Here is a 144,179-nt window from a genome sequence, read left to right on the forward strand (position 1 = left end):
GGGAAAATGGTCCGCAGGAGAGAGTGAACTGTTGATGGAGATGGGGATGCATACAAGGGGAAATGGGGACATGCCATAAATGATGGAGTTCCATGAACAGGGGCATTCCTTGCAACAAGTGCGGTACTCCTCAACCACTGAGCACTGTTTCACAGTTTTAGAATGTTGTTTTGCAAGATAAACACACTGTTGATGGCAGAAAAATACCCCTTCCCTGGATTATGATGGCAGTGGGCCTACTGTCATTACCCCATGAGCTTATGAGGACCTAGTTTACTAGACTCATGGCAGTTATGCATGTCTTGTTGAGTGGAATTTATGGTGGCACATGTTGAAACATGAACTCTGACACACTGAACAAAATTATGGCCAGAATCATATTAGACTTTGCTGTCTGTGTGTTGTGCTCTTTCAGCACTTCTACATTACACCTTTACTTCCAGTAGATCACATATCTGGGAATTTTGTAAATCATTTGGTATGCCAGATGTTTTACTGAAGGGAAAAATGGCATATCCAAAAATAATTGTGTTTCTGTATCCCAGACAACAGGGCCTTGGTCATACTGACTTCTCTGACTGAATAAATACACATAAATACACAAAAACATACTTGGAGGCTCTAAATACAAATCTGCAAAAGCAACAGAGACCTCCAAAGCAGACATCCAAGCAACCTCCACCCCCCCAACACAAACATGAAACACATACTTCACAAAACCAGTGTGCCGTGCGATCACAGCCCTAAAAGCAAAACAATATACCAAATACACTAGTAATAGGTGACTCTATAGTCAGGCACACTGACGTCCCACTCACTAGGCTGAACAAGGAGAAGGTTACTGTTAGCTGCCTGTCAGGTGCCAGGATCTGCCACATAACACAAGCACTCAGGTCACTTCGGAACAAGTACAGATATGACTCTGTCATTGTCCATGTTGGTGTGAATGACCTGAGCCATACCTCCCTGGACTACATGAAAAGAGACATGGAGGAGCTCTCTGATCACGTAGCCCAGGCCGGTATGACCATGACCCTGAGTAGCATCCTGCCCTCACCAAGAATGATACCACGGTATAGAGACAAGATTATCAGTTTCAACAATTGGCTAAGCTTCTGGTGTCATTCAAAGGGGATCCAGTGTCTGTCAGCCTGGGATGACATGCTCGACAAGCCACGCTGCTTCGCTAGAGATGGCTTGCACCTGTCACCCTTAGGCTTTTGAATACTGGCCAAGCCTCTTGCCACACCCATAGTGCCTTTTTTAGGCAAGGCTCAAAAGACAAACCCACCACTGTAAATAGCACAAGTAACAAAAAACTGAGGGTAATGCTACTCAATGCCAGAAGTTAAAACCTCAAAATGCACGCACTCAAGGCACTCCTCAGTATGGAGAAAATCGATATATGTGCAGTAACAGAAACCTGGTTTAAGGCTCCAGAGAGCACCCCAGCACTACCAGGCTATAACTCATACCATACATTTCGGCCACAAAACCCAGACCGAAATACAAAAGGCGGGGGAGTATCCATATTCATCAAGGATACCCACACCTCCAGGTTAGTGGCACAGCACGATGCTTCAGAGATCATCCATGTGCAACAAACAATGGGCAAAACTGCTATTCAAATTATAGCTTGCTACAGATCACCCACCATGTCCCAGGACCCCCACTCCGCATTCCTGGAAACACTGGGAAACATAAAGGTCCTACCAAACACCCTGATATTGGGTGATTTCAATTATCCAAACATTAACTGGGAGAACTACTCAAGTACAAACTCCCTTGCCCAACATTTCCTAGAATTTATAAACTCAAATGCCCTGGATCAACTGGTCAACACCCCCACCAGAGGTGACAACATATTGGACCTGGTCATCACCAACATGGGTAACCGGTGTTCCACACCGGACATCAACCCCTCGTTGGTTAGAGCTGACCATAAACTAATCACTCTGGATATCCACATTCCGCCACCACCCCCAGACAAAGAAACCACCTTGAAAAACTTTTCAAAAGCAAAATTTCATGTTACTTAAGACCGAGGTGGGAAGTTTCAAAGCCCCCATGCTAAAGGATAACACTGTCCAAGCTGCAAAGTCCTTTACTAATGCACTCTACGGGCACCTTCAAGAATGCATGGATCATGCTATCCCAAACAGAACCAAGACTCACTCCTCCCAGAAAAGGAAACCAGTCTGGTGGAACCCTGCCATAAACAAGCTATACAATAGAAGGAGGAAACTAGTACAGAAAAGAGTAAAATCCCAAGAAGGGAAGATGTCCCTGATCAGTATCAGCAAGAAACTACATTCCCTCATAAAATCATCCAAGGCTAGCTTCGAAAGAAAAATTGCCATGGACTCCAAAGATAACCACAAGGCATTCTTTAGCTATGTCAAGAATCTAAGTGGTAATTCTGAGATCTGCTCAGAGTTAGTGCAGAATGGCACAAAATACACTGAACTGACTGATATAGCCAACATCCTGGCAGACAGGTTCAGTTCAAACTTCACCTCCCTCTCAACCCCAAAAGGGCCCATAACTATACCAGAAGAATGTAGTGCTCCTGAAATCACAGACACTCAAGTTAAAACAGCCCTCTCCAAAGCCAAAAACATACCATCAATGGGACCAGACAGTGTCCCAGTCTGTGTCTTACATGAGCTCAAAGATGAACTAACCCCTCACCTAAACACACTGTTTAAACTCAGCCTCTCCACAGGCTATGTGCCCACAAAGTGGTGCACAGCAACGGTTATTCCACTCCACAAAGGTGGAGCCACAACGGATCCCAGGAACTATCGCCCTATAAGCCTGACTAGCTTGGTCTGCAAAGCTATGGAGCACATCATCATGGATCTCATTAACAGAGACAGTGGGAACCTCCAAACACTGGACCCTACCCAGTTTGGCTTTGTCAAGGGCAGATTATGCCTCCTAAACCTGGTGGACTTCTTTGAGACAGTTACCAAGGCTATAGATGAGGGAAAGGTGGCCCTACCTAGACCTCGCAAAGGCCTTTGACACCATTCCCCACTCAGGTATTATAGACAAGCTCACCAGCCTGAACATAAACCCCTATGTCATGGGATGGGTTGCTAACTGGCTCATGGACAGAACCCACATGGTAAGAGTTGCAGGAGCTAGCTCTGACTCTAAACTGGTTACAAGTGGCGTTCCCCAGGGCTCAGTCCTAGGACCCCTCCTGTTCGGCATATACTTCTCAGAGGTACAGGCAAGCACAGGAGGACTATGGCTGACCAAGTTTGCAGATGACTGCAAACTAGGGGCTAAAATTAACTCTCCGGCTCAGACATCCTCCAAAAGGGTCTCATTGAGACAGATACCTGCTGTCAAAACCATGGCCTCAAGCTAAATGATAAAAAGTGCGTAGTCTTCCCCTTTGGAAAAAACAAAGTACCCACAAACTACCACATAGGTGGTAGTCCCCTAAATATGGAAGATGTGATAAGGGATCTGGGGACCCAAGTAGATAGTAACCTCTCCTTTGATAATCACATTGCCAAAGTGGTTAGAAAATCCTTCTATGTGACCCACCTAACCACAAAAGGGTTTGTATCCAGATTGAAAGAGGTCATTGTGCCCCTCTATGCATCACTCATCAGACCCATCATATAGTACAATGCCCCATTTGGGATGTACCTTACAAGACACCTGCAACAACTGGAAAGACCACAGAAGTACCTCACCAAGAGGATCACTGGCCTCAAGCAGATACCCTATGCAGCCCGACTGATGAAACTCCAGCTGTACTCGGTTGCATACCGCCTACTCAGAGGTGATCTCTGCCTGACATACAAGGCCATGTCCAACCCAGAATTGATGGACATGCTCCACCTAAAGAAAACCATATCCCCTCGAGCCACACGCTCCAGGGATCTAAACCTCACCACAACAATAAATAGAACATGCTGGAGGGATAGATTCCTGTCCCAGAGACTTCCCATGCTCTAGAACAAGATTCCAATCTACATTAGGCAGAGCTCCTTGCTAACCCTCTTCAAGAAAAACCTTGACGAGTGGATGGGAAACAGAAAGTTTACCCCAGGGATCACTTCAATGGCTCTGCTGGACAGAGACACAGGGAACTAATCTAAGGGGGCGGCGAAAGCCAACACATTCCAGCTAGGCTTCTAAATGCCTTTGGGCAGATAGCCTAGTACCTACTTATGAACCTAATAGTTTGATGAATGACTTTGCCTGGATGACTAATGTATTAGATCAACTTAAAGAGTTAATATTCTGCCTAAAACCATTAAATGTTCTGTACAGGAATTAGGTCATTAGGTTTGAGGTGGGGAAATAAGGTAGTGAACTGCTTTAAATTACAGCCGAGTGACGTCTCCAGGCATTTCTGCAGGTACCTCCTACTGCTCCTCTAGGTGTCAAATATCGCCTGTTCATATTTGCATTAATAAATCCAAACTATGCTACACACAAGGTATCAGAATATTTTATCTTGAAGCATATATTATGGCAAACACAATTGTATTGATATATGACCTCTGTCAATGGGTATTTGTTAAAAATGTAAGGTGATAACTTCAATTTTGAAATGCTGAAGCCACGCCCACTAGGAATTAAAGGTACACACTCAAAAGAGCTCTACTGGAGGGAATGAGTTAATTGCTTAACATAGACAGCACAAAAAGCTAGCAGTGCCTCATCTGGAGCCCATTAAAATGAGTCAATGTTTGGGTACACCAGTGGTGAGCCCTTTTAAATACCATCACAGACACTGCGGATAGATTGGCTGGGAAATGTTCTGTCTGCATTCTGCATTAAAGAACCATTATATTCAGAAATTTAAAACATTTTTGCACAATAAACGACCACTGTGGCCAGAAATTGGAAAGGTTTTTATCAGCTCAATCTTCTATGTACCACTAATATCCCTACAGCACTATAAGTATTTTTTTAAAATGTGCTACTCGCCAAACTAATCTGATGGAGGTGGCCATAGTAATGTGATTATTTTTACAGCTAAACTTTCTCATTCACAGATGCATTGTGTATCCATAGATTATTTCATTGCATTTACATTCTTTCATTTTGAGCTGTTCTTTTCATTCACTCAGATACCCATTTACTTTCTTTATAATGCTTTAAAGTCCTTTACTCAAATGAGAAAAAACAAATTAATAATGATATAAAATACAAAATGCAAACTATACAGCAAAGTTTAAAGCAATGTAGAGATCACTGGCATAAAATATCATTTAAAATCTATGTATAGATTTGCCTTACAATTCACCTATACTCCAAAAGCAAGTAATTGAATGACCTCCTGAGAGATGCTTCAGTTTCACACAAGTCCTAATACAGGAATGTTGTTTGATTTGACAGAAATAGAGCAAGATATGGTGAAGAAAGTACAGTTGTGTAAAATTTTACCATAACAGTAAATGTCCATCTCTTCACTGTTGCAGTATTCTTTACCTAAGGGATCTTCTGCCAAGGACAGCCCAATGTCCAGCCAGTATACCAAAGCCTTTAGCATTTATAAGCATTGTGCATCACACACATGCTCCCTGCACATGGTGTAGGGCATAAATGTGATGTATGGACACACACATTCAGAACTGAAAGAGCCCGAGGAGGAACAAAATATCTTTAGGGACAATGACAACATGTACATCCAGGAGGAGAAAAAGGAAAAAGAAGATGAAGAACCTCTTTGTCCAGAAGGTAAGAAACTACAGGGTAAGAACTAAAATAGAGGGGGTAGGAGGGAGGGAGTGATACTGCAACACTGAAGAGAAGGACGTCTACTGCTATGGTAAGATTTTGCACAACTGTACAATGTCCTTCCATATCACTGTTGGAGTATGCTTTGCAATAGGGAGAGTACAAGAGTTAAGAAGATGACTGGGAGGAGAAAAGCACAGAAGAGCCCTCTACAAACCCATGTAGAGTAGCCCTGGCAAAGCCTGCCCTGGCAATGGAAATAACACCTAATTTGTAATGCTATGTGAAAGTATGAACAGAGGAATAGGTAACAGCCCCAAGGATAGAATTAGTTTCCAAACTCTTGAAAAAGCACCAGAAGAGCCAACTGCCTTGTGGAATTCGACTTTCTGACAAGGAAAGACATTTTTATATTAAAGGAATAACAAAAAGAAATGGCCTTTGAACTCGAGGGGAGATGGCTTGTCTTCCTGTAATGAAAAGAAACAAAAAGTTGCTCAGATTTGCAAATAACTTTTTTTATCCAAAATATCTGAGCTGTCTGTGTAAATTCAAGGTGTGTAAAACTTTCTAAAGACAGACTGTGGAGAAGGAAAACAGGAAGGAAGATGAATAGACTTATTAAAAGACAACTCATTGATCAACTTTGGTATAAAAGAAGCCACTGAATGGCGCACAGCAACGGTTATCCACTCCACAAAGGAGGAGCCACCATGGACCCCAGGAACTACCACCCCGTTAGCCTGATGAGCCTGGTCTGCAAGGCTATGGAATGTATCATCATGGAACTTATAAACAATGACATTGGTAATCTCCAAACTCTGGACCCTACCCAGTTCAGGTTTGTAAAAAGCAGAGCATGTCTCCTATACCTGATAGACTTCTTTGAAGTGGTCACCAGAGCCATAGATGAGGGTAAGGTGGTTCACACAGCCTATCTAGATCTCGTCAAGGCTTTCGGCACCATCCCCCACTCTGGAATTATAGATAAACTCACTAAACTAGGTATAAATCCCTATGTCACAAGATGGGTTGCCAACTGGCTCACTGACAGAACCCACACTGTGAAAGTAGCAGACGCCAAATCCAACTTCAGACCAGTGACAAGTGGAGTACCACAGGGTTCAGTCCTGGGTCCTCTCCTGTTTGGTATCTACTTCTCTGAAATACAGGCTAACACAGATGGTCTTTGGCTAATGAACGTTGCAGATGACTGCAAACTAGGAACCATAATCAAAACTCCTAATGATGTGGACATCCTACAAAAGGGCCTCACTGAGACAGATGTCTGGTGTCAAAGCCATGGCCTGAAGCTCAATGCTAAAAAGTGCATTGTCATCCCTTTTGGTAAAAATTCTGTACCCATGAACTACCACATAGGCAGTAGTCTATTTAACACTGAAAGTGTGATAAGAGACCTTGCGACACAGGTGGACAATAGTCTCTCCTTTGATAATCACATTGCCACAGTAGTCAGGAAAAATACCTCACAAAGAGGATTACTGGCCTCAAACAGATGCCCTACACAGAACATCTAAAAAAACTCCAGCTTTACTCCGTCGCATGTCACCTACTCAGAGGCGATCTCTGCCTAACATACAAAGCTATGTCAAACCCTGAGCTGTTGGACATGCTCCACTAAAAGAAATTCCATTCCCTCCGAGCTACACGCTCTAGGGACCTAAACCTTGTCACCACAATAAACAGAACATGCTGGAGGGATAGATTCCTGTCCCAGAGACTTCCCATACTCTGGAACAAACTCCCTATCTATATCAAGCAAAGCTCCTCATTAGCACTTTTCAAGAAAAATCTTGATGATTGGATGGGAGATAGGAAATTCACCCCGGGGATCACTTCTGTGGCTCTGCTCGACAGGGGCACAGGAAAATAATTTTCTTGGGTGATGAAAGCCAGGGTACCTTTTGGCTTGGCATATACAGGCCCTAGGGCCAATAGCCTAGTACCTACCTATGAACCTATTAGTATGAAGAGTCCCCCTAGACCTATTAAAGGACAACTCATTGACCAACGTTTGTATAAAAGAAGGATTAGTATGAAGAAACACCCTGTCTCTGTGGAATCTAAGAAAGGAGGAATATCCATGAGAGCCTGAAGTTCAGACACCCTCCTCGCTGAAGTGACAGCCAAAAGAAGGACAGTCTTCCAAGTACAATGTTGTAGGAAAGCTGAAGAAGCAAGTTCAAAGGGAACCTTAGTCAATTTTTCAAGTACAAAACTGAGGTCCTAAGAATGCAGAATAGGCATTCTGGGAGGTCTGATATGAAAGACACCTTTAAGAAATTGCTTGGCCTAAAATCTAAAGGCCAAAGGTGGAGTTAAGGATAAACAAGCAGAAATTGCTGACAGGTGAGCTTTAATTGATGAATATGCATGGAGCACATCATACAAATAAGAGAGAACCAGAGGAACCTCCACAGACAGGGGATCTTGATGGTGACAGAGGCACTTGACATAAATTCTCTTCCATTTGGACATATATGATTTCCTGGGAGTAGGTTTCCTGGCCTCCTGCAGAACCTGAACCACATCCTCAGAAAAGAGGTGCCTAAAGGGGATCAAAACTCTATCCCCCACAGTGTCATTTGAAGAGTGGACAAGTGTGGCTGGATGACAGGCCCTTATCTTGTGTAAGAAGATCCACCCAGCGAGGTAACTTGTGATGATTGCCACTGGCCAAGGAAGAAAAAGGGGGAATCAATACTGTCTGGGCCAAAAGGGAGTCACCAGCAAGATTTTGGGAGAGTCCCTCCTGGTCTTCTGCAGATCTCATGGTAACAGAGGAAGGGGGAAAGGTGTACAGAAATATCTCCTTCAAATGAAAAGACAGGGTGCACATTCTCCAAGCCAGAGGACTTGGGGACTGTAGAAAAGAACAGAAGAAGTTGTCTGTTCAGAGAGGAGGTATGAAGATTTACTGGTGGAATACCTCACCAATGGTCAATGTCCAGGAATACATCACTGTGGAGCATCCTTTCATGAGCTTGTGTGCTGGACCTACTCAAGGATTCTGCCACTAGACTGTGCTTTTAGAGAATGTAAACTGTGTGAAGAGTCACTTGATACTGGATAGCTTGATCCTAGACCTGAAAAGCTGCAAAGATGATAGGAATTTCTGCCCTCCTGCTTGCTGACATCACTGTGGTATTGTCTGTGAAAACTTTGAGGGGTCACAGGATGAAAGAGGGAATGAAGGGCTTACAAAGCTAGAAGAATAGCCCAGATCTCTTTTATGTTGATGTGGTTTGTGTTCTGATAAAGAGATCAGAGACCATGCACATTTAAGGGGTCAGAAGAGGCACCCCACCTCCTGTTTGATGCATCTGTAAATAGCTCCTGAGTTGGAACTGGAGTTTGAATGGGAAGCCACGGGTTGTGAGAAAGTTGATGATTCCACCATTAAAGCTTGAGATTGAGACAGGAAAGAAAAGTTGCCAGGAACTCCTTGGGGTGGCAATGTTGAAACCACACTTATTTGAGGTACCACTGAAGTTTCCCCATAAGAAGCCTGGTGAGAGGGAGTATGGGAATGGTGGAATTCATGAACCTGGGAACCCTGAAAAATTCCCTGGCCATGATGGATGCCAGAGGAAGAAGGGATTGAAAAAAGGTATTAGACAGCAATTCTTGGGGGTCAGGAAGATATGCCAGCATGGGAACTATCTGAAGTATGCAGTCAAGGAAAATATGATGAAGGTATCAAAACTGATTTCTGTATCTACACCTTTCCCTAGCTGCTGTGTGCTCCTGAACCTCGAAGTATGCTACAAACTCAATCTAACCACTACATTGCAATAAGGGACCTGCCTGGCTTCTAAGGACCCCCTGATCCACCTCAACCCTTGGCAAATTGGACCATCCTTTTTTGATGCCCAGTGCTCTCACCTGTTTGTACAGAACTTACAAAGTATGTTTCTCTATTGACCCACACTGTAAGCTAATTCTATTTTTGTCTCGTAATTAAGCTTGTAAACTAATTTATCCACTGAGTCAGGAAAACCAGCAGCCAGACTCCTCTTCCTGATTAAAAGCTTCTTCTGATATATTTTTCCCTCGCTACTTACCTTATTCTACCCCACCTATTTTTCTTTCCTGGCTACCTGCAATAATATCTATTCTGCCCACTAGGTGGCAGTGTGATTTTTGCCTCATGCCCCTACTCACTCCTCATAGTTTACTAGTCTTAGTTCTCTGCATTCCTCCTCTTCTATCTCTCGGACATTCTCAGTTGCCTTCTTTTCCCCTTTGTACTCCTTCTCTGCTCATAGTCTGTACTCTTCTCTTCCTCTACTAACTGTAGACTTTATTTCTTCATAGTTTCCCCTCTTCACTATCCTCCCTTCTACACCTTACCTGCTCTTCTAGCAGCTACTTACCTCCTCCACTGTCTTTCTCTAGGTGAATGGTGCTCACTGATTGTCTCTGCTGAATCCTCCACTACTTGCTCTATTATCTCTTACTACCATAACTTTAACCTAGTCCTTTAATATTCCTATGACTCTCCTGTTCTGCTAAACATATTCTATTTCACCTTCTTTCCATTTCTCCCTTTCCTATACACACTTTCCTTACCTACTCCTTTACTTTCCCATTATACCTGTAAGATACCTGCCCCCTCTTTTGTTATCTCCACCCTGTTACTTAGTCCCACCCATATTCTACCTGCCCCCTCTGTTTTGCTGCCCCCTCCCACTCCCACCTCATTTTCTGCCCCTAGGGCATATAGGGGGGAAGACATTTGTGGCGCCTTCCTTTACTATCTACACCTTTCCCTGGCTGCTGTGTGCTCCTGAACCTCGAAGTATGCTACAAACTTTAAGTCACATTTTGTTTTCTGTGGTATTGCTTATTTTGTGTATCTACCCTAAACTGTTTCTGAGTTATCGTACCTTCTTACTATACTAATTGTATTTGTTTGGTGCTACCTGTGTTTCTGAGCTATCGTAACTATCTGTCTTGTGGTGCTAATTGTATTTTTTAGCGCTACCTGTGTAGCAAAGGCACCTTACAAGTGTACATGCTTATACACCACTGTTGCGGTTTTACTGATGCCCATAATTTGTTGTGACTAGCGTTGGCTCTTTCTTTTTGTCTCAGTCTTACCATACTGGTATAAATTAAGTGATTGCATGTTGTTTTAGCACCCTGGCTACCCCATTTGTAGAAACGTTAGCAGCTAGTGCAAAGCGTTTCACAGTAGCCTACTATTTGTTTTTTCTTACTTAGCGTTTTTGACATACTGCATTCTATTAGCCTGTTTAGTTAGGCGAACATATTATAATTTGGTGTCCTCTTAATCTTGTACTGTAAAAACGCTAGCAGCTACTTGGCTTGTGGTTCCTCCCACGTGGTTGTGTTGCGCAGCTTGTTTAATGAGCATTTCTGCTCTATCCTGGTGCTTATAGTTGACTGCCCTACCGCTTGTATTAAATGTATTAATGTTATGTATTAATCATTGTATCCTATCTGTTTTATGATAGTACCTCACTTCCGTCTGCACTGTCCTTGGATTATTTGTTCTTTGTTTTTTTAACAGGAGGTAAGGTCTGCTAATGTGGGAAAGTTCGGTACCACTATTAGCAGCCCAAATGTCTTGCCAGTACCTTATCTCAGTGTAATAATTGAAAATGGACTACTTCCTTAACTAACTAGCATAGTTTTTTGGGTCGATTTAAGCCAATCATTTGTGGGAGTAACTACCATCATACCAAGTGGCTGTTACTTGTGCCTTACTTTGTGAACTTGTCCGCCTTTTTAATTATGTATTTTCAACCTCTTACTGGGAATTGTTTTTTTTTTACTACTACAAATTAGCGTTATCTTCTTTGCTATTCCTGCATAGTCTGGAGTGTTTTTAAGTGATACTGGACTGCATGTTCAAACCTAGCCTATTTCTCAGTGTAGTTCTGTTAGAATGTATAATTAGTTTTTTTTTTATTTATACTTGTTGAACTATTGTCCTATCTATTTTTTTATCTGTACACTAAAGGTTCTCTTTGTTGCTTCATTATATTCTAATACCTTTCTTCTTACCTTTTCACCCTCCTAGCAATCTAACCACTACATTGCAATAAGGGACCTGCCTGGCTTCTAAGGACCCCCTGATCCACCTCAAGCCTTGCCAAATTGGACCATCCTTTTTTGATGCCCAGTGCTCTCACCTGTTTGTACAGAACTTACAAAGTATGTTTCCCTATTGACCCACACTGTAAGCTAATTCCATTTTTGTCTCGTAATTAAGCTTGTAAACTAATTTATCCACTGAGTCAGGAAAACCAGCAGCCAGACTCCTCTCCCTGATTAAAAGCTTCTTCTGATAGATTTTCCCCTCGCTACTTACCTTATTCTTCCCCACCTATTTTTCTTTCCTGGCTACCTGCAGTAATATCTATTCTGCCCACTAGGTGGCAGTGTAATTTTTGCCTTGTGCCCTTACTCACTCCTCATAGTTTACTAGTCTTAGTTCTCTGCATTCCTCCTCTTCTATCTCTCGGACATTCCCAGTTGCCTTATTTTCCCCTTTCTACTCCTTCTCTGCTCATAGTCTATACTCTTCTCTTCCTCTACTAACTTTAGACTTTATTTCTTCATAGCTTCCCCTCTTCACTATCCTCTCTTCTACACCTTACCTGCTCTTCTAGCAGCTACTTACCTCCTCCACTGTCTTTCCCTAGGTGAATGGTGCTCACTGATTGTCTCTGCTGAATCCTCCACTACTTGCTCTGGCCAGCTCCATTCGCCCTCCGGGCTCACCCCACTCCCCTACCCTACCCCCATATCCCACCCACCCCCAGTGCTGTTACACTTGAACATCCTTAGCCACACCTACCAATTTACTCTCCCTATCATCTTACACTACTACTTAACAATCACTCCCACTGCTAACTCTCTCCTTACTCTTCTCCTCCCTACTTCTAGAGGCCAATTAACCAGCCCCTCTACCTCTCTCTTCACTAATACTTCCCCTCTTAGCCACCACTTATCTATTCTGCCATACTATAACTCGGAATCTTCTTTACCTAATATTTTACATTACCCTACAACCCTATTATCTCAAATGATCTTCTTACAGAACTCTAACTATAAAAACTATCTTCTTATTTCTTCATTATTATTCCTAGCTGTACCCTATACTTTAACCTACTACGAACACTTCTCTCTAGTTAATAATGTACCTCCCCACCAACAAACACTACCAACCATAAATCTCAGCTCCCTCTCCCATAGCAACATAACTTCTACTTCAGCATACCTACTCCCAAGATTTCATAGATCTTCCCATGTTATTTACTTCTACAGTAAGATAAGCTTACCCAAGTACTTTAAAAGCATAAAGACCTTACCAAAACATCCCACTCAGCTCCTATTAGATGGTGATATTCATCCGTATCCTGGCCCAAATCAACATTTCTACAGTAACCCACAACAAATATCCAATGGTATTTCTACCTCTATACAATTAGTTAACTCTCTAAGAATTGCTCAACTTAATATCCGTAGCATTAATAACAAACTTAGTCAATTGCATGCTCTTTTCAAGTGCATGCATTTGATATCCTTTGCCTTACTGAAACTTGGCTGAAACCCTCTACTCATGACCTAGAAATAACCCCACCTGGTTACAACATCCTTAGATATGATCGCACTTCCAAAAAGGGTGGCAGTGTAGCCATCTTGTATAGATCTGAACTCCAAGTCTCATCCTATAATGTGCTATTTCCCTCTAATAACAATGCAGAAACACTCCCCATCAAACTCCAGCTTAACAAATCTAAATCTATTTACATCATTTGTACCTATATTCTGCCAGGAAACAATATTAACACTTTGGAAAACATTCTTAGTACCCTTTCCACCCATCTACCTCAAGACACAATTGTACTTGGTGATTTTAATATTGACTGGACTACCTGTAGCTCTCCCAAACCAAACACCCACATTAATCTTTATGGCTTCACACAAATAATAAACACCCCCACAAGAATTCACAAACTCAGTAATAAAGAAACCATCCTTGACTGGATCCTTATAAATAGTCATCCTGAAACCTATATACCAGGAACACTTCCTGATGACATTAGTGACCATGTACTAACCTATATAACAAAGCATAAGGCTCATAGTCCTAATAATAACACTTTTACATCCTATCGCTCAAAAAAACACTTTCAAACAGAGAGCTTTCAAAGAGAACTAAAGGCCTGCAACTGGTCACCATTGAAAGAACTCAAACTAGATGAAGCTATTTCCTACTTTAATACTAAATTCTTACAAATCCTAGAGCTTCATGCCCCTCCTCGCTCTTCCCGAGTTAGAAACAAAGTTGCCCCATGGCTCACAAAACAAACCAGAGAAAAAATATTCCTAAGAAACAAAATATGGACCAAATGGAGAGCCACTAAGAGCTCTGCAGACCACCTACACTATAAACAGCTAAGAAATACAACCAAAAAAGACATAATCTTAGATAAACAAAACTATTATTTCCTCCTTCAACAATCACAGCCAAAAAACCCTCAAAAGTTCTGGTCAGGCATTAATAAGCTAATCAAACCAGGACATACCAAAACTCCATCCCCATCATCAATTCCCCATAATAATCATTTACAAATAGCGGATGCTTTCAACAATTACTTCACTGAAACTATTCAAACACTGGCTAATACACTATCTCCTACTTCCCCCACCCCTTTCCAAAACACTAACAGCTCAGTGCCCTTCTTGCATATGCAACCCATACCAACATCCTTTATCTGCAAACTCCTACAAAAACATAGACCTTGTACCCCTTCTGCTGGCCACCTCCCAGCTGAATACCTTCAAATAGCAGCCAAAGTCATTGCATATCCCATATCCATTCTTATAAACCGAACAATCATAGAAGCAAACATCCCATCCATTTGGAAAGTCTCCCACATTATCCCCTTACATAAAGGAAGCAATTCCACCGATATCTCTAATTTTCGACCTATTGCATTACTCTCCCCACTGGCCAAAATAATGGAAAAATGTATTCACTATCAACTACTTCAACATCTGTTCCATAATAATTTACTAGCCAACTGCCAGCACAGCTTCAGGCCCTTTCATAGTACAACTACCGCCCTACTAACTTTTACAGACTGTATTAACAGGAATCGAAATAATAACGCTCTATCTTCTGCACTATTCATTGACTTATCAAAAGCCTTTGATATGGTGAACCACAACTTACTGATCAGTGTACTGAAAGCCCAATCTCTTGACCCACAAGCAATATGCTGGTTTACATCCTATCTTGAAAATAGACAACAAGCAGTGCTCTGGGACAATACTCTCTCTACACCTCTACCCGTAAACATTGGAGTCCCTCAAGGATCTATCCTAGGCCCTCTTCTTTTCTCAATTTTTATAAATGATCTCAGCACTGTATTTCCTAAAGCCACCTGTATACAATATGCCGATGACTTGACCTTGATCTGTACTGCTGAGTCATCAACCTCTCTTCAAACCCTCACTCAAACAGCATTTAACACTGTTGAAAATTGGTTTACCCATCATTGCCTCCTCCTAAATCCCAAAAAAAACAAAACTACTGCTTTTTGCTCCTACCAAAAAGTCACCAGAGATCTACTTCACAATTACCTCTAATAATGGAACTACTATTTCCCCTGATACTACTACACGTCTCCTTGGCATTACCATTGATAATAAACTCAGCTTTGACAACCATATCAACAATACTATTCAAACTGTTAATAAAAAACTAGGCTCCCTGTATAGAATCAAACCCTACCTCACTCCACAAGCTAGAACCTCCATTGCCCAGACTCACCTCACTTCTACCCTATTCTGTGCTTCCACTATATACACCAATCTATCAAGAAACAATCTAAGCAAGCTTGAAACCAGCTATAACAACATAGCCAGATTTGCCACAGGCACCCCTTTTAGAACCCATCACTGTCATAATCTTAAACAGCCGGATGGTCTGAACTACAAAACCATCTTCTGTATAATCAACTAGTGATCATACAAAAAATTATTTACCACCCAAATAATACCCCTATCCTTACTAACCTGATCTCTCCTTATAAAAATCTGGAAACACTTCACTCAGCTAATAAGTCACTAATTTCTAATGTTAAATCTAATAATAAAGCAGGCAACTCACTTTTTACTAATGTTGTGGACAAAATCTGGAACCAGCTCCCTAGGACACTCACATCTCTCTCATCTACATCTCTCTTCAAAAAAAAAACTCAAAGAACATCTGAAAATTCTCTGGCTTTGTCCCTTCTCTAAACCAGACTGAACCCTACTTCCTTCCATTATCTTTCTCATCTTGTTTTAACCCTTACTTCTGGACCTTGTCCCCTCTGCAACAATTGTCTAGGCAAACCAACCATATACTAGCCGGTGCATTTTTTTTTCTTCTCTTCTATAATCTTTCTCTTGTCTCCTTCTCTCCTTCTTTTGTCTAATATTAATATCTTTAGACCTTTGGGTGTACCTGTACTTATTTGCATCTTAAACTATGCTTTGACTCTATACCACTCTACTTAAATAGAATTTTTTTTCTTTCCAAATAGGTTTAATTCTCCAATGTATTGCAATTTAAATACTTTCTAAGCATTGTATTTTTATTTAGTATTTGTTTAAGTATTGTATTTTTTCTCTTTTTACCTGCTTGGAACTTATCTCCCTGGGCCTCTACTGAAAATGGACATGTATCCAGCTAGACTAGCCCAGTCACCAAATGTAAAATAAATAGATAAAATAAATGGTGGACCCCAGACTCTGTAACAGGAAAAGTAGTAAACTTGAGATCCTGAAGTAGAGAATGGGAGAAGGAGCTTGAATAAGCAGATTGTCTAGATAGGAAAAGATCTGAATACTGCAGGTAAAGACCATTTTTTTACAATTACTTAATGTTAATTTGAGAGGTGGTGATTATTTTAATAAAACTGTATGGAGTTGAAATGGATTTTAGAACTACAAGCTGATATAGGTTCAGGATTAAATGATACTGTTCCTTTAAGACCTATACTTAAGTCATGTGCTCTGTTGCATTAATTATTTAAATGTGTTTGTTTACTGATGTTTTTTACTGATGTTTTTATATGGTCTGATGAAGCACCTATTGGGCGTGGAAGTGCTTATCTTATATTGAATTTTTTATCTTTTGGTCATGTTAGCTGATCCCTTTTATTGTATCATTTATTTCTGTGTTGTTGTGTGACCAGTTTTTATCTGTTGTGGATATATTTTTCCTTTCAAAGATCTGAATACCTCAAACCCTGCAAAAAGCAATGACAGGAGCTAGGCATTTGGTGAATACCTTTAGGACAGTAGATAGGCTAATGTACAAAGCAGAGAAGTGAAAATGAAAGGAAAAGACAGAGAAATATAAACATTTCCTCAAAAGGGGATGGATGGGGATATGAAGACATGCGACCTTGAGATTCAGTGATACCAGAAAGGTCTGGGGTAGCAGAAGAGGAAATGTCTACAGAGATAACATTAGAAAGGAATGAATTTTGGGGAAGGTTTTCAGCCTGGATAGATCCAGAACTGGTCTATATGTGCCCTCCTTTCATGGATCCAAAAGCATCCTTGAATAAAACCCTTTCCCCACCTGGGCAAGAGGCACATCTTGAATAGTGCCCAGAGCCAAAACAAAGTGAAGAACCTCTGGGAAATGAGAAAGCTGCTCCCAAGGAGGCTGAGGAATTCCTGAAAAGGGAGGAAGGGACTTCCAAACCATGAAATATCCCTGACGTATAGTGGACAGAACCCAAAAGTCTGAAGTGACTTGTAGCCAATTTGGAAGAGACAGGGACAGATGGAGGGACAAAGGAACCTAGTCAAGGGAAAGAGGAAGCAAACTATTAAATAGAACTTGACTTGTTCTGGAAAGCAGGTTTCTAAGAGAAAGGAGTCCTGAGTAGACTTAGCAGGAGGCACCTGCCTAAAACCCTTCTTGCCCTTAGGAGGAAGATGAGAGTGCTAAGATGTGTATCTGTCCCAGTACACGCCAACTGCATCTGGTAAGGAAGGTACTGAATAAACTAGAGAACTTCCTTGTTTCTGGGCTCATGCAGGGCCTTTGTGACAAGCATCAATACTTTTAATGATGGGATGGTATTTCATACAATTTTATGAACATACTGACCCTTTGGTTAGGCCTGCAGGCTCAGTTGTGTGCCTGTATATAATGGCATGTTCTAGACTATTCTCATTCAAGGAGGAGTTCAGAAAGATTATCTTAGATGCCTGTGTTTGAAGATTTGTTCTTAGGTCAGTGTGCTCTGGACCAGGTCAGTGAAGTAGGCTCTCACCTCTGTGGAGTGTCTCCTTCACCCCACCCAATCTTCCAATCCCAAAAGCGAAAGAGGCCACTTTAGCAACTGAGAAAAACACCCTCACTGATTAATTTTGCCCATCCACTGCCTAGTGAATTAATTTAAGTTATCAGCTCTTCCATTGGACCTGCAGCAGTCCTGACTGTGCTTTGTAGACTGATCTTCAAGCTTGCAAATCCATTACAAGAGTCCAGTAGGTTAAAGATACACTCACTTGTTCTAGACCCATATATATATATATATATATATATATATATATATATCTATATATGTATATATGTATCTATCTCTCTCTCTCTCTCTCGTGTGTGTGTGTGTGTGTGTGTGTGTGTGTGTGTGTGTGTGTGCGCACGTGTGTGCGTGTGTGTGTGTGTGTGTGTGCGTGCGTGCGTGTGTGTGTGTATGTGTGTGTGTGTGTGTGTGTGTGTGTGTGTGTGTGTGTGTGTGTGTATACATGTGTGTGCAGTATGTATGTATCTATGTATGTCTATGACCATATACTGGGTGGGTGGCATAATGGTTAAATTTTTCACCTCATGGACACATGGTACAGGGTTTAATTCTGACCTTGGGTTATTGCCTAGGCTTAAAATGACCCTTCAGGGCAGTTAGCCTAGTATTCACCTATGAACTACCCCAGAAAGGGCTTCACTGACAAATCAGTTCATTTCAGCAAAACACTTGAGACTGGCCCAGACTCTTCTGCTCAAGTGTCATAGAGACTGAATGTGTTAAAGGAAGGATTTGGATTTTATTCCTAGATCTTAATGGTCCTGAAAGACACAGGCACATATTTTTCTATTCTGACCTCAGTTTCCTCAACTTTGACATCTGCTATCTTTGAGTACAGATGATCAGCTGGCAGGAGATTATGCCATTGGTCCCTCAAGAGGACCTAGCTAGGTGTCATTGGAAATGACAGATGCTTTGCTCCATGTCAGTGGCTGAAGTATACACAGGAGACTTTTTCAGTTTGTGGATGGGCCCCACTTCCATCTCATTACTTGGGTTATCTTGTACAACCAGAGTCATTAGCATCTTGGCTGAGTAATTGCAGGAGATAAGTGTCATGTTGTTCGGTACCTGGATGACTGGCTGCTTGTGGGACCCATCCATGGCCTCCATGGAGATGACCCTCTTTGGAATCTCCCACAGAGGGCATCCTTAGGCATTGCCACAAATTAATAGAACTTCTCCCTGTTCCTGGCATGGAAGTCATCCATCATGGTAAATTTATATACTGTCCAGTTTTACTCATTCCTACCCTTGGAGAAGGCACAGAAGATTATATGTTTTCTTTCTGGCTAAAAGTGCAATGTGCAGGGTCTAGATTTAGCTGCTGCTGTGTTGTCTGGAATTGATGGTTCGCATTTATCCTCCTTGTACAGTTTGCATGTCTAATGCTGCAGGAGTTGCAGTGAAGTGAGGTGTCAGCAGCCTGAGAAGCAGCATTTGCTCACCTGTTATCGGGCCCTTATAGCTGGATCCTAGAGTGTTGGAATATTTTCTTGTCTGTATAGTGGTGAATTTTTCATTTCTGCAGCTGAATCAGTCCCAGGTGTTGATAGAGTTGCTTATAGACTCAGGAGAACAGCTGAGCTCACTCCTCTACACGACATGCATGAAAGGCATGTTCAGTGTTAGACAAATGGAGTTTGGGGCAGTAATCCTTACCCTGAAAATGAAGAAATCAGCTGCTTACAGGCCTGGCCTTTCTCCCCTAAATCAATCATTCTATTGTATGGCATCTCAACAAACAGAGGTGCACAATATCATAATTCCTGTGCAGGTGGTGTTGCTTGTCTGGCACAGAGGGCCATAGATATGAGATATCCTTATCTGAGTAGTTAAAACCACTAGAAAGGTGACACCAGGCTGGAAGCTGCTTTGAGCCATCTTTATGTCCTTTGTTGAAGCTTTGCATTCAGACATCATACCTGGTTAGGGATGCCAAAATACGGACACTGTGGAGATTGAACTATTTATCATCTTGGATAATCCCTTCCTCTACCTCTTCTGCATGGAACAGCAGGGAAAGAGAGGAGTAGAACTGGATATATTCTCTATTCTGTGGCACAGCAGGTTTCTGCACACCATGCTGGCATTCCCACATATTTCACAGCTTCTCACAAAATTAGTAAAAAAATGACAGAAAATCGTTTTCATTGCCCTGTAGTGAGTGAACACATCGTTTCAGATCCTAAATACCCTAAAAGTATAATAAACATTTCCAGTACTGGCCAAAGATGTCTCACATGGCTGGGGGCAGTAAATAACTACTTCTACTTGGATGTATAGTCTTTAATGTGGATCCCCCGCTTCTAATGGACATGTCATTGGACATCTTGGTGGCATTCCTAGCAGCCTCAATTTCTTCAGACTGGGAAACATTCTTAGTTTGTGGCTTAGCTGTGTACTGAACCTTCCTGGTTGGTTAAGTGAGTGCCAGCTGCCAAACCTTAATAGATATATGGCATGGATCTTGGCTATACCTCACAAACTCTTAGTGCAGGAAATCTGGACAAAGCATAAAATAATGGGAAGATAAAGGCCCGAAAATAGGGAGATATTTAAAATATTACTTATATAAACTTAGTTGCTGGCATAACAAGATTTGTGTTACCATGAATTTTCTGAAAGATATGAAGTCTGGAACACAATATAATTATTGAGTAATTTCAGTACTCAGTGTGTTCACCAGAAAACCACACATTTTATGAGGAACAAAGAAAAAAATGAGGTAAAAATCTATATTCTGTGTAATTCTGGACATTTGAGAGGTACAATCTTGGTCATTCCATGACTTAGGTTTATGTTTCAATTCTTTAAGGCAGTACTGAATCTGTGTCCCTCATTCATGAAGCTATCCTCTGAATGGAAACTGAACTTCAAGGTGGATATACCTACCTGTCCATAGTTCAACCATCCAAGTTCTGCAGTAATGATATTTATTTATTGGAAAACATTGATCTTAGTAGCAGTCTCCTTTGTACTTTGTGACACTGAGCTTTTCTTAAGCACATACACATCTACTATACACTTTTCAACAAGAAAAGAAAAACAAACATATTCATAAAATGATTTGCTCTCCAGTTGCCACAATGGCATTAGCCAAAAATGTCATAATACCAAAGGCTGAATATGACCATCACGTCTATGCCCTTCACTCAGCACAAATACCCAACAATTCAAGTATTTGAAATTAAAATACTTAGATTTATATTGATTTTTCTCTGATTTTCAAAACTGTAATTTTTGACTATTGTTCCCCTCTTAAGGGGTTACTACAAATCAAAAGAACAAGCCAAAAATATTCTTATGCTGACCAGACCAAGATAAAAAAAACTTGCCATAGGAAAAAAAGCATTCTCCGGAGAAGGACTATCTATATGGAATCAGTTCCCACCTGATATGCTACCACCTGAAAAAAAAAAAAAAAAAAACTTAAGCTGCACTTGAAAAAGGAATCTATGTTGCACTTGCTTCTGAGACAATAGACAACAATGCCGCTAACAAAGGCAGGTACCTACTTACTGAGTTTATGTACCCACTGTTGCTAGAATACTTCCACTGCATATTCTGTAAATATCTGCTATTGTGTACTCTCTGTTGTGTGTATTCTGTGCATAACTGCTGCTGGTCACTCGCTGTTGTCCCACTTTTAAGAGTTTATTTTGTATATCTAATGTAGTAAGTTCTGAATTTCTTTTAATCTTCCTTTTAATCCTTCTTTTTTTCATATTAACATTATATAAAATGTATTCACTCATGACCTGTATTGCGGCTGAAAAGGGTCCATTTACCAGTCCACCTACCGGAATATCAAATTGTAAACTAATATAAAATAAAAAATAAAATACTATCTTCAGTCCAGTGAGTATGTTAACTATTAATCAGACTTTAGAGTTATAATATCATTCTTTTGCTGTGTAATTTTCCATGATTACCATTTAGTCACATAATGTTTGATCATACTGCTCAACTTCTCGGCTCAAGAATGAGAGAGAAAGCCAAAAAATAATGGTAGACAAAGGTCCAAAATCAGGGAAAAATTTTAAATTTTGCCTTTTTATATTTGAAAAGTTGCAGGGTGGACACAGTGGTGCAGTGGTTAGCATTGTTACCTCACAGCAAGAGGTTCTCTGGTTTGATCCTCAGCTGGGGTGCCTTTTGTGCGGAGTCTGCATGTCCTCCCTATGGTCGCATGGGTTTCCTCCCACATCCCAAAGACATGCTGTAGGTGAATTGGACACTAAATTGGCCCTAGGAGTGAGTGTGTGCATGTGTGTGCCTTCCGTGGATGGTTGGGTGCTGGGCTGGCAACTCGACACCGTAAAACTCTACTGCCAATCATGAGAGGACAGGTGATCTGCTGTGACGACCCCTAACTGGGAAAAGCCAAAAGAATAAGATATTTGAAAAATTGCAAGAATAACAGCCTTCTGGAAATGGATGGTGATATGAAAGGTGTCATTCTACCGACATCATTAAACTATTGAAAATAGTGCATTACCCAGACACATGCATCCATGTTGTTAGTACTCTTCCTTCACATTCCTAGCTATGTTCATCTACAATAGGGATCATCCACTATAAACTGTGAGTAGTATAGAAATACCTCTGACATTTTCATGTAAGAATCTTAAACCACAGTCATTTTGTAAGTAAACATTTGAAATTTTGAGACACACTGGAGCAAGTCCTGAAACATGGAGACTGAATGGCTGAAAAGTAGACTTACTTATACTAAGTCCAAGAGGGCCACTTCTTGAAATATTCTTTTTTCTTTGAAATACGGTGATCTAGAAGTTGGTATATACACGTTCAGGTGGTGTAGGAGCTTTTCCTTCACATTAGGGGGTGCAGGGAGCTTGCTTCTCTGCAAAAAAAAAGAAGTTTAAAGGAGAATAACCTTCAAGATTCATTCTTTTCCTGGGTGTTTTTTTTTTTGGCTTTTCAGCACTCAGTATTTCAAGTGCTGATATTTCAACAGGGAACCCATATTGGAGACTGGGAACATTTTTTCTAATGCTTTAGGATTGGGGTAGGACTGCACAGATGGAAACAGCTCTTCCAGAAGTGATGAGAGCATCTGAACTTGAGCTCAAAACCAGTTTGTTTCACATTAAGAGGGTTCTTTTACACTGTGGTGGGAGCAGAGCTGCATTCAACCCATACAAGTTGGAAACTGCTGGTTTAAAGTTTATTGTGTTTTTATCTGATTGGCCTGAGGGATTAACTGTGTTAAAGTATTTCATCATGCTGGTATAAAAGAATTACATTTTTTCACTAACCGTGGTGGTGCAGCGGTAGCGTTGTTGCCCTACAGCAAGAGGCTCTCCTGTTCAATTCTCGGCTGGAGTGCAGGGAGTGCCTTCTGTGTGGAGTCTGCATGTCCTCCCTGTGGTTGGGTGTGCGTTCAAAAGGCATGCATAATGGGCTTGCCTTCGTTGAAGGTGGAATGTCGAGCTGGCACCTCGGCGTTCGTGAAAAATCTACTGCCGATCATGAGTGGACCGGAGTTCCAATGTGGCGACCCCTAACTGGAAAAAGCCAAAAGACACAACATTCTCATTTATTCAGAGCTTCCCTGTGCCTGGCTTGGACACCTGTGACTACAAGACTTGGATTGTTTCTAAAACCACCTGGACCTACAAATCTGATATAAGTATTTTTTGCACTCATTCTATCTCAGTACTATTTAAAACTTCAGTGTTGCATTTATTGATTTGGTTGAATTTATCACTGTTATTCAGCCTTCATTTGTTAAAGAAACACCATCTGTTTGTTACTGTACTATTTTTAGATTGTTTTGGCAATAATCTAATATTCCCTAACCTCCTCTGGTACTGTAAAAGCTGTTCTGAGTTTTGCAAAGTTTTTTTGCATTGTTCTGTTAAATTGTACACTATTTTCTGTATTTTATTGAATATTTCTCAGGGTTATTGAACTTATTTCTAAGGATTTCTGATATTGCAGGAATTCTGTAAAGCATTTGTTACTGCATTTGAGCTCAAAAACAATTAGTTTTACATTAAGAGGGTTCTTTTCACTCTGGTGGGAGCAGAGCTGAATTCAACCCATCCAAGTTGGAAAAAAACACAATAAATTTTAAATCTGAAGTTATTTGATTGGTCCAAGGGATTAACAGTGTAAAAGTCTTTCATAGGTTCATAGGTTCATAGGTTCGTACTAGGCTATCTGCCCAAGGGCATTTATAAGCCTAGCCCATAGTTATTTGGCTTTCGCCACCCCTTTAGTTTGAATAAAACTATGCCTATTATTTTGCTGTGCCTCTGTCAAGCAGTGACACTGAAGTAATCCCTGGGGTATATCTGCGATCCCCCATCCATTGGTCAAGATTCCTCTTGAACAAGGCCAGCGAGGTGCTCTGCCTCACATGTACCGGGATTTTGTTCCACAGCATAGGGAGTCTCTGGGTGATGAATCTGTCCCTCCAGCACGTTCTATTAATAACCGTGTCAAGGTTTAAGTCTCCCGCCCTTGTGGTTCTGAGGGATCTAGATTTTTTGAGGTGAAGCATATTCATCAAATCAGGGTTTGACATGGCCTTATATGTCAGGCACAGGTCACCTCTGAGCAAGCGGTATGAGACTGAATAGAGCTGGAGTTCTTTCAGTCGGGCAGCATAAGACATATTTTTGAGACCCTTTATCCTTTTGGTGAGTGCAAATGTGGTTCCCTATGCCATGTATATAAGCAAGCCTCTCCATTTTAAAATCCTCTATAGGAAATGCTCTCCATAGTCTCCCACTGTTTACAGCTGCTCAAAGAGCTACCACTTTGTACAGAGGGCAGTACCACTGCAGGTCACCTAACAGGAGCTGATCAACGTTTAGCAACTTTTGCCAGAGGTCTGGAGAAATTCTGCTGAAATCCAAAGCGTTCACTGCTAAAACTGAAAAAATAAGTACTTTTAGAGTTTTCTTTGCACTTTGCTGACTGTATTTTATCATTTACTGCCTCATTTTGCTGATTTTTACTGTATTTTTCTGCACTTTAAAACATTTTTCTGTTGCCTTTAGTAGCTAGTACATAGCATAGACTAGATTCAGATCTGATGAATCTAGATTGTATTGTTACATCTGAGCACTATTCCGGCCAACTTACATTAGGAGTCCCCTGCCAGCACCTTTGTGGCAGACATGTATAGTCTGAGCCTAATCTGAGTTGGAGATAACTGGAGGAAAGCTTATTGTGTGCTTTCCCCATTGGTAGTTTAGCTTAAAAGTGTTTAATTTTGCCTTGTGTTTGCAAGTAGCTATGCACCACTCAGTGGGGTTCAGCAGTACTCTGTATGATGCAAGTGCTTTGAAAGACAATTTTCTTGTAGACGTCTGTTAGTGAACCCTCCCAAGCTTCCCTGCTACTCCTGTAGAAAAAATGCACTGTTGCACTTTAATAGTATGCACCCGAAACATATTTTTGATAATTATAGATAAGGGTCAGTGCCCAAGGATGTCCAGGTTGCATACTGATAATGGTCAATGTATAAAAGCTATGAGCTCTTTAAAAATGGATTTGCTTGACAGAGGCTATGATAAAGATGTTTTAGATAATACCTATGACGTGGTCACTACTATGCGGTCAGGTGCTGGAAAACCCTTTTTTAATTGTTCACATTCTTTGAAATCTAACAATAGGGATCTACAACATAGTAATGCAAGGTTAGCCTTGACCTATGGTAATAATATACAGCAAGTATGTGAGACTGTCAAGAAATTTTGGCCAGTACTTTTATCTGATGACAAGATCAGGGGCATTGTAGGTGATAAACCGAGTTATATCTTTAAGAATAACCTGCCACTTAAGAGACAGCTTTGCTATACATCTACATTTGTTCCACCTGTTCTTTCACAATGTACTGGCACTTCTCCCTGCAAAGCTTGCAAAGCATGTGTTTATATCTCCACAGAAAGTGATTTTAAACATCCTACTATGGATTATAACTTTAAACCTTGTTTTTATGCAGACTGTAAATCCAAAGGTCTTATATATTTGACAAGATGTAAGCAGTGTACCACATTCTATATAGGTAAAACAGTTAGGATGCTGAAATAACACATTCTACAGCATCTAGGGGATATAAGGCGTATGAACATTCTTAATGCCTTAGCCAAGCATATATCTTTGCAACCAGGGCCTTGTTTTATGTTTAATGTTCTACAACTAGTGCATATGGACAAAAGGGGTGGTGATTTTAACAATAGATTGGAAATTGCTGAAACTACATGGATTGTTAGGTTACAGGCAGATAAATTGCCTGGTATTAATGCAGCTGTGCCCTTAAAGCCCATTATTAAGAAACGTAATATTCATCAATGAAATGTGTGATTTTAATTGGTTTATTAATTAGTGTTTTATTATATAAATATGTGTTCTATGAGATATTTTTAATGGATCTGATAAAGCATGATATGTGTGAAAGCACTTATCCTCTGATATATGTTTAATAAAGGTGGATTTCAGCTTTGGTGGATGCCTGGTTCATTACTTTTTCACATTTTACTTGGTTTACCAGGTGACTTTGGCTTGTATATGTGTGTGTGTGTATTTGTGTGTGTGTGTGTGTGTGTGTGTGTGTGTGTGTGTGTGTGTGTGTGTGTGTGTGTGTGTGTGTGTGTGTGTGTGTATATATATATATATATATATATATATATATATATATATATATATATATGTGTGTGTGTGTGTGTGTGTGTCTATATTACATAGTCGAAGTTCAGTAACTTTGACTGACATATATTCGAACACATATGTCCAAAGTTACGGAACTTCGACTAGCTATAAAAAAATAAAAATGCAATGTATAAATAAAAAAAAATGTTGTATTCGGGGGGCAAGCCCCCCTGCACCCCCACACCCCTCGCTACTTAAATATACCAACTCCGAGATCGCACCACATTGAAGTGAATGGAAACCTCCACTTATGGAGACTACCATTCACACGCTCAAACTTTTACAAATTCAAACATATGGTCTCGACCATATGTGATTCGAACTTGTAAAAGTTTGACTAAATGATAGGAATCCTATATATATATGTATATATATATATATATGTATATATATATATATGTATATATATATATATATATATATATATATATATATATATATATATATATAGATATATCTATATATATATATATATATATATATATATATATGGTTTTCATGTAGGATAAGAAGGATTATTATTTATAAGCACATCAACAGTTAAATGAGTCCAGATTTTACTTTAAGTTGGACTATGATCCAAAAGAGTTTTTTAAACAAGTGAATGAATTTTTGAAATATTGGATAAACTCTGGGGTCATTTCGGACACACTGAGAAAGGACTTGGTGGTGGGACATCCAAAGTCTCAATATTTTAATATCCTGCATAAAGTAAAAAAAAACAGACAAAATTCCCCAGGTAGCCCACCAGTGTTGGGGCAAGACTCATTGACACTACCCCTCTCTGTGTTTCTGGAAAACTACTTTAACCTACTTCTGTCATCTGTTAGGTCTAGAATTAAAAATACCACAAGGTTCTTTCAATTAATTTCAGAGGAAGAGGTTGAATCACAATGGTATTTAAGCACTTTATACCAGCATTCCACATGATGGGGGATTATTGGCATTAATGTTTTGGTTTGATCAGAGTGATTTTTACAAGGTGACCAACTGTCCCAGTTTTTCCAGGACAGTCCCAGTTTGGAAGTCTCTATCCCAGAATCCCAAACATTGCCTTTGGGACACAATTTCCCAGTTTAGACCCCTCAGTCTAAATGGAGACTTGACTTCCTGGGGCAGCATGTCCCCCTGCTTTCCCATCCTGAGCAGTTCTGGGGACTTTGCAATTTTTCAAGGATGCCATTGAGTATGGGGTAAGGTTAGTTGTCTTCACCCTGGCAGGAGCCTTCCAGGCCCTGCTGCCATCTGTCAGTTGCTACCTCCAGGACTTTGTTGTGGGGGGGCTCTTCCTGACCCCACTCACCCAGACAGGAGCTCTCCAGGCCCACACCCATCATCCCAGTGCACCCTTACTGACTTCTGTCAGGACCGACCCCTACAAGCCTCCCCTTTGACCTGGTCAAGACACCTTCCCTGGCCGTGGCCGCCATGTCAGGGGACTCCACCACTTCCATGTCTCCTGCGGGCTGCCAAATTGTGCCAAATCACTCATGTCCTCAGCCCTTCTCAGGGGAGCTTTCTGCCAATCCCATTTGCCCCTCTGGACCTCCCCTCAGCCACTGAGAGGCAGATCTACTCTCATTAAGGCTTCAGAGTCCCCCTGCATTCCCATTCAGAGCAGCTCTGAGGACTTTGATATTTTCAAGGATGCTGTCAGTTATGGGGTGAAGTTGGTTGCAGGAGTGCTCCAGGCCCCTCTGCCATCCACCCTTGCACTTCCTCAATGACTTCCATCATGAGGAGCTGTTCCTGACCCCGCTCACCAAGGCAGGAGCTCTCCAGGCCACAGTGCTATCCACCCAAGTGCTTCCTTAAGGGCTTCCATTGTGAGGAGCTCTGCCTGACCCCCTCCTCACACAGACAGGAGCTCATCCAGCCCTGCCACTATCTGTCATTCTCCCCCTTCCAGACTTCTGTCCCAGAGGGGGCATGGTCTGTACCTCTTCACCCAGGCAGGATCTGTCCTGTTCCAATCACTTTCCACCTCTCTCTCTCTCTCCATTCCAGACTTCCAGTGGGATGCACCCCCTCTGGGCTTCCACTTCTACCCAGGAAAGACAGCTCTTTTCCAGGGTTACATATCTCCTCACTGCTGCCAAATCAGGCAATGTTGTGCTTGCTCTTGGAGCCTCTCAGGGGACATTCCCAACCTCATGGAACTCTGCTGGGCCATGAAGCCTCAGACAGTCCCTCATCCAGACTTCTGTGACACTGGTTCTCTCCTTTGCCTTGCACCTAGGGCTTTCAAATTCGTAGGGGAGATGGCCCTGGGTGCTCCCATCTCTTTGCTTTTTGTGGCACAGCTCATTCTGTCTCCCCCACTGTGCCAGGTACCAACAAATGTACATTGCTTCAAGCCTACTGGCATGTGGCCTCTTGCCTCCTGGGTGGTGCTTTTCACAGATTGGCATCCCCAGAGTGCTCGGTGAAGGATGGGAGGCCAACCTGCTGACCTCAGTGCAAGATGAAATTATGGCTCTATCTCCACTCACATGGGGGACGGGAGAATGTGATTGCAGACCTGGCTTCCAAGAACTGCCCTAAAGTGTCCCAGTTTAGGTCCTGTAACAAAATGGTCACCCTGGATTTCTATCCAACTGAATTTAGTGATTTGTTACTTCAACTTGCATATGTAGTTCTGACAAAAACATTTTTTTTATTTCAAGATGGAATGTTTTTTACATCTGAGAGATACTTCCATGAGTGCAGCCTTTGCACCACAATATGTTGACCTCTTTAAGGTGTATTTTGAGGCTGTTTACCTTTATAGTAGCAAAAGCAACATTTTGTTTCAGGATATAGATATGGGGAGATGCTACCTTGATGATGTGTGGTTGATTTGCTAGGACACCCTGAATGAACTTAACAGATTTGTGAAATACTTGAATGGTAATACATTTGGTATCCAGTCTGTAGTAAAAAGCAAAGTTATGCACTATATATTTTCTTGATGTTATGGTTGCCAAAATGGTAGACCAAACACTGCACACAGAACTGTATGGAAAGCCTGTGAAAAAGAGCTCTGTTTTGAACTCCACTAGTTTACATTCCTTTCACATTTTCAAAACATTCGCAAATGACAGTATTTGGAGATAAAACATATTTTTTAGCAACAAAGAGGCGTATACAACAACGGCTAATTATTTAGGACATAGATTAGATCATAGTGGTTATAGCAAAAGGGTCCTTGATGAACCACAGGAATGGGTTGATGCACTGGATAGAAAAGAGGTCATACAATATCAGAATAATAAATAGAAAAACAATTCTGATGTTATTAGATTTGTTACCACTTATGGAATGCACAGTTAAGCAGATTAACAAATTTTGGTCAATGCTTCTTAGCAATCCAGTTTTGAGAAAATATCTACCTGATTACTGTAAATTTAGTTATAAAAGAAGTAGAAATATTGGACAGTGTCAGTCTGGTTATAAATGGGGTGAAAAGTCAGTCAGACCTGTTGTGCAGCAAACTGGATGTAGTCCCTATGCACACCGTTCTTTATGTAAGCATTTATAAGTGTCAATCTTTTCCTATGTGCAATGAAAAAAAAGACATTTTGTATCAGACAACACATAACTTGTGCAAGTAAATCGATTGCTTATCTTGTACAATGAACATGTAGTGATTTTATGTTGAACAAACCAATGGAATTTTTAAAGAATGTTTAAATGCTCATTTAAGTGACATAATTTGTTCCATGGACAGCAGTGCACTCTACAAGCATAATAAAGTTTACCCTACAGCTAAGTTTCTATTCATAGGAATAGAGCAAATGAAATATTATGGTTTAGGTGGGGATGCTGTAAAAACTTTTTAAGATTCCAAGGAAATATTTTGGATACTTACCACTGGTGCACTGTATTCACCTGGTCTCAATTAACATCTATAATTTGTATAAAGAAAAGAAAAAGTGTGTGATCTTCTTATCCTTGATTCACCTGAACTAGCCTGCAATTGAAAGTTAAGCATTGTTAGGATTGGTTAGCATAACCAGGTTTGGGCTCAGTTAGCATATGGACAGGTGACCACCTGGTAATACTTGTTTACATGTCATACTGCTTGGGTGGTTTCTAAAAATTATTCTGCATGTTAGTGGTATTTATCACATGAGTTGTGGTGTTAAATAAAAGGAACTGATTGAGACCAGTATCTAAATAACTGGAACAATGAAAATCTGTAACGAATATTAAGAATTGAAAGAATAGATGGCCATGTTACACTTAATGAACCTGATCTTTCTTGATTTAGTAGCTAAGCAGAGTCAGGTTTGGTAAGTATTTGGATGGAAGACTGCCTGGCAATACTTCTTTTTATGCCATGCTACCAGTATGTTTTTAAAAAAAATGGTCTGTATTCTGTTGGTGTTTATCACATAATCTGTATTAGAGAATGAGTGAACTGTACATCAGCACCCTGACTGGAGAATGAACGTTCTCCAGCAGGGTATTAACGTACAAGTAATGTCCACTGAAAAATGAATCCACCATTTCACAGCAGCATATCAAGCTGCTGTGGAGCTCAGAAATAAAAAAAAAACTAACAGTCGCCATTACTTTGCATTTGCTAAACAGAGAAAAGTGTATGTGTGTGTGTGTGTGTGTGTGTGCGTGTGTGTGTGTGTGTGTGTTTGTGTGTGTGTGTGTGTGTGTGTGTGTGTGTGCGTGTGTGTGTGTGTGTGTGTGTGTGTGTGTGTGTGTGTGTGTGTGTGTGTGTGTGTGTGTGTGTATGTGTATGAGTTTATGTTTCTGTCTGTGTGTGTAAGTGATTATGTGTATGAAAGCAGAGGAAAGTTTGTGTTTGAGATTTTGAGAGAGAACGGTCTTGTGTGAGCGAATGTGTGTATAAAAGCAAGAAGAGACTGTGTGCGAGAGAGCTCGAGAGAGTGAAAGCGATCTTGTGTGAGTAAATGCATATATGAAAGCAGAGAATGTGTATGTGTGTGTGTGTGTGTGTGTGTGTGTGTGTGTGTGTGTGTGTGTGTGTGTGTGTGTGTGTGTGTGTGTGTCTGTGTGTGTGAGAGGGAGAGATCGAGAGACAGTGAGAGCGATCTTGTGTTATTGAATGTGTGTATGAAAGCCGAGGAGACTGTATGTGAGAGAGAGATCGAGAGAGAGAGAGAGAGAGAGAGAGAGTGAGACTGAGCAATCTTGTGTGCATAGCTCTCAACTGTCCAAATTTTCGCAGAACGTTCAAGAGTTTTGCCTCTTATTTTTTGTCTGTCCATTATAAAATTTGTGATTTTCTGAAGTCTTGTGGCAAATCAGTGAGGACTGAATTCACTAAATAATGACAGGCATTTGAGTTTCAGGCTTTATATCATTCAGAAAATGTATTGCAATACAAGACCTCTTATTCTAGCAACTTTCAAAGTTTATAAGAGAAATGTTTAAAATTTGTCCTTATTTTTGGTGCTTTGTCCCTCCATTATTTTTGACTTTGGACAGATTTTTTGTGCTAAGAAGTTGAGAGTTATGTTTGTGTGAGTGAATGAGGGTATGAAACCAGAGGAGAATGCATGTATATATGTATGTGTGTGTGAAAGCAGAAAGAGACTGTGTATGAGGGAGAGAGAAAGAATGGGCTGTCTGTAAAATTGTTATTTTACTTACTTATTTTTTTTAAGTACTATATTGTTTTTTTCTTATATATTTTTGATTTACAATGCTTCCCCCAACACTGCGGTGGTGGTGCTGCGGTAGCGTTGTCCCCTCACAGTTAGACGTTGCCCATTCGATTCTCAGTTAGAGCGTCTTCTGTGCAGCGACATGCATGAATGGGCATTCCTTCGTTGAAGGTTGTGCGTTAGGCCCGGCAAGTCAGTACGTAAAAATCTACTGCCAATCATTAGTGGACCGGAGTTCCGCTGTGGCGACCCCTAACCGGGAAAAGCCGAAAGACACAAACAAACAAACAAACAAATGCTTCCTCCAGCACCATTAGCATATACTACAGAAAGTTTGAAACATTAGGTGGAAGAACTATTTTACAAAAAAAAAAAAATTATACATATATATATATATATATATATATATATATATATATATATATATATATCAAAATAGGGTCTATATTATATGCTCAAAGTTTTTAAACTTCAACTCTCATATGATCAACACCACATGAGCGAAGTTTTAAAACTTCAAACAAATAATAAAAAATTTAAAAAAAAAAAAAAAGTACTTGAACGCCCTGGGCAGGGGGGGGTGCAAGCACCCCCCACTACTTAAATATACCAACTCCGAGATCACACTACATTGAAGTAAAGGGAAATATTCCCTACGGTGATCTCCGTTGAAACTTACGAGCTTTCAAAAGTTCTCTTATATGGTGTCGATCATATGAGTCTCGAACTTTTGAATGTTCGTGATTTCTAATGGAACCCAAAAAATAATATAGTACTTAAAAAATTAGTAAGTAAAACACAACAGTTTAACAGAACCCATTCTCTAAGTGCAATAATGCCCTACATGGTGTGTATTAATGTGTAATTAATACCCTTCCAGCTGCTGAAAGAACATTAATTACATATTAACACACATCCTGTCAGGCATTATTGCTTACATGTAATATAAAATTAAGTGATTGTTTCATTTATTTAGCTACTGATAAAGCTTGTATGAGTGAAACTGGTTTCTCTTTCTTTTCTAGCTGCATAAGGGAATAAACGTTTGTTTTTTTAATCATACCAGAGTGCTGTTCGATACATATATATATATATATATATATATATATATATATATGTGTGTGTGTGTGTGTGTGTGTGTCTGTGCGCATCAATAAGAGAAGGCACCCAAAGGCGTCTGCATGAACATTGACCACATATGGTGGAAAATATAGATGTCAACAAATCAGTACGCATGTGCCAAGATATAGCCTTGGCATATACAATCTTTTACTATTTAAAAATGAAAGAAAACACTGTTTTTGCAGGGGGAAACTCCTTGCATCCATCAATGTTAGGGGTCTGCAACCCTACGCCCCATGCTAATTATATAGACCAACTCCGAGACATAGGGTAAGGGCAAATTTCCCAACCCCTGGATTTAATTGTGCGATCTTGCACACCTGTCAACCAGGCAGCTGTTGACTTCACACTCTCATTTCATGTAATGGATATTTGATTATCACACAATTGGTTGAATAAAATTCACTGAATACACAATACATTGAATTATATCTCATAGAAAAGTGTAGACGGGTACAGTTATTCATTGTTAGTTAATTTTAATGAAAATGTAATATGCACATATTCTAGACACTAGGTTAATATACACATGTCTTTTTGAGCAGGCGTCAATGCACAGGTTGAAACCAAGTATTACGAGCTGTATGGAAGAAGCCATATCTTAGTTCCCTGAAGGCAGTTGACAATAAAAAATCAGGGAGTTTGGATAAGGTACTTGGGTACAAAACACACTCAGGAATTCCATTCTATTCCTAACAATTTCACTGCACATAAAATATTATTTACATCCCAGTACAATGCCATTGCCAGTAGATGGAGACTAGACCTCTCCTATATTCACTAATAGAAGTGTTTCCTTTGTTTGATATTTTTACTCTTGTTATAGTGAAAATGTAGTTGTATTTATTTTGGATATTGTTTTTATCTGGTCCTTCAAGCAGTGGCCAAAGAGTCACATGTAGAAATTGTATATAGTATCAGCCTGTGATAGTAAATGCCCTCTGAAATGCTGAATTTTTTAGCTGTACATGCAGGGTCTTTTGCCAATTTCCATAAAGTAGTTTACAATAAAAAAAGTCAGAAACTTCTAATGAAATGATTGGGTAACAAACACACACACACACACTGCTTCAGTGGAATATTGTCTTTCACCATTGACTGTGAAGCTGTAAGACTAATTTAATGTCCAATGTATTAGACTAAAGTAAATCACCTACACAGAGAGCAAGTCATTCAGAATCTGGCTCCGCAATGTAAGCCTGCTATATAGTTAGGCCTTACACCAGAGTGAGACACTCACACTAAGAGCAAGTATTTTACAATTGAGGCAGGCTTACACCAGAGTAAGTATTTTGGAATCAAGTCCATAGACTACATTCCACCAAGGAATAACATTCCCCTACTAGAGCAAATACTAAACTGGATCTCTGACCACATCCCTAATGATACCATTATACTAGCAGACATTAATACCAACTGGCTTACCCTTACAGCTAACTCTCCTACCACCTGTATTAACCTTTATGGCTATACCCAACTCATCTCCTCCCCCACTTTTCTTAACAAATCTACCAATTCCATTTCTATCATTGACTAGATTCTTGCTTCCAGTCCCAGTCACTGTACTCAGCCTGAAACACTACCTGACTCCATTAGTGACCATTGCCCAATACGAATTCTTCGATTTCCCCCTCACATTCCCAAACCCCACAAATTTAAAGAATGTTGGAAACTGACTAACTTTAACTCTGAGACTTTCACCAATTCTCTCTCAGCAATCGATTGGTCCACTCTTCTCATGTTACCTCTAAATGAAGCAGTATCATACTTTAACTCCATCTTCCTTAATATACTCAACTCCCTTGCTCATCTACACACTATTAGATTTAAGTCCCACATCTCCCCTTGGCTCACCAACATAACTTGGTCTCTAATTCAAAAAAGGGAAGCAGCTTGGAAACTTTGGTCCAAGACAAAATCTCCCTCACACTACCAAACTTATAGAGAACTCAGAAATCTCACTAAAAACACATCAATAACGATAAAAAGAATGTTTACCTTCAACCCCAGAGGACACACTCCAGAAACCCCAAGAATTTCTGGAACAGTGTGAACCAAATATCCACCCTGGTAATCTTTCAACACCCAACCCCTGCCCTAACAACTTACCCCTTGAAACTGCTTCCATCTTCAACTCTTTCTTTATTGACACCATAAGCAAACTTATGCAGCCACTGACCAGCCCTACCCCTCACAACTCACAACCCCCCCATCAAGAATCTTTCCTCTTTTCTCTAAGGCCCATTCCCACAAATTACATTAAAAAACTCCTCCTAAAACTTAAACCATGCTCTCCTTCAGCTGATAAGCTGCCAGCACTCTTCCTAAAAACTGATGCTACATCTATAACATATCCTGTCTCCATCCTAATTAATCACTTTATCGCTGAATCAACAGTTCCTATCTTATGGAAAAAAATCTATACCATACCCATATACAAAGGTGGTAATTCTACTGAACTTTCAAACTTTCGACCAATTGCTATACTTTCTCCCCTCTCCAAAATGCTTGAACATTGTGTACACAAACAAATCTTAGCCCACCTCATTCAAGACAACTCATCATCCATACTCAACATGGCTTCCGATCACACTACATCACCTCCACTGCTCTCATCTCCTTCTCCAATACCATCTCCCTAGCCAGAGACAACAATAAATTAGTCTCCTGTTTATTCTTAGATCTGTCCAAAGCCTTTGACATTGTCTCCCACCCTATCCTTCTCTCTAAACTCTCCCAGCTTAACCTTTCCTCTTCAACATTTTCTTGGTTTAACAGCTATCTCTCTGAACGGCAAGAATCTGTTAAATGGCTCTCGGCTCTCTATCCCTTTCTACCCATCAAAACTGGAGTCCCACAAGGGTCTATTCTGTTTAACATCTTTACCAATGAACTCCATAAATCCTGTCCCCAATCATCTCTCATACTGTACGTGGATGACTCCACAATTATTTCCATAGCAGACAGCCCAACTGAACTGCTTGCCATTACACAAGCATCACTTAATTTCACAGAAACCTGGATTACAAAAAAAACAACCCATACTCAATTTCAAAAAAAACAAAACTTCTACTCTTCCTCCCAAAACTCCTCTACCACCTTAAACCCTCATTTAACATTTCTTTACTTAACAACACCATAATCTCTCCCAATAATCACACAAAGCTACTAGGAGTAATCATAGGTGATCAATTAAAATTTGACCTGCACATTCATTACTGAATCAAGAAAACCCATCAAAAGCTTGTCCTCCTTTAAAGAAACAAAATATATCTCACCTCTGATTCTAGGATCACACTTGCTGATGCTTACCTTCTTCCCAACCTTTTCTACTGTTCACAAATCTTTACTAATCTTCAGTCATCTCTACTCTCCAAACTTGAAACTACCTATAACAAAGTTGTAAGATTTGCTGCTAATTTGCCTTCTAAATCTTATCACTGTCTGGCCCTTAGATCACTCAACTGGCTTGAGTTCCCTAACCACCTCAAATCTACCCAATTACTTATCATCCGTATTTCCTCTTTAGTCTGACTCTGTAACCCCTCCCATCCCCTTAGGAGCACTGATCAATGTTTATTACAAATCTACAAACCAAAAAAATCTGCAGGACAGAGTCTGTATAGTTGCTCACCTGCTATCCTTTGGAACAAGCTTCCCCTGGCCCTAAGAAGCATACCCCACACACACACAAATTTAAGAAATCCCTCAAACATTACCTAAACCACACTTGGACATGTCCCTGTAACCTACCTCCACATGTCCTGTCCTAATCCTATCTATTACCACTCTCCCTTATTCTCCTCCTCTTCCTACCTAATACCTAATACCATTCTTCTACATCACAACATCCTCTACATCCCAATCCTTTTCTACCTTTCTAATTCTGACTCTCAACTGCCACCTCACTTATCTATGCTGGAATTCTGCAGGATTACTACTTCTACTAACATTTTTTATCGTTCCAATTCTACTGGACACACTCGTACTAACCCCCTCCCCCATTGAATACTACTACTAATCTGCTGATCTAATTCACTGTTTCCTGTTCCCTCATCTTTGTGTCACTCTTATAACAACCTGTTTTAAACCCAATTGTGTAATATGTCTCTTTTGCCTTCATTTTTGTTAATGCATTTTGTAAAAAATTGCACTGTATTTTACATTCACTGTAATCTGAAATATTGTATAATATTACTATGGAGCTTTTCTCCCCGGGCCTCTGCTGAAAAAAGTCATTTGCCCAGTTGGACTATCCTGGTCAACAAATGTCAAATAAATAAATAGATGATCCCGTAGTATACAGAAATACAATGCAGGCAGTGCAGAACAAGCATAATATGGTGGAAACATGTTTTACCAGTTAATAGCCTAACAGCAGAGTTGTGCACGATCTTTAAGGGTGAAAACTCATTGTTTGGAAGTCGCAAATTCAGGGCATTGCAATAGTCCCACCTCAAAGAGAGTAAAGCATGAACAGTGACTGACAGATCATCTTGAGATAATAAGTGGTCAGTCCTTAAGATGTTCTATAAAAGAAAACAAGAAGTATTCAATGCTGCCAACACCTGATTCTGAAGTTTTAGCATAGATTCTAAATGCAACACCAAAATTATGCACCTTATCAATAAGCCCAAGTTTATTTTCGTGATACATGGTGAGTTTGATAAATGACGGGCAATGGCGAGAGGTGTACAAGTACATGGACAAATACGATGATGCTTGACTTAGGAAAGAATATTATGATGAAGTTAGAAAATGGGGAAAGTTAATTTAGAGGTCAAACTGAGGAAGCAGACACGGCATGGGTGTAACAAGGCATGCGGTACTTGAGTGCTGTGGACAAGGGCTGAGGAAAAAAGAAAAACAAAGAAAAAAGAAGGTCAAAGTGGCTGCACAGGACAGCGAGGCTAGTAGCTTAGGCTAAAGACAAGGCACACAAAAGGTGGAAGGAATGTGTGCGGAGGTGGAGAGGAGCAGTAGCAAAGGCAAACAAGATGGTGGCAACAGATGAGGATAGCAAAGATAAATGCTAAAATGACGTTGCAGAAGGGGTTTAAAGAAGAAACAAAGACTTTTAGGCATACAGCAGAACATTGAATAGCATGGAAATATCTGGAAAAGATAAACAGATGTATCTTGGACATCTCAGAAGACTGGAATAAAACAGAAGTATTAAATTCTTACTTTGTTTCTGTCTTAACTGAATAAAGTGACAGAGGTGCCATGCTCAGATGGTGATAGGACAGAGAAGGGACAACAAAAGAAAGCAATGAGTGGTACCATGCAGGCAAGGAGGTTGATGAGGACTGTGGCTAGACACCAAGATAGAGAGGGAGTAGGTTCAGGAGACTTGCTTGCCTAAGGGCGGAAGAGCCATACAGGACATACGGCTGCATCTCCAGGTCATCTGAATCTGGTCTGTGTGCTGGCCGATCCCTTAAAGTACTTTTCAAATGATAGGTAGCCAACATAGACATGTCTGAGGATTGGGAGTCCAAGTTGCCCCTTGCATACAGTGCAGTAGCAAGATAAACTAAGGTTACTACAGGCCTGTTAAAGTGACAGCAGTCTTACAAAAAACACATATAGAAAATATTAAGGTGGAAGACATGTTTAATTCATAGAAAACAACATCAACATGGGCTCATGGACAGAAGAAGCTGTTGCTTAAACTTCATTCAGCTTTCTGAATGGATTATAAGGGAACTTGACCAGGTGAATTGCTGGATGTGGTCTACCTACACTTTTCTAAGTATGATAACTCAGTTCTGCACAGGACCTACCTACACTTTTCTATGATAACAGATCTGCACAGGATGCAGATAACTGCAGGAGTTGGATAAGGTTTAAATTAAGGAACTGATCTGCTGCTTGCTCGAATTGTAGGACAGAGAAAATTATGGTAAGAAGGGCAATGCCAGAAATAAGGAAAATGACAAGTGGAGTGCTAGGGGTGGGGGGTTGCAATGTTGGAATCCAATATTTTTCAGTGTATTTCAGACATGTTTAAAGGAATAAAGATGACAATCAGTTTTGTTTCTGGTAAACCTAAGTTAGGTGCACCACTGAGTGTTTGAATAAGAGCTCATGCAAACATTTAAAAAGTAGGCCTAATGGAATAAAAAAATGGTACCTGGACTTGTCCAGTCATGCCTGAAATACTGTGTGTGGTTCTGGAGGCTATAGAAGAAAAATAACAGCAGATGACAAACTGGTTGCAGTTCAGAGGAAAGACACTTAAACGAATCATGGGATAAAAGGAAAAGGATATGATCACAGACTATTAGAGTTCTAGTTATTTTCGGCAGAGACCAAAGGAGTCATGAGATCATAAAAGTGATGCCTGAGTTCTTGAGAGGTAGATGTTAAGGGATTATCCTGAGCAGGCAGTACAGAGGTGAGGCATATGACATTAGACTTTGTGGACTAACTTCTCCCTGGTCTGCAAAAGTACTTCTTCAGTCAGAAAGCCGTGGATCAGGAAATAAACTGTTCCAATGGCTGATGGAAGTGGAGTCCCCTGAAGCATTCAGGAGGGTACAGGACGTGTCCAACTTAAAATAAAGGGCTTCTCTATTTTTCTACAGCACACATGCACATGATAAAAAAGCTAGTATTCTACTTAAACATAAATGTAAACAAAGGTGGTATGTCCCAAAGAAATTTTTCCCTAACTGAGTATGCAAGCAGCAGAAAAGGAAGCTGACCACATATATCAAGACACACCCTGGGATTAAGAAAAATGCATAGTACAAAATGAGATTTGCCTTCCAAAAGGTATAGCTCATGGCATAATGCTATCCAAAGCTCATTATCAATGAACAAAGTGAAATCTCCCAGATTTGGCCACAGCTAGTACTTAAATCCACTCATGCCAGGAGCAGGACCTGCAGTGATAGAGGAGGATTTGAAGCTGCAGCTATGAATCAGATGAGAAAAATGTAAGAGCACAAAGGAGGCACAAGTGGAAAGGCGTAAGAAGACAGAAACCATGTCATTCTGGTTTAAATGGACCACTGCACTGATTAAACCTGTTTTGTGACCATAAAATGGGCTGAAAATGAGAGTATATAATCCATTAGGAAAAATGGGCAGTAAGCAAAGGATAATAACCAAGGCAACAGGAAATGTAAGGATATGAGTGGGAAGAGAAAAAGGGGAAGTATATATTTTTTTCTGGGACAGGTGTGTATTCTTTAAGAGGGGAAGCTGGGAAAGAATGTAAGGGAAGGTGAAGATATGGTAAGAGGCTGAAGGTAAGTAGGAGCGGCAAAGGCTGACACTGAAGGTGCTGACACATTGAGGGAAGGGCACGAGAGTGGAGTCAGAGACATACAGACAGACAGAGGAAGGACAATGTTGATGGGGTGGATTGCCCAACAAACAGGGCAGGGTACTGACACACAAGGGAGTAGAACCCTGAGATGGGGTATAGTGTAAGCACAGTCTTCCATATTGCACTGCCTGTGTAATATCCAGGAGGGAGGCTAAACAGCACAATGACTTCCCTCCCCACCGCGTCATGCCTGAGGTACCTGCTGTGCTACTGGCGGGGCCAGACATTGATGTGACTCTACCAATTGCAAGAAGAAACTTTCTAGGCAGTTGACATGGGCTTTTAGGTTCTGGTCTAATAGTCCCCCAACTCCACAATCTTCCTGCATGTCACAAAAATCACCATCCTTGAAAGTGCTATCTGAGAGAAAAATATCATTCCCAGCTAGCAAAGTACAACCAGCAGTAGGAGAAGTTGTCACCTGGCTGTTCCCCCACTGTAGCCATCATGGAGACAACTCAAGATGAAGGATGAGGTGACATAGGAGATGGCTGGACCTGCTAGGGGACAGAAGACCTAGGCCTATCCATTGACGCTGCTGTGACAGCTGCTAAAAAATGCAAAATAAAGGGAGAGAAATGGCATAGCAAACATAAAATAAGTTTAAAAGAAAGGACAGCAACAAAGAAAGAGATGAGAGGACAGAGAGAAAAAATAATTTCTACAATAGGAATCAGGGGTTTATGATGTAAAGATTGGTGTATTATGATGTAGTGGACACAGTTAGCTACCCTAATATTTTTAACTGTGCCTGTGCCAGTTCTGTGTAGGATTACTCTTATGCTTGTTAAGTTCCGGGACATCATTTTAAGTCTCTGGCCACCTGCCATTTTATATGTATCCTGTAGTCTAACAAATGCATGTATGCAGGCCTAAAAGTGAAAAGGTCACACACACAAACAACCTGAATAACTGCAGTCACAATGCTTCCAGTAATGCACTAATACCAGCTTTGAAACACAAAGAACAGCCTATAGTAACACATTGGCTAAGCAAAATGTACTTTACTAATTTAAATGTTGTTGTTGTTGTTGTGTCTTTCGGCTTATCCCGGTTAGGGGTCGCCACAGCGGAACTCCAGTCTGCTAATGTTTGCTAGTGGATTTTTACATGCCGAGTTACCAGCCCTGATGCACAATCTTCAATGAAGGCACACCCATTCGCGCATGCCTCCACACAGAAGACGCTCTAGGTGAGAATCGAACGGGACAACGTCTTGCTGTGAGGCGACAACGCTACCGCAGCACCACTACCGCGGATCACTTTACTAATTTAAATACCTGCCTCAAATCAGAGTCCTTCTTAAAGGAATGCTATACAGATTATTATTTAGTCTAAAAAAATACATAAATAAATTAATAAATAAACATACATCCCAGTGCATAAGCAAAATAATAAATAAATAAGAAACCACAATAAACACTTTTTAAATAAAATACAGAATAAACATGTCATTAACAATTAATTGTTTAAACCATCGCTAGACTTGTTTTTTTCACAAAATGGCTGAGACATTCAAAAAGTAACCAGATTATGACATGTATAAAGTATTGTAAACTGGTTGGATCACTATTATTCCTTTTCTCAAAATGCACAGCCACCATGTTCGATGCAGAAATATTTTTAAAATTCCTTATATGTTCTTGAATTCTGTTTCTTAGTTGTTTCATGTTTTTTCCTGTATAATAGGAATATAGGATCAATGACTAGCCAAGAGATTAGGGACCACAAGAGACTTAGCCTTATACATCTGTAAGCAGACACACTTGAAAGTTATTGATATCCTTTACGAGTACTTAATACTGCCCACCTCCCAAATCAAGCAGAGTCATGCATGATATCATGGTGTACATTAATGTATACCCATCCTATCATCAAGACTGGCCTTAAAGGCTAGCTAGGAATGTGATGAGTGAGGAACCAATCCTCCAGCAAGTCGTATTCTTTGTTGGTATAAATTTAGGTCCCTCATATGGGTGGATGTGTAACCACTGGTTTTGTGAAAAAATAGAAAGTCAAACAGGATTGGGTCTTTCATGGCTTGGCAGGCAAGGCACAAGTCACCTCAGAGCAGCCAGCAGGTTACTGACTATAAGGCAGTTGTGCTAATCTAGCAGGATAATTGAAGGATTTGACACCTTTAATTTTTTTGGTTAAAAATTGTTGGTGAGTGATATGCTTAGATGTCCATATACCAAAGGGGGCATGTATTCAATCATGAGACTGATAAGGGAAATGTACAGTAGTGAGATAACCTCTATGGATCTTGAAGATATTCCCTTACAAATTAACTGGACCAGATAGAAGGCTTTCCTGACTATGGTGAAAATGTGATCATCATATGAGAGAGAATTGCCCACATAAGTAATCCAGGTCTCTTATGACCATGTCTGATTGAAGAGGAGTACCACTTACAATTTATGAGGTGGGAACAGCTTTTTGCTGAATGCTACTATGCTGCACATTTATATTTAAATATATATATATATATATATATATATATATATATATATATATATATATATATTTATTTATTTATTTATTTATTTTTATTTATTTCACATTTGTTGACCGGGCTAGTCTAGCTGGATATATTTCTATTTTCAGTAGAGGCCCGGGGAGAAAAGCTCCGCACAGATATACAAAAGTATAGAAATATTGTTACATGGTAAATAAAGGATTAATAAACAAAATAAAACAGGTAATTGTTACATTCTAGAGATAAAAAATACTTGAGGAAAGCTACAGTAAACATAATATCACTTAAGAAAGCTAAAACAAACGTAATACAGTAAGAATTATATACAATTGTTCACATCAGGTAGAAGAATTTAAACAATAAGTTGATTAGAGTTTAAATAGTGTCAGTCTTACTTACAAGACTAAGCATTTAAATGTTTGGAAGTTTGGTTACAAGAGGAAGAAACAGAGGTGAAGAGGGTGGTTAGTCAGGGTTACTACAAGAGCATAACCAGTGCATTTGGAGGTGTTTTTTAAGTTTTTGTTTAAAGAGTGACAAGGATGTAACTAGAGTTAGTTCATTGGGTAACAGGTTCCAGTTTTTTCCTGCTGTGTTGGTAAACAGAGAGTCACCAGCCGTATTATTAGACTTTGTTATGCTAGTAAGGAGTTTGCTAGAAGAACGTAGGGTGTTCAAATTATTGTATGGGATTAAGAGCTTTGAGAGTATAGGGGTGTTATTGGGTTGGTAAAATATCTTGTGGGCAATTGTGAGTTGGGGGATTATCAGATGGTTTTGGAATTCCAGCCAGTCTAGTTGCCTAAGATTAGAACAGTGGTGGGTTCTGAAGGGATTGCCAGTAGCGAATCTGGCAATGTTATTGTAGGAAGTTGCTAATTTGTTAAGGTTAGTTTTCTTAAGATTGGTAAAAATAGGTGAAGCATACAGAAGGGTTGAGATTAGATGGGAGTGAGCGATCTTGGCTCTGGCTACTGGGGTCAAAAAAGGTTTTATTCTATATAAGGAGCCTATTTTTCTGTTGACTGTTGTAATGGTGTTATTTATATGGTAATCAAACTAGAGGTTATTGTCAATGGTTATTCCTAAAAGTTTAGTGGTAGAGTCTGGGAAAATAACAGTGCCATTATTTGAAGAGATTGAGAAATCTAAGGGGGAGGACCTAGTAGTGGGTGGAAAGAGAAGGAGTTTTGTTTTTTGGCATTAAGAAGGAGGCAACGTTTGGTAAACCATGTTTCTACAGTGTTGAAAACATTTTGAGTAAGAGAATATAGTTCAAATGGAGAGGTTGCTGAGCATATTAGTGTGGAATCATCTGAATATTGAATACAGGTGGCTTGAGGAATTGCTACATGGAGATCATTAATAAATAATGAGAAAAGAAGTGGTCCAAGAATGGAGCCCTGAGGGACCCCGATGGTGACAGGTTAAAAGGATGAAATTTGATTTTCCCAGAGGACTGCCTGTTGCCTGTTGCTGAGGTATGATCTAAACCATTTAATGGACAGAGAGTCAAAGGAAAGAGATTCAAAAATATTGATTAAGAGGGTATGGTTTAACATGTCAAAAGCTTTAGAGAGGTCAATAAAGAGTGCAGATGAGAGGATGTTTTTGTTATGGTTTCTATTGATGGTATCTGTAAAGGATAGAAGGGCAGTAGTGGTACTATGTGATGGCCTAAAGCCATGTTGACAGTTTGCTATTAAGTTATGTTGAGAGAGATTATATTAAAGTTGTTGGTGAATGCATTTTTCCATAATTTTTGCTAAGGGTGATAAGAGAGCAATTGGCCGATAGTTAGAGTAATCATTAGAGTTCCCACCTTTATGTAAGGGGATAATGTGGGAGATTTTCCAAATATCTGGGATAGTTCCTTCTTGGATTGTCCTATTTATAAGGATAGATACAGGGTAGGCAATTACTTTGGCTGCTTTTTGGAGATATTGGGAAGGAAGTTGGTCAGCAGATGGAGTACATGGCTTGAGTTTTTGAATAAATTTATAGATGAGAGAAGTAGAGTTGGGTTGTAGTTTGAATTTAGATAAAGAGTGTGGTAAGTTGATGGGAAGGCTGGAGTTTTCTGAGATAATTTGACTAGCTAGAAATTGTATAGTCTCAGTGAAGAAAGAGTTAAAGGTATTGGCAGTTTGATGGGGAGTATTTGGATCTGCATCAAGTGGGGTGGGTATTCGGGAGTTACCTGGGGAAAGGAGCTTATTAATGCAAGACCAGAACTTTTGAGGATTATTTTGATGAGTTTGTTGGAGTTTACAGTAGTAGTTTTTTTATCTGTAAGTATTGCCTTTTTTGTACTATTTCTGAGCTGCCTAAAATGTAGATGATCAGAGATATTTCTGTTAGATCTCCATTTAGCCCAGACTTTGTTCTTAAGCATAATTTGATTTCTAGTTTCATTAGAAAGTCATGGGGCTGGGTTAGATTTCATTCTGATGGAACATTTAGGAGCATGCTTATCTAGGATAGATAAGAATGTAGAGTTAAAATACTTTACAGCCTCTTCAAGTGGAAGGGTTTTTAAAGGGTTCCAGTTGCATGCTTTAAGCTCAGTTTGAAATAATTCTGAGTTAAAGTGTTTGGTAGAGTGTGTTGTCCTAAAGGTGGGGAGGTTTGGAAAATCCTTCTTTTCGCTTATGATGTAGGTCAAAGAATGATCACTTACATCATCTGGCAGGATTCCTACCTTGTAAGTTTGTTTCAGTTTATTTATGAGTATCCAGTCTAAGGTGCTCTCTTTCTTATTAGGTTTGTTAATTCTGGTTGTAGAGGTTATGGTTTGGGTAAAGCCATGGAGGTTAATATGAGAGGTAGGATTTTCAGCACTAATACTTTTCCAGTCAATGTTAAAGTCGCCTAGTATTATTGTTTCTTGGGGGTAAGTAGAAGACACCCAGCTTAGAAAAGCCTCTATTGTAGTGATATTATTTCCTGGTGGTATGTAAATGCAGATAATGTATAAAGATTTGTTTGTGTTGATTTGAAGTTTAGTAATGAGGACTTCTGAGTTACTATCCTGGGTTGGATTAGAAGGTAGGGTAGATATATGAAGTCCGTTTTTAAATAGAATTGCTACTCCACCACCTTTACGTTTTGTTCAGTCTTGTCTCACTATATTGTAACCTTGGGGAATAATTTCATTGTCTTTAGTTTCTGGTTTCAACCAAGTCTCAGTGAGGCAGAGGATATCAAAGGAGTGAATATCTAGGAGGGCATGGAGGTGAGCTATTTTATTATTAATGCTTTGGATATTAAGATGGCCTATTAGGAGAGAGCTATTGAGTTTAGGGTGGGTTGTTTGGATAGTAGGGTTGGTAGGGCCAGAGTTGGGGTGGATGTCGCCATCTTTTAAGGAGGGATTATTTTGTTTTGTTACTGAATTGTTCCTAAGGAAAGTTTGAATTTTCACTTTTTTTCTGAGGGTAAATTATGTTTAATGTGGGCGAGTCTATGGTAATTAGGTAGTAGGTAACTGGGAGTGGAAGTTATGTTAGAATGTCTATTGGAGGATATGTATGTGTAAATTGCAGTTTCTTTGTGGGAATGGTTAAGATGGAAATAGTGCAGTTTTTCAAAGGGGGTAAAAAGGTAGGTAGAGATGACGGTAGTTGAGAGTATAATTGTGAGTGTTAGCTTGGTTAGATTAGGTATAGGCATCTTAAAAGGAATTATAAAATAAGAACTCAAGTGTAGGGATGAAATAGGGAGTGAGATGTAGAGGAGAGGAAGATAAAAGGATAAAGAAAGTGAAGAGAGGGGGCACTTATATATACAAGTTAAGAGTAGGAGGATATGGTAAAGGTACTCTAAGGAGTGGCTTATTGTGAGTAATTGTTAGAAGGTGGGGGTGTGGCTAAAGTATGTGAGATGGGGTGAAGTATGGGACTGGTTGGAAGAGAGAGAGGGTGTGGTTAGGGAAGTATAAGTGTAGGACCCCTGGGGGTGTGTGGGAATTGGGGGTAGGGTAGAGGAGCGGAGTGAGCCCGTAGGGCGAACGGAGTGGGTCACAGCTGAGAAAGGCTGAGAGGCAATCAGTTATGGAGAGAGACTGAGTTCTACAGGCATAGGAAAGGTAAGAGACATATTCTGTTACTAAGTAGCAGAAAAAAAGGTGAACAAATGTATAGCTGTGCTAGGGAGACAGTTATGAAAAACAGTTTTATAACAGAGCGAGAGATATTTATAGAAAGTGCTAAGGCAGGAAAGGAGGTTTATACAGAGGGATAATTGAGAGGGCCAGTAGCAAAAGTAGTGATTGTCAAAAAGGTGTCTAGTTATTAAAACTCCCAGACTTAACTAGGATTATTCCCTTTTCAACCTATCATGGGGTGGGGGGTAAGTACTTGAATAGAGAGTACAAGCACAGGTAGCAGAGTCTAGCTGGTCTACAGAGCTAGTTGGTTTCTACAACCAGTGAGAGATGGTATTCCAAAGCCTAAGATCTGCTGCCCTCTAGTGGAAAAAGTGGGGAAAGCACTAACTCCACTAGGATAGTAGGAGGGGGGGGGGATAAGATAGTAAAGAGATGGTTGGAGGGGTAGGTCCACGAATGTGCTGGCCCTTACAAATTAGTATAAATTTAATGCAGTCACCAGTACTTTTAAATTAACGCACTCACAAAGGTTATAGTTAAATCCTTAATATACTGTAGGATAACACCTACACTGTGAGGCTGCATGTAGAGGATATATATATATATATATATATATATATATATATATATATATATATATATATATATATATATATATATTTTTTTTTTATTTAGCTTAATACGATTTCCAGTGCATCAGTTTTGTGCCTATCCCAGCCCTTCTTGCAGCAGTTTAGTATAAGTGGGTGAGCAGATAACAGTGCCTGGTTTGAAGTCATCGGCAGGCTTGGCCAGCCACACTTCAGGAATATTGGTTTGGATGTCTGCACAATAAATGCCAACCAGGAGAGGGCTCCACACTATTTTCTGTGGTAACCCACATAACAGTTTTACATTAAGATGAGTAGCAGCAGTCTTTTCAACTTCAGATCTGTTGGATGGCTAGTTTATAATCCAGTGGACAATGCAATGATTTACAGTAAGTATGCCTAAGTTTTCAGTAATACCAACATACAAGATAATGTCAAAAGCCTTGACCAGATAAAGATAAACAGTGTGCCAGAGTGACCACTGTCCATATCTCTGTACCCATTTCAAAGATGTTTACTAGGTTCAGGAGACAAGATCTGGCCTTCACAAAAACAAACCGAGTAAAGCACAGATCAGTTAAATTGCCTACATTTGCATGAAGGAATTTCTGCTATGACACACTCCATGGCTTTACATATAAGACTGGTGAGGCTGATGGGCCTATAATTACCTGGGTCTGTATATGGGCAACTGTTGTATAGGGAGTTTATAGTGACTGTTTTCCAGACATCAGTAACACATGTTATGGATAGGCTGAGGTTGTATACTTTAAGTAGAGGCTTGGATAGTCCATATTTGGCACTAAGATTGTAGCCTGGAATGTAATCTGGTCTCATAGAAACATTATTCTTAGCTTTGACAAGGATTCTAGGACTTGTTCTGAAGTGATAACAGGGAGACAAAATTGCAGGGATAGTGTGTGCAACAATGTGGGTAGATGGGGTAAAATTAGCACTGAATTTGTCTGGTAGTATCTTGGCCATATATTTGGGATTGGGATGGGTGATATTATTATGGATGAGCTCACTGCATTGTTGAACATTATTCCCTAATTTTCTAACATAGCTGAAGAAATATTTTAACTTCCTTTAGTAATCTTTGCAGCTGTAAGTTTCAGTTCTGCTTTACATTTTCTAATAGTTCCTTGATAACATGTTGCAATGTAGTTTTGCAGTGTGTGTGGGGGGGGGGTTCTTACAACATTTCCTTGTTTTCCTTCTACTTCACAGCTTATTCATAAGAGTTCAAGTAGAGAGGTGTGTTCCTGAATTTACCATTATATTTAGGGTAAATGATTATACAATTTTCTATGCAGCTGTTTAGATGCCGGAAAAATTGAAGGTGAATGTACTAGCCCTCTTATTTGGGTCCATTTGCAAGGGATTGCTGGGGACTTTGCATTTTATTTTCCATAGGGACATTTAATCCCATAAACTACTAATACTACCAAGACTTTTAAAATAATGCTCATTTATATGAAAATATTGCTTAATAGCAATGTATATGCAGGTAGAACAGTCTTTACTAATATTAATGTCATCAGATCCCTTTTCTGATTCAGTCAGCTATACACAATGAATTCCTCTAAGAGATTTTCAAATTAAATCGTGAAGAGATCTTTTCTAATGTAACTATATAGAAATATTTTTTAAAGCACGATATCCCTTCTATGAAGGGGGCCTCTCTTGTTACAAAATAAGTAGTTTATTTCTCTATTTGACAATTAACATTATATATCCTAAATCTCAGTCTAAACATGTCTAGTGAAAAATGGCATTAAATGTGTGTACAATGTGTAGCATGTCTAACTATAGCATGCATGTCTATGCATACAATGTCTTTGCGTAACATTTAACTATAATAGCATATTTGCTCTTTTGTGCCTCCCCTGGAAGAATTATATTCTTCATACTTTGCATACCATCCAAAGACATTAGAAACACCTGCACATCTAAAAATACCCACACTAATCAGTCCATGATGATTCACATGCATGCTGCTGTCAGAGAAACAATGCAATAATATGAATTAGTCAGTTTAATTACACAAAGAAAATAATATGCACCCCTGTTCCTAGAAAACCTTTCCATGATCCTCTGGTACAGAAGACAGTTCACTTGTATGTCATCCAGAGCTGTAGGTTAAAATATACCATTCAGTGATGGGCCTACAACCTGCATTTACTCTGCAGAACAGCTATATATTTCTCTATAGACTGGACAGATACAGCACATCTCAGCTGCCACTCTGATCTCTTCTTTCCATTGGTTAAGAAGGTTAAAATAGCACCTCCTCAAGTTACTATAATGGTGTTTGTACCACTTATCAGAGTGAAGTATGGCTCTGGTAGCAGGTGCTGCTCTGGTACGGCAGTGCCAGGTCTCTAATTTATACTAGGGACCTTCATAACAATCCCCAAGCAGGCACTCCTTGTGGTCTTTATGCTGCAAACATAGGAAGATCTTGGATTTGTTGTTGAACCACAGGGGTGGCCTTCCATTAAAAAAGCCAAAAGGTACTGATGGCTTCCTAATTGTCATGCTTTTTTGAATTTTTAGTATGTGTTCTGCAGCATGGGTCATTTCAGTTGTTGACCTATGTTGGGAAGTTCATAGGGTGTGTGTGTCCTGCCAAATGTCTGACAAATGGGTACATCTATTCTGTGAACTCCTGCCTTGATACACAGTAACTGATATGAGGTATGAATACTCACATGAGAAAACACTTGTTTTTGAGAAATCCAGCTGTAACCATGTCACTTTTTGTGGGACATTGCCATTCTCCAAATTATAGTTTCAAGACATTATAAAAATCATGTTTGTACAATTTTATTTTTTCATCTTGGCCAAACTTCACTTCAGTTCTCAGGCCTTTTTTTGACCACCTCGGTGATGGTTGAGTCTCCAAATAGGTAGTCCTGAGTTCCCCAAACCTAAATAAAACTGATGGAAATCACAGTACAGTTTGTGCTGAGACTGTAATAGCTTATACATACGTTGTGCATATTTGTATGCATCTGTATATCTCTCAACCTATAAATCTTAGAAATAATAATACCAGACTTTAAAAGTCATACTAAGCGGTCAAAAAGGGAAACTCTTTCTTATTTCAGAATACTATGTCTTTGGGTATTGGGTTGCATATATTAAAAAAAAGAATTCTTTGTAAATATTAGTTCATATATTAAAATGTCTAACTTTATGAAAATAGTCAAAAATCAAGGAAGAACATGGTGGAGCACAGTGAAATCTAAGGATAAAAGTCATAACATTATGCTTAAAGTCACAGTAATTGAGAGATTTGTGTATAGGCGTATGTGTATATGCATATGTGTATGCGGATCTACCTGAAAACATCGACATGCGAAAACACCGACAACAAGAACACCGACACCACAAAACTGACAGTTCAAAAACATGACAGTTTACATGCCCGACAAACCACAACCCCGACAGTCAACAAAACAAAACAAATCTCTTTTCCGAAAAACACACACACAACACAAGCACACCAAAAACCTTACTAACCTACACTAAACCTTACATGCACAACTATCTATGCACTAACCTTAACCCAAACCCTAACCATAAGGTCCGTCATTATCACACACTTACCTTACCCGCACCTTAATCCTAAAGTCTGTCACTATCGCACACTTACCTTACCCGCACCCTAACCCTAAAGTCCATCACTATCGCACACTTATCTTACCAGCACCCTAACCCTAAAGTCCATCACTAATGCACACTTACCTTACCTGCACCCTAACCCTAACGTCCGTCACTATCACCTACTTACACAGTCGCGCTCGTTTCACATGTCGGTGTTTTCAGCATTGGTATTTTGAACTGGCGATCATTTCCATTGTCGGTCTTCCAATGTCAGTATTCTCGTCATCGGCATTTCAAGCTTTCGATGTTTTCAGGTAGATCCATATATGCATATGTTTCGCTAACTGGAATGTGAAGAGGAGTATCTTCAATGTCCAGCATTGCCATCTGGGATTTCCATTTCATGAAGCTTGCACAGTTTTCTAAGCCACCATCATGAAACAGTTTGTATTTTCAATCTTGTAATGGCTTGCTAAATCTAGAATTGGTTTTGAAGTTGTGCCCCTCTTTGGTACCAGAAATAGTCGGGAATAAAAGTCTCGGCCTTCTTTATCTAAAGGTACTCTTTGCATTACTTTCTTTGAACAAATGTTAGTTCGATATTTGTAAATGGGATGCCAAACTCAGATGGCCCCATGGGCTGTGTGAGAACTAACTTATTCAGCTGAATCATGAAACCTCTAAAACAAAAAGAAAGGCCAGCAGTGTGCAAGGAACGTAGTGTAGTAGCTTCCAGCATCATGTCTTTGGTAGTTTGAGGGATCTTTGAGTCTTAATGGTAGCAAATTTGAGATACCTGAGCATTTGTTTGGACTTGAGAGGATATTTTTTGAAACAGTCTGCATTTGTGGTGTCTGAAAAATGTCTATTTTACAGCCTTGCTGAGCTTTCTGGAGAGATCATTTGTGTGTAGTAGTACTGACCTGTTGTCAAGCAGGTAAAGCACTCTGATATTTATCATCCAGGGGTATTGGCAGAATGGAAAAGGTAAGTGACAGGTGTCAGTCATTCCGAAGTATTTTGGTATTATCTTTTGCTGTACGGATTATTGCTGTGCTGTTTCCCTTTGAGCTACTTTTGTTGATGAGAATTCTGAGAAGTCTCTCTGGTACTGATGAGTAGAGTTGCATACATATATTTAAAATACCAGCTGGTTTTGCCTTTCTTATCTACATTTCAATGATATTATTAGCTGCATGACTAATTGAAAATTCTTGTGTCATAAAGGCATTAAATAATTTGTCTCTAAGCTTCATTACAAGATTCACTTCCAAACCAAGTGGGTGACTGGGTCCTCTAAGGATTCTCCCCTGATATGGCAGTACCCGATGTCTAATAAACAGCATCATAAGCACATTTCAGTGCATGAGCTCTTATCTTCTGTTCTTTAGTACTCTGTGTCTGTAGTCTGTTACAGTAATCTTAGGAAAAGACTGGATATTTTGTTGAAATTAATATAAAATAGAGCATTTTTATGATTCTTTGTGTGTTTAGTAGTTAACGGCCTTGGCAGCTAATGCACTAGAGGTGTAAACTCTTCTCTGTTGTTCATCTAGTAACCTTGACCTTTATCACATGACAATATCTGTAGGGTACAGCTTTCTCACTTTGATTAGATGCAAATGAGGAAAGAAATTGTTTCATTATAGGTTTTGCACACATTGCATCAATCTTGTTTATCTAAGAATATTTTATGCATGTTATCATCACCCTCACGAATAGCGGGCTATTAGCTTTTCAAATATCCTTAATGATACAATAAAGTAATGGAACTATCCAGTTTGTACCTGGCAGCTGTGTATCTCTTTGTAAGTGAAGAAGAAGTCCATACAGGACAGTTAAAAAATATACCCATATAGTTCAAGGTATCTTTCAAAGAAATCAGATCTGGTGGAGATCCTAAAGACTCAGAGGAATTTTCTCAGTCAGAATCCAGAGAGGAAAGACAATTAACATGCCTCCCATAAAAAGTTACATCTCCACTTGATGTGTTGGGGAAAATGTTATGTTTAATTTGCCCCTCTTGAACCTTTACTGTTATCTACAAAGATTTGCATTTCCGTGCTCAATTAATAGGCTGAAATCACTTCAGTGAACAAACTAGTTTAAGTTCTTGCTAATTTAATGTGGTGTCTTACAAAACATTCAATTACTATGTGGTAAATGAGGTTTGAGAACACACCAATTTGTCCAGGGACATCTTTGGTAAGGGTTAGAGTGAATTAAATGGGGTGGGAGAGCAGTAGATTTGTTGGGGAAGGGGGTTAAGATTAAGGAAGAGAGAGGGAGATTTGACCAAACTTTGGGAATGGATGGGTTAATTTGTTAAGGGAACTTTAGTGGAAGTGAGGTAGATGTAAGGTGGGACTTAGGTTCTTTATAGCACTGTAACTGGGAAGAAGAATCACATTTTGGCATAAATTGTTTGTGACTGGGGACTGCTTGGTTATGGTATGACCAGAGGTTCCAGAAGCAGAAAGCAGTTGATTACTCTCTCCATTGGGAGGTTAGACATCTGGACATATGGCTGTCTACTATGATGGATATCTTTGGAGTGGTTAGTAGAGTGAAAAAGGTAATGGGAAGAAGGCTGGGATATGTTGGACTTTTAATGCGGGACGTTGCGCATGGGTAGGGTGTAAGCTCGTGCATGCTTGTTCAAAGTGTGCAGGGAACAATCCAGCAGTACACAGAGGTCAGCAGGATGTTAATTCGGTGACTCAAGATTCACATTCAACTGATTGGGGTATTTTCCCTTCTTCTTTTTGAGGGTTTCAAAATCTCTGAGGTAGGGGGGATTTTTGAGGGTTAATGGGAGGGGTGTCCTTTTGGGAGACAAGCGGATGATGGGGAATGGCGCAGCCTGTAAGAATTTGTGATCTGTATGGAGGAAGGAGGGTATATTGGAGGGTTTGTTGGAAAAGGAATGAAAGGTGGGTAGGTTGTTGGAATCTTTTGATAGCCCCCATTTGAGAGTTTTAAGGTTTAAACATTGGGTTTGGTTCCCAAGAAGGTGGCCAATGAGGTCAAGGCTGATTCACCATTTGTCATATCCAAAAGGGCACTCCCTTAATGACTTCATTTAAGTTGAGGATGCCAGGGTCAGTTATGTGTCTTTGGGTGATGCTGTGAAGGTTATTCAGGGATAAAGGATCCATGCTTAGTGAAGGTGGATATTGAATCCACCTTTCACCTTTTACTGGTACAGGAGGATGAGTGCCCATTATTAGGCATGGTAGGTGGGAACAAGTCTTACTTTGATAAAGCTATGCCAGTAGGATGCTTGGTAGCCTCTGCTACTTTTGAGAAATTTAGCTCTGTACTTCATTGGGTTTGGCAGCAGTGGGCAGATACGCAGAGGCAGTGCATTACTTGGATGATTTCTTGATAGTAGCTGAGGGTTTGAGGGAGCTTTTGAAGGTTTGTGAGAGTTTTTGGGGATGTATGATGAGTTGGGGGTCTCATTGGCTAATCAGAATTTGGAAGGCCCAGCTAAGGCTTTGGATTTCTTGGGTTTATTGTTGGATGCAGAATGTGGGTTGTTTTGCTTGCTGGCTGATAAGATAACTCGACTTGAAGAAGACGATCAGATGGGTGGTGTGCAAGGATAAGATCCAGATTAAGGAGGTTATGCAGCTTTTAGGGCTTCTGAATTTTACATGTCAGGCACTTCATCCAGGGTGTACTTTAAGGAGGGAAGAGCAGACATCAATGGGTCAGGATTAACAAGTTGGTGCAAGGTAATTTGGCACTTTGGTTGTTATTTTTGGAGTGATTTAATGGTGTCTCTTTTTGGCAGACAGATTGTGTTGGTCAAAAGGAGCTACAATTGTTTATGGATGTAGCTGGGGGTATTGGAATGGATGCAATTTTTGAAGGGGAATTGTTTCCAGCTCATTGGTGTGTGGATTGGAAAGATGAATGGAAAAGGGATGTTGCTTTTTTGGAGTTAATTCCAATCTAGGTTGCATTGGTAATTTGTCAGGAGTGATTAAGGGGGAAGAGGGTCATTTTTAATTAAGATAATATGGCAGTGATGAGAGTTTTGCAAGCAAAGACTGTGATATCTGAATTGTTGTTGGTTTTACATAAGTTAGTTTTGTAGAGTTTGTTAATAAATTTTTCGTTATCAGTTGTGCATGTGGCATGGGTTAGGAATGAGACTGCTGACAGTTTGTCTTGATTTCAGTTTTCCAGGTTCCAACAGTTGGCCCCTGGTGGGAGGAAGTGCTAATGGTGATTCCAGATGAGGTATGGCATTTTGGTTTGACATAACCAGGAGGTTGGTACAGCAATCTTGGGAGGCATCTACCAGGAGAGCTTATGGTAGGCCACTATATGATTTTGATAAATTTATTTTGAAGTTTTCTAAGGATGAATAGGTTTTGTCGAAGGAACTATTATTGTGATACCTGGCTTGGGCTTGAGGGCAGGTTAAGGTAGTGCAATCAGTTAAGGTGGACTTGGCAGCAATTAGTATATTTGCACAGTTGACTGGGCTGTATGATTTTACAAAGTCCTGGTTGGTGAGGAGTATGTTGACAGGATGGGATAGAGTGGTTGGAGTGAATATGGATATGCACTGGCCATTGATGAGACAAATTTTGATAGTTTTAGTGAAGGATTTTGATTTAGTGGTGAGTGAGTCAGTGAATTACATTTTTGAATTACTCTGTGCTTATAGATGTATTTTGGGGCATTTCGGGTGTCAGAGCTGTTAGGGTCATTAGTTTGGAGAGATGTTACGTTTTTTCCTGTGACTGCACAGTTGGTTACATAGGTCTGAAATGGATCATTTAGGGAAGGGCATGCAGATAGTTTTGAAGAAAAGATAGGAGTGATGGGCTTTGTCTAGTGGGATGGGCTGTGGAATTGATTTGGACTCATTTTTGGTTGAGAGAGAGAGTAAGATTGTAATTGGTACTTAGCTTTTACATGTAAATAAGAAGGGTGCTGTAATGTGTGGGTTTTCCAGTTGAGATGTTCTCCGCTTATTCTTTTCATATTGGTAGGGCTTTGAATTTAGCTAGGTGCTGGATTTAGCAAGAGAAGGCAGATCCACTAAGGTCATCCAGAGAGTGGTGAGGTGGCCGTCCAATGTCTTTTTATCTTATATTAGGTAATGGATTCAACTGATAATTAATATGTGTGTGAGGTTTTTTTTTTGTCTTTCAGTAAAGAAGATTGTCATCTTGGGCCATTCTTATATCAATTAAGCAGTGAAGAGGCAGCAGTTAGGATGGATTGAAAGGTCTCGAGTTTGCATCAAATGGGGTAGACAGTTAAATACCATGGGATTATAGGTCTTAGGTGGACTCAGTTTATGGATGAAATTGAAGTCATATAGTTACAAATGGGGAAAGGACGTTAAGATTCAGGAAGAGGGAGAGGTTTGACCAGACTTTGAGAATGGATGGGTTAATTTGTTAAGGGAACATTAGTGGAAGTGAGGTAGATGTAGGGTGGGACTTAGGTTCTTTATAGGACTGTAACTGGGAAGAAGAATTACATTTTGTCATGGGTAGGGTGTAAGCTCTTGCATGCTTTTTTAAAGTGTGCAGGGAACCATCCAGCAGTGCAGTGTGGTCAGCAGGATGTTAATTCAGTGACTCCAGGTTCACTTTCAACTGACTGGGGTGCTTTACATTCTTCTTTTCAAGGGTTTCAGAATCTCTGAGGTAGGGGAAATTTTTGAAGGTTATGGGGAGGGGTGTCCTTTTGGGGGGCAAGGGGATGGTGGGGAAATGGGGCGGCCTGTAAGAATTTGTGATCTGTTTGAGGGAAGGAGGGTATATTGGAGGGTTTGGTAGAAAAGGAATGAAAGGTGGGTACGTTGTTGGGATCTTTTGATAGCCCCCCTTTGAGAGTTTTAAGGTTTCACCATTGAGTTTTGTTTCTAAGAAGGTGGTCAATGAGTTCAGGCTGATTCACCATTTATCATACCCAGAAGGGCGCTGTCTTAATTACTTCATTTCAGTTGAGGATGCCAGGGTCAGTTATATGTTTTTGGATGATACTTTGAAGGTTATTTGGGGATTAAGGATCCATGGTTAGTGAAGGTGGATATTGAATCTGCCTTTTGCCTTTTGCTGGTATGGGAGGAGGAGTGCCCATTATGATGCATGGTAGTTGGGAACAAGTCTTACTTTGATAAAGCTATGCCAATAGGATGTTTGGTAGCCTCTGCTACTTTTGAGAAATGTAGCACTGTACTTCATTGGATTTGGCAGCAATGGGCAGTTATGCAGAGGGCAATGCATTACTTGAAAGATTTCTTGATAGTAGATGAAGGTTTGAGGGAGCTTTTGAATGTTTGTGAGAGTTTTGGGGGATGTGTAATGAGTTGGGGGACTTATTGGCTAATCAGAAGTTGGAAGGCCCAGCTAAAGCTTTGGATTTGTTGGGATTATTGATGGATGCAGAACATAGGTTGTTTTGCTTGCTGGTTGATAAAATAACTCAACTTGAAGATGAAGACTGGATGATTGGTGTGCAAGGATAAGATGCAGATTAAGGAGGTTATGCACCTTTTAGTGCTTCTGAATTTTGCATGTCAGGCACTTCACCCAGAGTGTACTTTAAGGAGGGAAGAGCAAACATCATTGGGTCAGGATTAACAAGTTGGTGCAGGCTGATTTGACACTTTGGTTGTTATTTTTGGAGTGATTTCATGGTTTCTCTTTTTGGCAGACAGATTGGGTTGGTCAAAAGGAGCTACAATTGTTTATGGATGTAGCTGGGGGTATTGGAATGAGTGCAATTTTTGGATGAGAATCGTTTGCAGCTCAGTGGCGTGTGGATTGGAAGGATGAATGGAAAAGGGATGTTGCCTTTTTGGAGTTAATGCCAATGTAGGTTGCACTGGTAATTTGTCAGGAGCGATTAAGGAGGAAGAGGATAATTTTTATTTAAGATAATATGGCAGCGGTGAGAGTTTTGCAAGCAAAGACTGCGAGATCGGAATTGTCTTAGTTTTACATAAGTTAGTTTTGCAGAGTTTGTTAATACATTTTTGTTCACAGTTGTGCATGTGGCAGGGGTTAGGAATGAGATTGCTGACAGTTTGTCTTGATTTCAGTTTTCCAGGTTCTGGCAGTTGGCCCCTGGGAGGAGGAGGTGCCAATGGTGTTCCCAGATGAGGTATGGCATCTTGGGTTGACATAACCTGAAGGTTGGTGCAGCAATCTTGGAAGGCATCTACCAGGAGAACTTATGGTAGGCACTATATGATTTTGATAAATTTATTTTGCAGTTGTCTAAGGAAGAAGAGGTTTTGTTGAAGGAACTATTATTGTGATATTTGACTTGGGCTTGGGAGCAGGGTATGGCAGTGCAATTGGTTAAGGGAGAATTGGCAGCAATTAGTATATCTGAACAGTTGGCTGGGCTGCATGATTTTACAAAGTCCTGGTTGGTGAGGAGTATGTTGAGAGGATGGGCTAGAATGGTTAGAGTGAATATGGATATGCATTGGCCATTGATAAGACAGATTTTGATAGTTTTAGTGAAGGGTTTAGCTTTAGTGGTGGGTGAGTCAGTGGATTATATTTTGTGGGTTACTTTGTGTTTATAGATGTATTTTGGGGCATTTCAGGTGTCAAAGTTGTCAAGGTCATTAGTTTGGAGAGATGGTATGTTTTTTCCAGGGTCCATGCACAGTTGGTTACATAGGTCTAAAATGGATCAGTTAGGGAAGGGCACGCAGATGGTTTTGAAGAAAGATAGTAGTGAGGGGCTTTGCCCAGTGGGATGGGCTGTGGAGTTGATTTGGACTCATGTGGGGAACCCTCACAATGTGGTTTTTGGTTGAGATGGGGTAAGATGGCAATGGGTCCTCAGCTTGTACATGTAAATAAGAAGGATGCTGTAATGTGTGGGTATTCCAGGTGAGAGTTTCTCTACTTATTCTTTTCATGTTGGTAGGACTTTGGATTTAGCAAGAGAAGGCAGATCCAGTGAGGTCATCCAGAGAGTGGTGAGGTGGTGAGATGGTCTTCCAGTGCCTTTTTATCTTATATTAGGCAATGGATTCAATTAATAATTAATATGCGTGGGTTTTGTTTTTTTTTTTTATTTATCTTTCAGAAAAGGAGATTGTCATTTTGGGCCATTCGTATTTCCTTTAGGTAGCGAAGAGGGCAGCAGTTAGGATGGATGGAAAGGACTTGGGTTTGCACCAATTGGGGTAGACAGATGCCATGGGATTAGCGGTCTTAGGTGGACTCAGTTTATGGATGAAATTGAAGTGATATAGTTACAAATGGGGCTTCTTCAAATATTGGTGATACATTTGGCTGGTAATGATTTGGGATTAATTCCTAAGAAGCAGTTGGTGGATAAGATAAGGGAGGATCTGTTTATGTTGCAGATGTTATATCCAGGCATGTGCATAGTATGGTCAGAGATAGTACATGGTTTGTGTTGGAGGAATACTGCTAGTTTTAATGCTTGGATTGCACATGCAGGTTTTTAACTATAAGCTGGTTCAGTAGTTGGGGGCATTGGACATGTATACGATAGACCGTAGGTATTTTGATGACAGTGACCCAGTTTTATTTAGATCCAGTGGGGTGCACTTGAATGGGTTTGATTTAAATTTGTTTAATGTACATTTAAGTTTATTTTAGAAGGTTTGGTGAAAGCTCTTTTGTAAGAGAAGGGGAACAGCCTGTGGTCAGGCTGGTTGGCAGAGAAGAGGTATAGGCTTGTCCCTCTTCAGTTTCCCCTCTTGATGTTAGGTCTTGATTCAATGGGTTTTGGGGAGGAAAGTTAGCTCAAGGATGCTGTTTGATTGATAAGAATAAATAAGCAGAGGTATGGACACTGCTTATTCAGGCAGGGTGAGCGGGTACTCTGCCCTCATGTATGCTATAAGGATTTTCATGTTGTGGTTACAAGGTCATTCCTGTTACAATTAATATTGACATAATGCAATAATGTTATGTGTGAAATTAATAAAGGTTGTCAAGAATCTTTTGGTGTCACCACATGTTCCTGAAGGGGACCAGGACAAATTAGATTTGAGAACAAACCAATTTACCCAGGGACAACTTTGACAAGGGTCAGAGTAAGTTAAATGGGGGTGGGGGTGGGAGATTTGATGGGGAAGGAGATTAGGATTATGGAAGAGGGATAGGTCTGACCAGACTTTAGGAAGGGAAGGGTTAATTTCTTATGGTGACTTTAGAGGAAGTGAAGTAGATGTGGGTGAGACTTATATTCATTATAGGACTGTAACTGAGAAGAGGAATCACATTTTGGCATGAATTTGCAACCAGCCGTCTCTTCACTTTTTTCTTTTGGTTAATATGTTTGGTAAAGTTATGGAGGCAGGTATTGTGTGGAGAAGAGGGGCAGGCTTGTCCCTCTTCTGTTCCCCCTCTTGGTGTTGGGAGGTGATGCAATGAATAAGTGAGTGGAGGTATGGATGCTGCTTATTCAGGCAGGGTGAGCAGGTACGCTGTCCTGATGCATGTTATAAGGATTTTCATATTGTGGTTACAAGGTCATTCCTGTTAACAATTAATATTGAAATAATGTAATAATGTTATGTGTGAAATTAATAAAGGTCATCAAATGTCATTTGGTATCATGAAAGAAAAGTTAAATAAAAACAAATGCCAAATTAGATGAAGAAATGGAAAACCGAAGCTGATAAAGAATCAATAAAGTAATAGACTCTTCCTGTGTAACAACCTGAGTATCTAGCTTGGACTACAAAGACAGTAAAATATGTGCTGCTAAGACATTATCATTTGACAGCACCAAGGTTGATTTATTTATTTAAAATGTGGTAACTGGGGAAGAGGAATTGTAAAGTGATTCATTTTCAACCATTTTCTGGGCTCCAGAGAAACAAAGTACATTGTGCAATTAAAAAAAATCAATAACAAAACTGAAATACATCATACATCATGCCATAACAAAAATGCCTATCAAATGTAAATAGAAGAGGGGTAGCAACATGGAATTATGTACTGTATTTGTTGTATTTATAGGGTAGAGTTGTCTTAGCAGAGTATCTGTATGTAGTTCTTGTAAAAATTCCTGATACAGTAAGTCTACAAGCCTACAAAAACTTATCTAGTGACACAAAAGCAATTAAGGAATCAAGGAAGTTTCTTCTAACAGAAGCTCCTTCAGATTAGCCTTGAATCCATCCAATGTTCCTTGAGAATGAATTTCTCCAGGTAGCTGATTTCAGGTTGCTGGCCTGAGTTTAGTGAAGGCCTTTTTCCCTCTGGTACTGCCAAAACATTGTTTTGCAAAAGCAGTGTCATCATTCGGACTTTCTTTCTATGAGTATGATAATTCTTTTATTTGTGAGGTTGATTTTAATGGGTGGCATTGACCCAATATGATAATTTTGAACTGTAGCTCGGCTAGTAAGTAGTAACCAATGACATTCTTCAAAATATACAGTGGTGGGTATACTTGTCAGCTAGAAGTACAAAGTGACACATTTTGTTTTCTAATACCTGTTGTTTTAGTGTGCTTTGCCAGAATGAAGGGATAATAAAGATATGCCATATTCATTTTGGAGAAAGAGTCCATTTTTAGCTATAGACTGCCTTCTGCTGGGGATAATAGATGTAAAATCTACTTAGTGAGGACAGTTTTGGTACTTTAGAAAATGACCCTGTGCGTGGAGTCACCTGAAAATAGTACAGCCTTCCAAAACACTGGAAGATTTTCTTTTCTTCAGTTCTTTCACACCTGTCCTCTGCCAGGTTTAGCAACCTTATCATTTTGAACTACGTTTTCCCCTGACTTTGTTAACTATTTTCAAGAATGATTCAAAATAGTAATATTGTTGTAAACACTGAAACCTGTGGCTAAAGGTCTGGCAATAGTTTACTCTATTCAGAAGTTCATATTTAAAGTTCTATTCAAGATGCTACAAGTATTAAAAAAATGGTAAACAAGTGCAAGCTGTTATGCAGTTGACATTATTTCTTTACCAATGCAGGTTGTGATGCACTTGAAGGGGCAAGCAGGCTTGGCTTTATATGAGTGCTTTTCCCATCTGCAAAGGTTCCATGGAATGTTAGCACATGGCCAGCTGAGGACCTCATAAGGAATCCATTACTACTGACGAAGACACAGATGAAAACAGAAGCAGGTGGATATACTTAGCAGAATGGCAGAGCACAGAAAATTAAGGTTCTGAGCTGCTAACAAATTGCTTCCAGTAGTCAGTGGTATAGGGTTTAATTCCTTCCACCTTTATTTATCTGTTGTGTGACTCTGAGCAAGTCACTTAACCAGACAGTGCTTATGGATTGACCCTGAAAAGGAATATGTGTCCAATTTCTTTAAAAAAGAAGCTCTGTTGTGGCTGCCTGCAACTGAACTTAGACTGTTGCCTTTGTTGAGTGTGTAGCTTATGAAATACTTCTGCAGAGTGGCAACTTTAGGCAAGTAAGAGCATACCTCTCATCTCTACCCGATTTTGCAGAACATCCCTGATTATGCCTCATATTTTTGTCCTGTTCTTTATAACATTATGTAATGAAGGCATTTAAATTAAAACAAAATTACATTATTTGCGATTTACAGTACAGTGAATATCTTATCTCCAGGAAGATGGTTATTTCCCAGATAAACAGCAGCAAAAGAACATATAAGTGAATTCAGGTTGTGTGATACATAAGTATACAGAACAGCATTTTAGTGCACCAAGCACCATATTTATGCCCCAAAACTGGGAAAAAACAAAATAAAACATATAACATACTTCTGTGGAGCAATACCTAACTGTAGCAGTGCTTTCAGAGATGTGTAACAATTGTTACACACATTTAAGCACTGTTACAGTCGTGTTATGTGTCTCTCAAGATGTTACTTTGCTCTCAACTGTCTTTAATGACTCATATTTTCTGTTGGTGAAATTTCACAGATGCTAGTTTCAAAAGTTACAGATTCAATTCAAAATCACCAATTCAAAGCCATTAAAACACTTTTTTTCTTTTGCAACTGGGTAGTATATGAAGCAGATAAAGCTCCATGCACTGCAAAGAGTTATGATCAGGTCTCATTGATTATAACCAATTATTGTCTGTTCTTGCCATGAATGCCAAGATACACCACTTGAGCTTTGCTTGAGGTGAATTTCTTGGCATCAATGTCTAGAACACATAAAAAATGATTACAATCAGACACCTGATCATAACCATCTATGTTACACACTGTATGTGTTATACATGTAAAACAAATAGAAAACAAACTGAAGTTTGCATCAGTGACAGATGTCTGCAGTGAAAATATTGTTGTTATTCAAGTGAGTAGTATGCCAGAACTGTGGTAATAAGCAAGGTACCTATCCTGAGCTATGCTAACCATACTGCATATTGAAGGTGTCGAACTTCATATACATAGAAATCTGTGTAGCATCTACTGTGCAGAATCTGCTGATGATAGTGGAATCTTACTACCAAACATTTTACTAACTATACTAAAAAGGAATTATGCAATTCTAGAAGAAACAGTGCTAATGAGGTATATTTGAAATGCATGACATGCTGCCGTAAATTCCAGCATAGCATAGGTGCTATTGCACTATGGAGAAACCTCAAAAAAGTTCATAATCATACATACTTAGTATGAGAAAAGTTTGTAAAATTACTAATGTTAGTGATTATTACCTGAGATACTGGCGCACTATATGCATTATGTCAGCCTTTAATAAACTTTTCAGTAATTAATCAATGCACTGTTTGTCACATATGTTCTCAGGTCTTTGGAATTCAGCAACTCTTATATTTATTCACAGGTACCTTCCAAGTGCCTAAAAATACTTTGATTGCTGTGCTGTAGTGCATGATATATTACATGTTTTGTCATCTAGACTAGTTAGGAGCTGCCACCATGCTGGACAAGGTTAAGAACATTGGGGTGGCAGGTGTGTGTCATGCTTGCTGTATTGGTGATTTCATTAGGATATTTGGAGCATCATATTAGTGTAGACTTACCATTACAAGGCACAAGAAAGGTGATCTGGTTTTGTCCATGCACAGAAGTGGCTGTCCATACATTTGTTATTTATGTTACTCAAGTTAACAATACTGGGTACAACTCATGCAATATACTTATACTGTATGTAGGATATGTTATTATTCTGAGATGCTTATATTGCAGGTGTGAACATTGCTTAGGGTGCTGAGATTTCACTGGAGACCGATATTGACACTGATAATTCAACTTCTGGTCAAGACACTGTGATCAAGCCACTGCTGTCAGTATATGCTGTTCACCACTATGGGTAATGGTATGAACACACAGGGCACAAACACTGACACTAAAAACAGAGTGGTCAAGTAGCACATTAGGTAGGGACAGTGTTGATTCCATGACATATGCCCTTTTTGTCATAATGGACAGAGTGTGCAGAACTGCCTCCATCTAGCACATCTAGTGGTGTGGAATACCCAGATAGTGCTGCTGGTAATAGGAATGTGATATGATTCCCAGATACAGTGATTTCAGTAGAGGTTTATCTAATATATTGACATCTGTAGTCTGGAACCATCCAATAATCAAATCCACATGGGGTGGAGTACTCCAAATGTCAGTATAAGCAGTGATGGGATAATGGACAGCATAATGGAACTGGGCACAAACTGTGTACTGGTGTACTGTGTACATTAATATACATGTTAGTATACTAACGTGTATTGCACACATGTAACATATTACCCACAACAACTTCTTGCCAGGTAATCTCAATCTCCTATCTTCAGTTCAAAGTTGTCATTTACTTTTATATACTGACAAAAGCATGGACATACTGTTGCTCCTTCCTGTAAAGCTGTTAGATTGTCTTCATTCAGTGGCAATTTTAAATGGGGGGAATAGATGAGCTAAAGCTGCCCCATTAGCAACAGATACCCCTGGTAAATTCTATTTTTTCCTTCCCCATGCTGTATAACTTTCCTTTTGTTTTGAGCTTGGTGGTGTACCTTCTGGGATATGACTGTTTAGTAGGGATCAGCTGATCTTGACAATACAGTCATTCCAGGAGCCACACTGCCATGTTTCAGAGATAAGATCATAGTACAGTGAGAACTGTATCCCTAAACAGGATAAGAGGAACCACCTTTATGGCTGCCTATAACTGCACTTAGATTGGCACCTTTGCTGACTATGCAACTTGTCAAATGTGTCTTCAGAGTGGCAGACTTAGGCAGATAAAAGCATACCTCTCAACTGTTTTGTAGAATATTCTTAGTTTGATCATAAAAAGACATTCAAAAGATGTCAGATGGCAGGCTGCAATCACTGAGGATTACAGAACATCAGTAATGTCAGACATTAGCATTTCTTATTGTTCAGAAATATATGTTGGTGCAAGTGTTTTATTAACTTTTTAAGTGACTTCATGGAATATTCAAAAATCTCACCCCTTATTTTGGGTATCTGTCCCCCCATCATTGTTAATTTGTCCCTGTTTCTTGAGCTGAAAAGTTGAGAGCTATGAATAAGTGTGCAAACAATTTTTCTTCTGTGCCCTCTGATGGGCTGGCACCTGTTCATCATAAATTTATCTGATATATTGCCAGCATTAGCTATCTTTTGTGGATTATTTACAAATGTCTATGCAGTGATTTTCACCAGTGCCAGATTTATTGATGTACTTGTTTATTTACTGCATTTTCAAGGGAAGCTTATTGAGATGACTGAAATTGTAGTGGTTATGCTCATGATACTGCACTTTGGTTGGCTTTGGTTCTCTAGCTGTGCTCACATCACCCAGAATGAATTTCTTTCTTTAGTGATTTTGCAGTTAAACTGGTTAATAATAAGCTTCTGTGTGGTCTTATCATGCACATCTAGAGATATCGACTACAGAAAGATGCTTGTCCTTTGCTTCCTTAGATGGGTTTACTTATTAGTGATAAATAGAGGCTTTCATAGTGGTGTCAAAACAGTTGTTTCCAGAGCTTGCTGGCAAGTGTCTTAAGTAGCTTGGTTGTCAGTCATTTGAAAGATCAAGTACCACATTGGTTTGATCCATTTTGTGGAGACTGAATTGCTAAAAATCTGTACTTAAGTCTGAAATTTCCATTTACCTGGATATTCCCTTTTCTCTGAGGTATGACAATTTCAGAGTAGGCATATATAAGTTTAGGGGGGACATTGAAAAGCAATGTTCGATTATTGTCTCTTCTCCTCCATTTTAGTTTTTTTTTTGACATTTTGGGACTCAATTCAGGGGAATGGATTTTGTTGTCATGGAGGTCATTATAGTATATCTATTTTAGGACCCTCGCATGCCACCTTACACAAGTTCTGTAAGTCAACCATATAGTATGTGTTAAGGACAGCAAGAGACTAGGTGGTAATATGGATGCTGAAGTTGAGTCACAATCTACAAATAAAATCTATGTTAGGATATGAGCTGTTAATGGGCTGCATCCATTAGGAAAGGGATAGATTCCCTTGGCTTCCATTTGCCTTTGGTTTGACTCTGAAGAAATCATTTAGCTAAACATTGCAGCTGGGTCACCCCTGATAAAGGACTCTTACAGAGTTAAACAAATAAAATAAAAATAGATCAGGGATTCTGAAGAAAATTTCCATGGCTGATACAACTAAAGTCAGCAATTTTACCAATGTGTTTGGCATATATTTTTTTTAAATCTCATTTCAGATGTCAAAGGTTTCCTTTTGTATTTGACAAAAGGTAAAATTCTATGCTAAATGCTATAGAACTAGAAAAAATATACCTTTCAGTGTAAATAATTATAATAACTTGAATATATGAGTGACCATTGTTTTCTTTCACTTTTATCTCAATCTAACATCAGAGTTGCCTATATAAGGTGTCTATCTTTTCTGGGGGTTGCAGAGAGACAGGCACCATTTTAAGATAAGATTCATATATCTTTATAAGCATTTACTCCCTGTACATTGGTAAATAATATTTTTGTCAGTATATTAAGCCTTGCATACAGTTTATCTATACTTTAATCACAAAACAGGATTAAATTCCTTCCCTTAGCTATGATTTTTGTTTGGATCATCACTAAACTGAAAGATTAGAAAAGAAACTTTAAAATAGACTTCTTCACATATGACTTCCCATGGTTTCTAGTGGCATAGCAGCCCCCAGACCCTTGCCTTAATTCAATTATTTCCTCCATAATTATTTTAATACAGTGTTTTAAAATTAGGATGTGTTGAAAGGATGAGGAAAACAGATGAGGACTATGACAAAGAGCGAGAAAACAAAAAATAAAAAATGCAAATGGTCTGAGGGGGCCAAGATGGAGCTGGGGGTAAGGAAAGAACAAGCAAGAAGTATTACTTTGGGCTACGCTTGATATGCAGTATCATGGATTCCTCTTAGGCACTTAATGTCTGTATAAAGTTTGCTTGCTTTCTGCAATTCTGTCTTTCCAGCATCAAATATGCATTTCTAAACATACAGAAATGAATGAATGAATTCCCGTAGCCTATAAACAGTGATCACTAAGAAAGATGTTTGTACTCTCAATCAGGCACACAGTGAGCATTCAGAGTATCATATCACAATTTTTTTTTGTTAGCTTAGTTAGGGGTCTATATCAGCTTATCAAAAGCTGAAAAGAGCGAACACTTTTGATCGATCCCTAAACGTCAAACAACTTAAATAGCGAAGACACTGAAAAGCGATTTTTCCAAGGGAAAGAAATTACTGTTCCACAAAAAAAACAAAACAAAACAAAAAAAAAAAACAAATGAAAACACAACATAAAGTGGGGGACTTTGCCCCCCACACCTCCCTACTTAAATATACCAACTCTGAGATCGCATCACAGTGGAGGAAATGGCAGACTCCTGAAAATGGCCCAGCGATTTTTTTCCCTGGGAAAAAATCGCTGTTCCGTGTCTTTGCTATTTTGGTTGCTCGATGTTTAGGGGTTGATCAAAGAGCGTTTGCTCTTCTCAGCTTTTGATAAACTGATATAGACCCATTAGTCATGGAGAACAGGCAAGCATGTCAGCAGAGGTCTATAGCAAGCTGACAAGGAGCCATTTTTCTGAGATGTGTCAGGCTAAAGGACTGGTGCATACTAATCTGAGATATTAATTTAAGAACTCGCTGAGAGTGAGAGAGACAGAGAGAGAGGGAGGGAGAGGGAGAGAGAGCAGAAATGATTGCAGCCTTGTGCACAGCTGCATCACAGACCAGCAATCAGGAGGACAAACAGGCTGGCCTTGGAGATGTAGATGTTTGGAAATAGAAGCAGCAGAGAGACTGAGACATCTGGAGGCTGAGGAAAATGAGAAACTGTGACATCTGGAAGCTGAGAAGAATGAAAGGCAGAGGCAACATGAAAAGTGGATGCTGACTCTTTTCCAGGGTCATGGAGGTAATGGGGAAGGGAGTAACCAAATCCCAGAAGCAACAAAGATCAGTGAATTTCTTCCACAATTTACAGAGGGGGATAATTTTGATAGTTTCATTCATATGTTTGAAAGAGTATGTAAACAGTATAATGTTGACCAAAGGCTCTGGGTATGGTTCCTGACCCCCTTACTCCATGGTAAAGCTGTAACTGCTATTTCTAAATTGTCTGAGACTGATTGCTTAAATTATAATACAGTGAAAAATTGTTTGCTAGAATGTTTTAAGTTAACACCTGAAGCTTATAGGAAAAAGTTTTGTGAGCATAAATGCAAGGCAGATGAAAGTGTATGTGAATATATTGCTGAACTAAGCACTTATTTTTATAGGTGGGTCAGTGGATGTCAGGTCACCACTTTTGAAGGGCTGGCAGACCTTTTGGTGAGGGAACAAGTCCTTAGCACTTTGCCTGAAGACATGAGAGTCTGATTAGCAGATAGGCAATACAATACAAAATATGAGTTGGGGAAGAAGGGAGGAGAAGAGAAAAAATGATCAATTTCAAAAATTGGCTAAGCTTCTGGTGTCATTCAAAGGGGATCCAGTGTCTGTCATCCTGGGGTGACATGCTCGACAAGCCACGCTGCTTCGCTAGAAACTGCATGTACCTGTCACCCTTAGGCTTTCAAATACTGGCCAAGGCTCTTGCCACCCCCATAGTGCCTTTTTTAGGCAAGGCTCAAAAGACAAACCCACTGCCGTAAATAGCACAAGTAACAAAAAAGTGAGGGTAATGCTACTCAATACCAGAAGCCTAAACCTCAAAATGCATGCACTTTAGGCACTCCTCAGTATGGAGAAAATCGATATATGTGCAGTAACAGAAACCTGGTTTAAGGCTCCAGAGAGAACCCCAGCACTACCAGGCTACAACTCATACCATACATTTCGGCCACAAAACCCGGACAGAAATACAAAAGGTGGGGGAGTATTCATATTCATCAAGGATACCCACACCTCCAGGTTATTGGCACAGAATGATGCTTCAGAGATCATCCACGTGCAACAAACAATGGGCAAAACTGCTATTCAAATTATAGCTTGCTACAGATCACCCACCATGTCCCAGGAACACCAATCAGCATCCCTAGAAACACTGGAAAAATAAAGGTCCTACCAAACACCCTGATATTGGGTGATTTCAATTACCCAAACATTAACTGGGAGAACTACTCAAGTACAAATTCCCTTGCCCAACATTTCCTAGAATTTATAAACTCAAACATCCTGGATCAACTGGTCAACACCCCAACCAGAGGTGACAACATATTGGACCTGGTTATCACCAACATGGGCAACCAGTCTTCCACGTGGAGGTCAACCCCTTGCTGGTTAGATCTGACCATAAACTAATCAGTCTGGATATCCACATTCCGCCACCAGCCCTGGTCAAAGAAACCACTGTGAAAAACTTTTCAAAAGCAAACTTCACGTTACTTAAGACCGAGGTGGGAAGTTTCAAAGCCACCATGCTAAAGGATAATGCTGTCCAAGCTGCAAAATCCTTTACTAATGCACTCTACAGGCACCTACAAGAATGCATGGATCATGCTATCCCAAACAAAACCAAGACTCACTCCTCCAAGAAAAGGAAACCAGCCTGGTGGACCCCTGCCATAAACAAGCTATGCAATAGAAGGAGGAAACTAGTACAGAAAAGAGTAAAATCCCAAGAAGGAAAGACATCCCTGTCCCAAGAAGGAAAGACATCCCTGATCAGTATGAGCAAGAAACTATGTTCCCTCATAAAATCATCCAAGGCTAGCTTTGAAAGAAAAATTGCCATGGACTCCAAAGATAACCACAAGGCATTCTTTAGCTATGTCAAGAATCTAAGTGGCAATTCTCAGATCTGCTCGGAGTTAGTGCAGAATGACACAAAATACACTGAACCAACCGATATAGCCAACATCCTGGCAGATAGGTTCAGGGCAAACTTCACTCCCCTCTCACCCACAAAAGGGCCCATAACTGTACCAGAAGAATGTAGTGCCCCTGAAATCACAGACATTCAGGTTAAAACAGCCCTCTCCAAAACCAAAAACACAGCATCAATGGGACTGGACGGTGACCCAGGCTGCGTCCTACACAAGCTCAAAGATGAACTAACCCCTCACCTAAATACACTATTTAGACTCAGCCTCTACACCGGCTATGTGCCCATGGAGTTGCACACAGCAACGGTTATTCCACTCCACAAAGATGGAGCTACAATGGACCCCAGGAACTATCGCCCTATAAGCCTGACTAGCTTGGTCTGCAAAGCTATGGAGCACATCATTATGGATCTCATTAACAGAGACATTGGGAACCTCCAAACACTGGACCCTACCCAGTTCAGCTTTGTCAAGGGCAGATCATGCCTCCTGAACCTGGTGGACTTCTTTGAGACAGTTACCAAGGCTATAGAAGAGGGAAAGGTGGTCCACACAGCCTACCTAGGCCTTGCAAAGGCCTTCAACACCATTCCCCACTCAGGTATTATAGACAAGCTCACCAGCCCGAGCATAAACCCCTACATCACGAGATGGGTTGCCAACTAGCTCATGGACAGAACCCATATGGTAAGAGTTGCGGGAGCTAGGTCTGACTCTAAACCAGTTACAAGTGGCGTTCCCCAGGGCTCAGTCCTAGGACCCCTCCTGTTCAGTATATATTTCTCAGAGGTACAGACAAGCAGAGTAGGACTACAGCTGACCAAGTTCACAGACAACTGCAAACTAGGGGCTATAATTGACTCTCCGGATGACACAGACATCCTCCAAAAGGGTCTCACTGAGACAGATACCTGGTGTCAAAACCATGGCCTCTAGCTAAATGCCAAAAAGTGCATAGTCATCCCCTTTGGAAAAAAAACAAAGTATCCACAAACTACCACATAGGTGGTAGCCCCCTAAATATGGAAGACATAATAAGGATCTTGGGACCCAAGTAGATAGTAACCTCTCCTTTGATAATCACATTGCCAAAGTGGTTAGAAAATCCTTCTATGTGGCCCACCTAATCACAAAAGGGTTTGCATCCAGATCGAAAGAGGTCATTGGGCCCCTCTATGCATCACTCATCAGACCCATCATAGAGTACAATGTCCCATTTGGGATGTATGTTACAAGACACCTGCAACAACAGGAAAGACCACAGAAGTACCTCACCAAGAGGATCACTGGCCTCAAGCAGATGCCCTATGCAACTTGACTGAAGAAACTCCAGCTGTACTCGGTTGCATACCGCCTACTCAGAGGTGATATCTGCCTGACATACAAGGCCATGTCCAACCTAGAACTGATGGACATGCTCCAACTAAAGAAAACCATATCCCCTTGAGCCACATGCTCCAGGGATTTAAACCTCACCACAACAATAAATAGGATGAGCTGGAGGGATAGATTCCTTTCCCAGAGACTTCCCATGCTCTGGAACAAGATTCCAATCTACATTAGGTAGAGCTCCTCGCTAACCGTCTTCAAGACAAATCTTGAGGAGTGGATGGGAAACAGAAAGTTTACCCCAGGGATCATTTCAATGGTTCTGCTGGACAGAGGCACAGAGAACTGATCTAAGGGGGCGGCAAAAGCCAACACACTCCGGCTAGGCTTATAAATGCCTTTGGGCAGATAGCCTAGTACCTACCTATGAACATATGAGCCTATGAACTTATATTTAGCAAGCAGGGCATCACTGCACAGGAAAGGGATACCCAGTGCTGCTCAGGGGTCTAAGGAATCCCATGGTGGGCAGCCTAGACCACCGCAGCAGAATCCACCAGTAGCAGGAAAAGTCACTAGTCCAGGTACACATCCAGGACTAAGGTTTAAATGTTTTAAATGCAACCAGTAGGGGCATGTAGCATATATATGTCCATGGTGGCAAGATGGGGACAAAAAGATGGGAGAGCCAGTAAGTGGGAATGACAATGCCAGCAGTAAGTTGTCTTGAGACAACAAGGGTAACAAACTACCACAAGAGGTTATATCCTATCTTAGCAAATGGGAAAGAGGCCATTGCTAAGAAAGACACAGTCTCTGACGTAACCATTGTGATGCCTGTAATGATTAAAGGGGAGCACTACTTGCTTGGGCAGTCTACTCCAGCCAGAGACTTAGGAGGGACCCCATTCCAAATACCTTTGGCTAGGGTTCAGCTTGACTAGGAGGGTGGAAAAGGAAGCCAGCAAGAAGGTGTGTTTGATTATATCCCTGCAGATGTCTTGACAGGGAATGATTTTGATACTGCAGTACTTTGTATGCATGCAGTTGCATGCAGTCAGGCTTGGAGACATCATGTGGGTCTGGTAGCCCGGGGAGGGACCCAGACAGACTGCAGACTTGAAGCCAGGACTGATGTGGTGGTTACTTCAGGGAGGAAGCAACTCTGTAGAAGTGAGACCAAAGGTGAGCCACAGCTGCTTGTGGGTAGTGATGTTCCCTTGGATAGAGTGGCTGCAAGGGCAGAGGTGAGTAGTAGTACCCAGGCTGACAGTGAGGCACAGCTGTCATAGGAGTCCATACTTCCTGTGGAAGGGGAGCTGGGAAAAGTTACAAAGAGAGAGTTGAGACAGGATCAGCTCTAAGACCCTACATTATAAGGTCTGAGGAGGTAGCTAGTGAGGCACCTGATTCTCAAGAGAAGGGGAATTTGTATACTGAGACAAAGGGTCACTGTATAGACAGCTGACCCCTGATGGAGGGCTAGAGGATGAGAGAATACAGCAGTCGGTAGTGCCCAGAGCCTACCATCTGGCACTTCTAACAATAGTCTATGATATTCCCTTGGCAGGTCATATGGGCATAAAATGTACAAAGAGACGTATTATGCAGAACATTTATTGGCCTGGGATTTTCAGAGATGTAACAGGGTACTGCAGGACCTGCGAGCAGTGCCAAAAGATAGGCAAGGCAGGAGACAGGGTGAAAGCTTCTTTGATGCCTTTGCCTGTAATTGAGGAGCCACTTCAGAGGGTAACTATGGATATAGTGGTGCCTCTGAGTACCCCAAGCTCCACAGAGAAAAAGTATACCCTAGTGGTAGTAGATTATGCTACCAGATACCTTGAGGAAGTGGGTCTGTCCTCCATTGAGTCAGAAAAGGTGACAAATGCTTTGTTAGAGATTTTCAGTAGGGTAGGTTTCCCAAAAGAAATATTGACTGACAGAGGTGTCGATGTCAGACCTGCTGGCTTGCCTGTGGAAGCACTGTGGGGTGAAGCACCTAAAGACTACCCCTTACCATCCACAGATTAATGGTCTTGTTGAAAGGGTCTACACTCAAGTCCATGCTATGGGCATTTGCAGACCAATTCAAGAGGGAGTGGGACAAATATTTGCCCCATCTGTTGCTTGCTTGCAAAGAGGTTCCCCAGGAATCCACAAGTTTTTCACCCTTTGAGTTGTTGTATGGACATAGGGTGAGTTGACCTCTAGATTTGATTCAGGATGAGTGGGAGGCTGAGTGGAATCCCACAAGGAGTCTGCTGTGGCATATGTCCTAAACTTCAGGACAAAGGTCAGGGAGCTCATGGGCTTGGCCCAGGAGTACCTGGCAGAATACCAACAGTAGAAAAAGGTCTAGTATGAGAGAAATGCTTGAGCTAAAGAGTATGCTGTGGGGCAGCAGGTAATGGTTCTCATTCCTGTCAGCCACAACAAGCTGCAGGCAGCTTGGGAGGGACCCTTCAAGGTGGTAAGGAAGATCAGTGATGTTAACTACATGGTAGAACTGCTAGGCAGGAGGTAGGGGCATAAATTGTACCATGTTAACATGATGAAACCTTACCATGATAGAGAGGCCTTTGCACTGAGTATTTGCAGTGGATGGCAAGAGGAGTCTGAGGGGGATCTGGTGACTGATCTCCTCAGTGAGGCTTGGATTGACACCTCAGTGGAAGGGGTAGCAATGTCCCAGCAGCTATCCCCTTCCCAGGTTCAAGAAATCTGAGCAGGGTTGCAAAAGTTTGTGGACATGCTCACTGGGAAACCAGGGTGCACCCAACTATTGAAGCACCATGTAGATACAGGATCCCAAAGGCCTATTAAGCAGGCCCCTTACAGGGAGCCTGAGAGAATCAAACAGACACTGAGGGAGGAGATACAAGAAATGTTGGAACTAGTGATACTCCAGGAGTCCAGTAGTTCCTGGGCCTCCCCAATGGTGCTGGTTCCAAAGAAGGATGGCAACACCAGGTTCTGTGTGGACTACAGGAAATTAAATAGTCACACAGAGTCAGATACTTACCCCATACCTAAGACAGATGAACCACTAGAGCAGATGGGTGGGGCTATGTATCTTACCACTATTGATCTTACCAGGTGTTACTGGCAGGTGCCCTTGACTCCCAGCACTAAAGAGAGGTCAGCCTTTGTGATTCCTTTTGGGTTGTATGAGTTCACAAAGATGCCCTTTGGGATGAAAAATGTCCCAGCAACTTTCCAGAGGCTGGTAGATCATATCCTAGCAGGAGCAGGAGATTTTGCCGTTGCTTACCTGGATGATATTACCATCTACAGCCATTCCTGGCAGGAGCACCTTTAGCATGTCAGGGAGGAGCTGGGCAGTCTACAGAGGGTAGGGTTGACCATTAAGCCCAGCAAATGCCAGTTAGGTTTGGCAGAGGTCTCTTACCAGGGACATAGAGTGGGGAGTGGTAAGATCAGGCCAGAACCTGCCAAAGTGGAAGCAGTTCAGGCATGACCTGCCCCGATACCAAAAAGCAGGTGAGGGCATTCTTAGGGACAGCAGGATACTATGGAAAGTTTGTCCCCAATTATAGTACCATAGCTGCTCCCCTCACAGACCAAAGATAAGGGAGTGTGGATCCCTGTATGTGAGCAGGCATTCCAGAAGCTTAAAGGAGCTTTGGAAGGACCCTCTGTGTTAGCCAGTTCAGATTACGGCAAAGATTTTGTTGTGCAGGTGGATGCTTCAAACCATCGGATGGGGGCTGTACTCAGCCAGGTTTCCTCAGAGGGAGAAGATCACCCAGTGGTATATCTCAGTCATAGGCTCCAACCCAGGGAGGAATGCTATGCAGATGTACAAAAGGAATACTTAGCCATAGTGTGGGCACTACAGAAACTTCAGCCTTATCTGTATGGAAGGAAATTCACTGTGGTTACAGACCACAATCCCTTAACATGGCTACATTGAGCCAGCCAGCAAAATGCCAAGCTACTAAGGTAGAGCCTAGGGTTGGAGACATATGATATTACAGTACAGCACTGCAGTGGGGTTAACAATGCCAATGCAGATGGGCTGTCAGGACAGGGTATGGGGTAGTGTATTCCCAGATGGACTCATCCTCTCAAGCAGTGTTTCTCAAGTTTCACTTGAAAAACTAGCTTGAGTTTTTTGGGGGAGAAGAAATGTCACAAAAAGAAATACTGCCAGCCCAGCTATCTGGAATTGTGTAAATAATTATATGTCATTTGTTAATATTAATATGATTTATATAGAAGTGTGACAGAAGGAGATGCTGTCTGCACAGCTATCTGGAATTTTTTGAATAGTTATATGTTATTTGTGAATGTCAACACGATTCAAATGCTTGCCTTAAAAATATAATAGAATGGTATGTTATGTGTATATTAAACTGCTGGTACAGAAGTGTATGTTGAACATGGTTTGTAAAGTGCTGAGCGTAGAGGTGTGACCACAGTGTATGCTGCTGGAAGAAAACAGAAATATATTTATACACTATTGTAGCTGTGTAAATGTTTATATTTTTTACAGTGGAAAATGGAACATAAAAGATTAACTTGCAAAACAAGAATAGTTGAGACTGAAGTACTTTATTGCTGGGCCATAAACAAGAGATGTTATCTTTCAGTTTCAGTCAACAGAAGACAGGCCCCAGAATTCAATATAGCATTTTTTCCATGCCAAAATAGTGTAGCAGCTTCTGCACAGAATATGGCTGCCAAGCGATTCAGTAAACAAGGCTGGGGGTGTGCATGAGCCTGCCAGCCCTATTCTGGCATGGACACCACTGAATAATGCTAATTACCTAATTTGCTGGTGAAAAACATGCAAATGAGGTGAATTAGTGATTCAGCAAGCAGGCAGGCATCCGTGCCAGAACAGTGTCCGTTGCAGAAATGTATTCAGTTACTGACCATGTACATTTCTGCAAAAACCAAAAGAGGGGCATGACAGCTCAAAGCAAAGCATGTATTATGACTATTAGGCAATGGGCAAAAGTATAGCCATTGGTATGGAAAACAGTTGCCAAAGTTTTTTTTTTGTCAATTTCGGCCATTTAAGCGTAGCACAGTGGTGCACAAATGACACTGTGGAGAAAATAAAATAAAAAATGTGAAAAGATAATTTTAAGTGAAATCTGCATTTTGACATTATAGTGGGCAGCATGCAGAATAAAAAAATAACAGGTAACACTGGTTGTGAAGGAGAAAGGCTTTGGTGTAGTGGTGTAACAAGGGACTAAGGCAGTGGGGTATGCAAATAAGCAAAATTTACTGAATAGCAAAATGGGAGACCATTGTCTGGATGCACCTAACCGTGTAGGAGCTATAAGGCAGTGGTGTAAGCAGGAGAAGCAGCTGACATGAAAAGGGGGTATGTCATGCTTGGAGTAAGTACATTGGAGCTCCATAGCTTCCATTTCAGCTTAGCTAAGCACAGCTAAGCAAGGGGGTGCATCTGAGGCTGTATTTACTTATTCCATGAAATGAGGAGCGTGTTCGCATCCAGGGGAGGGCCATTTCTGCTTAAAAGTGTTTACTTTAGCTAAATGGGTTTGCACAGCACACACCAGCTCTTAAACAAAAAAAAAAAAACAGAAATAACAGAATTGTTTACATTTGGGCAACGGGTTTGGGCGGTGCACTGGGCATAAAAGGGGTGGAAAGAGAAGGGGGGGAAAAAACAGGAAATAGCAGAATAAAAGCAACCAAGTACAAATAATATAGCTGGCAAGTGGAATGTATCATAGTCAGCCAGTCATACAGGCAGCATCTGCAGCACAACAGTATAAACTATGCAAAAAACTTTCAGTCTGTTTTTTTCCCACAAACTATGCACCATTAATGTACACACTTGGGGGAATTTTAACTGACAAAATCTTAGGGGCTGCTGTCACTTTGATACATCAGTATGTGCTAGATGCTGAGGGTGGTGAGGAGGATAATGTGACAACCACCCCAGACTGAGCAGGAGGAGAAGAGTGTTCAGACCCAGGGTAGCCTACCAGGGTCTACATGATCTGCAGATACTAGAGCACTACAGGGTGGACAGGGAAATACTTCAGCAAATCATCAAGCTGTGCCATCATCAGCTAAGACCCAGAGCCAACAAAAGGGAACCCATCTCAGTGGATACCAAGGTGTGTGTAGCCATAAGAATACTAGCTACAGGTACTGTCCAAAGACCTACTGGGGACATGATGGTGGTCTCACATGCATCTGCATCCAGGGTAATCCACCAGTTCCTAGATGCCATGCTACCACATGCCGGTGAGCACATTTACTTCCTCAACATCCGTGAGGAGAGAACCAGCAATATGTTTCTTCTACCATGTAACAGAATACCTGGAGGTACTGAGTGACATAGACTGCATGCATATTCACATCAAAGCACCACCCAGTGAACAGGGTAGGGTCTACATAAACTGCAAGGGCTTCCCCTCCATCAACTGCTAGATCATGTGCAATGCCCAGGGCATTATCATGAATGTGTGTGCTGGCAGCCCTGGAAGCTATCACGACTTCCACATCTGGCATTCCTCACAGCTGTACCAGGCATTTGCCAGTGGGGGCATCCTGTATGGCCATCTGGTAGGGATGATGGCTATGCACTGGAGATGTGGATGATGACACCCATTAGAAATGCACACACACACACTCAAGAATGCCATAATGAGGCACATGCACAAAGCAGGATCATTATAGAGCATGTGTTTGGGATGCTCAAGTCACGGTTCTGCTGCCTTGACATATTTGGTGAAGCCTTGCAGTGCACACATGTTCATAGTATGTGCCGTACTATGCAATATAATTCTGCAGAAACAGCTGCAGCAGGAACAGCAAGGTGAAGGGCCACACATCCCTCCCCATCATTGCCAAGGTCGCCAAAGGCACAAAGTGACTCAGAGGAGGAAGCCCCTGAGACTATTCCTGTAGGCAGATGGAGGCATGCCCAGTATGCCCAGGCCTTGGCAAAGAGGCAATGCATAGCACACAAACTGACACTGTAGGGACCTAGGGAGTGACAGCTCTCTCTGACTTGCACACATAATAAAATGGATGACACACACATCACATTACCTGTAACTTACCATGTTTAGGCAGTGCACTGTGTGCATCCAACATAGGCAGCCCTCAAGCACCGTCCTCACAACTGCCGCAGGCACAAGGTAAGCCAGTCTTCTTAACAATAAATGAATGGATTACTATGTTCTGGCAGCATATCTATGGTATTGTTGCATGCATGCAATTGAATGGGGTGGCCTACTGGGATAACAGCAGACAACGGACAGCTATGTGGGACACCAGGAAATGTCTGCACAATACTGGCATCCCCAGACTATGCAGTATTATTCAAGGTGACAAATCTGACTGCAGTATATGTGGGAGGCTAACTAAGTGGAGGTCATAAGTCATCTGCAGGGATGTCAATGTGGGGATCCCATACTCACCCCTCAGACTCACCCAGCAAGTCAGCCATCAAAAACCATAAAGGAATGTCTGGCAAAGGCTCATAAATGGCCACAATGATGGAATACCCCAGCAGGCCTTGCATTTGTAGTAAGGCTCTGAAGGGTAAGAAGTCTGAAACTCAATTGTATGGCATTGCAATCTAACCTGTGGACTCTAGTGATATGCCTCTATTCTCCAAGACAGGGCACAATACTATGTTAAATAGAACCAAAATGTAAAGCCAAATATCAGCACAGTCTGTACAAATGTGTACTGTTGATAGGTGTGCCCCCCACACCCATGTTCCCATAGAAATGCAGTAACATTTAAGTTTGTAGGGTAATAGCAGCACAGCACACATTGCCAGGGCTGTCCCAAGCAACATGATAACTTGTTGCATGTCCACATTATGCAGGGGTCAGTGAGCTATGCATATGTGTGGGGAATACTGTCAGGAAGTGGTCAGCAACTTCTCATGGTTGTTGTGTCCTAGTGGCCTAGGTACAGTACTGTAGTAGACAGGGCCATGTTCCACGAACTGCAGTGCCAACTATTTTGCATGTCAGCTACACCTACAGTGGGAATTGTACACATTGACCAGATGTCAATATCCATCACTGCCAGAAAGCTGGACAGGTCATGTACAGGGGGCTACACATATGAACAGTACACAGGTTGGAGTAACCTACATAGTGCCTACCATACCTCCCAACTGTACAGAACTTTTGCAGAATGTACAGAGGTTTGCATCATATTTGTGGTGTCTTTATTCCAAAATAGTGGATGTCTGGCAAATCACTGGCAAACCATGAAAGTCTAAAGGCAGAAAATAATGATGGATTGCAGTGTTTCAGACTTCATACCCTATAGAAAAACACATGCTACTGCAAAATCTGTTATTGTATCACCCTTCTAAGTTTGTAAGGACAATAGTTACAATGGTCCCTATATGTTGGCCTTTGTCACCCAATTACTCATGGTTTTGTCCAGCTGTCTGGCTCACATACATAGAGAGGTATGGTGCTTAGTAGCACAGTAGTGTGTTCTGTCACTTACCATTGTCATCCCCGGGGGTTTCACTGCCTGGCAGCATGGACACATATGAGTGACAGAATGCACTGCCTTGCTACAGATGGCCTGCATCAGTCTCACATGGTCTATAGGCCTCTGGCAAAGGCCCATGCCTCTCCGATAGTGCCTTTGTAGGAAATGTCATGGGGTCCATACTACCAACATAACACGGTCAACAAAATGCAAATGTAAGGCCATGCCACTAAATGCTAGTAGCATACCTCTCAACCTTGTAGAGGAAGAAATCTGGACAAAGCCATACATAATGGTGGGATAAAGGCCCAACTATAGAGACACATTTGAAATATTGCTCTCATAATGTTAGAAAGTTGATAGAATAACAGAGAGGGTGTGTAGTAGCATGGATGTCATGAAGGGTGTAAAGTCTGAAACTCTAATGTTCTGTCATTATTCCCTGACTGCAACCCTGAGTGATTTGTACCAAACATGCTAGAAAACCACAATGTTAAGAGAAACTGACCAGATATATGAGGCATGAATCTGGATAACCTATGAAAATCTGTAGAGTTGACAGGTATGGCCACAACACGATATGACCTTTCAGGTAAGAAGAAAACTATACAACCAAGAGATCCCCAGCCAGTATATAAGCAAGGTGCTGGACCTTTTATACAGCTTCATCAGTCAATTGGCTGTAGCCACACCTCCCAAGTGGCTGGATTGTGCAAGAGTGTCTAGCCTTTCCCTCATAATATAGGTCTGCGCATCATCTATCTTATATTTCTCTGGTAAATAACTGTGATGATTTGATTATATCTTTCAGTAGGTAATGACACCATACAGTACAGTGCCAAACATTACATATGTCAGAAAATGTCTGCTAAAACAAACCCTGTAACTCAAGCAACTCATACATTGATAAGAGCAATAGTCACAGTACCCCCCATGTCTGGCCCATTGTTTCCCCATATTGGCAGCCTATCACCAGATATCTTTCGCAAACATGTTGCAAGGTATGGTTGTAGTATACAATACCCTGGACTGGAGTACAACTATCCTTGGAATGGATTCTCATACTTACTATAGAAGGTCATACTGAGCATGGTCCTACACTTAGAGAAGTGAACCCTATGTCTGAATCCACACCGGACTTATATATATCTGTATTGTGCAAATGTCTTTGCATACACACAACTATGTAAACCTAACTGTCTCCACACACACCTATCAGACAGGATTACCAGCAGCCAGCTGTAGGTGGCACATATGTGGTATATCTCCATCTGTTGCATGTGATACACACACACACACACACACACATATATATATATATATATATATATATATATATATATATATATATATATATATATATATATATATATATATGTATGTATGTATAGGCAACATATTACAATATGTCAAGCATACACACACATAGCCATGGGGAGGAGAGGGACAGACAGTGATAGAGTGAGACACACAGGGAGACACACACACACAGAGTGAGTCATACACAGGCATACCTTGAATGGCATAGAGTGATGTCCTGCTGAAGACAGTTGCATACCAGTTGTAGCCACTGGCACATGCCAGCATGAAGATGAGATTCAATGTCTGATAGTACTGAGGTGGCGTTTGGAATATCACATCACTTTCCTTTGTGTGTGTGTCTGTAGGTCTAAGTATTATGGTGCCTTACCCACACAGTACACTTCCCATTTCCATACTTTACAAGATCTGCTAATGTCATTCACCTTAGAAGTACCTTTGGAGTTGTTTTAGTCCTGTAAGCTCTATAGCATGTGTGGTAACTGCATAACATTATCATACAAATAACTAGAAATGTAGGGGTTCTAATCACAGTCCCAGCATATGTAACTGTGAGAGTGTGTGGGGGTGCAGAAATAAGTGTTTTAGTCCATTCCCACCAAGTGTACCTCCCATTTCCCTACATCACAAGATCTGCTGATGTCATTCACTGTAGAACTACCATTTGACTGGCCTCTGCCCTATAAGCTCCGTGGTGCATGCGATAAATACATAAATTGTGTTAGCAATAATTAGATAGGTAGGGGCTCTAATCTCAGTCTTGGCAAATGTAAAAGTGTGTGTGTTTGTAGGTTAAAGATTTTGAGCCCAGTCACACCCAGTACACTTTACATTGCCCTGCTGTAGCAGTCCTGCTGATGTCAGTGACCTTAGAAGTACCTTTGGGCAGCCCACAACCCTACAAACTCTGTGGCACATATGATAATTGAGTAGCACTATAGTACAAATAACTAGTTAGGTAGGGGTTCTAATCTCAGTCCTGGCAAATGTAAAAGTGTGTGTGTGCTTGTACGTTAAAGATTTTGAGCCCATTCATACCCAGTACACTTCCCATTGCCCTACTTTATCAGTCTTGCTGATGTCAGTCATCTTAGAAGTATCTTTGGGCACCTCACAGCCCCACAAGCTCTGTGATGCATGTGATAATTGCATAACACTATAGTACAAATGACTAGCTAAACAGTGGTTCTAATTTCAGTCCTCGTAAATGAGTGTGTTTGTGTGTAAGTGTGTATATGTGTAGGCTAAAGCATTTTGTGGCCTCTCTCACCCTGTACATCACCTATCACCACACTTTACAAGGGCTGGTGATGTCTCTCACCTTAGAAGTACCTTGGAACACCCTTCACCCTATAAGCTCTGTGGCTCATGTGATAAATGCATAATAGTGTGCTAGCAATAACTAGATAGGCTGGGATTCTAATCTCAGTTCTGGAAAATGTGTATATATATATATATATATATATATATATATATGTGTGTGTGTGTGTGTGTGTGTGTGTGTGTGCATGTGAGCAGTATCCTGTGAGAATGTTTGGGTGAGAACCATATGCATTGGGGGGTGGATTTTGTAATTGTTTGTTGTGATCAACCCAGTACACATCACGATGTCCACTTTACAAGGCCCACTGTTGTCATCCACTGTAGAGGTAGCTGTAGACACTCTACAGCCCTATAATCTCTGTGCCACATTCAATAACTATGTAACAGTATGGAATAAATAACAAGATAGGCAGGCCTTCTAATCCTTTGATACCATTCTCCACTCAGGAATCACAGACAAGCACATTCAGCTAGGCATCAACCCCTATATTACTAGGTGGCTTGCAAACTGGCCCACAGATAGAACCCACGTGTGAAAGCAGCGGACTCCATGTCAGACTGCCGGCCATTCATGAGTATAGTTCCACAGAGTTTGGTCCTGGATCCCCTCATGTTTGGTATCTACGCCTCTGCAGTCAAGCCCATCATGAAGGGACTCTGGCTGACAATGTTTGCAGATGACTGCAAGGTGGGTGCTATTATTACCTCCCCACATGATGTTGCCATCCTGCAGAAAGGCCTCACTGAGACCTACGACTGGAATTAAGCTCAATGCCAGAAAATGTGCTGCCATCCTCTTTGGGAACAACTTGGTTCCCATGAATCACTGCATCGATGGTAGTCCACTGAACACTGAAGAGAACTAGGAACACAGGTTGATAGTGACTCTCTGTTGAGCACCACAGTGCCACTGTGTTCAGAAAGTCCTTCTATGTGGCACATCTCATTACTAAGGGTGTTTCATCCAGGAAGTAAGAGGTCATTGTCTCCCTCTACTCTCCCCTCATTAGGCTAATCAAAGAGTACAATGGCACATTTGGCATGTACCTCACTGGACACCTGCAACAACTGGAGAGGCTGCAAAAGTACCTCACAAAGAGTATCCTAGGCCTTAAACACTTGTTCTATATGGACAGACTCCAATAGCTCCAACTATTCTCTGTCAGATAATGGCTACTTAGAAGCGATCTCTGCCTGAGTTACAAAGCCATGTCTGACCCAGCTCTGTCAGGAATGTTACATCTAAAGAATCCAGTCCATCCATACCACATGCCCCAAAGACCTCAACCCCATTTCCACAACATACAGAACATGCTGGAGGGACAGGTTCATAACCCAGAGACTGCCCACACTATGGAATAGACTTCACATACATGTCAAGCAGAGGACCTCACTGACTCTCTTCAACAGCAATCTAGATGAGTGGATAGGGAATAGAAATCACACCCCGGGGATCACTCCAGTGGCTATACTGATTAGACACATTGGGGACTAACGTCAGGTGGCACGATGCCAGGGTAATCCTATGGGCTAGGCTTGTAATGGCTCCATGGCCATTCTCCTAGTACACACCTATGAACTTATGAACCTATGGATCTCAGTACTGGCAAACGTGTGTGTGTGCATTAGTGTGTATAAAAGTGTTTGTGAGTGTGTAAACATGTAGGTGAAAGTAGTTTGAGGCCCTTCTTACCCAGTACACCTCTCATTGAAATACTTTACAAGGGCTGGTGATGTTATTCACTTTATAGGCACCTTAGGACACTTTTCCCCCTATAAGTCCTGTGGTGTGTGTGGTAACTGTATAACAGTATAGTACTAATGACTATATAGGTAGTGGTTCTAATCTGAGTCCTGGAAAATGTGTGTGTGCTTGTAAGTGTGTATAACTGTAGGTTATTTTTGGTCCATTCTCACCCAATAAATTACCCATTGCTATACTTTACAAGGCTTGGTGATGTTGGTCACCTTTGAATTACCTTGGGATACTCTTCACCCTGTAAGCTTTGTGGGACATGCAATAAATACATAACACTATAATAGCAATGACTAGATAGGTAGAGGTTCTATTCTCAGTCCTAACAAATGTGTGCATGTGTGAACAGTTTCTTGTGTGTGTGAGTGATAACTATATCCATTGGGTCACCGTGGTTTACAATTGTAGGCCATGGTACTCCCAGTACACATCCCAAGATCCACTGTACAAAGGCTGCTGTTCACATCTACCATAGAGGTATTTGCAGATACTCTTCAGCCCTATAAGCCCCGTGCCCCATGCAACAGCTATGTAACAGTATGGAATGAATAACATGATAGGCAGGGCTGCTAATGTCAGTACTGGCAATTGTGTGTGTGTGTGTGTGTGTGTGTGTGTGTGTGTGTGTGTGTGTGTGTGTGTGTGTGTGTGCATTAGTGTGTATAGCAGTGTTTGTGAGTGTGTAGACTCATAGGTGACAGTCTAATGAGTTCTCCCACACCCAGTACACCCCCCATTGCCATACCTCACAAGGGCAAACGATATTATTCACTTTACAGGTACCTTGGAACAATCATCACACTATTAGTTCTGTGCCATCTACGATAACCGCATAACACTGTAGTACCACTAACTAGATGGGTAGGGATTACAAACCCAAAACTGGCAACTGTGATCCTGTGTGTGTGTGTGTGTGTGTGTGTGTGTGTGTGTGTGTGTGTGTGTGTGTGTGTGTGTGTGTGTGTGTGTGTGTGTGTGTGTGTTTTGTGTGTGTGTGTGTGTGTGTGTGTGTGTGTGTGTGTGTGTGTGTGTGTGTGTGTGTGTGTGTGTGTGTGTGTGTGTGTGTGTGTGTGTGTGTGTGTGTGTGTGTGTGTGTGACTGTGTGTGGAAACAGTATTTTCTGTGTGTTTGGTCAACACAATATCCTCTGGGTGTGTGGGTTTTACCAGTCTGAGGTGTGTTCCACCCACTACACTTACCATTGCCCACTTTACAAGGGCTGCTGATGTCAACCACCATAGACTTACCTGTATACACCCCTCAGCCCTATAAACTCTGTGGCACATGCAATAACTGTTACACAGACCTGGTAAATGTGTACATATACAGCTGTACCTCGGCTATGACATGGTCGATGTGTTACCAATCTGCCATACCCCTCATTGGCAATGTCTGCAGGGCCACATCCTGCTGACACAGAGACATCTAGAACACAAACAGAATACAGCATGTGAGACTACATTCAGTTAGCATTACTAACACCAATAATGCATCATGGCTGAAAAGGTACACACACTCTGAAGTGTACCCATTACAAATGCCAGCTGACAGCACCTTACACAGCATTGCATAGCTAAACTGTACTTGTCACCCTGTGCAGCAAAATTATATTAGTATGTCCCTGCATCAGTGGTATGGATGACAGGGATGTGGCACAGGTATCATCATATGCACAGGGTGTTTTGTGGGTTTGCCAGAGAACTAGGCTGGACCATACAGTTGACATCATGTGTGTGTGTTTGAAGGGGTGTTCAGTGAATAGGCCATGCCGAGTGGTGTGTGTGTGACTGGAGGTGACCTGGCTGTGATGGTGATCTGTGTGTATGCACACACTCATGCCATGTGGCTGCCCTACACATTGGTGTGTTGGACAGCTGTGGACCGTACATGGCAAGGTTTACAGTTCACCATCTCAGGCCACAGACACATGAGCTGGTCCTGCCAGGGGTCTCACAGGCACCACCAGGCCCAAGGCCAGATGCAGTACTACTCCCCGATGGAGACTGGTGTCTGCTGGATCCATGTCCCTGATGGGACCGGCCAGGACCATGTGCCCATGGCCTAAGCTGTTGTGCTGTGGACAGCACATGCTCTTCAGTACTGCAGGTTCGACAGCCACTACAGGAGTATGAAGGTGCACAGCCACGTAGACTCTCAGCTGATGTTGATGCTGACTGACACCCATCTCCCATCACACGCTGCAGCACAAACATTCCATGGTTGAAGATTGCCAAGGTCTCATCCCACCATCATTTTGTGACGTCAGTATTTTGATGTGTGGCCTCAACAAGGTCATGTATGTCATCATGTAAGCAAGGAAGAGTTACATTCAAGACCCTGAGTATGTCTCTGGTGTTGCATTCACTATGTGCCTGTGCATCCATGAAAACCCAAAACATGCGTCTGGTGACACCTGCTGTGGCACTTGCAACAGTAGCTTGATGGACAGCAGTCCTCCTTCAAGCACCCATGTCCATCTGCCTGTGTGGGACTTTGCCTGTGCTCTGGATATGGCTAGTGTCTACTCACACTTGCCATGGTCACCACACTAGCCTGTTCCATGCCACCACCTGTCAACTGTCCATTATCTGCGGCTGTTGGGGACGAGGTATGTGTGAGCATTGTGACTGTGTGGGGACATTGTGGATGACTATGGGATGCCAACTGATGACACAGATTCAGCCCCTGACAACCCCACCTGTGCTTTACTAGGACCACCATCATGGTCAGATCTGCAGAGACACTGACATTTGATTCTGAGCGGGAGGGACCATGACCATGTCCACCTGTGAGGGGAAGGCAACATATGTAAATTAATACCTGCTCTATAAGGTTTGCTGGTATACACACACACATACATACACACACACACACACACACACACACACACACACACACACACATACATGCATGGACACACACACAGACACACACAGGTGAGGTGGAACAAAGGCATTACGCAGACCTCACAATAGCCAACTGGTGACATTCATGACACACAGTCAGACACAACATACACACTCTCGACAGGCCCTCAACATCATTCAGTGCAGCCCTTTTCACTTAATGTTACTACTAATATACACCTCTGGGATACGTGAGTAGTGTTAATAGATGATGGGCCTTCACCTAGCATACACTGCACTCATGTACCCATTATTGCTGCTCACCTGTATACCACAGTGGCAACTCTTACAGAACATACCTCTCAACTGTACAGAGTTTTGCTGAATGTCTAGATGTGTGGCTCATATTTTTGGTCTGTTCCTCATAAATCCTGTCTTTGTCTGATACATTACTGGGATGATCTATGGATTGGCACCACAAATTAATGACATAATTTGAGTTGCAGACCTCAAAACCTGCCGTAAATGTATGTTAAAACAAATCCGGTTACTCTAACATCTTTCTAAGCTTACAGTGGATATAATAAGTGTACACACCCCTGTTAACATGGTTTTTGTGATATATAACATGAGACCACAGAAATCATGTCATAACTTTTCCCACCTTTAATGTGACCTATAACCTGTGCAATCCAATTGAAGAACTTGCACATTGGTTAGGAGTAACATATAGTAAATGAAATACATACAGTAGGCTGGTTGCATGAGTGTGCACACCCTTAAACTAATACTTGTTAAAGCACCTTTTGATTTAATTACAGCATTCAGTCCTCTTGGGAAGGTGTCTATCAGCATGGAACATCCTGACTTGGCAATATTTGCACACTTTCCCTTGCAAAAACCATCCAACTCTGTTAGATTGCGAGGGCATCTCTTGTGCACAGCCCTCTTCAGGTCACCCTGCATATTTTCTGTTGGATGTAGGTGTAGGCTCTGGCTTGGCCAGTCCAGAATGTTGAATGCCTTCTGGTAAAGCCATTCTTTTGTTGATTTGGATGTATGGTTTGGGTCATTGTCATGTAGAATTATTTTTTATCTACAGCTATCTAGCAGACACCTGAAAAATTGGGGCCAAAAGGGACTGGTATTTGGAACTGTCCATAATCCCCTTAGCTAAAGCCCCAGTTCCAGCTTATGAACAGAAACCACAAAGCAGGACACTGCCATCACCATACTTCATCATTGGGATGGTGTTCTTTTGATGATGCGCAGTGTTGTTATTGTGCCAAACAAACCTTTCGGAATTGTGGCCAAAAAGTTTAACCTTGGTCTCATTAGATCATAACACATTTTCCCACATGCTTTTGGGAGACTTGATGTATTGTTTTTCAGAATATAGCCAGGTCTGGATGTTGTTTGGTGGAGAAAATGCTTCCATCTTCCAACCCTACCCCATAGGCAAGACATATGGAGAATACAGGAGATTGTTGTCACATGTAGTACACAACCACCAGAGATTTCTGCAACTCCTTTAGTGTTGCTGTAGGTTTCCTGTCAGCCTCTCTGACCAATTTTGGTCTTGTCGTCTCATCAAATTTGGAGGGACGTCCACTATTTCAGAATTTCACTGTTGTCCCATATGGTATATGCAATCCAGTGGAAATGTTTTTGTACCCTTCTCCAGGCTGATACCTTTCCACAATTAGATCCTTTTGAAGCTTTGTAAGCTCTCTGTGAACCATGGCTGTTGCTGTAGCAGGCAACTGAGTGAATGTCTGAAAAGCCTAGTAGGACAGCTGATCATTATTTGTTGTTAATCAAAGAGTCTCTGTAATTGATGGCAGGTGTGTGCCCAAGAATACGTAATGCTGTAATTAAATCAAAAACTGCTTCAACAAAGTATTAGCTTCAATCTGTGCACGCTTATACAGCTAGCTTATTGTATGTGTTTTATTTTTCATACTTGTTCCCCTAACAGATTTGTTTGTTTATCAACTGAATTGTACAAGTTATAGGTCACATTAAAGGTGGGAGGAGTAATGAAATGTTTTATTGTGGTCTCATGTTTGTATGTTAGAAATACCTGGCATTTTAACAGGGGTGTCTACACTTTTTATATGCACTGTATAAGAGTACCTTTCAAATATGTCCCTAGTTTTATCCCTTTGTCCCCCCATTTTGTCAGTCTTTGTCCAGATTTCTTGCACTGACAAATTGTGGGGTATGCTACGGATATGTTACACCTCCTGCAAATAGACCCCTGTGATGACCACTCTGATGCAATGCAGTTAACCCCACCACAAGTGAACATGCACATATCGCAATATGGCTAAGAGTAAAAGTTGTGTGCATGGTAAAATGCATGACCATAACATGTCTGAGGTATTGGTGAGCCACAACAGGACAATACCATACTCACCAGCTTCAGGCTGCTGTCCACATCCAGACCAGAGGAACCTATGTAGCTGTGGGGGAGTGGTATTGTCAGCAGACACACATGTGGCACTGGTACAAGATGAATGCTACTTTTCTGCACATGTACAGTACAAGCTCTGATACTACACAATTTGCTGACCTTCACCATAGATGTGCACTTGTGTGCATTACAAAACCCCACCTACAAATGCAGTTTGACCTGACATATGCATCTAGATACTCTATGGAAGCCACTATGATTGCTACAGTATTCAATTGATGTGCACTGCGGCCTTACTGGATGCTCCTTGCCTGTTGTCTGGGTGATACCCACCTCCACAACTTGTGTGTGGTGGCTGTCCCAAGGTTGGCAAGGAGCTCCTCTGTTGGTGTAAGTGGGGCTTGCGTAGCAGGACCCCCCACCTGTGGTGGAATGGTCCCTGGCCATGGCAACAGCCCTTTGCTGGGCATGCCCTATCAGGTCAGTTACCCAATGCCTGACTGTCAGAAAAATATGTATTAATGTGTGTATTAGTAATATGCTTAGTGCATTTAGAGCTTGAAAAGGGTTAACACATTTATTCTATTTCATACTGCATAAATCTGTACAAACTGCAGATGCTTTCTGACCTTGTATTGTTAGCTAAAATCGTGCTTGTGCCTTGGAAATTTACTGAGAAGCAGATGATTCCTGCTTATGTTAGGAAAATAATGAATAGAACAATACTACTTGTATGAAACTTAGGCAAGAAGTTCCGTTTGTGCTGTGAGAAAATACACAGCTGTAGAAGCTATAGATAATTAGGACAAAGCCTGTTTGAAAATATGAACTGCAAAAAGCATTTGCTTGTATCTGAGTTAGAAGAGTACCTTGAAATGTAACACTGTACAATAGAAGCCTGTAAACGAATTAGTGCCCACCAAGGCCAGGTTGTTTTTCTCAAAAGTTTCTCATAAATCTAGTCATGTCAGCAGAAAATCTGAGTAACATCTGCTGTAGAACAATACTGAAAGTTGTGTTTGATTAAGTCAGCCATAGAAGGCCATGTCTTGTAAAACAGAATAAGTATACTTCCTGTTAGTAGTTAGACAAATCCTTGCATTTGCATGTTTTTGTCTCCTTGCAGCAAGTAATTAAATATGCCTTAACTGAACCTTATGTGTATTGGTCTTTTGAAGTTTTTTCCTTTGACAGATTGGTCCTTCGAGCGGAAATCCTCACTTCGCCTCGGATCAGACAGGCCAGGCGGCTTGAAACCGTACGGGGAAGAAACCACATTGGTTCTTCTTAGTTGAAAAGCCCTCCGACTGAATTGTCGTACAAAAGATGCCAGCCACTTTCTGATCTGCGACTGAAGGATGGGTTTACTCAAACCAGGTGATCAATCACGAAGGCTCAGGTAAGGTGAATCTACCTTTTTTTCTGTTTTAGATCAGGGACTAGATTTGTATTTATTTTGTTAAGACTTTGTTTATACAAGTTGGGAACAAAAAGATTGCTGTCTTGTCATAGTTCAGGGAAACAGAGCAAGTAGGCAGTCATTCTGAAGAGACTATAACAAAATATGTGATACCACGTTAAAAATAAGGAGTTACGTAACGATTAAAAGGGTAGAACAAAATGGGTAATAATTGTACAAAAAGGTCCCAAAGTCCGCCGTTAACTGAAGACACGAAATACATGCAGTCACAGCATGCTGATAATATTAAATACTACTCAAAATGGGTTAATAAGTATGAATTTGATGATAAACTAGAAAAATCCTCGCTTGTCAAACTTGTCAAACAGCTTAAAACCGATTCTAAAGGTCGGGTAAAAAAGCAATGTCAGTTAGGAATTCCTCAGGCACACAGGTGGATTGAGGAAGTAAACCGAAGGGAACAAAAGAATAATAATTCAAAAGCAATGTTTTTAGATAAGGAGGACAATAACTTAGTAATAGTATCAGCCCCTCTGCCTCTCTTACCAGAATATGAGGCAAGTGAGCAAGTTAGTCCACCCCTGCGATATCCTGCTGTCACTGTAAGTAGAGACACTACAAAAGCAAAACCGTTTATTAGAGATCCCGTCGAGACTAGGTCTCGAACACGGGCAGGTAACTCAAAAGGGGACATTGAGTTATATCAAATGAGTAGAAATTCACGATTTATGAGTGAAGAAGAAATATGCCCACTTATAGAAGTGCCTAATCCTCAGGCCGGGCAAGAAGGTCAGAACCCAACTATTCTAGTGTATAGACCCTGGACTCTGGAAGACATCCGGAAAGCCACTGAGGGAATTCCCCATCCAAAAGTTAATTTTAGAAAGTTTTTAGAAGATTTGCAAGGAATGAGGCTAAGTTATAATTTAAACAGAGAAGAGGTAGAAAAAGTAGTCAGACAAATTGTGGGACCAGATTGGCACATGATTAGTGGCGACTGGAATCCCCATGACGCTGTGCTCAGGCCCCTCCCACATAGCAGCGCAGAATTAGACAATAGAGTGAAAGGTCTTACAGACCGCATCTCTGAGAAATGAAAGCCTAGGGCAGACTGGACTAGCATTAATCAATGCATCCAACAGGAAGGTGAAACTATTGATAGATATTATGCCAGACTATTAGAATGTTTTAGTAACCATTGTGGAATACAGGTTCCTGAAGATCAGACACATGATTCCCCATATGAGCAGCAGTTAAAGAATGCATTTTTGAAAGGCAGTATTGCCCCCATACGCAGCTTTATTACAAAGCACACGGTAGATCATCGTACAAGCAGGTTACAGTCATTACTTGAATATGCTAGGCATGCCGAAAGGCATTTTAATAGCAAAAAGAAAAAGAAAGCCCAAGTATTTTCTGTAGAAGATGGAGTGACGTTTATGTAGTACAGTCCGGGAAAAAGGGCAAGAGAAATGCCCAGGGAAACAAACAATCTGATCAGCGATCAGAGGACTTTGAAGGGTGAAAGAAAAGGGGTGAATGTTTTAAATGCGGTAAGAAGGGACACTTGGCAAGGGATTGCAAGAAAAACAAGAAAGCAACCATGGAAGATAAGGAGGGTGAGGACTGACTATATGATAGTCTGGAATCACTAGAAGGGGATATCAGAGAAGGGACAAATGAGAATGTGATAGAGGGAGTAGAGAATGTGACAGAAGAAATAGAGGAAGTGCAGGAAGTCACGGATAGTGAAGAAAATGAAATATTAGATTTGGCTTTATTGAGTTTAGAGCTCTATTTAGCAGACACGAAACCAGAAGTTACACTCCTGGTAGAAGGGATGGAAGTCAGATTCTTGTGTGACTCAGGGGCATCACGGACCCTGATACATCCCTCCAAACTGCCAGAGAACTCAGAGTCACCTGATTACATATTAGTGAAAGCAGCTAATGGACAGCTGTATCAGGAACCCCTCTCCCATAATATTGTGATAACTGATCCTGTTTCAGGATTGACCCAGAAAAGCAAAATTGTTGTTTCTGCAAAATGCCAAGTAAACCTCTTGGGCAGAGACCTTATGCAGCTATTTGGTATAGCAGTAGTTCCGACTATGCAGGGTATGGAAGCACAGTGACAAATTGATACCTTTGCAGTGCAAACGGAGGGTAAAATGTTTTATTGGTACAGCCAGGACTTGGTTATGACTGGTCCAGGGGCAGTGACCGAAGAGTTGATGAATGTAGCCATCAGCAAGTTCCCCTCCCTTGACATTGATAAACAGCATTTGTTGCACTGTACTCTATATTATTGTAACACACCAGGACCTGATAAGGAATATGAGCAAGAATTGTTTAGAAATCGTGCAAACAGATTGATATTACGTAATCTGTACTGGGACATGGAAGGGAACAGTGTAACCAGCTGTTCATTGCCCCAAGAGTTCGTTGCACTCTATAAATCTAATTGATTACCACACATTAGCCTAACTAAGGACAAGAATGTAAAATGGGTAGACTTAGGAGAAAAAGTTACGAGATGGGAAAAACAGACAGAGTTAGAACTGTCAGAACAGGGAATACAAATGCAGAAGCTGAATTGGATAACTCAGACCCATCCAGCTGTGCACTTGCAGTCTAGCAAGGACAGCTGATTAGCACTCCTATTGAAGGAGGAAGAGAATGCCTTACAGAATATACCAGAAACTTTCTGGTCAACAGGAAAATCAGATGTAGGACTTATTTGTACAGCGGGACCAGTTACTATAATGCCAAAGTCAGCATTTAGACCACAAAAAAGACAGTATGCCTTAAGAAAAGATGCAGAGGTAGGAATCAAACCTATTATAGCAGCTTTACTTAAGGAAGGGGTGCTGGTGGAATCTCCTGATTTACCATGTAACACACTCTTATTTCCTGTTAAGAAAGCGAATGGAGAGTGGCGTATGGTCCAAGATTTACAAGCTGTAAATGACACAGTAATACCAAGGGCACCTACGGTGCCAGACCCACACACCCTGTTGAATGATTTAAAACCTCAACAGAAATATTTTTCTGTGGTAGCTATCAGCAATGCGTTCTTCCTGATACCGATACACCCTGACAGCCAGTATTGGTTTGCATTCACATTTCAGGGGAAAAGGTATACATATACGCGACTACCACAGGGGTATTGTGAAAGTCAAACAATATTCTCACAAGAAATGGCAAGCAGCTTGGTGGGATTTACCCCACCAAGAGGTAGTCAGATTTTGCTTTATGTTGATGATATCCTGCTGGCGACCCCCACCCAGCAAGATTGTAAAGAAGACACCATAGCGCTATTACAATTTTTAGCCATTGAAGGACATAAAGTAAACAAAAATAAACTGCAGCTTTGGAAAAAACAAGTTAAATACCTAGGATATGTAATATCCAAGGAGGGTAGGACATTAGATGAGGACAGAAAAGTAGCGATTTTGCAAGCACCAAAACCCACTACCAAGAAGGAAATGATGTCCTTCCTGGGTACGACTAATTTTTGTCAGAGTTGGATTCCAAACTATGCCTTGGAATTTGCACCATTGACTAACCTGATTTATAAAAAGCCTATGGCAGCACAGGATTTGTTACAATGGACACCAGAAGCAGAATCTGCTTTCTGTAAACTGAAACAGTTAATAGCATCCTCATTAGTTTTGGGATTACCAAACTATCATAAACATTTTTTCCAAACTGTAGATTGTAAACAAGGTTATATGACATCAGTATTAACACAGCAGCATGGGGACAAGCAACGCCCTATTGCTTATTATTCATCACAACTGGACCCAGTGGCACGATCTTTACCCCACTGTGTACAAGCAGTAGTTGCAGCTGCAATGGCAGTACAGGCTTCGGCCTCAGTAGTTTTGTTCCCCCCTCTCACATTGAGAGTGCCTCATGCAGTCACAATTATTTTACTGCAAGCAAAGGTAGCATATCTTTCCCCTGCTAGGCATCTTTCCTGTATTACTATATTGTTGAGCCAACCTCATATGACAATTGAACGATGTACGAATTTGAACCCTTCTACCTTGCTCCCAACCCCTGCAGATGGCACACCACACAGCTGCCTGCAGGTGATTGAGCAAAAGACACTGCCTAGAAAAGACCTTATGGATTTTCCCTTGGATGATTCCGAGGTGACATACTATGTGGATGGCTCATGCAAAAGGGGTCCTGCAGGACAGAACCTAGTAGGATATGCAGTAGTTTCTGATACTGACATTATAGAAGTGAAATCTTTACCACACAATTTATCTGCACAAGCAGCAGAATTGATTGCCTTGACACGGGCATGTACCCTAGCAAAGGGTAAATGTGTGGACATTTTTACTGACAGCCAGTATGCTTTTTCTACTGTACATGTTTTTGCGCAACAGTGGAAAAATCGAGGAATGATAACATCTACTGGCAAACCAATCAATCATGCACAGTTTATTTTAGATATTTTAGAATCTATTCAGTTACCTCAGAAAGTAGCTATTTGTAAATGCACAGCTCATACCAAGCAACAGGACAGGATTTCAAAAGGTAATGCGAGAGCTGATACAGCTGCAAAGCAGGCAGCTTCAGCAGTATTTCTTTTGAATGAGGAATTACAACCCTCTGAGATTTTAGACTTAAAAATGTTAAAGACAATGCAGACACTTACTACGCAAGTTGAAAAACAAAGATGGGTAAAACGAGGAGCAATTCTTGAAAAGGGGCTGTACATCTCTAAAGAAGGGAAACCAATATTGCCGTCTAATTTGTTTAGATATGCAGCTTTGTTGAGCCATGGGCAGTGCCATGTCTCAACAGGGGGGATGGTACAGCTGGTGAACCAAGTGTTCACGACATATGGATTCTTAAATTACTCTAAATAATTCTGTTTGATGTGCCATGTTTGTAATAAACATCATGCACAAGGGGCATTAAAGTCCAAGCAAGGGAGTTTCCCTACACCACCGTATCCATTTCATACTATCTGTATGGATTTCATAGAGTTGAATAAATGTGAAAATAAGAAGTATTGTCTTGACATTGTAGATATGTTTTCCAGATGGGTGAAAGCCTTTCCGACTAAAAATCCAGACACGGCAACTGTGGCCAAAGTTCTTGTTAAAGAAATCATCCCTAGATTCGGCATTCCGGAAAGGATCTACAGTGACAATGGCAAACACTTCGTAAACCAGACCATACAACAGTTAAGTAGACATTTTGGTATTTCTTTAAAAAATCATTGTTCGTATCACCCGCAATCTGCAGGGCTAGTAGAGAGGCATAATGGGATTTTAAAGAATAAGCTAAGGAAGTTAATAGTAGAAACACAGAGAAATTGGGTGTACTGTCTGCCCCTGGCACTGTTGAGCATGAGAACTGTTCTGAATGCAAAAGGATTGACTCCTTTTGAAAAATTATTTGGAAGGGCTTATTATATACCACAGTGGAAATCTCTCATGCCCGTAGACCAGGAAGCTGACAGTACACTAGCTGAGTATATGCAAAACTTGTTAAATTCTAAACATTTGTTGCAGTCAAATTCTGTTTCAGATAAAGAACGAACCAGACCGTCAGAAGTGGCAGTGTCCCCTGGAACCTGGATTTGGGTGAAGACAGTAAAGAAAAAGAATTGGGCATCACCAAAGTGGGAAGGTCCATATCAAGTGCTTCTGTCGACACCCACTGCAGTCAAGATAGCGGAGCGCACCTCCTGGATCCACCTGACGCACTGTAAATTAGTCAAAAACTTTGAACTGGACAAAAATCTTGTCACATGCCAAGAGTAAAAATGATAAGAGTCCAGAAGAAACAGGAATGCAGAACAACCCTTTCCTCAGAAGTATTGCATAATCATCCTGTTAACTGTACTAGTGACAATAATCTTTTTGTTGTGGCCTTTCCTTTTCCCAGCCGCACAGACTGAACTGAATAAATGTGAAGCGTTACTTATAAACTGGCATCCAGACATTAACACTTACCAGGCAATTAAATATTTGTATGCTGAGACTTTCAATGTTTCAAATTGCTGGATTTGCACAGCTTTGCCAACAGCATACAGGGGGTTATTAATGACTACAATCCCCCTAGGGGTCAATGAGACCTGGGAGAAGTTGATTTATGATACCTCAACTATTACATCACAAGATAAAATAGCATTGCACTTGTCTGTTCCACAAAAGGGAACTGTGTGTTTTTATAAAAATGATACTGTTCAGGTGGGTTGGAGCAATTGCAATGTGACTGTTCCTTATAAATGTTACACTAAAGGTAACAATGTAGATCTTTATTGTAATACAAATTATGATTCATTTCTTGGATTGATGCACAAAACACTTGATGAAGTAAAACATAATTCTGTTCTTTATAAACAACTGTCTATAATTGATAGAAAAATGTTTCATGCAGGGCGAGTGTATATTCATAGCAAAGTTACTACTAAAGTAGAGGACTGTTATTTTGTGTGTGGCAGAAAGGCATACAAATGGTTACCTGAAAATTGGTCCGGCTATTGTTTTTTGGGCTACCTGGTTCCAGCCATACGACACACTGCAGTTTTGCCTCGAGGAAAATTTTGAAATGTCCGAGAGGTCATCAAGAAACCTGTAGATCCAGTGGGACAAATCGATGTGTGTTGGAAAGACCATCATTGCATAGGCAAAGGACTGACACATATGGACTTGAGTGATAGCGTTATATCGTGGGCAGGCATATTACCGGCATATGGAGCAGTGAAATCGATCTGGGAGCTGAGAAAACTGTTGAAACTTCTCGAAGTAATGAGTAATGCAACTTTTTCCGCTCTCGAATTGGTGACTGATGAACTGAATGCTATGAGAACTGTAGTGCTTCAAAACCGCATGGCTCTCAACTTCACCCTAGTGGTGAGAGGTGGTACTTGCGCTTTAATCCAAGAAGAATGCTGTTCATATATTCCTGACCATAAACACGAGATAGACAATCATCTTGAGGTAATTCAGCAAGTGTCGGCCATGACCATACCAGGCCCAAACCCACTGATGGACTTTTTCCAGAAATGGTTTGGAGGGGTGGGGTACCATCCTAATGAACATTCTGATTGCCATTTGTGTAGGAATGCTCCTACTGGGAGTATGTGTTTGTTGTGGCATCCCCTGCATGAAAAGACTGATAAAAGACTTTATAGACATGTCAGTCTCTGAAACCTTATATCAAAGTACTGAGTATGAAGAACTGTTAAAAGATTGAAAATGCTTTCATGAGTTTAAACTGAATGACTCTCTGAACTGCAAATCCTAAGTGGAAGAGGTTAGGAGAAGAAAACAAATTGTTTATGCTTATTTTGAAAGTAGAATAAAAGTATTAAAAGGGGGGAAATGCCAGAAAAATATGTATTAATGTGTGTATTAGTAATATGCTTAGTGCATTTAGAACTTGAAAAGGGTTAACACATTTATTCTATTTCATACTGCATAAATCTGTACAAACTGCAGATGCTTTCTGACCTTGTATTGTTAGCTAAAATCTTGCTTGTGCCTTGGAAATTTACTGAGAAGCAGATGATCCCTTCTTATGTTAGGAAAATAATGAATAGAACAATACTACTTGTATGAAACTTAGGCAAGAAGTTCCGTTTGTGCTGTGAGAAAATACACAGCTGTAGAAGCTATAGATAATTAGGACAAAGCCTGTTTGAAAATATGAACTGCAATCAGCATTTGCTTATATCTGAGTTAGAAGAGTACCTTGAAATGTAACACTGTACAATAGAAGCCTGTAAACGAATTAGTGCCCACCAAGGCCAGGTTGTTTTTCTCAAAAGTTTCTCACAAATCTAATCATGTCAGCAGAAAATCTGAGTAACATCTGCTGTAGAACAATACTGAAAGTTGTGTTTGATTACGTCAGCCATAGAAGGCCATGTCTTGTAAAACAGTATAAGAATAAGCATACTTCCTGTTAGTAGTTAGACAAATCCTTGTATTTGCATGCTTTTGTCTCCTTGCAGCAATTAATTAAATATGCCTTAACTGAACCTTACGTGTATTGGTCTTTGAAGTTTTTTCCTTTGACAGTGACCTCATCGTATGTGCGTCCATGGTGGCCTAAGTCGTTTACTGTGTGGACAAATTCATCCAACAGGGTGGTTCACTCCTGCATATTCTGTTGGCCATGGCCAAACATCACACCATGGTGATTGATTATCATCTCGGTGATGGCAGCAGTTTCAGCTGCAGTGTACGCTGGCTGCCTTGCACACTGCATTTCACATGGAAGACATAAACAGGGAAACACATCACAGGACCTCATAGATTGGTGAACATTATTTACATAACCTGCACATCAACATTGACTAGCATTAGCCACCACTTATGACCACATCATACCCCTGTCAACTATCAGCACAGTATGAGCTTGCATTGTACTCCTGGTCCTGATGTGTCATATTCCCCCCCAATAAGGGCCAACAAGTTGCATAATCCACCATTCATCATTCACCTTTGTGTAGAGGGATGACAGTGGCCATCTTCCTTGCAGATGGGATGTCAATGGTGCTCAGGCTTTGCCTGCATACAGTGTGTAATGGAGCTGGGAGCATTTGCCTGAGTTCATGTAGGATGCAGACAGGGATGTTATCAGCTCTCATGGAGACATACATTTGTTGCCTAGGCATTATGGACCTGCTCCCTGATGATGAGGGGAGGGGTGTGGATGCTGTGCATATCCACCTATACTGATGGTGGGATGGGAGGGTGATGTTTTCCCTTAACCTGTCTGCAGCGGATTGGCTATAGCTATGCTGTGTGTGTATGTGGTGTGATTGACTACCAGTAAAGGGTGGGTTGGGTTGTTGCCTCTGAGATTGAAGACATATGAAGATGGCCTTGTGATTGGCCTTAGTGGAGGTGTCCAATTTGTACTCACAGTTAGCCTTACAGTAATTCACCTGTGACATCATATGCTTGTTCAGACACAGGTTGACTTGCTTCCAAGTTGCTTGCTCCTACTTGGCCCTGTACAACCAATATGGTGACCAATTATGTGGTTTGTGTATTGCTGCTGTGCAGCAAAGGGGATTACTCTACCTTTCTGGTTTTACGAGTTAGGTATTGCTGAATTCCTACAGCTATGTAGGTGCTCATATAGCTGTTTGTAGTCGGCATGGGCACAAGGTCATAACACAGTTGGACAACTCTCCATTTTCAACCTGATAATCATGCTTATTCTAGTACCCAGGCCTGTGTCAGTGCAATGCAATAACCAGTAGCTGTAGAAAGTTATGTCTGTTGGATGCACAGAAACTGAGATTACACGTGTACAGCTTATTTACCTGATGTTTAGCATCTCATGTCTGTTGTTTTGAGGCTTCCAGCTACACCTACCCATACATACATGTGCTCAGGTAATACCTGATATACATTTATGTTCTATGTCAGTATGGCACACTGTATTCACACTCTTGCTGCTCAGTCATACCTCTCAGCCTGTTAGAGCAGGACATCCGGAAGATGACACACATAAATTGGGGCAATGGCCCAAAACTAGTGACACCTTATTAATATTACTGTAACACACTTAAGTTAGTTGATAGCACAGTAGGCTTTGCATTCACAGACACACCCTGGAACATGTCCGACACTCATATGTATGCTATTATATTCTAATGTCAGTCTTCACAGATTTGCCAATGATTTGCCAGACATAACAGAACTCTATAAGTAAATGACTACAAATATGAGGCACACATATGGTCAGTGTGCATAACACTGGACAGTTGAATGGTATGAGCTCAGTATATCACATGCAGTTCAACAGACACATCTGCGACAGTAGTTTACTATGCACATACTCTGTATAGGTCTTTTAGATTTGTGAGACAAAATGTGTGTCATAGTTGTATTCACAAGTAATGTATGGATATTTACATCCCACTTGCTGGCCTAGCAGTGTCATAGTGAGTATTGTTCAACAGACACTCCCGTAGTAGTCATATGTGAGCCGTCCTTTCCTGGGGTGACTCATGAGCCTGAGCTGTGATCTATGTAACTGCAGACAGACCCAAATGTTATAGCCATTGGTGCTGATCAACAATACATCAGTACAGCAAGTCTTGTTGAGACATATTTGTTCACCTTACTATTTCCCATTATTAAATACCCCCGACTGCATTCCATTATATGCCTACTTGTTTAACATACTTTTTTTTTCAAAGTACTGTTGATTTTGCTTTTGATATGTGTTTCTATCTCTCTCTCTCCTTCTCTCTCTCTCTCTCACTATACAGATGTAGAGGTATACACCTGTTTTGCATAGGCACCAGCTTGCCTTTTGTAGGTAATGCTCATGAGCAGATGATGGCCTGTGCACCTATTGGTGTCCCCTACTTGCTAATTGATGCAGAACAGCTGTGTTGTTATTCCTATAGCCAATGGCATGGCAGCACACTCCTATAATTGAGTACTTCATGTGGGTGTTGCCCCTTTTCCTTGCCTGTGAGATGGAGATCATGGTGGTGTATGGACAACAGCATCACAGAAGGTAGTTGAAAATATCTCTTACAACAAAAAATGTGGAGACAGACCAACTAAATGGGGGAGAATGTTCCAGACTTAGGGACAGACTGTAAGTATTGCTGTTATACAGTTGGATTAATGCCATAACTCTCAACCTTGCATCATCAAAAATCTCAGCAAAGGCCCATGAAAAGTACGTAAAAATCGGGATACTCATTAAAATAAAATGTGCATACATAGCCATGTAACTCCACCCACTCCAATGGGGTTGTGGGATACCAACATAGGTTCATAGGTTCATAGGTGTGTACTAGGCTAATGGCCCTGAAGCCTTTACAAGCCTAGCCCATGGCATTACCCTGGCATCATGTCACCCAACCTTAGTTCCTAGTGCCTCTGTCGAGTAAAGCCACTGCAGTGATCCCTGAGGTGAATTTTCTATTTCCCATCCACTCATCAAGATTTCTCTTGAAGAGGCCAGTGAGGTGCTCTGCTTGACATGTATGGGAAGTCTATTCCATAAAATGGGCAGTCTCTGTGTTATGAACCTGTCCCTCCAGCATGTTCTGTTGATTGTATTAATGAGGCTGAGGTCTCTGGAGCATGTGGTGTAGAGGGATTGGGATTTCTTTAGATGTAGCATTTCTAACACTGCTGGGTCAGATATGGCTTTGTAAGTCAATCAGAGATTGCCTCTAAGTAGGTGATATGAGAGAGAGCAGAGTTGGAGTTTTTTTAGTCTGTCCATATAGGACAAGTGTTTAAGGCCTAGGATCCTCTTTGTGAGGTACTTTTGCAGCCTCTCCAGTTGTTGCAGGTGTCTAGTGAGGTACATGCCAAATGGGGCATTGTACTCAATGACTGGCCTAATGAGGGAAGAGTAGAGGGAGACAATGACCTCTTTCTTCCTGGATGCAAAACTCTTGATAATGAGATGTGCCACATAGAAGGACTTTCTGACCACAGTGTCAACGTGGTGGTCAAAAGAGAGGTTGCTGTCAACCTGTGTTCCCAAATCTCTTACAACACCTTCTGTGTTCAGTGGACTACCATCAATGTGGTAATTCAAGGGAACTGGGTTTTTCCCAAAGGGTATGAAGACACATTTTTTTGGCATTGAGCTTAAAGCCATGGTTCTGTCACAAGTCATTGGTCTCATTGAGGCCTTTCTGCAGGATGTCAGCATCACTTGGGGAGTTAATAATAGCTCCCAGCTTGCAATCATCTGTGAACTTTGTCAGCCAGAGTCCCTTTGTGCTGGCCCTGGACTGAACCCTGTGGGACTCCACTCATGACTGGTCAGCAGTCTGACTTGGACTCAGCTACTTTCACACTGTGGGTTCTATCTGTGAGCCAGTTTGCAACCCACCTAGTGATATAGGGGTTGATGCCTAGCTTAGTAAGTTTTTCTATGATTCCTGAGTGGGGAATGGTATCAAAGGCCTTGGCCAGATCAAGGTAGGCTGTATGAACAACCATACCTTCATCCACAGCTCTGGTGGCTGACTCAAAGAAGTCAACCAAGTTGAGCAGGCATGATCTACCCTTCACAAAACCAAACTGTGTAGGATCCAGAGTTTGGAGAGTCCCTATATCCTTGTTTATTAGATCCATGATGATGCGTTTCATAGCTTTGCATATCAGACTCATCAGGCTAATGGGGAAATAGTCGTTCCTCCTTTGTGGAGAGGGATCACTGTAGAAGTGCGCCATTCAGTAGGGACAAAGCCTGAGGTGAGCCTGTGATTGAACAGGGCACACAGGTGAGATGCCAGTTCACTCTGTAGTTCATGTAGAACACAGCCAGGGATACTGTCAGGTCCCATAGAAGCTGTATTCTTGGCCTTGGACAGTGCTGTTTTAACCTGTACAGCAGTAATTCTGGGTGTCTGGCAATCTACTGGTATTGTGATTGGTCCTTGAGGGGGGGAGTAAAGTTAGCACTGCATCGATCACCAGTATATTTGCAATATCTGTTGGCTCGGTATAGGAGGTACCATTGTTCAGTAGCTCAGAGCAAATCTGGGTATTGCCATGGAGATTCTTTACATAACTATAAAAGGCCTTGTGATTGTCTTTACTATCTGATGCAATTCTGTTTTCATAGCTAGCTTTAGAGGATTTGATTAGGGATCTCAAACTTTTGTTGAGGCTGATAAGGGAGTTTTTCCAGTCTTGGGACTTCACCTTATACCACATCAATTCCTCCTTCTGTTGTACAGTTTGTTTATGGCAGGGGACCACCAGATTGGCTTCCTTTTTTTTGAGGAGAGTGTCTTACTTCTATTGGGTATGGCGAGATCCATGCATTTGTGTATGTATTCGTACAGTACATTGGTGTATGATTTGGCAGTCATGCAACTATTCTCCATTTGCATGGGTGCCGTGAAGTTAGCCACCTCTGTTTTTAGGAGCCCAAAGTTAGCTTTGGAGAAGTTTTTCTTGGTGGTTACCTTTATTGGCGGGGGGGGGGGGGATGTGGATTTCCAAGGTGATTAGCTTGTGATCGGATATAACCAGGGAGGAGTTGACTATTGGTGTAGAGGAATGGTTACCCATGTTAGTAATGACCAGGTCAAGGATGTTGCTACCTCTAGTGGGGGTAAGAATGAGCTGGTCTAGGGCATTGGAATTAATGAATCCAGAAAGCGTTGGGCAAGTGTATTGGTACATGAGTAGTTTTTCCAGTTAATGGAGGGGTAGTTGAAGTCGCCCAGTATGAGAGTGTTAAGTTGGACCGTAATATTCTCCAAGGTGCTTAGGAATTTGGAGTGTGACTCTTGGGACATGGTTGGGGACCTATAGCAGGCTACGACCTGAATTGCTGTCTTACCCAATGATAGCTGCACCTGAAGTATCTCAGATGCATTATGTTGGGCTACCAGTCTCTAGGTGTGTGCAACCTTTATGAATATGGAAACATCACCGCCTTTGGAGCTTTGGTCCAAGTTCTGTGGCCGAAAAGTGTGGAATGAGTTGTAGTCTGGTAGTGCAGGGGTGCTTTCTGCTGCCTTGAACCAGGTCTCTGTTACAGCACAAATGTCGATGTTCTCCATTTTAAGGAGTACTTCGAGCGAGTGCATTTTGAGATTTAGACTTCTAGCATTGAGTAGCATGACCCTCAAATTGCATTTGTTTGTAGCTGTTGCGGTGGTAATTTGGTCTTTGGAAAACCGCCTAAAAAGTCACTAAATAATAATACATGATGGCAGAAATTTTAATGTTAGACTTTATATTCCTCAGAAAATACATTATAATGCAAAACCTATTCTAGCAACTACATGTGTTTACAAGCGCAATATTTAAATTTGGATCTTTGTCCCACCATTACTTTTGGCTTTGTTCAGATTTCTTCTTCTGAGAGATTGAGAGGTATGGTACTTGTGTGAATTGGGGGTGCAGTTGCCACTGCCAGCAGCCTCAGTTTTACCATTATAGTTAGTACTAGCTGCTGTTGAGGATAGACAAAAATGCAAAAAAATATGTTTGTTAACATTATGTTCCACAGCCCTTGGGTTACTGTTCTTAGGGGGGGCACTTGCCAAGTTCAAAAGATCACCTTTTATGGCCTCACAAACGTCACATTATACAAAAAAAATCTAACAAACACTTGAGTACAGATATTTAGATTGTTGTGCCTGACAAACATGACCATCGGTTATCACACCTATGACAAACCATGTGTGACTTTAAATAAAAAGTGCGGCCAATTAAAGTGACAGCTTGTAACAAAGTCCAGAACCAAAACAAGTAAATCCAAATCAAGGCAAAAAAACGACTGAAGAAAACTCAAAAAGAAATAGCGTACACTGCTTTATTAACCGCTTTCGTCCACAGACTTCATCAGAATAGTACATACAAAACAATCAAGGTTTAAATAGATAAAGGGTCACCATAGGAATTAATTGAAATTGATTAATCAGGTTGATAAAAAATGAATATCTGTGCACCTTAAAAAGACAGAGACACTGTCAGGTAATATGAAGACAAACTAAGTCATTACTTTTGTTAACTTTCAGTTTCCTATATTTAAGAAAGCATTTTACATTAATGGCCTCATTGAGGCCAGGAGGGCAATTGGATCTCAGTTTAATTTGCCAATAAGTCTCCCTTTGGAGCAAAAAATTCTTAAAATCCCCCTCCCTCATGTCTTTATGACAAATTTCCAGGATTGAAAATAAAAACTTGTTAAAGGAATGACACACTAAACTATGTTTAAAGAGAGCATTTTTGTCATCTTTGATTTTGATACAGTATAAATGTTCCCTGATACGGGTTCTTAACTGCCTGGTCGTCATACCGACATAAAATGCGGTACAAGATGAACACAAAGCAATATAAACAACACCTGAAGAACGGCAGTTCACAAAACCAGGAACAGGAAAAGTCCTATTAAAAGTAGCCACTGAAATGTATGGTCCAGTTGAAATGTACCTACATGCGTTACAATCATGACAACAATTCATACCCCTTCTACTTGTGGAAACTCCACAAAAGATGTTATCATGTCTTTCTAAAATCTTTTTTAAATTGAAATCATTCCTTTGGACAAACAAAGGTTTATCTCCTAAAACATCATACATTTCAGCATTCCCCTTAATGACTCTCCAATTCTTTGATATAATACTCTGAATACGCTGACTATCAGAATTCATCTCTAATGAACATACAATATTTGGGTTCCGTGTGTTACTATTGTTGGTATCCTTAAAAATCTAATTATCCGAATGCAAACTTAATAACAGTACATAATGACTGGTCCGTTTGTTATAAATGTCAGTGGCCATTTGGATTAAATCTGATTTTGGGTAGCCCCTATTGAAAAACAAAGAAATTATAAAACAAAACTCTTGAAAGACATCAGAATCTTTAGATGTCATACGGCTTGCCCTAATGAACTGTCCTTTTGGGATGTTGGAGATGACATGTTTTGGATGCCCACTTTTATAATGGAGATACCCATTATTAAAAGTCTTTTTCCTATAAATGCGACTGTGTATCCTCTGTTCCTCAAAATCCCACCTGAGATTCACATCCAAAAAATTAATATTGATTCCGTGGCCACCAATAACAAACTTTAAATATGAAGAAAAAGAGTTAATATCAGTGAGGAAGGTGTCAATAATCACCTCCCTGTCATCTAAAATAAAAAACAAATCATCAATGAAACGACAATAAAACAAAATGTGATATTTTTGAACTAAAAATGGAATGAATTGACGCTCCCACAGTGCCATAACAACATTGGCATAGGCAGGGGCACCCCTTTTCTGTCGATAATAAACTTGTTCGAAGATAAAAAAATTATTCTCTAGTATAATCTCCAAAAATCTACAAATCAAGGAAATAGTACTATGAGAAAAACCAGAGTAAAAATTTGATAAAAAATTCCGCACAGCTTCTATGCCCTCATCTTGGGGAATACAGGTATACAGTGACACCACATCAACAGTTAACATGATGTACCTATGAGGATCAAAACCATGTGAGGAAACAAAATGGTTAACCTTTGTTAAAAAATGCCAGGAATCACGAAGAAATTAAGTTTCATGGGTAATGATAGGACCCAATAAAGCATCAATGACTAGTGCCAGCCCTTCAGTAATGGAATGAGGGGACGAAACAATAGGTCTGAAGGGTGGATTTTCAAGGGATTTATGAGTTTTGGGAATTCCAAAAAAAAACCCAATACGTGGCTCATCAATAACACAAAATTCATATAGCTCGTGACTAATGTCCCCCTCCATGAGTGCTTCGTATAGATATGAATGTATAGACCGTTGACGTTTATGGATGTCAAAAAGTGAAATAATCTCATATTCATCAACATTGTTCAAAAGCTTCAGTATCTCTTCTTCTATATAGGAATCTTTTTTCATGATAACGATATTATTACCCTTGTCACTCTTCATGAACCTCAAACTTTTATCTATTTAAACCTTGATTGTTTTGTATGTACTATTCTGATGAAGTCTGTGGACGAAAGCGGTTAATAAAGCAGTGTACGCTATTTCTTTTTGAGTTTTCTTCAGTCGTTTTTTTGCCTTGATTTGGATTTAAAGTGACAGCTTTCTAAATTCCGAGCATTAGCGTGTGAATAATGGTGACTGTAGGGTCGCTGGCAGCAATAAGTAAAGTCCAGAAGGTATCGCCACAATTAAATCACAGTTCCTCCTCTGATCCTACTTTGGATTTAAAACAAAGAATTGATAGGAAGTTAAAACAATTGAAATCTGAAGGTAGTATAGATGAAAATCTACTAAAAGAATTGATGGCAAACACTCCTAAATGCCAATTGTTTTACATATTACCTAAGATACATAAGGATATCCCCCCCCCCCAGGTAGACCAATAGTTTCAGGCTTGGGGTCTTTGACTGAGTCAATTTCAGCTTATTTAGAACAACAACTAAAACCATTGCTAGGTCTCGTTAGTTCAAGGATTAAGGATACTAATGAGTTTTTGCAATTAATGGATGATATATGGTTGTCTGAGGATTGCTATTTATGTACACTAGATGTACAATCACTTTATACAAGTATACCTCACCATGGGGGCATAGAAGCTGTTAAATACTGGTTACAGCAATATGATGTATACCCACCTGAACATTGTTCTATGTTAATTGAACTAATTGAAATAGTATTAAAGAATAATGTTTTCTTTTTTTGGTAAAGAATGTTATCTACAAATAAATGGCACCGCGATGGGTACAAGATTTGCACCAATATATGCAGACCTGTTTATGGGTTATCTGGAATGTAACATGATTTATGGGATAGATGTTCCTTTTAAATCTAAACTTATAATGTGGCATCGATATCTGGATGACTGCTGGGCCATATGGTCTGGTTCATCATACGAGTGGGATTGTTTTGTTGAACATCTGAATTTCACTGTATACGATATAATTTTTGTTGATAAAAAAGAGAACGCCATTGAATTCTTGGATGTATATGTGGTTTTGAATGATGATGGTACCCTAAAAACTAGTCTGTACAGAAAACCTTATACTAAAAATTCACTATTAAGAGCGGATAGTTGCCATCCGAAACATGTTATTTCGAACATACCGAAAAATCAAATGCAAAGAGTAAGACGAATTTGTAGTGATGATAAAGAATTTAGAGAAGAACTAAGTAAGATGGGCTCTAGGTTCAAATTGAGAGGCTATAATAAGACCAATATTGATAGAGAGGTGTTTAATTATTCAAGCATGAAGAGAAATTTGGAATCAAAAAATGTACCTAAAATAAGGAATGAAAATATTCCTTGTAGGTTAATTACAACGTTTGGTACTAATACGTTTGAACTTCGCCGTATAGTAAACAATAATTGGTACATTTTAAAGCAAGATGAGTTTTTTGGAAGCTTTTTGGGCGATTATTGTAAATTTGGGTACAAAAGAGGTAGGAATATTGGTGAATCTCTTTCGTGGTACAAAACTATGAGAATAGAAAAGAAAATTATATCTAAAAGTGTAGGATGTAATCCGTGTGGTAGATGTACCTATTGTAATATTATCCCTAAAACTAAGTCTTTTACTTCTATTAATACTTCGAAAGTGTTTGATATTAAGCATTTAATTACATGTAGAACAGAATGGGTTGTTTATATGGCAATATGTCGTTGTGGGGCATTCTATATAGGCCAGACATCTAAGCCTTTTAAAAATAGGGTTGCATTACATGTTAGTGATATTAGATGTCAAAGAGTACGGAGTGCATTATATAAACACACAATCGACCATAATACAGCTCATTTTATATTTGTAGGGATAGATACTATAAATAGGAATATTATAGGGGATGATGCTAAACATACAATACTAGATAAAAAAGAGAGAATGTGGATTTTGACTTTAGGGGCTTTATATAAGCCAGGGTTGAATGAAAATTGGTAGCACTTTGTGGTATGTATTAGGTGTATTTGTATTATGTGTGAATGTGAATACATACTGGCTATGCCTCTTTAAATGGGATGTATTAAACGTGATGGAGTGAGTATGAGTGGATTGACACTATTTTATTGGTTGCCTCTTTAAGGGAGATGTATAAAAAGGTGATTGATATGTGTTTTTGATATCCACTGATGACGCCTAGAGGGTGAAACCGGTTTGGATATACATTTTTTCTTATGTCTGCGAGCTTTGGAATAAAGAAAGAATTCGTCCCTACTTTGGTGTTTATTTTTTATTTTACTGACAGTGCTGGAACTTTCTTTGGTAGATATATATATATATATATATATATATATATATATATATATATATATATATATTTATATATACACACACACACACACACACACACACACACACACACACACTGAAACAAAAAGTAGTACCACACAACTATAATATTTACACATTGTCTGAGAACCATCCACCCCCTTATTAATTATAAATTAAGGTAATAATATAGGTAATAATATAGCAAAATAAATCCAGGTCAAGTGCTGATTAAAACAGTTTGAATATTATGTAGCAGAGTTTATGATCTCACCAGTGTAGGGTATACTTCCGGTGTTGAACATTGTGACCCCATGTTCGTGATGATGAGATCTAGTATGTTATCTCCTCTTGTGGGGATGGTGACTAGTTGTTCCATGGCATTTGAGTTTATGAACTCTAGGAACCTTTGGGCTAGAGTGTTGGGGCTTGAGTCTATATTCGGGTAGTTGAAATCACCTAGTATGATGGTGTTTGGAGATACATTTATCCCCTCCAGTGTTTTCAGGAAAGCTATGTGAGGTTCCTGAGATTGAGAGGGTGGCCTGTAACATGCTACAAATTGCAGAGCAGTCTTGCCTATGGTTAATTGCACCTGGATGGTCTCCGATGGATCGTGCATTGCCACCAACCTTGAAGTGTGGGTGTTCTTGATGAATATAGACACCCCCCCTCCTTTCTTGGTGTTGTCCGGATTTTGGGGCGGGCATGATATGAGGTAAAGCCTGATAGTGCCGGGGTGCTCTCGGGAGCCTTGAACCAGGTCTCAGTCACAGCACAGACATCGATGTTCTCCATACTGAGAAGGGCCTTGAGTGCGTGCATCTTGAGGTTTAGACTTCTGGCATTGAGCAGCATTACCCTTAGTTTTTTTTCCTTTTTTGTGTTCTAGGGTGGTAGGTTTAGAATTTGAGCCTTGCCTAAAAAAGGCACTATGGGGGTGGCAAGAGCCTTTGCCAATATCTGGAAGCCCAGGGGTGACAGGTGCAAGCCGTCCCTTGCGAAGCAGCGTGGCTTGTCCAGCATGTCATCCCAGGCAGACAGACATTGGATCCCCTTTGAATGACACCAGAGTTTAAGCCAATTATTAAAGCTGATCATCTTGTCTCTGTATTGTGGCATCATTCTTGGTGAAGGTAGGATACTGCTCAAGGTCAGGGTCATACCTGCCTGGGCTACATAATCAGAGAGCTCCTCTATGTCTCTTTTCATGTAGTCCAAGGAGGTACGTCTCAGGTCGTTCACACCAGCGTGGACGATGACAGAGTCGTACTTGTACCTGCTGTTGAGAGACCTGAGTGCTTGCGTTATGTGGCGGATTCTAGTGCCCGACAGGCAGCTTACTGTGACCTTTTCCTTGTTCAATCTGGTGAGCGGGACGTCAGTGTGTCTGACTATGGAGTCACCAATGACGAGTGTGTCTGGCATTGTGTTAGGCCTTAAGGGCTGTGACTGTTTGGCACACTGACTATGTGGTCTATGTGTTGCATGTGTTGTGTCCTGAGGTGGCAGTTGTTTGGGTGTCTGCTTTGGTGGCCTCTGCTGTTTTGGTAGATTTTTGATCAGAGCCTCAGAATATGTCTTTGTTTATTTATGTGTATGATTTGAAGTTGTGATAGTACTATGTGAGACTGGGTTTGTGGTGTGTGTGGTTACCTTCTCCTCCTGTCTGGTCTTACCAGTCCTATGTTGAGAGAGCTCAGCCTCCAGTTTGGCTATATAGTTGCATCTCTCGCATGTATTTGTGTTTTGTGGGAGAAGGAGAGGGTTGTCCGTGTACAAGAGACAATTGTAACCTTGCCTCAATATTCCCAGATTCACCAGCTGAGCAGGAGAGGACACTAGCAACTGATCCCTCGACATGCTAGAAGGAATAGACAAGGACTTTAAAAGACTCCGGGGGATGTGGGTGATCGAATGGGGTTTTTGGCTGGTGGGGTACTATGTATAATAAAAGTACTATATCAAGTAAAAAAGTACTTTAGGGGCAGTGCTAGGCTTTACAGATAGAGAATATTCTACTTAGGAATCAAGTAGAGCTGAGCTTTTTAGATATAGAATACGCTGGTTAGATCAGCAGTACATTTCAGGGAAGGCTGTTTTAAGGGAAAATTTGAAGAGTGGACTTTAGGTAGCCCGAATAGTTTAACCTTGATTAACCGCCGCTGCTCGTGTGTGCTCCTGTGGCAACTCCGCGCTAAAGCGTGCTTTATAGCAGGGGGCTGGAAAAAACAGGAAATGACCCAAAATGGCCAATGAATTACCAGGGATGTGCAGGACTGGTGTAGGGAAGGTCCATAGCTGTCCATTTCTTATACAGCAACAGCTATGCATCCGTATGGAATTTGAAGGTGAATGTGGACACTCAAACCCCAGAGAGAGGGGTGAGCACAACAGAAATGTATTGTCAAGCCAGTTGGACTGGATTACATGTGTCCAGTGGATACGTGCATAATGGATCGCTATGTATGGGGCGATATGTTTTTGGGGACAGATGCCCTTTTTTTCTTTTTAGGTGAGAGTAGGATGTTGGGGAAGGGTTGTAGGTACATCTGGGGAGATAGTTTTGGTAAGAAGACAGACAACACAGGCAAGACAGCAGACAGGGGTGGTGTATAACACATGTAGGGGGTAAACACCTTGGACGGGGGAGGTGGTTGGGAATCAGAGGCCCATAAGCCCCATGTAGATAGAGTGGGACTGACATCCCACCCACAAGCAGTCACCACTGCTCCATCACAGCCGCAAACTGTAAAGGCGAGGCAGGGGAGATGGTGACCTGAACAGTGATGGCTATGTGGTCAGATATTACCAAGGAGGATGGCACTGTAGGAGTGCTACAGTGGCTACTCATGTTGGTTAAGACCAGGTACAGGATATTTCCACCTGTCCTAGGAGTGTTGACCAGATGTCTTGCAGTAAGAAGTTCAGAGGTATGTGATATCATTATTTCGTGACTGCACCTCAGGTATCATCCCATTGACTTAGCAGACTCCTGGAAGTGGTATGCAGTAGTGACCATAGATATGGTCACACACCCTGGACATTCTGTGGAAATCTGTACATATGAGAGTTATGTATGTCTGGCCATAGTGAGCAGACTGCCAAGAGTGTGTAGCAGTGTTGTGTGCAAATGTTTGTTGGGCTGAGTAGGGAGAGTAGCAGATGTGAGTGTCATAGATCTTTTTTTCTATCTAACTGTGCATGCTGCTATGGCTGCTGGTGGTCTATCAAGTGTGTATGTTTGTAGGGGCAGACAGAGGAATATCCTGTAACACCTCAGGATTCCCAGTATGCTGTGAGTTGGGCCAGTATATGTCGGTGTAGTGTGTAACTGGCAATCAGGATATGTTTGTTCAAACAGTCATTCTATTCTAGAGTTCATTTTGGGTACTGGTATGTTGCTGTGAGAGTGGTGCAAATGGTTGTGGGTGGACATTTTTGCACCACTATCATCTTTTCCCTACAGATGCATCCCTGTAGTGCATGATATATTTGAGTATACATGGGTAATTACCCAGAGCTGATTTGCGGTAGTGTCATGTTGGTCTTACTGTGGTTTACAAGGTCCTGGGTGACATGGTTGGCAGCCGTCGTGGGTTTATCCATTCTGTTACATGACTGCAGTCATACCTCTCCACTGTCCAGATGTCCTCTGCTTTTACTGTATTTGTGTTTCTTACTACCTTATTACATTTATTCTGCTGCATTTATTACTGCTTGTTAGTAGCCTGATTAAATTGTAACTGTTATTCTAAGCTTCTGGTTGAAACACTTGCGCTTCAGACCACTTGTTTTATATTAAGAAGGTTTATGGTCTGCACCATTGTGGCAGGATAGGTAGCTTACATCCTTCTAAGTTGGGAGTTGCTGATTGAAGGCTTAGTGTCTGTTATTCTAAAAGTGTATTAGTTCAGGTTTAAGCACTTGGGCTTCGGGCCAGTTATTTTGCATTAAAACGTTGTGGTCTGCACTCTTGTGGGAGGAGAGGGTAGATTCTGCCCTTCTGAGCTGGAAGTTTCTGGTCAGAGGCTTATTATGCCTGCTTATTTGAACTATTTCTTTCTGAAACTGGTACACCTTGCTTGCTGTAGCATAGACTAAATTCAGACCTGCTGAATCTAGCTTTGTTTGTATAACTTGAGCACTAATCCAGACCATCTTTTTTTTGGAGAAGGTTCCCCTGCACCCTAGAGGCAAGAGTGTGCAGTTAGAACTTGTTTGATCAAAGACTGCTGGAACGGGGCTCAGTTTTTAGCTTTTTACTGGTTAATTGGTTAATTTGTTTAAATCAGTTTGCTCATTTGCTACTGATATATTAAAAAAAATACACATTATGCATTGCCGCTTAGCTAGGGTTAAACTATTCCTGGTGCCATAAAGTCTGCTCTTCAAATTTTCCCTTAGAACTAGCCAGTTTTTTAGTTTTAGCACTCAAATCTGTTTCTTTGAGCTCAGCACTTGTTAAGAACTTGTTGTAAGTAAGAAATAAGCTACAGATTACTACAGCACTCAACTTCCGTCACTTGTCTAGAGGAAAACAGTTTTTAATACTTAATAAATAAGCACCTATCCAGGCATGTCTAAGGGTCAGCTCCCGGTATTTTCTCCTGTCTACCTGATGACGCTGAGCATCTTGGGGCCACAGCAATTGCCTCTTGTACACAGACAACCCTGTTCTCCTACCACCCAACCTGTGAGAGATGCACTTACATAGCCAAACTGGAAGCAAAGCTCACTTTACCCAGGACTGGACTAGAAAGTCAAGAGGACAAGGTAAACACTTGCACCACACCACACTCATCACATAGTCCCTCAAAACCTACACCAGCAAAACCAGCAAAACACACACATAGTAACACAAAACACTCACCTTCATTCACAGAGGCTCTCAATAAAAATCTGCTCAAGCAACAGAAACCTCCAAAGCAGAAACATAAGCAACCTCCACCCCCAACATAACCCAAATGACACATAGCCCACAAACTCAGTGTGCTACTCAACTACAGCCCATAAGGCATAACAACATACCCAACACTCTCGTCATAGGTGACTCTATAGTCAGGCACACTGATGTTCCACTCACCAGGCTAAACAAGGAGAAAGTTACTGTCAGCTGCCTGTTGAGTGCCAGAATCCGCCACATAATGCACGCACTTAGGTCACTCCACAACAAGTACAAATATGACTCTGTCATTGTCCATGTTGGTGTGAATGACCTGAGATGTACCTCTCTGGACTACATGAAAAGAGACATGGAGGAGCTCTCTGATCTTGTAGCCCAGGCAGGTATGACCCTAGCCCTGAGTTACATCCTGCCATCACCCAGAATGATACCACAGAACAAGGACAAAATGATTCACTTCAACAGTTGGCTAAGCTTCTGGTGTCATTCTAAGGACATCCAGTATCTGTCTGCCTGGGATGATATGATCAACAGACCATGATGTTTTGCCAGAGATGGCCTGCACCTGTCACCTTTGGGATTCCGGATATTGGCTAAGGCTCTTGCCACTCCATAGAGCCTTTTTTAGGCAAGGTTCAAATGACAAATTCACCACCATAACAGGTACAAGCAAGCAAAATCTGAGGGTAATGCTACTCAATGTTAGAAGTCCAAACCTCAAAATGCATTCACTCGAGGCACTCCTTAAAATGGAGAACATCGACATCTGTGTAGTGACAGTAACCTGGTTCAAGGCTCCAGAGAGCACCCCTGCATTACCAGGCTATAATTCATACCACACCTTTCGAACACCTAACCTGAACCAAAACACTAAAGGTGGAGGCATGTCCATATTCATTAAGGATATCCGCAACTCTAGGCTAGTTGCTCAGCATAATGCATCCAAGATTATCCAAGTGCAACTAACTCTGGGCCATACTGCAATCCAAATTGTACCTTGCTACAGATCCCCCACCATGCTCCAGGATTCCCACTCCTCATTTCTTGATACACTGAAAAATATTAGGATACAACCCAACACCCTAATAATGGATGATTTCAACTATTCCACCATTAACTGGGAAAACTACTCATGTACCAACTCTTTTGTTCAACATTTTCTGGAATTTGTAAATTCCAATGCCTTGGATCAACTTATCCATACCTTCACCAGCGGCAGCAATATCCTAGACCTGGTCATTACCAACATGGGCGACTGGTGTTCCACACCAGAGGTTAATTCTTCTTTGGTCAAATCCGACCACAAGCTAATCAGCCTAGACATGCACATCCTGCCCCCGCCCCCCATTAGGGAAACCACATAAACATTTTCTCTAAAGCCAACTTCACGCTTCTTAAGACAGAAGTGGCAAACTTCACGACACCCATGCAGACGGACAATAGATGTACAACTGCTGAATCCTGCACAAATGCACTTAGCAAGCACTTACATGAGTGCATTGATTGTGTTATCTCTAACAGAACCAAGATGCTATCCTCCAAAAAAAAGGAAAACAATCTGGTGGTCCCCTGCCATATACAAACTCTACAACAAAAGAAAGAAACTGTTGCAAAAAAGAGTAAAATCCCATGATTGGAGGAACTCCCTGGTCAGCCTCAGTTAGAAGCTGAGATCCCTCAAAAGATCCTCCAAAGCTAGTTACGAAAACAAAATCACCACTGATTCTAAAGACAAACACAAAGCATTCTATAGCTATGTCAGGAGTTTCAATGGCAACACTCAGATCTGCTCTGAGTTACAGCACAATGGCACTAAATATAGAGAACCAACTGATATTGCCAACATCCTGGCAGATAGGTTCAGTGCTAACTATACCCCCCCTCACCCCCTAAAGGGCCCATCTCTATACTGGAAGAATGTAAAGTTCCTGTAATTACGGCTGTACAGATAAAAACTGCACTCTCCAAAGCCAAGAACACAGCATCCATGGGACCTGACAACATCCCAGGCTGCGTTCTACATGAACTACAGAATGAACTGGCACCCCACCTAAGCACCATGTTCAGTCATAGCCTCACCTCAGGCTTTGTGCCCACTGAATGGTGCACAGCGACAGTTATCCCCCTTCACAAAGGGGAGCCACCACAGACCCCAGGGAACTACTGCCCCACTAGCCTGACGAGCCTGATCTGCAAGGCCATGGAATGTATTATCATGGAACGTATAAACAAAGACATTGGTAATCTCCAAACTCTGGACTTCACTCAGTTTGGGTTTGTAAAAGGCAGATCATGGCTCCTAAACCTGATAGACTTCTTTGAAGCAGTCACCAAAGCTGTAGACGAGGGTAAGGTGGTTCACACAGCCTGTCTAGATCTTGCCAAGGCTTTTGACACCATCCCCCTCTCTGGAATTATAGATAAACTCACTAGACTAGGTATAAATCCCTATGTCACAAGATGGGCTGCCAACTGGCTCACTGACAGAACCCACACTGTGAAAGTAGGAGACTCCAAATCTGACTTCAGAACAGTGACAAGTGGAGTACCACAGGATTCAGTCCTGGGTCCTCTCCTGTTTGGTATCTACTTTTCTGAAGTACAGGCTAACACAGACGGTCTTTGGCTAATGAGGTTCGCAGATGACTGCAAACTAGAAGTCATAACTGAAACTTCTAATGATGTGAACATCCTACTAAAGGGCCTCACTGAGACAGATGCCTGGTGTCAAAGCCATGGCCTCAAGCTCAATGCCAAAAAGTGCACTGCCCTCCCTTTTGGTAAAAACTCTGTACCCATGAGCTACCACATAGGTGCTAGTCTACTTAATATCAAAAGTGCGATAAGAGACCTTGGGACACAGGTGGACAGTAGTCTCTCCTTTTGATAATCACATTGCCACAGTAGTCAGGAAATCCTTCTATGTGGCACACCTCATCACAAAAGGTTTCTGATCCAGGAAAAAAGAGGTCACTGCTCCTCTCTACTCATCACTCATTAGACCCATTATAGAGTACAGCTCCTGTTTTGGTATGTACCTCAACATACATCTACAACTGGAAAGGCTGCAGAAATACCTCACAAAGAGGATTACTGGCCTCAAACAGATGCCTTACACAGACCGTCTCAAAAAACTCCAGCTTTACCCCATCGTATATCACTACTCAGAGGCGATCTCTGCCAAACAAAGAAAGCTATGTCAAATCCAGAGCTGTTGCACATGATCCACTTAAAGAAATCCCAATCCTTCCAAGCTACATGCTCTAAGGACCTAAACCTTGTCACCACAATAAACAGAACATGCTGGAGGGATAGATTCCTGTCCAAGAGACTTTCCATAGTCTAGAACAAACAACCTATCTATATCAAACAAAGCTCCTCATTAGCATTCTTCAAGAAAAATCTTGATGATTGGATGGGAAATAGGAAATTCACCCCAGGGATCACCTCTGTGGCTCCGCTCTACAGGGGCACAGGAAAATAATTTTCTTGGATGACAAAAGCCACGGTACCTTTTTGGCTAGGCTTGTATAGGCCTTAGGGCCGATAGCCTAGTACCTACCTATGAACCTATGAACCTATGTCCAGACACTGTCCAGGTGTGTGGTTCATATGTTTGGTCTGTTGACCATAACAGTTGCTGGTTTCTGAGGAATCACTGGGATGATATGAGCATTGACGTCAGTAAACAATGACATTCATTTGTGTTTCGAACCTGGAATCTATCTGGAATTGTATGTTAAAGCATACCAATCCACTCTAGCAGACTTCTATGCATATGACAGCCATATTTCAAAGATGTCACTATTGTTTGCCCTTTATTCCCCACTTTGTTGGGCTTTTTGTAGATATCTTGCAGTAAGAGGTTGGTTATATATATATATATATATATATATATATATATATATATATATATATATATATATATATATTTACTTCAGTAGATCGAACTTTTACAAGTTCGAACCACATATGGCTGAGACCATATGTTCAAACTCGTAAAAGTTCGAACACTGAAATAAAAATGCATAAAACAAAAAAACGCAAAACTAAATGTCTAGCTTACGTAAATATACCAACTCTGAGATCGCACTACATTGTAAAAATGGGAAATCTTCCCTTTCCGCTCTGTACGGAGATCTCCATTCAGTCTGATCGAACCTTTACAAGTTCGAACATATGGTCTCAACCATATGTGGTTCGAACTTGTAAACGTGCAATCGACTGAAGGGGACCCATATATATATAATATATATATCTATATGTACATATATATATATATATATATATATATATATATATATATATATATATATATATATATATATATATATAGAGAGAGAGAGAGAGAGAGAGTGATACAGTGTATGTAAAAAGTGTACACACCCCTGTTAAAATGCCCGGTTTTTGTGATATAAAAAATGAGACCACAATAAATCATTTCAAAACTTTTCCCAGCTTTAATGTGACCTATAACCTGTAAAATTTAATTGAAAAACAAACAAATCTGTTTGGGGAAAAATATAAAAAAATAAAAAAATGTACATTAAGCTGGTTGCATAAGTATGCACACTCTTAAACTAATACTTTGTTGAAGCACCTTTTGCTTTAATTACAGCATTCAGTCTTCTTGGGTACACACCTGCCATCAATTAAAGAGATTCTGATTAACCCCAAATAAATTTCAGCTGTCCTAGTAGAATTTTCCTGACATTTACTCAGTTGCCTGCTACAGCAAAAGCCATGGTTTGCAGAGAGCTTATAAAGCATCAAAGGAATCTCATTGTTGAAAGGTATCACTCAGGAGAAGGGTACAAAAGAATTTCAACAGCATTGGATATACCATGGAACACAGTGAAGACAGTCATCAAAAAGTGGAGAAAATATGGGACAACAGTGATGTTGCAAAGAACTGGATGTCCCTCCAAAATTGATGAAAAGACAAGATGAAAACTGGTCAGAGAGGCTGCCAAGAGAACTACAGCAACACTGAAGGAGCTGCAGGAATTTCTAACAAGTACTGGTTGTGTATAACATGTGACAACAATCTCCCTTTTTCTTCATATATCTGGCCTATGGGGTAGGGTTGCAAGATGGAAGCCTTTTCTTACACAGAAAAACATCCAGGCCTGAATAAATTTGCAAAACAATACATTGTCTCCCAAAAGCATGTGGAAAAATGTGTTATGGTCTGATGAGACCAAGGTTGAACTTTCTGGCCACAATTCCAAAAGGTACGTTTGGCGCAAAAACAACACTTCGCATCACCAAAAGAACACCATCCCACGGTGAAGCATGACAGTGGCAGTATCATGCTTTGAGGTTGCTTTTCTTCAGCTGGAACTGGAGCTTTAGTCAAGGTGGAGAGAATTATGAACAGTTCCAAATACCAGTCACTTTTGGCCCAAAACCTTCAGGCATCTGCTATAAAGCTGAAAATGAAGAGGAATTTCACCTTTCAACATGCCAATGACCCCAAGCATACTTTCAAATCAACAAAATAATGGCTTCACCAGAAGAAAATTCAAGTTCTGGAATGGCCCAGCCAGTGCCCAGACCTAAATCCAAGAGAAAATCTGTGGGGTGACCTGTAGAGGACTGTGCACAAGAGATGCCCTCCCAATCTGACAGATTTGGAGCACTTTTGCAAGGCAGAGTGGGCAAATATTGGTAAGTCAAGATGTGCTATGCTGATAGACTCCTACTCAAGAAGACAGAATGCTATAATTAAATCAAAAGGTGCTTCAACAAAGTATTAGTTTAAGGGTGTGCACACTTATGCAACCAGCTTATTGTACATTTTTATTTTTTATATTTTTTCTCATAACAGCTTTCTTTGTTTTTCAATTGAATTGTACAGGTTTTAGGTCACATTAAAGGTGGGAAAAGTTTTTAAATGATTTATTGTGATCTATTTTTTTTTATATCACAAAACCTGTCATTTCAGCAGGGGTGTGTACACTTTTTATATCCACTGTATATATATTTGCATCTATATATACATATATATGTGTATAAGAGTACTACGGATATATAATTCCCTTTATGTTGAATGACTGTTGTGCATGATATGTTTGTAAAAACATTACAAATTCCTACAGCTCAGATGGTGTGGAGGTATATTTCTCTGACTGTAGTGCACATGGTCCTGTGTTCCAGATTTGGAAATAGTGACTTTTTTCATTAATGTTAAATGACCAGAATGAATGATATGCTTGCAAAAGCATTACAGACTTCCGTAGCTCAAATGGTGTAGTCGTACATTGCTGTGATTGTACTGCACAACATCCTGGGTTCAAGATTTGGCAGGGCTGATTATTTTGTTGCTGGACAAAACAAGGGCTGATAGAGACAGAGTGATTAAAGCACTTTTAAGCAGTTGTAAGCAGGTTTGCATGGTTTTGTGTGAAGCTGAGTGATGCTAACATACGGTTAAGCCCTGTTAGCTTCACTTAGCGGCGCTTACTCCCGTTTACACCCACGCTAATTTTCATTAAAGAAAAGAAAAAAGGATGATAGGAAAGTGGTGAAATGGGGCAAGCAGGGGGTAAAACATTAGGAAAACTAGCTAGGGATGTGCAGGACGGGTGTAGGAAAGGACCATAGCTCTACATTTCTTCTGTAGCAACAGCTGCGAATAATGTGTAGAATTTAGAATTTACAGCCTCACACCCCACAGGGAGGGATGATGGCAACAGACATTTGCAGAATAATCTGTGGGTTGATTGACTGGTTTCAGTGTAAATGGTGGCAAAATGTAGAGCTATGTATGGTGCAATTTTTTTTCTTTTTGCGGGACAGATGTCCCTTTTTTTTTAAAGGTGAGAGTGAGATGTTGGGAAAGGATTGTAGGTATATTTGTGGAGGTAGGTTGGGTAGGACAGGTTGCATTTGCAGACATACAAGAGAGACAAGACAGCAAACAGGGGTGGTATATAGTTCATAGTTCATAGTTCATAGTTCAGTACTAAGCTAATTGCCCTTGTGAGCCATTTTAAGCCTAGCCAATTACCCCTTGTGAGACTCAAACCCTGCACCTTGTGTTTGTAAGGCAAACACCTTAGCCATTAAGCCACCCTCCCAACCCCAAATGACACATGAGGGGGGTAAACACCTTTGACAGGGAGAGTGGTTGGAATTCGAAGCCCATGAGTCCCCAAATGGATATAGTGGGACTGAGGTCCCCACCCATGGGCAGTCACCACTGCTCCTTCACAGCCCCAAAGGTAGCTGTGTTGAGGGCTGGACTGGGAGGGGTGGCGTGCCCCTCAAGGTGCATCAGGTGGGCCTCAATCTGGTGCAGCTGCCCACCCAACTCTGCTCGGATGACGCTGTGCACCAAACCTTGGAACTGACTGAAATTGACAGGCTCCTATCTGTGCCCGGTTCCAGGGGAAGACGGCCCCCATCCCCTGAGGCAGTTCCACTCAAAGGTGGTGTAGGACCAATGGATAAGTAAGTCCCGGGTTGGGTCCCAGGCATGCTGGGGCCTGGTGCTACGGCCAGATGAGGTGGGACAGGTGGATCTGCCTGGATCCGCATTCCCAAACGTGCTATGGTGTTGAGGTTTTACAAAATATGTTGGTTAGTCATGAACAACACATTTCAAGATTAGTTATAATGGCATGCATGGGTGTTCCAATTAACCCCATAAAACAGATTTAAAACAGTTGCATAGCAAACAGAACACATGCATAAATGGAACAACAGTATGCATCGTAACAGCATGCCAGTAACATTGATGGCAACAGGCCACCAACAATGGTATTTGAACAAGGTATGTTAACATGCTAACAATCAAATATATGAACAATAATAGAAGACAAGTTCCAGCATTAGGTTTGGAGAAAAACATACCCATAGTATATGAATTATAGTATTGATCCAGATAAAGGGTGGGAGGAGAGACAAAAAGTCCATTAATAACTGTTTATGCTTTTATTTTCCACAACAGTACTGCTCAATATCTATGGCTCTGCCCTCACTTTACATCTACTTATGGCCCATAGCTTCTGTACCACAAACATACCTATTAAACTGTCAGCCTGGAATGGTATGGGGCAAACTGTGACAACTCTGGGTACATGACTGCGGGGACTCGTACATGTCAGGATTACACATCTGGCACAGAAGAGGTACCCTGAACTGCTGTTATGTGGGTGTGCTACTGGCATACTTCAACTGGTTTCTTATCTGTGTCCAGGATTATTGGCAGCAGTGACCACTAGCTGGGACAGTGTGACATTTGAGATACATGTATCGGGAACATACCTCTCAACCTCTTAGAGCATAAAATCTGGAAAAAGCCATAAATAAAAGTGAGACAATGGCCCAAACATATGGACAATTTTTAATATTGCTCTTACAAACTTAGAAAGTTGATAGAATAACAGGTTTTGCACTTGCATGGATTAATCTGAAGGATATGAAATCTGAAAATTAAACATCTATCATTATTTTCTAACTTCAGTAATTAATGATTTGCCACTAAACTAACTTTTATGTATCAATAAACTATATTATTGCATATAACATATATTTATATATGTATACTGTATCTCTGTACCTTACAAAATGACCATGGAAATTCTAATTTGTACTATTTGTATAAAAAAAAAAAAAACATTTTTTGTGATAATTCTGTTCTTCCAATATCCGTATAACTTCTTTTTTAACTTTGTATAAACTCTGTATGATTTCTTAGAGCTTTTCTCCCCACGCCTCTACTGAAAATGGACATGTCTCCAGCTAGACTAGCCTGGTCAACAAATGTAAAATAAATAAAAATAAATAATAAATAAAATTTTATGAAAGATGGACCATAACTCTAAGGCAAAATTGTGGACATTCTGTGAAAATCTGTACAGTTGAGAGGTATGATTCGGTATGAGTGCATATTATATGTACCTATCCTCCTGACATTTGCAGGCATGTGATGGGACAGTTGAACAGTTGTACACAGTTTATTAGTATACCCTTCATACAGCTACTACCAACATTTCCTTACTTGTAAAACCTCTGGAGAAAATATTTGTTAGCACTACCTGACGGTTTTTACATTTATTCCTGATCACTTGTGTGTAGATATGCACATATCTTAGTACCACTCCCTAAATTCAAACCATGTCTGTGTGTGCAAATTGAACAACTAAGCTATTTTGCACCACACTGAGCTACTGAAGAACTACTCTGTTTGGTTTCACTGGTTTCTGCCTATTATTCTCTTAGTTAGGCAGTCTGAACTTATAATCCTGTGATGCATGCATGACAGATAGTGTACTGTGCATTAATCCTTTGGATTACTACAATCTAGAAAGAAAAGGTTAACACATGACAATGCTGCATGGAACACACTTTGATACCTTACACATTACTTTTCAGGGTTCAGAGCTTAGTGCAGTATATATTTCACATTTCATTTATATTTTGTTTTACAGCTCCACCATCTACAGTTTATCTTAACAGCTGGTTCACAGAACAATCTCGGTTAATGTATGCTATCACATCCATATTTGCTGTGAAGAACCTGTATGCATTCTATATGTCTACAACAACATACCAGAGTAAACACAACAGTTTCTGTTATAGTTGCTTATTTCAGATCAGTCTTAGTCAGACATACTTTATTTATTCAGATAACACAGTAACAGTATACCTACTAGCAGTAAACAATGTACTCCTTCTTAGGTATTTGCACAATATACTGCAAAATGGATTTTTACTCACCAGCCTGTCAGCACAGCCTCAGCAGTCTGTTGGCATGGGCTTTGATGTTACTAGCCCTCTCTGCTGCAGCTGTAGGGGAGAAAACAATTATGCATACCTGTCTATCACATCCTCAGGCTAGAATTTGGTACACCTATATGTGTGATACTTACAAACTGCTGGAGCAAGATTGTCCCTGGCATCTTGGATCCACTGGTCCAAGAGTGCCCCCTTCCTCTGCTTTAAGTTGGCATAGTGGTGCTGGACCTACTCACCAGTTCAGGGGATGCTAGTAGCACTGGTGAGATCATGGGCAAGACAGTCCCAGGCTTCCACTTTATACTGGGAGCCCTGGTGCTGGCCCTGCAGCAGTCTCTCATCATGGTTACTTATGAGGAGTCCAGCCATGACTCTGGACTCCATGATGCCCTAGCGCTGTGCCCTAAAGCACGAACCCTCACCTATGCTAGCCATGATTCCTGCACAGGTTGAACTATAACAAGTACTGGCTGTGTTCCCGTCTGCGTGGTTTAAATAAGGCCATATTCCCACCCTTTGCCATAATTGGACAATTTCAAAACTGCTGACAACAGCTTAGCAATGTGCAAACCCATGCAGCTGGGTTGAACAGTGCTTAAAGGAGTAATTGCTGAGCATTGTTTAACAGTGCACAAATCCATTTAGCTGAGCTGACTGCTGCTTAGCATTCATATTTAAGCAATGCTTACACCGGCTAACCATAACTGGGCACTGTTAACCATTCCTCACGTTTTATTTTATTAAAATATCAGGATAATAACTTAATTAATCATTAATGACGTATTAGTAAGTGTACATGATTTACTTTACATGACATCCATCTATGTGCTTTCATTACATTACCATGGGGTGTGACTATACTGTATGGGACACCTGTGTGTACATGAGTGATTTCACATGTTATATGCACTCACACTTACATTTTAGACCATCTACACTATGCTGGTTGAGAAATATCAATTACTACATCATTTAATAAACAAAAAAAAAAAAAAAACATTTTAACACAGCTTTTCTATCTCAAAATCCAATGCCTGTCTTGGTACTCGAACGGTGAGCACCTGCATGCAAAGCCGGGACTCTAACCACTACATTATCCCAGTATTAGAATTTAAGCTGTATATTTTTATTTATCTCGTCTGGTGTATTTAAGCAATGCTGGGCAGAGGGCCATAGTGCGCACATCTGCTCAGCAATGTTTAAACATACCTTAGTATGGAAAAAGATATTTTTAAGTATTTATGCACTTGTACAGCTTTGTTACTCTAGGAGGTTGACAGGCATGTGAGGCAGGCATCTGAGCATTCTGCGGAAACCTGTACAGTTGAGGGTTATGCATACCTCTCAACTGTATAGATTTTCACAGAATATCCAGATGTTTGTCTCATATTTTTTACCTGTTTCTGGTCAATTTGTGGTTTTCTGGCAAGTCAATGAGGAATGCAGTCAGGAAATAATGGCATATATTTGAGTTTCAGACTGCTATCCTTCAGAAGATTCATGCTAATCCATAACCTGTTTTCTATCAACTTTCTAAGTTTGTAAGAGCGATATTTAAAAAGTGTCCCTATCTTTAGGGCTTTGTCCCCCCATTATTTGTCCCTTTGTCCAGATTTCTTGCTTTAATAGGTTGCAAGGTATGGGGCTATGGCTGTATGGCACTTTTACAATGCAGGGGGTGTGAGACAAAACTTGTCACACACACCCTGCATTTCCTTATTGCTCTACTAGCTATTACAGTGTCTGCAGACACTGACATAGCTATTTTATTAGCTGTCAGTGTCCAGGGACACTGACAGCATTTGCAAAGTGCCGTATGGCACTTTTACAATGCACGGGGTGTGTGACAGAATCTGTCACACACCTCCTGCATTGTTTCTTGTTCTCCTAGCTATTGCAGTGTCCCTGGACATGGAAATACTCATTTTAATTTCATTTCAGTGTCTGCAGACACTGAAATACTTTTGAAAGTGCCATAATGCACTTTCTGAGTGCAGGGGCTGTGTTCAATGTCAGTGCACTACTTATACATGCCTCTTGCACTCATCCACTGTTTGTGTCCATTTAGCCTTCATGAATATGCAAGGAGTGCTGCTGTTAATGCTAAAGCTACACAGACACGAACCACTCCATGCAGGAATAACACTATTCCTGCATGGAGTTTATAGAATCCAGGGGATTGAGTCTTATATCATTGAAAGTGTTACATGGTTAATGTTTAAAGTGTTAATGTTGTGGTATCACTTACAGAAGTTGTAGTATGTTGTAAACAAACATGGCAGATGGTATGTTTTGCAGTTTAAGAGAAGTTCTCAGGTTGTATAGTAAAAGGTTATGAAATAAAGGTTAAGCATTGTTGTGTTTGAGTGATGGATTTATTATTGTAAAAGAAATCATGTTAGTGTTGTGGAAAATGATGGGATAAGTGAGTAGGAGAGTAAGTTTTTATTTTGGCTGTATGTGCATGTTGTCAGGAAAATAGAAGAGATTGCAATACAGTGCAGAATGGGAAATTTACCTTGTCTCCACTGCAGATCGATCTTGGAGTTGTTATATTTAATTTTCAGGGGGTGTGGGGGGAGCAGAAACAAGTTTGTCTGTCGGTTCAGTTACATTTGAGGTGGAGGGAGTATTACTAATTTGTGCATTGTAACATTCGATGTTATGGGATGCAATGATTTAAATTTGTAGTGTTATGTGGTTTCCTTGTCTAAGTTTTCATTATTATATGTTTTCAACATTATGGTGTCAATGTTTTGTGGTTCAATGTTATAGTAATTCAATGTTTTGAAGTATATATATATATATATATATATATATATATATATATATATATATATATCTATAGGTCTCCTTCAGAAGATCGATGTTTCAGAAAGTCAAACTTTATGTGGTCAAGACCATATGATCAACATTACAAATTTTTGAAGCTTTTGTATGGAGATCTCAGTATAGTGGGGATCAGGGTATTTATCTTTTGCCCACTGAAGTGTGATCTTGAACTGGTATATATAACATGCAAGGTGTGGGGGGGTGCACCCCCTCATATGGTGAATGCAAAGGGCTTGCCACCCTGCAAAACTGTAGATTTTTGTTTTGTCTTGTTCGGTTATTCAGAGAGTTGAGCTTATGGTCTCAGCCATATGACATTCAAATTTCTGAAATTTTGAAGTTCTGACATAGATTCATAGACATATATATATATATATATATATATATATATATATATATTTTTTTTTTTAATGGTTATTTTAAGAGATTAGTATACTCAGTTATTGAAGTGAAAGTTTATTAAGTCCTTATGTCTGAAACCCCTACTTTGCTGCTACAAAATGAGATATTTAACAGAAATCATTGTACCACAGGTAGATGAGCATTCTAGGAATGCAGAAATTAAGATGGTCAATTGAGAAATAAGTAGGCCATGTCAATTATCCAAAAGATAAGAGAGTTTGTTGTTACTCTGTTTTATTCTGCCACCTGGAATTGGGGGAAACACTGCAATCTTTAGGCCCAGGACTAAGTAAACAATTTTTTATTTCTCATCAAAAGATAAAATATGCAGCAGTCAAATAGCTCTGTAGACCTCCTCTATATCTGCAAACAAAGACAAATGGTCAAAGAGGTTTATAGGACTGTGTCCTTTCTTTATGCATTCAGCAGTATCTTTCTACACTCCCAATATAAAAAAAGAAAAAAAGGCTATGCCATCAAGGATTTAGTTAAGACAAAACAAATGACCACTTTTATCCTTACCTAAAAGCAGGTGTTTTAAAGCAGGAGGAAGGTGCTCTAGTCTTTTAAAAGTAATTAAAAACAAATTCAGAATAGAAATACTGCACTTGTCTTTTTGCAAATAATATCATTGTAAAATAGCTGTTGTTTTCGTGGGTAAAAAAGATAAACATTTCAGCAAAGGACTCATGTCAAGTCAAGTGATGTAACTAATATGTTGTTATAGATTAAATTAAATATTTCCAATACCTGATATAACACATTTGTCTATAAATCCCCAGGATTCAGCAAGGTCTGCATGGCATGCAGGAATAGTGCAGGAGCTGCTGGAGGCAATATGGCCACCATGCGATCCAGGAATAAGCTCCCAGGACGTGCACGAGCGCTCCTGCACTATTCCTGCATGTGCACAGCTCCTGTATGCAAATGACCCCATTTGCAGGTGAAAACCATGCAAATGAGGTGAATTTGCAATCCAGGAAGCTGGCAGCCACCATGCAGGACTAGTGTAATCTGCAGAAATGTACTCGGTTAGTATCCGAGTACATTTCTGCAAACTGCAAAATGGAGCCATGTAACTGAGTATATTTCTGCAAACTGCAAAATGGAGCCATGGCAGCTCCAAATAAAGGGTGGATATAAGGTGGAAACCATGCCAATGTCCATATATATATGGCCATTGGCATGGAAAACAGTTTCAAAAAAAAATAATAACTTTAATTCTTTTTTAGCCAATTTTGGCTGTTTAAGCCTAGGGCAGTGACACGCAAACAGGATCGGGCCAAAAATAAAAAAAAATTGAAATAAGCATTCTAGCCAAAATCACAACTTTGCCATTATACTCAATGGCAGGCAGAAGACAACATGGCCAGTGAATAGTGGTTGCTTAGGGGGAAGGCTCAGTATGGGACTTGTAACTAGGCATCAGCCGGCAATCCTATGCAAATGAGGGTAATGATACGGAATCCTAGATCCCCTCTCATGGCTAGCCTGTGCCCAACCGTGTCAGTGCAGGAAGACCATGGTGCAAGCCTAAGAGTTAGCTGACATCATAGATGGGTGTGTCAGGCATACTGTAAGCTTATTGGAGCCCTGTGGCTCGGGTTTGCCCTGAGCTTAGCAGAGCTAAGCAAGGGGATGTGTCTGAGGCTGCCTAGCACTCTACATTGCCTAAACGGGTGTGCACACCATGTACTGTGTGTTAAAGGAAAAAAAAAAGTAAACCAGAAATAGCAGCTCTGTGAACATCTGAGCACTTTGTTTGCACGACACATCCCAGGGCTTAAACAGGAAGGCAATGGGAAGGGAAAACAGCAGTAGGAAGGTAATCAAGGAGAACTAGCATAGCTGGCAGGTGAAATGTATCAGAATCAGCCAATTGCCCAGGCAGCAGCCCAGCCCAGCACACTACTATAAACTATGCAAACACCTTTCATCTGTTTTTTCCTACAAACTCTACACCACCGGTGTACACAAGTGGGGAAATTTTACCAAACAAAAGCAACAAAATGATAGGGGCTGCCTTTACTGTCATAAATCAATATGTGGAAGAGGCTGAGGGTGGTGAAGATGAGAATGCTGATGACCAACCCACAGTGAGGAGAAGGAGAAGAGTGCACAGACCCAGGGTAACCTACCAGGGGCTACATGAGCTGGAGATAGTGGAGCGCTATTGGGTGGACAGGGACCTCCTTCAGCAAATTGTTGAGCTGTGCTGGCCACACTTCACACAAAACCAACAGAGGAGAACCCATCCCAGTGGATACCAAGGTATGTGTAGGCCTAAGAATACTAGCCACAGGTACCTTCCAAAGTCCAACTGGGAATATCATGAGGAACTCACAGGCATCAGCATCCAGGGTACTCCACCAGTTCCTGGATGCCATGTCAGCACATGCCGGTGAGCAGGTATATTTCCACAACACCCTTGAGGCATTGGCTAGTAATATGCGTCTCTTAAATCAAATAGCAGAATACCCTGAGGTAGTGGGTGCTATTGACTGCATGCACATATGCATCAAAGCACCACCCGCTGAGCAGGGTAGGGTCTACATCAACTGCAAGGGCTTCCCCTCCATCAACTGCCAGGTTGTGTGCGATGCCCAGGGCATTATACTGAATGTGTGTGCTGGCTGCCCTGGAAGCTATCATGACTCCCATATCTGACATCCGACGCAGCTGTACTAGAGATTTGCCAATGGGGACATCCCTTACAGCCACCTAGTGGGGGATGCTGGTTACGCACTGGAGCCGTGGCTGATGACACCCATCAGAAATGCACACACACACACACACACACACACACACACACACACACACACACACACACACACACACACACACACACACACACACACACCCGAACAAGAACTCTATAATGAGGCACACGCACAGACCAGAATCATAATAGAGCATGTGTTCTGGATGCTCAAGTCATGGTTCTAGTGCTTGGACATATCTGGTGGAGCCTTGAAGTATTCACCAGCTACATGTACCCAAATTGTGATCGTATGTGCCATGCTACACAATATGATCCTGTGGAAACAGCTGCAGCAGGAACAGCACGGGGCAGGGCCACACAGCCCCCCACCATTGCCAAGGCCTGCACAGGCACAGAGTGACTCGGAGGAGGAACAACCTGAGCCTGCCCCAGTAGGCAGAAGGAGGCGGGCCCAGTATGCCCAGGCTATGGCAAAGAGGCAACAACTAGCACATACACTGACACGGTAGGAACCGCGGGAATGACACCTCTCTCTGACTAGTACATACAGTAAAAGGGATGCCAAACATGACACTACCTGTGCTTGACCATGTATAGGGAGTGTACTATGTGCATCCAACATAGTCAGCCCTTCAGCACCATCCTCAATACTGGCACAGCCACAAGATAAGTCACTCTTCCTATCAATTGCCAAATGGAGTAGTATGAGTTGTTACTTGTATCTATGGTATGGATATGAGCATGCAAGGGAACTGGAGTGGCTGAATGGGATGCCAGCAGATAGTAGGCACCTATAGTGGCAGCATGAGATCTGTAACAAATACTGGTGTCGCCACATTAGCCAGTACTAGACAAGGTGACAAAACTCACTGCAGGAAATGTGCTGGACCACATGTGTGTCCATAGGACTCACACATGCCAGTCAGGGAGGCTCACATACCCAACAGCAGTCTCACCCAGCAGGACAGGTGTAGACAAGCACAAACAAAGGCTGTGCTAAGGCCTTTGATTGATGGCTATGGGGAACACCCCCCCAGACCTACACAGACAGACTACAACAGGTCAGGCAGTGGGATGTTAGTTCTGAAAGGTAAGAAGTCAGAAACTAAAATGTAGGTCAATCAAACCTAAGACCTGTAGTGCACTGATATGCCTCTAGTCAGCATGATAGGTCAGAATACAGAATGAAATGGAGTACCTGAAATACCAGTACAGTCATAGCAAATGTGTACAAGTGTCAGGTGTGCGGGGGGGCATGTAGTAACAATCAGGTGTGCCCCTCCCCAATCCTATGTAGAAATGTAGTAACAGTCAGGTGCCCCCCCCAGTCCTATGTAGAAATGTAGTAACATGTATGTGTAGGTATAATAACAGTGGAGCACAGACTACCTGAGCTGGCCAAGGTAGCAGGATAGATTGTAGCATGTGTACAATATGCAGGGCTGTGTGTGTCAGGTTGATGTGTGTTATATGCTGTGTGAGAGAGGTCAGTATGTATGCATTGTGAGGTTTGTCCTGGTGGCCATTGGCCAGTACTGCCAATGACAGGGCCAAGTTCTCACAACTGCAGTGTGAAAAACAATGCTTCCCAGCAAAACACATTCCAGTAGTAAGCCATAGTAAATGTTTGGAAGTAATATGTGTCACCATCTGAAAGTTGGAAATGGCATGAATGTGGGCCTAGACATACAAGCAGTACACAGGGGGAAGTACCCCAGACAGACAGTGTATAATATGTAACTGTCAAATGGACGCACCCTTGGAATTGTACATACAGGTTAGCAGCACATTATTTGGGCTTGTTGTAGGGAGTACTGATGTCATCTGGCCAAACACTGGCAGACCACAAAGGTCATAGGTTTGAAGTATTGAGAAACAGCTGATGTTCCTGCACAAACCAGCATAAGTGGAATGCCCCATGCATATTTGTGAGTCAGATGCAAGTAGTATCCTTAGTACACATGCACCCAGCTCACCCCACCATCACCCACAGGTACCTCTCTGGTCTTATCCCTGCTGTTGGGAATGAGTACAATATGGCCCCCACCTCTGTATGGCAATAGCTAAAGAATGCAGCATGCAGAACAGGCATCCCATGCAGGTGTGTCCCTAGCTGTAAGCAGCGCCCTGCCAGCATCCACACCACTGGATCAATAAATGACAGAAACTATTGGCATGAACACCTTGCACACATACCCTGTCACCCCAAGGGAATATAGTGTATTGCAGTCTGGGACTGTAGGAGTGACAGAATGCAATGGCCTGCTACAGCTGGCCTGCATCACTAACAAATGGCCTACAGTCCTCTGCCAAAGGCTTGTGTCTCACTCGTACTGCCAATGTATGTTATGTCATGGACTCCCAAATAACAATATAACATAGTCCACAGAACCCAAATGCAAGGTCATGTGGACAAATCTCAGTAACATGTCCACCATGTCCTACTGCATGAACTGCGGACCAACACCAAATTACTGTTGGGATGATAACTATAGGAAACATATCAGATAATGTGTGCATAATGATTGGAAGACAATAGAATAATAGAGGGGGGGGCATGGGCGGAATGGAGTGTGTGAAGTCCGAAACTCAGCCGTGTGCACATACTATCCCTGTCTGCAAACACAAGAATGGGTGGCTACAAACCTGCTCATAAACCACTATGTGAAGGGGGTAATGTCCAGAATTATGACCGCTGTCTCTGGGTAACTTGTGTGAATCTGTACAGCTGTGAGGTATGGCCACAGCAGGATATGGCCATACTGTCATGTCGATGGATGTACAAGCATGGGATCGTCAGCCACCACCATACCAAGGTGCTGAACCATTTACACAGACCCAGCAGCAAGTGTCTGCAGCTTCTCCTCCAGAATGGCATGATTGTGCAAGAATATGTAGGCTGCTGACCACAATACTGGACACAGCTGCATTCACCCTGTGTTCCCCAGGACATCACTGCAAGCAAATATGTATACCTGACAGTACTTTATGACATAAAACATCACAGTGTAAAATAGTACATATGTCTGAATATCTCTGCTAACACCAAGACCATGTAGCAGAAGCAGCACAGACACAATTACCTACAGCAACCCACCATCCTTTGCCCATTTTCAACTGATCTACAGATACCCTGCAGAAACAGATTGCTAGCTGTAGGTGTAGAACACAAAAGCCTGCAATGGAGTACAATCTACTTGGAATGGATTCACACATTCAGTACAGAAGGGCATGCTCCCACACTTAGAGAAATTAAGTGTCAGACAACAAAATACTGAAAGGTCATAATGGGCATGCTCACACACTTACATAAATGAAGCCCATGTCTGGCAACAACACTGGACCATACATATCTGACATTTGCAGATGTTAGTGCATACACTCATCAGTACACACCAGTCATGCTTTGCACACACATTGACTTGGAATACACACATATATCCAAGGACAACACACTATAATAGGCCAAAAATACACATACATAAATGTGTGGAAGAGAGTGACAGTGACAATGAGCTTCCCATCATAAGGTCTGTCCCACCCAGCACACATCCAATTGGCTAAAACAACATGAGATGTGCAAATGTCAATCACCGTAGACATTTGCCTCTGGTATCCCTCAGCACTATAGTGTCTGTGGTGCTTGTGCTAACTGTGTAAAATCACTGCTGTACAAGTCAGCAGTCATCTAGCAGTTGTATACACATCCCTATGAAATATAAACCTGTGTGTGCCTGTGCATTGTGTGTCTGCCTCTAGATGAATGGGTTATTACCCATGCACACACAGTGTTCTCCCCATTGCCCTACTATGACAAGCCTGCTGATGTCTTCACCTTGAAATACACCTTTAGGGAAATAGAAGCCCAGTAATCTCTGTGGCGCGTCCTATAACTGTGTAATGCTGTAGTGTGATGTACTAATCAGGTAGGAGTTCTAATTCCCCAATGTGGTAATTGTGTGTGCTTGTCTGTGTAGGGATCAATGATTTTTAGTCCAGTCACACTCACTGCAATTTCAAATGCCCTACTTTGACAGGGCTGCTGATGTCATTCACTTTGAAATACACCTTTGGGGAAGAAGTAGCCCACTAATCTCTGTGGCGTGTGCTATAACTGCATAATGCTGTAGTGATCTGTACTAGTTAGGTAGGAGTTGTAATCCCCAATGTGACAAATGTGTGTGTGTGTGTTTGTGTAGGGATCAATGCTTTTTAGGCCAGTCACACTCACTACAATTTCACATGCTCTACTTTGGCAGGGCTGCTGATGTCATTCACTTTGAAATACACCTTTGGGGAAGGAGTAGCCCAGTAATCACCATGGTGTATGCTATAACTGCATAGTGCTTTAGTGTGATATACTAGTTAGGTAGGAGTTCTAATCCCAGACATGGCAAGTGTAAAGGTTTGTGTGTTTGTGCATGTGTTTGTTTGTCTGTGTAGGGATCAATGCTTTTAAGGCCATTCACTGTCACTACAACTTCCATTGCCCTACTTTGGCAAGCTTGCTGATGTCACTCACTTTGAAATACACCTTAGGAGAAAGAGTAGCCCAGTAATTTCCGTGGCATGCCCTATAACTGTGTAATCCTGTAGTGTGATATACTAGTTAGGTAGGAGTTCTAGTCCCAGACGTCGCAAGTGTAAAAGTTTGTGTGTTTGTTTGTCTGTGTAGGGATCAATGCTTTTGAGCCATTCACAGTCACTACAACATCTATTGCCCTACTTTGGCAGAGCTGCTGATGTCATTCACCTTGAAATACACCTTTGAGGGAAAAGTAGCCCAGTAAGCTCTGTGGTGTGTGCTATACCTGCGTAATGCTGTAGTCTGATGTACTAGTTAAGTAGGAGTTCTATTCACAGACATGACAACTGTGAAACTCTTTTGGCCATTCACAGTCACTACACACACCTAAAAATGGAGAACATTGATAACTGTGCAGTAACAGAGACCTGATCCAAGGCTCTAGAGAACACTCCTGCAATACCAGGTACAGCTCTCACCACACCTGTTGGCCACCAAACAGGACCAAAATAATAAATGTGGAGGAGTGTCCATATTCACCAGGAATATTCACACCACCAGGCTACTTGCCCAACAGAATGTGTCAGAAATACCCCTGGTGCAACTAACAGTAGGTTAGACTGCATTACAAATTGTATAGCTTGCTACAGATCCCCCATCATGCCCCATGATACCCACTACAGCTTTTGAAACATACTGTGAAATATTATAATACAAGCAAACACCCTAATACTGGGTGACTTACACTACCCTGCCATTAACTGGGAAAACTACTTGTGTACGAACACGTGTGCCCAACAGCTCTTGGAAGTCATAATTCCCAATGCCCTGTATCAAGTAACCCATAGTCCCACCAGGGGCTCAAATATCCTAGACCTGGTCATTACCAACATGGGAAATCAATGCTCCACACCTATGGTCACCCCATCGGTGGTCAGATCCACCCATGAGCTAATCACCCTTAACATCAACATCTCTCCCCCGCACCCCAGTAAGGAAACCTCTGTAAGACACATCTCCAAAGCCAATGTCATGCTACACATGGCAGAAGTGATTAACATCATGACACCCATGCAGATGGGAACTGAAAGGATGACTGCTGAATCATACATGAAGGCACTGTACGAGCACTTCCACTCGTGCATGAATCCAATATAGAACCAAGATGCTCCTCACCAAGAAAAGGAAGGCAATGTCATGGCCCTCTGCCATAAACATACTGTACAACAAAAGGAGGAAACTGTTGCAGAAACGGGGGAATTTTCAGGATGCAAAATACTCCCTTACCAGCTACCGTAAGAAGCAGAGATCCCTCATAACATCCACCAAAGCTAGTTACGAACATAATATAGCCAAATATGTCAAAGACAACTGCAAGCCGTTCCATAGCTATGTGAGGAATCTAAATGGCAAAGCTCAGAACTGCTCTGAGCTACAACAGGATGGTATTAAATATACTGTTCCCAGGGATATTGCCAATATCCTGGCAGATCGATTCAGTGCCAACTGCACCCCCTCCCACCCCCTAAAAAGCTCATCTCAACACAGAAAGATTGCCCAATTCCAGTAATAGTGACATAGGTAAAAACCACACTCTACAGAACTGTGACAACAGCTGCCATGGGACAAGTCAACATTCTGGGCTGTGTACTGTATGAGCTACAAACTGAACTGGCACCTCACCTACGTGCCATGTCTAATCATAGCCACACCTCAGGCTTCATGCTCACTGTGTGGTGCACACCTACAGTTATCCCAGTCCACAAGGAGGGATCCACCTTGGATCCTGGGAACTACAGCCCCAGCAGTATGACATGCCAGATCTGCAGGGCCATGGAATGTATTATCATGGAAAACAAAGACATTGGCAACCTGCAAGCACTGGAACTTAACCAGGTTGGGTTTGTGAAGGGCTGATCATGTCACCTCAATCTGAATGACAATTGTGACTCCATCTCCAGAGATATGGATGAGAGTAAGGTGGTTCACACAACCTATCTGGACCTCACCAAGGCCTTCAACACCATCCACCAGTCTGGAATCATAGATAAATGTATCAAGCTGGCCATTAATCTCTATGTCACCCAATGGGCTGCCAACTGCTGTACTGACAGAACCTACACTGTAAATGTAGGTGACACCAAACCTAGCCCCAGACAAGTGACAGTTGGAGTACCTTAGGGTTCAGTCTAACACCACCCTTGTTTGGCATCTACTGCTCTGAAGTACAGTCCAACACTAAAGGACTCTGGCAAACAAAGGTTGCAGATGATTGCACACTGGGAGCCAATATTGAATCCCCACATGATGTGGATATTCTACAGAAGGGCCTTACAAAAATACATGCTTGGTGCCTGAGCCATGGCCTCAAGATCAATACCAAGTAATATATAGTTATCCCCTTTGGGAAGGGACATGTACCTGTGAAGTACCACATAGGTGGCAGTACACTAAACACCTGAAGTGTGATGACAGACTTAGGGACACAGGTGGACAGTGGTCTCACATCTGATAACCACATCACCACAACAGTCAGGAAACCCACCTATGTAGCACACCTCCCATTAAGGGCTATACATCCAGGAAAAGGAGGCCATTGTCCCACTGTAATCATCTCTCAGTAGACCCAGTACAGACTACAATGGCCTGTTACGTATGTACCTCACAAGACATCTGCAGCAACTAGGGAGGCCGCACATACCTCGTGAAATGAATCACTGGCCTAAACCAGATGCCCTATGCTGACCGTCTGAAAATCATCCAGCTATACTCTGTCAAGTATTGTATTCTCATTGGCGATCTCTGATTAATACCATGACATGTCAAACCCACAGCTGTTGGACATGCTACACTTAAGGAATTCCAAACACTCACAGCCACATGCTCCAGGAATCCAAATATTGTCATCACAATGAACAATACATGCTGAAGGGATGTGTTCCTGACCCATAGACACCCCAGACTCTGGAATATACTGCCCATACATGTCAAGCAGAGTGCCTCTTTGGACCTCTTCAAAAGGAACCTGGACGATTGGATGGGAGATAGGAAATTGACTCCGGGGATCATGTCAGCTGCCTCGCTAGACAGGGGTCCAGGAAAGTAAATATTGTGGGAAGACATAGCCAGGGAATTGTCAGTTCTAGGCATGTATAGGCTCTAGTGCCAATAGCATAGTATTAACCTATGAACCTATGAACTACACTTTCCATTGTTCAACCTTGGCAAGGTTGCTGATGTCATTCACTTTGAAATACACCTTTGGGGAAGGAGTAGCCCAATAATCTCTGTGGCACATCCTATAACTGCATAATGCTGTAGTGACATACTAGCTAGGTAGGAGTTCTATTCCCAGACATGACAAGTGTAGACGCTTGTGTGTTTGTTTGTCTGTGTAGGGAGCAATGCTTTTGAGGCCATTCACAGTCAATACAACCTCCATTGCCCTACTTTGCCAAGCCTGCTGATGTCATTCACTTTGAAAAACACATTTGGGAATGGAATAAGCCACAATTCTCTGGGGCGCGTCCTATAACTGTGTAATGCTGTAGTGCGATATACTAGTTAGTTAGGAATGCTATTCCCAGACATGGCAAGTGTAGACATTTGTGTGTGTGTTTGTTTGTCTGTGTAGGGAGCAATGCTTTTGAGGTCATTCACAGTCACTACAACCTCCATTGCCCTACTTTGGCAAGCCTGATAATTTCATTCACTTTGAGATGCACCTTTGGGGAAGGAATAGCCTAGTAATCTCCATGGCCCATTCTATAGCCATGTAATGCTGTAGTGTAATATACTAGTTAGGTAGGAGTTCTATTCCCAGACATGGCAAGTGTAGACATTTGTGTGTGGTTTAGTTTGTCTGTGCAGGGACCAATGCTTTTGAGGTCATTCACAGTCACGTCAACCTCCATTGCCCTACTTTGGCAAGCCTGCTGATGTCATTCACTTTGAAATACACCCAGTAATCTCTGTCATGCATCTTATAATTGCGTAATGCTCTAGTGCGATATACTAGTTAGTTAGGAATGCTATTCCCAGACATGGCAAGTGTAGACATTTGTGTGTGTGTTTGTTTGTTTGTGTAGGGAGCAATGCTTTTGAGGTCATTCACAGTCACTACAACCTCCATTGCCCTACTTTGGCAAGCCTGATAATTTCATTCACTTTGAGATACACCTTTGGGGAAGGAATAACCTAGTAATCTCCATGGCCCATCCTATTGCCATGTAATTCTGTAGTGTAATATACTAGTTAGGTAGGAGTTCTAGTCCCAGACATGGCAAGTGTAGACATTTGTGTGTGGGTTAGTTTGTCTGTGCAGGGACCAATGCTTTTGAGGCCATTCACAGTCACTACAACCTCCATTGCCCTACTTTGGCAAGCCTGCTGATGCCATTCACTTTGAAATACACTTTTGGGGAAGACGTAACCCAGTAATCTCTGTCATGCATCTTATAACTGCGTAATGCTGTAGTGCGATATACTAGTTAGTTAGGAATGCTATTTCCAGACATGGCAAGTGTAGACATTTGTGTGTGTGTTTGTTTGTCTGTGTAGGGAGCAATGCTTTTGAGGTCATTCACAGTCACTCCAACCTCCATTGCCCTACTTTGGCAAGCCTACTAATTTCATTCACTTTGAGATACACCTTTGGGGAAGCAATAGCCTAGTAATCTCCATGACCCATCCTATAGCCATGTAATGCTGTAGTGTAATATGCTAGTTAAGTAGGAGTTCTATTCCCAGACATGGCAAGTGTAGACATTTGTGTGTGGGTTAGTTTGTCTGTGTAGGGAGCAATACTTTTGAGGCTATTCACAGTCACTACAACCTCTATTGCCCTACTTTGGCAAGCCCATTGATGTCATTCACTTTGAAATACACCTTTGGGGAAGGAATAGCCCAGTAATCTCCATGGCGCATGCTGCAACTGCATCAGGCTGTTGTGTGATGTACTGGTTAGGTAGGAGTTCTAATCCCAAACATGGCAACTGTGAGACTTGGTGCGTATGTGTGTGTGTCATTCGTATCCTCTGAGTGTGTAACAACTGGACTCATTGTGGAGTATATGTCACAATGTCCACCTTACAAGGATAACAGATGTCAAACAGCAGAGAGGCTGGGGTAGACAATCCATAAGAAACAGTCTCAACCCATGTTTCATACACATCACTATGTTGGTAGTTCTCAGTAACCATGATGTGATTGCAGTTTGCATACAGTGCTCCTTCACTATGTTCCCACTGGATGCCTGCAACAACTGTAGACCCAGTAAATGCCAACCACAAAGGGCATGCATGCCTTATTAGCATGCCCTAAGGCATGGTATGTCCTTTGTGGGTTACATTTGCTGGACACCTGCAACAACTGTAGAGCCAGCAAATGTAACCCACAAAAGACATACCATGCCTTATACACATGCTCTGTATGGACAGATGTCACTGACACCAGGGAATACCTGTATCATGCTGTCAATGTAGGTGCAGGGTCAACCTGGTGTCCATTGACAGTTCTCACCACATGAGGCCAGAAATGGCACATCTGATGATAACAATCTGTGTACACAACATGCCCCAGACACCCCAGGCACACTTCCACATGTCACAGAACATGCATGTGGGATGTGTACACATCCCAGACACCATCCATGTCATGGATTATAGAACACATACATGGCAAGCAAGGCACAGCACTGGCCAGCCACAATAGTAACCCAGATGACTGGATGATGAATACAATCCCCACCTGTGTGGGCCAATCCAGACACTACACTCCTGAACCACACAGCAGACCATTGTCATGTGGCCTGATGCCAAGGTATACCCTTTACCTAGCCTTGTACAGCCTTCTTGCACAGTCATCAACTACACACCTGTGAAGCAATGCACCCATGCATGTCGGTACTGGCAACCTGTGTCTGTGTGTGTGTGGAGTATTATGATTTGGACACCATTCACACTCACTACACCTCCCATTGGCCTATTGAGGCATGCCTTCTTATGTCAGACACCCCTGGCATACTCTTTGCCCATATATCATCCTGATAACCCCTGTGGTGCATGTGATACCTGCATTTTACTGTATTGTGGCAAACTAGCTAGTTACAAAGTCTAATCCTGACCCTGCCAATTGTGATAATGTGTGTGAGTCCCTGGGAAAGTGTGGCTGTGTTGACCTTGACACCTGTTCATGTGGACAGGTATGTGTACTGCACCTACCTTATCCCTCCTTTATCACTGTTGCAGATGGCACTCACCATTGAATATACCTTTGGACAGCTCCCCAACATATAAGCTCTGTGGCGCATGCAATAACTGCATAGACATGTGATAGCAATACATAGTCAGGCAGGGCTTTGAAACCCCATGCTAGTAAGTGTGTGACACAAACATGCTTAGGTTTTACTCTCCCACTCCCTCCCTGTCTTAATTTGTTTCTGTCTGTCTCTCACACTCCCTCTCTGGTGGATGTGGAGTAGTACACCTGCTTTGCTTAGGCAGCAGCTTGTGTTTTGTAAGGGATGCTCATGATTAGCTGATGGCGTCTGCACAAATTGTAGTCCCCCACTAGCTGATTGCATGTGGGACAGCTGTGGTACAATTCCCATAGCCAGTTGCATGGAAACACATTCCTATAACTAAGAACATCATGTGGGTGTTGGCCATTTTCATTCACTGTGAGCAGGACTTCATGTCAGTGTTGGGCAAACAGCATCACAGATGGTAGTGGGATATACCGCTAACAACATACATTGTGGAAACAGGCCAACAAACAGGAGGGGGATGTTCCAGACATGACTACAGAATGTAAGTGTTGCTCTTCTGCATTTGGAGTAATGTTGGTTTAACAAGGTTTTTGTGGATATGGCTGGTATACATGATTTAATACCTGTCATGACAGTGTTATGCATTTGAGGAAACACCCACCTGTAGGGTTATCTGCAGACTGGCCAGTGTTTGGAGTCTTATGTGCGTTGTGTTACTCACAGTTCACCTATCCTAGAACTGCAGAAGCATAGTCTGAGGATTGCAGTCAATACATGGTGACAGCCATGAAAGTTACTGACTTCATATCCCTCATAGGACATATGTCACAACAAACCCTGTTACAACACTAAATGTATGAGGGTATCACAGCAACATGCCAATATTGGCCCAGTGTATGTGGCTCCAGCCACAAGTCTGTCAACTTTTGTACATATGTCATGCAGTAAGAGGTGCATATGTTCTGTACACCATTATGTATTGACATCATACCTGATAAGCCAGTCAGATATCAGACTGCTAGACATGTTATGTATAGTAGGAGTTATTTCTGTGGACATAACCTGGGCATTCTGTGGTTGTGTGTACAGTAGTGGGGTCTGTGTACTTATGGTGAATGTTGACAGTATGTGTATTGCAAATACATACCTTGGCCTGTGTACAGACTGTGGTAGATGGCATTGTTCTTGGTCCTGTTCTATCTGATGTTATATGCTGCTCCAGTGTATAGTACCCTATTGGCTCACATGTTTGTAGGGCCAAACACACACGTGTCCCATACCACAGACAGGCATTGGACCACACTGTGTCATGACCCAGTATATGTAGGATTAGTGTGTGAGTGGCACATATGAGGATGGTGTTGATCAGACAGTCCATATAGTGCAATATTAAGCTTGCATACCATATGTGGCTGTGGCTGTGTTCACATTGGTTGTGGGTATGCACTTTCACACAGGTGTCTGTTACTCTGTGCTGTGACATGCCTGTAGAGCCGGCTATATTTGCAGGTACATGTGTATTCCCCCATACGAAATGTAGGCCAGTGTTGTGACAGTCTGCTTATAGTTTGCACAGTGCTTTGTTACATGCCTAGCAGCTTAGCCTAATTACCCAGTGTGATGTTATGTCCAGCTATTTGCAAGATGTACTGCTGCCGGGCCACCATAACTGTTGTGTATTTCTGACAAAGCTGTGGGATGCTGTACAGATGTATGTCACTAATTACTGGGTAGTATGTGGGCATGTGACCTCTGCACAACCAGTTATTATGTGTCAGGACAGAGTGGAGTGTGTGAATGCATAAACTGTGTGGGCATATGTAGTTCAGTATTTACGTGATATACCCATGTACATGGCTGTTAACATACACATTGTCAGGCTTGGTCCACATGTCTCACACTAAGAGGATCTGTGTATACCTCTGGACTGCCCAGAGTGTGCCAGACTGTCCACATATATTGGTCATATCTCTGCTGTAATCCACAGGATCATTACTGTGCTATCAGTGGTATTGTACTATGATGTCCTCAGGATGTCTGTCAGTAACTGATGGCATACATGTCAATACCAGATGTGACCTCCCACACACATGTCTGTTAAGACAACCCCTGTTACAGTAGCAACAGTCTACATATATACCTGCTATACATACATGACATACCCTTGCACTAAGAGGTTGTGACTATTGGTGCTGAGGTATGACTCCACTCCATGTTCTGGACATATGGTAAACATATATGCAT

This window comes from Protopterus annectens, chromosome 2.part0 (genome assembly GCF_019279795.1).
Source record: "Protopterus annectens isolate FY-2018-M chromosome 2.part0, PAN1.0, whole genome shotgun sequence".
Classification (NCBI taxonomy): Eukaryota; Metazoa; Chordata; order Ceratodontiformes; family Protopteridae; genus Protopterus; species Protopterus annectens.